This window comes from Vicia villosa, unplaced genomic scaffold, assembly GCF_029867415.1.
Source record: "Vicia villosa cultivar HV-30 ecotype Madison, WI unplaced genomic scaffold, Vvil1.0 ctg.000025F_1_1, whole genome shotgun sequence".
Taxonomy (NCBI): domain Eukaryota; kingdom Viridiplantae; phylum Streptophyta; class Magnoliopsida; order Fabales; family Fabaceae; genus Vicia; species Vicia villosa.
In genome coordinates, this window is record NW_026704957.1 from 1,686,356 (window position 1) to 1,830,534 (window position 144,179).

At 34.0% G+C, this 144,179-nt stretch overlaps 4 protein-coding genes, 1 long non-coding RNA gene and 1 pseudogene across 15 annotated transcripts; 4 read left to right on the forward strand and 2 right to left on the reverse strand.

The window, feature by feature from the left end:
• Positions 1 to 7,149: 7,149 nt before the first annotated feature.
• On the forward strand, positions 7,150 to 10,524 carry LOC131622161 (peptidyl-prolyl cis-trans isomerase FKBP65-like). Its single transcript, XM_058893192.1, has 12 exons — positions 7,150 to 7,358; positions 7,480 to 7,566; positions 7,646 to 7,906; positions 8,054 to 8,128; positions 8,431 to 8,511; positions 8,674 to 8,865; positions 8,940 to 9,026; positions 9,118 to 9,239; positions 9,334 to 9,456; positions 9,544 to 9,690; positions 9,840 to 9,967; positions 10,283 to 10,524. Exons 1-12 carry the CDS (start codon positions 7,229 to 7,231, stop codon positions 10,380 to 10,382), a joined length of 1,533 nt encoding a protein of 510 aa, XP_058749175.1. The 5' UTR covers positions 7,150 to 7,228; the 3' UTR covers positions 10,383 to 10,524.
• A 13,294-nt stretch (positions 10,525 to 23,818) lies between these two features.
• On the forward strand, positions 23,819 to 26,055 carry LOC131622232 (cytochrome P450 98A2). Its single transcript, XM_058893261.1, has 3 exons — positions 23,819 to 24,394; positions 24,632 to 25,029; positions 25,251 to 26,055. The coding sequence occupies exons 1-3, from the start codon at positions 23,908 to 23,910 to the stop codon at positions 25,893 to 25,895; spliced, it is 1,530 nt and encodes a 509-aa protein (XP_058749244.1). The 5' UTR covers positions 23,819 to 23,907; the 3' UTR covers positions 25,896 to 26,055.
• Positions 26,056 to 26,110: 55 nt separating this feature from the next.
• LOC131622233 (cysteine proteinase inhibitor 12-like) lies at positions 26,111 to 28,404 on the reverse strand. Its single transcript, XM_058893263.1, has 4 exons — positions 28,086 to 28,404; positions 27,648 to 27,867; positions 26,645 to 26,790; positions 26,111 to 26,459 (listed from the first exon to the last, which is right to left on the reverse strand). Exons 1-4 carry the CDS (start codon positions 28,278 to 28,280, stop codon positions 26,322 to 26,324), a joined length of 699 nt encoding a protein of 232 aa, XP_058749246.1. The 5' UTR covers positions 28,281 to 28,404; the 3' UTR covers positions 26,111 to 26,321.
• A 25,634-nt stretch (positions 28,405 to 54,038) lies between these two features.
• LOC131622186 (uncharacterized) lies at positions 54,039 to 54,656 on the forward strand. Its single transcript, XM_058893210.1, has one exon. The coding sequence runs from the start codon at positions 54,039 to 54,041 to the stop codon at positions 54,654 to 54,656; it is 618 nt and encodes a 205-aa protein (XP_058749193.1).
• Positions 54,657 to 67,645: 12,989 nt separating this feature from the next.
• LOC131622234 (uncharacterized) lies at positions 67,646 to 77,602 on the reverse strand. 11 transcript variants are annotated; one of them, XR_009289791.1, is made up of 10 exons: positions 76,672 to 77,601; positions 75,542 to 75,606; positions 74,968 to 75,018; positions 74,466 to 74,527; positions 73,519 to 74,364; positions 73,038 to 73,429; positions 72,750 to 72,932; positions 70,344 to 70,402; positions 68,809 to 69,119; positions 67,665 to 68,589 (listed from the first exon to the last, which is right to left on the reverse strand). It is a non-coding gene; the product is annotated as an uncharacterized LOC131622234 (long non-coding RNA). The 11 variants fall into 11 exon arrangements; XR_009289794.1 differs by adding an exon at positions 69,120 to 69,272 and having other exon boundaries at positions 67,646 to 68,589; positions 68,809 to 69,003; positions 74,466 to 75,606; positions 76,672 to 77,602; XR_009289790.1 differs by having other exon boundaries at positions 67,654 to 68,589; positions 74,968 to 75,606.
• Positions 77,603 to 99,754: 22,152 nt separating this feature from the next.
• On the forward strand, positions 99,755 to 101,208 carry LOC131622162 (probable E3 ubiquitin-protein ligase RHB1A; annotated as a pseudogene).
• The last annotated feature ends 42,971 nt before the right edge of the window (positions 101,209 to 144,179 follow it).

Here is a 144,179-nt window from a genome sequence, read left to right on the forward strand (position 1 = left end):
TTAAGCAGCAAGAAGCATACGCTCAAGTTGTTGATCAAGAAGAGGAGGATGACGAGGACCAACTCTTTGTTGCTACTTGCTTCTTAGGCAGTGATTCAAGTGACAGTTGGTTAATTGATAGTGGTTGCACTAATCATATGACATATGATAAGGAGCTGTTCGAGGAATTAAGGAGTTCAGAAACCTCTAAAGTCAGAATTGGCAATGGGCAATATATAGCTGTCAAAGGAAAAGGCACCATTGCAATTGAAAGTTGTTCGGGTACGAAACTTATCTCTGATGTTCTCTATGTTCCAGAAATTGACAAAAATTTGTTAAGTGTTGGTCAATTGTTGGAGAAAGGCTTCAAGGTACACTTTGAAAACAAACACTGCTTGATAAAGGATGTTTCTGACCAAGAAATGTTCAAGGTCAAGATGAGGGGAAAGAGTTTCACACTTAATCCATTGGAGGAGAAGCAAGTTGCATTTCCCATCAAGGAAAGTGTCACGGAGATATGGCACAAGAGGCTTGGTCATTATCATCATCAAGGATTACTATTGCTTCAAACAAAAAAACTAGTGAGGGATTTACCTGTGTTAGAAGATTCTCTTCCTCACTGCCAAGCATGTTAATATGGAAACCAACACAGACAACCATTTCCAAAATCAACTTGGAGAGCAACACAGAAGCTTCAGTTAATTCATACTGATTTATGCGGACCACAAAGAACATCTTCTCTCAACGGTAGCCTTTATTATATTGCCTTCATTGATGATTTTACAAGATTTTGCTGGATTTTTTTCTTAAAATTCAAGTCAGAAGTCGCTGGAATGTTTTGGAAGTTCAAGAAAATTGTGGAAAATGAAAGTGGCTGCAACATTCAAGTTCTAAGGTCTGATAATGGAAAAGAATACACATCTGGAGAATTTAATTCCTTTTGTGAAGAAGCGGGTATAAAACACCAACTTACTGCTCCCTACACTCCACAACAAAATGGAGTTAGTGAGCGAAGAAATCGATACATAATGGAGATGACAAGATGCATGTTGCATGAGAAGAACTTACCAAAAAAGTTTTGGGCTGAAGCCGCAAATACATCAGTGTTTCTTCAAAACAGGCTTCCCACAAAAGTAGTGAAGAATCAGACACCATTCGAAGCTTGGTATGGATATAAACCTTATTTAAATTTTCTTAAAGTATTTGGTTGTTTGTGCTTCACCTATGTTCCTCAAGTTAAGCGTGATAAGCTTGACAAGAAGGCAGTACAAGGCATCTTCATTGGTTATAGCACAATATCCAAAGCTTACAAAGTTTTTCAACTAGAAACGGGAAATATTGTCGTTAGTAGAGACGTGCACTTTGTGGAAAATGAAGAATGGATCTGGGAGACTTTAAAAGTGTCAAATCAAGCCTCAAATCAACTCAAAAATGTTGAGAGACAGAGTAGTGAAGATTGGGAAAATGAGATGGTGGATGACATTCCAGTCAGAGGTACTAGATTGCTTTCTGACGTCTATCAAAGATGTAATATTGCTGTTTGTGAGCCTGCTGATTTTAATGAAGCAAAACTTGATAAAAAATGGATGGTTGCAATGAAGGAGGAGCTGCACATGATAGAGAAAAATAATACATGGCAGCTTGTTGACAGACCTCAAGGCAGAAAAATCATTGGTGTTAAGTGGGTGTTTCGAACCAAGCTAAATGTTGATGGTTCAATCAACAAACACAAGGCGAGACTGGTGGTTAAAGGCTACGCTCAGATTTTTGGAGTAGACTATTCAGACACTTTTGCGCCAGTGGCCAGGCTAGTTACTATCAGGTTGTTGCTTGCTACTGCAGTACAAATGGGTTGGAAAGTGTACCAATTAGATGTTAAATCAGCATTTCTAAATGGTTTCTTGCAAGAAGAAATCTATGTTGAACAGCCAGAAGGCTTTATGAAGAAAGAAGAAGAAGACAAGGTTTATCTTCTCAAGAAGGCTCTCTATGGACTGAAGCAAGCTCCAAGAGCCTGGTACAGTAGAGTAGATAACCATCTGTTGAGCTTAGGCTTTGTTAAAAGTTTATCAGAGTCCACTCTTTACATTAAGCATTGTGAAATTGATATTATTGTTATATCTCTTTATGTTGATGATCTTTTGGTAACTGGAAATAATGCAACTTTGATTGATGAATTCAAGATGGAAATGATGAAAGTATTTGAGATGACAGATCTTGGACTGATGACCTTTTTCTCGGAATGGAGATTAAGCAAAGTCAAGATGAAGTTTTCATTTGTCAAAAGAAATATGCAAGGGAAATTCTGAAAAAATTTCGTATGGAAGATTGCAAGTCAGTAAGCATTCCTATGAATCAAAAGGAGAAGTTGAGCAAGGAAGATGAAACTGAAAAAGTGGATGAGGCATACTTTAGAAGTTTGATTGGGTGCCTTATATATCTTACAGCAACAAGACCAGACATCTTGAATGCTGTGAGTATTTTATCTCGGTTCATGAACTGTGCAAGTGAAATTCACTTGAAGGCTGCCAAGAGGGTGGTTAGATACATCAAAGGTACAATCGACTTTGGCATCAAGTTCAAGAAAAGCAAGGAATTCAAGCTGTTTGGGTTCTCTGACAGTGACTGGGCAGGATCCATTGATGATATGAAAAGCACCTCAGGGTATTGTTTTAGCTTTGGATCAGGAGTTTTTTCATGGAGTTCAAAAAAACAAGAAACAGTGGCTCAATCTACTGCTGAAGCGGAATTTGTTGCCGCTACTGCTGCTGTAAATCAAGCTTTGTGGCTGAGGAAGATATTGAGTGATCTTCATCTTGAGCAGAAAGAAGACACTAAGATTTTTGTTGGTAATCAAGCTGCAATAGCTATTTCTCATAATCCTGTATTTCACGGAAAAACTAAACATTTCAACATCAAGCTGTTTTTTGTGAGGGAGGTGCAGAAGGATTATGTTGTAACTCTTGTTTACTGCAAAACTGAAGAACAAATAGCAGACATTTTTACTAAACCTTTATCTGCAAGCAAGTTTGAAGACCTGAGAACTAAGCTTGGTGTTTGCAGTCTCTAAAGCAAGGAGGAGTGTTAGATATTCTGTTTAGAACTGCTGCCACGTTTTGCAGCTTTTAGTTTCCTATTATTCCTCATTCTATTTTGAATATTTCAAATAAGTCTCCTACTTTTTAGCTAAGTTTTGTTTTTCCTAGCATTAAGTCATTAGTTTGTTTCAGTAATCAATCGCGGCCTAAATTATAGGAACATGATCCTAGTGGGCAGTTATCACTCTATTGTGTATTTGTATGTTGGAATTGAATGAAATCAATACTCTTCTTCCACATATTCTAGCAACTGTCTTTATTCTTTCACTGCAACTTTACAAAATAACAACAGAAATAAACGAAGACTTTTATTAAAACGAGTACTAGTTTAATAGTGATGTATTTAATAAAATTGATACGCATACATGTGTTTACAATACTAAAAGTAAAAATATATAAATATATATATTGTGCAGGTATGGAGCGGGCTGGATACTAAAGTACTCGTACCCGCGCCCATACCTGCTTATTTCTGTAGGTAATTGCCCGTATCCATTTTGCAGGTTTATGGTCTATTCATCATGAGTGATTTTTTAGGGTACCCACTTAGAATGGTTACCGTTGTCATCCTTATTGTTGGATAAAAAAATGATATATTTTTCAAAGATTTGATTAGAGTTCATTTATTTTGTTGTGAAAATGCTATTATAAACACAGAAGGATGATTATCTTTTTCTTTTTTTTTAAAGTAACTATATAAATCATATCCAGAAAAACTAAAAACTTGAATATGCTTGAGAGGCATATTATGACTAATTATCATTAGACACCTGCTCCACTATCTACTGCAACATGATTGTATATCCACTTTAATTTTTAAATAGAAAAATGGGGTCGGTTGATCTGTTTTCCAATGTTTTTGCTAAGATATTTTTTAGTTTAAAATAATGATCAATCATTTGTATTTTTAAACATAAATTAATATACTGGATGATGTAAATATTTCAGGTACTGCTTATTTGGTAATTGGTATGAAAGTAAGAAAATTATAACCAAAGTCGAATATTTTCAATAATAATTAAACAAAAAAAGAAGATTATATATTGAATACGTCATACGCCAAAATCTCTTTTAATTAATCCTTTTTTAACAATCATTTAGAAGCTACACACTTGATTAAGCTGATCTCAGCAATCATCTATCAAATAATTAGATGCTCACAACTAGATTTGGTTGGCTAAGTTGGGGGACATGTTTGAAATCCATATTTCCATCAGATAGTGCTTGACACGGTCTTTCAATTTCACAAACTATTGACTCCTAAACATATCCATTAATTAGAAGCACTTTATAAACAAACATTTTATAATGTTTTTGTATGAATCTCGAATTTTATCCAAAAAATAAAAAAATTGAAAAAAAAAAATTGAACATCGATTCTAGTCATTTAAGTATTGTTTTTTAAGTATTGTTTGGTTGCAGAGAAAGTGGAGAAAAAGAAAGATATAGAGTCGAGAGTTTATAGGAAATTATATTTTTTCTTTTGGTTTGGATGCAAAGCACAACCGTGGTAATACTCAATAAAAACCGCATCCATTAAATGGTGTTTATAAAGCTCTTTTTTATACTCAAAATCGGCTATAAATGGGTTCATACCCAGATAATCTATTATCCACTCGATGGCCTCAATCCTCTGTATCCGAGAATGGTCCAACATTTCGTAAGTGCATATCTAAAACTGGTTAGATGGGATTTCAGATATGTACTTGCGAAATAACCTGCGAACAACTATTTTTGAGAAACTTCCACTTCTTGTCCTAACTCATCCAAAATTCAATTTTTAACATCTAAACACTAACATTGAACTACAATAACATCAATCTACACATTGTCCTAAATTTTAATAACCCTAAATTCTAACTTTGAGCTTGAGAAAAAGAGTATTGAAAACTTACAAATTTGTTGAGGTTTGAGTTGAAGTTGGAAAGAACTTTGAATTTTTTAAAATGCAATGGAACTTGTGGAATGTAAATCTTCTATACAACTTTTTGTAAAAATGGATTTTTGTTGTTGTAGAGAGTATTTGGTGTTTGAAGAGAATGCAAAGAGTGGAGGTGTTTGTTTATATTTTTTGAAATAATTCAAATTATTTCAGATATGCATATCAGAAGTGATATTTTTTCTAAAAAAAAAGTGACTTCCCATTCGCATATCCGAAATCACATTTTTTGGAAAAATAAGGCGACTTTGAATACGTATATGGGAAGTCACATTCTTTTTGGAAAAAAAATGTGTCTTTCCAAATGCATATCCGAAATATAAAAATATTTTAGGATTTCATCTGGGATTCATGAAAAACGATATGGGTGCAAAGAAAATTTACATACATATTAAGATTCACGGCATGTTTTTTCTGGGCTTTTAAGTTTGGGCTATTAAAGTAGACTACATCAACCCATTAGTGAAAATAACGAAATAGGGTGTTGTTTTAAGCACCCTTCTATTTACTAGCATCATAACCAAACACTCTTCTGTAAAATTTAAATTGTATTTATTCCTTCATTATTTGAAAATCATAAAAATAAATACAATTCTTTCATGTAAAATTGGTGACGTCTACAACGAGGGACCAATAAAATGGTTCACCGGTGAAACACATAAAAATTACCGTTAGATTTAATCAATGGTGTAGGTTAATTAAAATTAAAAATGAAAACACATATACATATCCACATACAATAAAAGCCTAATATTTTTTTTTTAAGAAACACATTTTTTTCCATTTAAATTCTCTCTAACTTATTAGAATTCAGCAAGTTTTTTTTGCAAATCAAAGTTTTGTGATATCAATGAAATCAATCACCTTCTTTGTCCTCTATCAATTGAGAGCTAGGGGTAAAGAAAATGAATTTGAAAGGTTAATTAAGTAAATAACAATGTCGATACTAAGATGAGATTGAATGAAGATAATTGTTCCAATTCAAATGGTCAAATGAGACAAACTGGTTCCAATCCAGAAAAGTGAATTTCTAAATACCATTCATTTTTGTGATTAACTGATCTTCATTGCAAATTCTTTTATTACTTTCGTTCTAGTAAAACAAAAACAAAATTTTTGTTAAGTGGTAACTTCCATGAAAGTTTCTTCAAATTGTTAAGATTTCAGTTTAAAAATTAAAGAGAACAATTTAAGAAAGTAATTAACAAATATATTTGTTAACGCAAATTACAATGAATTTGACTTTAATTTACTTATGATTTTAGTGATGGGTGGTTATTCTCTTGAAAGAAAGCCCTTTATATCATTGTAAAGAGACGTGATATAAGACTAAGATTGTGTGTGAAAATATGAAAATGTTTTCAATTTTATTTTTAATGAATCCAAACCATCAATTAAATCTAATAGTATTATTTATTGGTTCACTGATGATGACTTAATTCAACCCTCACCCTAAACACTAAAATTAGATTTATTTTTAGTCCTTATAATATTTTATGTTTTATAATTTTACGAAAGTTATATTTGATAAAAAACGTTTGAGGTTTCAGGTTTCTCAAAAATGTATATGGGGAAAGGAAATAAAAACTAAAACATCACATGTATTTTTGTATGGATTTTTTATTGAATTTACCGATAATCAAAGAGTTTATACTCAGCTAATAAATATGATTTTATGATTAAAAAATGTCGTGTATAATGGAGTAGGTTGAATTTTGTGCATCTTTGTTCCTGTATTATCAACTAAATTGATTTAATGGGATTTTAATTTTTCAATTTAAGAAAATATATATTTATTGTTATTATTATTATTATTATTATTATGAGAAAATGGGTGATGGACTGTCAACCAATCACAACCATGTATCCAATTAATGTTCTCTTTTATTTTAAATTTTTTTTAATGACATGGCAGATTTGTGGTTTTCTATTGGATGACAGTGTAAACTATTTTACACTGTCATGCATATCCATTAAACCTTATTATTATTATTATTATTATTATTATTATTATTATTATTATTATTATTATTATTATTATTATTATTATTATTATTATTATTATTATTATTATTATTATTATTATTATTAAAAAACTATGAAATATGAATGATGATGTGTGGTAAGGAAAAATGTTTCATCTCAACTGAAAGGCTCAAAAGGAGGGAAACCAGTAACGGCTTATCCTTTCTTAACCACTTTTCATTCCAAAATGACACTCTCTCACCAAAATGAAGACTCACAATTTCTTCTCAACCAAATTGGAAATGAAGGTCTCACCAAGCAGATTCTCACAAAAGGTGTCTCTTGGCAAACTCCATTCTCAGGAGATGAGGTTCAAGGTTTCAAATCATCTCATATGCTTCACTTTTTCTTCATTCATAATGTTTCCGCCATTTCACAAAAAGGGTCATGCTAAAATTTTCAATGAGTTCTAAAACAGCACTTGTTTTCATTTTTCAGTTCATTTCAGAGGACAAATTGAAAATGGACCCTCTCTTGAATCCAGTTATGATAAAGGGTCTTCTTTTCATTTCAAATTAGGCCAAGGTAAGTAAGCCCCTCATTTATCGCACGCGTACAACTAGAAAAAATTGAATTAGGCCAATGTTCTTGAATTTGGTTGTAGGTGAAGTAATCAAAGGTTGGGATGAAGGAGTTGCTACTATGAAAAAAGGGGAGAGAGCAATCTTCAAAATACCACCTGCCTTAGCATATGGGGAAGTCGGTTCTCCACCGTTGATTCCTCCTAATGCAACTCTCGTTTTTGAGATTGAAATGTTGTGTTGGAGTAGTATTAGAGACTTGACGGGCGATGGAGGAATCATGAAAAAGACGATAAGGGAAGGAGAAGGATGGGCTACTCCAAAAGAGCTGGATGAAGTCCTAGGTAACTTAATAATGGTTTCAGCTGGATTTGATGTCCGTGTACAGCTACCAACTGAGTTAACTTAACCGGATAAATATTTGTTATTTTAAAAGTAGTTATGAGATGGTTATTAAGTCTGATTTTGTCCTTATATTACTAATTTAACAGTAAAATATGAAGCAAAGCTTGAGAATGGGATGCTTATTAAGTCTGATAAAGGCGTGGATTTTAATGTAAGTGACGGTAAGTTCACGCATAAAGCTCTTGTTTTTGGAAATAGATTTGATGCAGTTAGGAGCCATTTTAGTCAATGATCTCTCCGACATTGATAAGATGTTAGAGGATTGAGGATTTTAATTTTTCATTTGGCGAAGTCCCAATGTGAGTCGTCTGATATTTATCTATCGGCTTAGATTGTGCTTATTAACCGTATGAATCATCGACTGCACTGAATTTGGCTCCATTAAGTATATGCTATTGTTCAAATTTTCTCAAGTGTTTGAAAACTATAAAATTCTGATCAATCTCTGGGATGATTCAATTAGGATATCTATGTCCAGCCATGAGTTTAGCAGTAAAGACAATGAGAAAAGGCGAGGTGGCAGAGCTTTCTACAAAATTCTTCTGTAAGTTTAGTACAAGTCACTCTTATTACTTTTATGTCTAGCAGTTTAATGTCCAGAATATCACCCCATAAACGTGAATAAGTAAAATGTCGCGAGTTTAAAACTGCGCCTCTGCAGTCAGATATATCTTTGCACAACTAATATCATGTCATAATTTTGCAGATGGCCTTAGTCAAAATTCAAATAGAATCATTGAGCTTAATGGTTTACCAGATTCAAATTTAATTAGCATCAAACTCGAGTTGTTATCATGGAAAATTGTGACTGATATCACAGGAGATAAGAAAATACTGAAAAAAATTAATAAACCCGGGGAAGGGTTTGATCGACCAAACGAAGGATCTCGTGTGAAAGGTAACATATATCTCAAATAAAAATAATCGTAGTCACAGTATAGTTTCTTAATTAATATTTTTCATTTTCTACAGTCATGTATTTATGCAAAGGAGAAGATGGTACAATTATTGATAGGAAAGGATCAAAGGATGAACCTTTTGAGTTCACAACTCAAGAAGGTATAATATTGATGTTATACAATAACCAGATTCATTAATTATTTTCTGATTATTATTAATCTTTGTGCTAATCTGTTCTAATTATTTTCAGAACAAGTGCATGAGGGTCTAGAAAGAGCAATTATGACAATGAAAAAAGCAGAACAGGCTTTGGTGACTGTCAATGCTGAAAAAACACTTTTTTATGAAGTTGAATTAATTGATTTCATTAAGGTTGGCTCCTCTGTGTAATGCTAATATGAGTTTCCTCAATTCAAATGTTTTTATTTTATTTTTATGTTTCATCGACTTTTGCAACTTCTTATAGGAGAAACCATTTTGGAAAATGGATACTCAAGAGAAACTAGAAGCTTGTGAGCAGAAGAAGCATGATGGAAATCTTCAGTTTAAGGCTCAATATTTTAGGCGCGCGTCTGAGAAATATGAAAAGGTTTGCTACTGCAATCGCAATTTAAAACCTTTGATATTACATTACGTTTAAAGCAGAATAAAATGCTTAATTGATTTGGTATTGTAGGCTGTAAAATACATTGAATTTGATCACACATTCAGCGACGACGAGAAGCGTCACGCTAACACCTTGAGACTATCATGTAATCTGAACAATGCTGCTTGTAAACTTAAATTAGAGGAGTATACAGAAGCTGCCAAGCTATGCACAAAGGTATTCTTTGATCCTAATGCATTTACACATCCGTGACAAATTTTGCGTCCTGAGCGGTAGTTTTGCACGACCTCAAAGACGGCCCTAAAAAGCACTTAACAATGATCGGCAAAAAGTTGAAATTTTAAATTGATCCTGTCTTGATACAGGTCCTAGAACAAGATCCGTTGAATGTTAAGGCTCTTTACAGAAGATGTCAAGCATACCTTAAAACATCAGACTTGGAGAAAGCTGAAGCTGACATTAAAAGAGCACTGAGTATTGATCCAAATAATAGGTACAATTAATTGCAATTTTCCATCTACTTATCTATGCATATTCATAAGCTAACATACTTTCATTAACAAAAGTTATTTTCTATGAATCACTAGCATGGACATCACATCAACATATTATTGAAAAGAACACGAATATTTAATATACTAATATTTGTAAAATTAAGAAAATGAAAATAGTGTAACTATATGTGTCGGTATCTGCAACTGATACGTGTTAGACATCAGACAAATCTTTAACATGATGTACCGATGTTGAATAGTTTATTTTCAATGTTCAATTGTGGATAATTATTTGTTGCATGGCGTGTTAACAGAGACATTAAACTTGAGTACAAAGAGCTCAAACTGAAGCAAAGGGAATACAATAAATATGAAGCTGACATCTTTAGCACAATGGTTTCAAAGATGAATTAGTTTAGAAAGTGAATTTGTATTCCAATTTTCCTTTTGAAGCATAAATATATTTGTAGTGTGTATTTATTATCTATTTGCTTTAATCTTTAGCACAATGTTTATGTATTTTTAGTTCTGCATAAACATAAAATAAACCTCAAAATCTGATCTTCCTCGAGTTGGTTTTCCTTACAGTTTGTAACAATTAGATAGTGCTAGATCAATGAATAACAAAAGAGAAAATAAAAACGTAAAGTGCAAGTAATAGACATGATATTTGTTTATGCAGTTTGACAAACTGCGCCACAAGTCCTATATATAATACTACGGTTCTTATTATAAAGTATTTTTAATCGAATTTTGCACCCTTGATGACCTTCATAATATTCTTATCTTTATCACACAAAGAAATCATTTGCTTGTTGACTGCATAAGGAAATCAAATTCTTTTGTAATTCTGGTTAGAAAGGGAAAAAGAAGGTGTTGCTTGGTTAGCCACTTGTTGGTGTTTGTGGACCAAAAAAAAGGTATAGTGTTTAGGAATGAAACGTGGAGTATATCCGACATTGTTTGGAGAGTGAAAGTCTTAGTTTGGAAGTGGGCTTTTGTTGGGAAAATTGGGCAACCCAATTGTAATTTTTTAAAATACCCATACCATTATCCCTCTACCCCTACATTTTTTTAAATATTTCAATTCTATCCTTTTAATTTAAAAAATAATTTTATTATTTAATATTTACCGTTTCACACCCTACCAAAGTGCATCGGATAACTTGTAATCAAGTTTTCCGGTTTGTAATTTTTCTTCACCGGATAACTTGCAGTCAAGTTTTCCGGTTTGTAATTTTTCTTCACCGGATAACTTGCAGTCAAGTTATCCGGTTTGTAATTTTTCTTCACCATATAACTTGCAGTCAAGTTATCCGGTTTGTAATTTTTCTTCACCGGATAACTTGTAGTCAAGTTATCCGGTTTATAATTTTTCTTCACCGATAACTTGCAGTCAAGTTATCCGGTTTGTAATATTTCTTCACCGGATAACTTGCAGTCAAGTTATCCGGTTTGTAATATTATAGATAGCAATTTTATTTACTTTTGGCCACGGTTTTTCCTTGTTGCCAAAACTTTTTTATTTTTTATTTTATTTACTTTTGGCCACGGTTGTTCCTTGTTGCCTAAACTTTTTAATTTTTTTAGTTTTCGGGTTAGTTAAAAACTATGCACCATCATCATTTTTAAATGGTTTTAGATTTTTTTTCCTAACAACCCTTTAATGTTTCCATCATATTTTGACTTCATCAAGATTAAATATAGTGTCTGCAACGCCCCAAACTACTTTCAGGATAACCGACTAACCCCACAAACCAACACGAGTCTTTTCATCGTACGTTTTCCTCACTCACACGTTGTGGGATCAGTCAGTAATCTTGAAAGTAGTTTGGGGCGTTACAGACACTACATTTAATCTTGATGGAGTCAAAATATGATGGAAACATGAAATGGTTGTTAGGAAAAAATCTAAAACCATTTAAAAATGATGATGGTGCATAGTTTTTAACTAATCCGAAAATTAAAAAAAAAAAAGTTTAGGCAACAAGGAACAACCGTGGCCAACTGTAAATAAAATAAAAAATAAAAAAGTTTAGGCAACAAGGAAAAACTGTTGCAAAAAATAAATAAAATCGTTATCTACAATATTACAAATCGGATAACTTGACTGCAAGTTATCTGGGGAAGAAAAATTACAAACCGGATAACTTGACTGCAAGTTATCCGGTGAAGAAAAATTACAAATCGGATAACTTGACTGAAAGTTATCCGATGCACTTAATTTGGTAGGGGTGTGAAATGGTAAATATTAAATAATAAAATTATTTTTTAAATTAAAAGGATAGAATTGGAATATTTTAAAAAATGTAGGGGTAGAGGGATAATGGTAAGGGTACGAGGTATAATTTTCTAGTAAAAATCCTTATTTTTACTTGTCCTAAATCGTATTTGGCGTGTAATTTTCTTTTCGGTCACTTGACAGTGTTGCCTCTGTAACTAGTTTTGAGAACTTCTGTTCTCTTATCGAATATATCTCTTACTTAAAAAAAAAACATTCGCATCCACCATCATCCATAGCAATTTTAATCCATCTCATTTCAAGGATAGGATATGCTTTATAATAACCCAAATAAAAATCAAAACAATTCGATCAAATTGTGGTGAATCACTATCACTGCATCCATAGTCAAGAACCCACCCTTCTGTGTGCATGCTAGATGAAACATAAAGTATATCTCTTTTACTGTATGATTCATCAAACTGGGCCATGATAAGGGGTGAGAGAATCCAGTTAAACGACATGCGAATGAGGTTCACGATTAAAATGGACCAAATTTCAATATTTTCGAAAGCTATCATTGCTAGAACAGGAAGATCCAATAGGAACACAGTAGAGTATGAAGTGGGCTTCCAGAGTACAGAGCTTCACCAACACGAAGCACCATCGGAAATTGTCCCAATTTTCAAAAAAGAACTAAATAAAGGAACTTTTGGCGTAGCAAGATAAGCCTTTGATCGCGGACATTTTATCTAGAGATGTGTCTTACAGTGAAGAGATGGAAGAACAATCAGCATGAGGGTTTCCAAGATTGATACTCAGCCTAGAATTGGAACACCTTTATAAAAGCCTATGCACCATGATGGAACTACGAGGGGGGCAACCTTTAAAAACTTCAACACCTTCACCTCAAACTCACACAAGGGCCACCGTAGATTTATCCAGATAAACAAAAACTCATAAAAAGTAATGAAGCACTCATCGGAATATCTATATATCCTCTTGCTTGATTCTACAAGGAGAAGCGACCTGTTAGAAGGCATGCCGACTATGATATTAGTCGCAGTCACATTCGTTGGATCACTTAACACAAAGGGGCTTTCTGATAGAATATGTATTTACTCTCTCCGTCCCACATTATAAGAGATATTCACTTTTTAGATTCATTGAATTGAATAAATAATGTATCTGGTCTATTTATAGACCAGATACATTACTTATTCAATAAATCTAAAAAGTAAATTTCTCTTATAATATGGGACAGAGGGAGTATTTGTTAATAGAATATGTATTTATATTTGTATATAAGTCTCACATCGACTATAACATGTAACGATATCTTCCTTCCCAATTCCAGATTATTAATATCTTCACCAAAGGGCTCCCTAAAATTCTCTTTGATGATTTTCAGACCACCCTAAGCGTCTGTCAACCTACCACTTCGACTACGGGGGAGTAATAGAATATGTATTTATATTTGTGTATAAGTCTCACATCGACTATAACATGTAATGATTTGTAAATATATCTCTCTTTACATATATATATATATATATATATATATATATATATATATATATATATATATATATATATAAAACAGCCTCCGTAGTGTTACTGTCACACGATTGATCTCAATATCTTTAAGTTCTCAATATCTCTAAGTACACCGATATGTCTTTTTGTTTGCATCAACCGGCTCCACTAACGTGACTCCTTTCAGAGGTATCTTCTCAACCCGAAATATCTCGAAGGGTTGGAGCCAATTGAGACCCTTTGACTTAGCTCCACACGCTAGATGATCCTTAACCTCGACATCACTCGGATCCTTACCATAAATAGCGTGGTAAGTCTTGATGAACTTTTGGACTTCCTCCCTATTCAAAACAACAACCTCCATCTCCATGGTAATTAAAGTAGAAGAAGACGAATCTCCTGCAACCACGTTGGTGCAACTATATAACTGACTACGTGATCACCTCCTATATCTTCATCAGAAATAAGATAGTCGAAGAAAGACTCATTGAAGGAAGTTTCTTTGACAAGAGAATCACTAGAAATCCTTCGTGTCTTAGAATCATTCGACACAAGTATATCCACTAAAAATATTTGATTATTAACTAGGCGATAAGAACCTGGACTAGAATATGCTTCTGCCTAAACTAAGGGGGGAGAATCATTACCACCATAATTGCTAGACAAACTTATGGGATGATCATTTATGTTGGCCATGGTAAATTGAATAGTGAATGTTATGAAACAAGCTCAGGGTAAAAAGGGCACTTGGTCGGAGTATATTCTATCAAAGAAAGTGAAGGTTAAATGCGAAATGAAAAACTTTGTTCTAGGAAAGACAAACACTCATAGAAATACTCCTAAGAAGAGAATAAATTACTCTCGCAAATAAAAACTAACTCTCATGGATGTCAAAAGTTCTCCCATAAGCCAATAGGCTTTTATATATAGAGGAGAGCGAGCAACGGACCAGATCAATTGAAAATAATAATTTACAAATAAACGGTTAGATTTCACCTAAGAAATGCAAACGAAGTCAAGTGCACTTAAACGCCCTATGGGAAAACGCCTTTACCCTAACACGCGAACCTAAAGACACACATTTGAAAAACCACCGAGACGTTTCAATGATGGGAGAGAATTTAATGTGTTTGCTACCCATTACTTTTGTAATTGTTCCATGATTTTCCTATTTCTCATTATGGTCGGACATGATAACCAAGTGCCGACCACAACTTCAAAAGACTTTTCAACTAGTACACACCCGACAAGCCTTAGGGGAAACTGTTCTTGATTGACCAAAAGTCCAATGAAAAGGCTCAATCATGCATATATATATCCCAATTAAGGTGATCTAACATATATGGTCAACACACATAAGATCCAAGGTACACTTTTGTGATCTCCACTTTTTACTATAGTTATCTTAGACTTTATAACTGATTAAAACATTGAAGTGTTAACCTTACAAGTCTATCCTACGCCACCTTACAGGAGATCAACATCATCAATTTTAGAGTACTACATCATTAATCAATATCCTGATATTGATTAATGATGTAGCACTCTAAAATTGGAACAATTGTAAAACTAACATGTTGCTATTCCAAGTTTTCTCTCACAACGGCGTTTTAATTTCTCCTAGATAACTTTTTATTTTTTTATCCTATAAATATTTGTGCAATATATATATATATATATATATATATATATATATATATATATATATATATATATATATATATATATATATATATATATATATATATATATATATATATATATATATATATATATATATATATATATATATATATTCCACCTTTTGTAAAGTGTGTCCAATATTATCCAATGTTTGTTTAGTGTTCACCTCACGTCATGTCAATATTTCACATCTCACCAACCCACTATCACCTACACCACCACTAGGCCCCCCTCCTAAGCATTCCTTGCACTCATTCATCACCAGCATAGATAAATTTGATAAGAAACGAAAATAAATTCTAATGATAACTAGCTATCATTTTTCTAACCTTGCATTTTCGTTTTTCATCCATTATTCTTCATCATCATCGAATACATTTAATGCATATATTAACAAATACCTTTAGCGCAAAACTGGGGCCATACTCATCATTATTAACTAGTGCAATTGTCTCCTTTTGTAGACGTTGTAATAGTCAGTATGGTAATTTGTTTTCCTTTGTTTGTTCCTTATCCATGTATTCTCCTCCTCCTCTCCTATGTTAGTATTTTCTCTTTTCCATTGATCTTGAGCAACATCTCGTTGTGGAGTCTTTGAAGAGAAGCTGCCGATAAATTGAATAAACGTAAGGGATGAATATTTATATTTTGTTATGTGAATAATTCATGTTTTGATGTTTAACTTGGTATGCAAGTTAGTGTATTTTAACTAAGCAAACTTGTTAAGTTTGTTATAAGTTTTTCATGGTTAGTTAAGTTTGTTAGTAACTATTAACTAAGTTTGTTTTCATGTATAAATGCATGAAGACGGATTGTAACCATTCAATTCCCTTCGATCGAACAAGCTTTACATCATTTTCTCTAAACTTATAATAATTATCTTTTCTTTATCATTAAGATATCTCATCTTGCTCCAACAAATTGGTATCACGGAGTCCGGTTCATTTCAGTTCTTTTATAATGGTAAATGGAAACACTATTGAATCAATTTTTTACAAAACTACCAGTTTTCAAAGGTGAAAATTATGATTGATGGAGTCGACAAATGAAAGTCATATTCAAATTTCAAGATGTGGTTAAAATGGTGAATGATGACATGCCAGCATTGGAGGAAAACGCAAATGATAGTCAGAGAGCTCCACACAAAGAGCATAAGAAGAAAGATGGGAAAACTCTCTTCTTGATTCATGACTTTTTTAAAAGATCATTAAGGAAGAAACAACCAAAGGAGTACATTGAAGAAACTATATGTTGGAGATGAAAAACTGAAGAGTGTAAAAATACAACCCTTGAGAAAACAATATGAGGTGTCTCAGATGAAAGAAAAAGAAACAATTGTAGAATTCTTTTCGAGATTGACGCTGCTAACAAATCAAATGAAGGTTGCGGTGAAACAATATGTGATTTGTAGAAGATTGAGAAGGTGTTGAGAGCCTTGACTGCTAAATTTGATTACATTTTAGTGTCTATAGAAGATTTCAAAAATCTATATGAGATGAAGTTAGAAGAACTTCAAGTTGTTTTAGAGTTTCATGAGATGACATTGAAGCAAAAAAGCTCATACGCAGAAAATGTAGCTGAACAGGCACTACAAAAAAGCTATCAAAGACAAAGAGAAACAGAAAAGAATGTGGAAATTGATGATAATTCATACAAGAACTAAAATCATTAAAGAGTCAATCTAGAAATGGAGTTCAAATAGGAACTCAATAAAGAAATTCAATATGAAAGAAGTGTAGTCACAATGCAAGAGATTATTACTCCAAAAAAAACCTCTAGTGCAAAAGATAAGGAAGAAATTAAGTATGCAAATGCAAGAGGAAATGATTCTAATGATGAGATATTGGGGACGAACACTTAATCTATGATGACAAAATTAATATTTGGTATCTAGATTATGGGTGTAGTAATCATATGACAGGGAGCAAAGACTGGTTCATTATGCTATATGAATCAGTAAAAAAGATTATAATATTTGTAGGTGGTAGACATGTCACATCTTAAGGGAAATGTAGCATAGTTGTGGTAAAAAGGATGGTCAAAAGGTTATGATTTATGATGTGCTATATGTACCTTCAATGACAGGTAAATTGATAAGCACGTGTCAATTACTTACCAAAGATTATACTATGAAGATGAAAAATAAGCGAATGAAGGTGTATGATTCAGAAGGAACATTGATCTTGAAAGCACCACTAGAAGACAACAAAACTTTCAAGATGAAAACCAACATGATTGTTCATCAGTGTCTTGCCTCAATCATGAAAGATGATATAAGATAGATATGGCATCATAGGCATGGCCACTTAAACTTTAGAAGTCTAATCATGCTTAATATGAAGAAGATGGTGTATGGTCTCTTTCAAATAAAGGATCCAAGCCAGGTCTACAAGGAATGCTACAAAGCCAAACAAACAAGGAAGACATTCAAACATGACTTGCCTATGAAGTCAAAGTAGAAACTGGAGCTTGTCAACTATGATGTGTGTGGACCATTTAAAGTAAGATCAAATGGAGGTAATTACTACTTCTTAAGCTTAATTGATGATTCACTAGATATATGTGGATATATATATGATTGAGAACATGAGTGATGTATTCACTCTATTCAAGAAATTTAAACCAGTGGTTGAAAAATAAAGTAAGTGAAACATTAAGAAATTGAGAATTAATGGTGGAGGTAAATATATCTCTGGCGAATTTTCTAAGTTATGTTGATTAGTGGTATTTACACATTTATTTACTATTGATTTTAATTGTCTTTACTTTATACATTTAAGCGTTTCGTTGCTTTCTTCTTCATTTTATGTGTTGGTTGTGTGTTTTACTGCTTTGTGGATCAAATGAATAAATCAAGACAAATCAGTGCAAAACTCAGAGTTTCAGAGGAAGTGTAAAAATCATGCTTCATGAGGCCTGACATGGGTCGTGTCAAAAGGAAGGTTGGGACGAAGTTCAGAAAGAGTGGAAGTTAGTGGTGCAACACAGGTGGCCGTGTCAGCTGACACGGGTCGTGTTGCACGTCCTGAGACATGAAAAGGAAATTAAATAGACATAGACCCAACACGGGTGCTCGTGTTTCTGACATAGTCCGTGTTGGGTTGCGACGTTGATTTCAGTATTTTTTTAGTATTTTGCTCCGTAGTTGGCCTGCGAGGGTGTTTTTGGTATTTCCAACCGACCTAAGTGTATGTGTGTTATTTAAATGAGTTTTGAAGAATAATTGGAGGACTTTTTTGGAGAGGAGAATACATAATTGAAGATTGGAGAAAACAATGGTTTGGGAGACAATGAGGTTTTCATGAACGAAAGCGATTGAAGCTTAACTTTCATCTCAATTCTTGTAATGTCTCTATTTTATATTTTGTTTTCTTTGAACAATATGAGTAGCTAAACCCCCCAATTCTAGGGGGTGTCTCTGATTTGATTATGTAAATGAATTTGAATTCGGATTTCTTTAATTTAATGTTTTCATATTCAATTTGATCGTACAAGGATTATAAAGCTTTCTTTGTCGGACCAATGAGGATTGATATACGATTAACAATTAGCTAGATTGCGGTTGTTAGGGTTTTTGTACGATTGGAATATAGTAGATATCACCTAGGAATAGGGATACCCTATAGTTACCGGTTAATTCTTGATAAAACAAATGCTTGAATTCATCACTAATCTCGAAGGAAATTGGGATTAGGATTGAATGTTCAAAGGTTTTCCCGTAGAGAAATTAGGGGAAAATAACCTAAAGATATGGTAATTAGTATTTTGAACTTGTTGAAGAAATATGTACTCAAGGTTGCTAAAGGGAAAATTATACATTGTACCCTAGCATGTTCCTCATATCTGTTAAAAAGCCACTTTTATATTTTGCTCTATTCTATGTATCCCTTATTACCAATATTCAAACAAAGTCCCAGTTTAAGTTTTTTGTTTAATTGAACCACGAATTAAGCTCTATAGTGATATGCATTCCTTGAGATCGACATTCGGGAAATTTCCCCTTTATTACTACAAAGGCAAAATAGTACACTTGTTATTTTACCAATCATTTGTGAAGATGAATACATAGAGCATGAGATCATATCAACCTACACACCACAACACAATGGAATAATAGAAAGAAACAATAGACGTGTACTGAATATAGCCAGGAGCATGTTGAATGCAAAAGATATGCTAAAAAAATTTGGGGTTAGAAAGTTTCAAAAGCAATGCATGCTCTTAATTAATGTCCAACAAAGAAAATGTCGCATAAAACACTATATGAATCAAGGACAAGTTTGAAGACAAGTGTTGGTCACGTCAAGGTGTTTGGATCACTGTGTTTAGTTATGTACCTAAACAATTAAGAAGAAAGTTGAATGGAATAAGTCAAGTTATGAACTTCATAATTTATCACTTAACTGGTTCTTACAAATTGTATTCACCAAATGAGAATAAGCTTGTGATCAGTAGATGAAAGCAAGAATTGGAATTAGGCCAATCCCACATGATCAATATACTATAAAAAATAGTGCTTGGAGATGATCAAATAGGTGAAGAACTATCTGCTAAAGGAGAAGGGGCATCAAAACAAATTATAATAAGGTTAACTAGAACAATTACTGAATTAATAAAACTAACTAATTATGAAATATTTACAAAAAAAAAAATTGATGCAAAATGTGATTTAATAGAAGAAGCAATAATTTCTAAGTCATAACCAATTGATTTGAATCAATCCATTAATGGTTCAAATTGGTTGGTAGCTATACAAGAAGAGATTATAGCAATAGAAAGAAACAAAAATTGAGAGCTTATAGACACACTAAACAAGAAACTATTTATGTAAAATGGATCTATAAGTTGAAGTTAAGACAAAATGGTGAGATTTATAAGTACAACGTAAGATTAGTTATGAGAGGCTTTCTGTAAAAAACTGGTATTGAGTTTAATGAAGTTTATGCATAAGTTACAAGGTTGGAAGCCATAAGAATCGTTGTAGCAATAAAAACATACAAAGAGGGTAAAATGCACCAGTTAGATGTAAAGTCATCATTTCTGAATGAAACATTGGAAGGAGGGGTCTATGGGAAGAAACCACAAAGTTTTGATATCAAAAGGCAAGAAGTGAAGGTGAACAGATTGAGAAAGGCCTTGTATAAACTGAAATAAGCTCCTAGACTTTGGAATAAGAGAATAAATGGTTTTTAGGATTAAGATAGGATTCACAAAGTGCACTTCATGCAAGGTGGGTATGTTAAAGGCTCAAGCAGGCCTGATCGGGTTATCTTATTTTTATATGTAGATCACTTGTTGATCAATGACTCAAATGAAAAAGAAATCATGAAATTCAAGGAAAACATGATGCAAGAATTTGAAATGTCCAATTTAGGTAACATGTCATATTTCCTAGGAATTGAGTTCAAATACACAAACAAAGGAATGTTTTTACATTTGAAGAAGTCTGGAAAAGATTCAAAATGAGCCAGTATAACTCAACAATCATACCATTGGAGACAAGAGCAAAGTCGAGTAAGGACACAAATGGTGAACTTGTCAATGCAACCTTGTACACGAAAAACATTGGTTAGTTGACATATATTTGCAATACTAGGCCAGATATGTGTCATAATGTTGGTTTGATAAGTAGGTTTATGGAGAAATCTAGATAATGTCACCTAATTGATTTAAAAAAGTATTTAGGTACATAAAAAACACAACTGATTTATTTGTTTTCCAATAAATTTTATTAATTTATTAGAAAAAATATTTTTTAGAAATAAAAGTATTAATATCAAATATAATTTTGTTTTTGTTTCTAGTGTAATATTTTTTTGAAATATGTATTAAATATAAAAATTAAAAGGTTAAATATATAAAGACGTAAATTAAAGCCATAAAAGGAAATAAAATGTATTTTTAGTGTATGTTAATAATACCAAATTAAATTCTTTAATTTAATATTATCTTAATTTTTTTTTATAAATCATTTTGTCACTTTCACATATATTACAATATATAAAAAAAGTCAAACAAAATAAATTAAAATATAATAATAATTAAAAATATAATAGAAAAATAATATTATAAATTAGTAATATTGCAAAATAATTTATAATTTAATATTTTAAAAGAGCGGGATTCAAGTTATTCCAAGTAAGTTTATTTAAAAGCTATAATTTGGAATAAATTAGAAAAACTTACTCTTGGAAGTAGGGATTGCAAAAAAAACCATATTTGTGAGTGTTCGTGGGTAAATTTGTTACGGGTACGAGTTGGATGGTTTAATAGATATGCACGGATAAAATAAACGGATATTTAGTTACCAATTTTTTTACAGATACAAATTTGGATTTGATGATATTCGTAGCTGTGGGTATCCATATCGGTTAATAATTTGCAAAATTAGTTAAATATTAATTTGTTTAATAAAAAATTATTATTATTATTATTATTATTATTATTATTATTATATATTATTAAAATTAATTAGTTGGATATGTAATTATTATAATTTTGTTGAATTTATTTATTTGATAAAAGAAGAAATAAAATAAATGTGATTCATTTTTGTTATTATTATTATTATTACGGGTTAAATTTAAAAATATTTTATAAAATAATTAATTAATAATATTATTTAAAAAAATATTTAAATAACAATATTTATGGATATCTGTTTAATATTTATGGATATCTCAAAATTCATATATGCACGCTTGACGGATACTCACACGAATATGGATATCATATTTTTAAATGAGTCGGACTTATGCCTACTTGAGAGTAAGTTGCAACTCACTCATTTAAAAAAAATGAAATATAATAAGAGAGAGAAGGAGAATAGTAGTAGTTGATAAAAGCAAAAGCAAAGTTATTATTTCAAAAACAATAATAACAAAAAAGCAGAAACTTCATTGTGTCGTTCACACACACCAACTTTGATATATAATCCACTAGGTAGCAACTGTCTCTATGGGCTGTACGATGTGGAGTGGAGGGGAAGGGTCTACATCCTCACCAACCTTTGATTCTTCAACAATTCAAAACCACAATTAAAAAGTGGTTTAGAAAGTCTCTCTCACTCAGTCACCAAATAGTAACCGTACAATGCCAAATGCAAATTACATATCTTCAAACAAATATTTTCTTTAATACTTATTACAAAAAAAAAATTATTTTAAAATTATTAAATAATTAATAAATCTAAAATAATTATAGATTAAATATACTAATTACTAGTTAATAAAACTAAAAAATAAATTTTTATTATAATAAAAATTAGAACGAGTATACTTTGCTTAAGCAATATATTTTCAACACTAATAGGTCAAAACTATTACACCCACTCATCCTACCTCATTATTATAGGACGAATTTTCAATTTCCTCTAATCTTCTTCATCGTCAAATTTAGGAGAATTTGTATGTATTTCTAAATTTTATATTTTGTTTTTAATATGATTAAATCTCAATTCAGGCTTCCCTTTCTCCAACATAATTTCTAATTGTATGTTTGATTTTAAGTTTGAAGGACTTAAAATTAATTATAAATGTGTAATTAGTTTTATTAAATTTACCACTATAATCCTTATTATTTTATTTTTGAGAGAATATTATAAATAACATAATAAATTTGACTAAAGTATTTTAATATATTTTTTGGACTAATAAGAAAGAAAAATCACTACCTTAATTGAAAATTTACTCTTTAAATCAAAAATTATTTTTTTTCCTGAAAATTAAATAAAATAAAAGTGATATAATCCTATTACTTTTAATGACCAATATATCTTTCCTTTTAAAAATGTTTTTAATAGTAAAATATCTTTTCTTTTAGATATTTCATTTACCCAGTAAATCAACTTAGGAGATATTAAAAACTGAAAAGTTAAAGATTATTAATTGTGTTTAGATGTGAATTTGTAAAAATCATTTGATTTAAATTAGATTTTGAATTGATTTTTCAAATGTGATCCAAACCAAAACACTTGTTTTAATCATAATCCATCATTCTCATTTATGATATTAAAAAAATTTAATTTATAATTTAAATTTCAAATTAAACCATATAAAATTAAACGCAATCGAATTGAATTTTTTAACTAATCATTCAAAACTCAATGAAACAAATTTATCATTAAATCGAATAAATTTTTATCTTCAAACCGATCCAAACCTACAAATACCTTTAAATAATTGTAATGATACATCATATCATTCCTTATTCAACTTTAAAAGGGAACTTTACTGTCTATACTATAGTAATGCTCTCAGCTTAAGAACATTAATCTCTCCCATTACACAACTCAAAAAATATTAATTTCATAAAAAAAATTATACTATATGGTTGGTAAATGCAATAAAAAATCACCTAATCCATGCTTAACCATGTAGAAAAAGATATACGTTTGGTTACACATAAATCCAATTCTCACCAACTCCCATTTTTTCTTTAACATATATTTAACGTAAACCTGTCTCCAACCTTCTCCGTTCCAACACACAACTCATCACCATGACTCTGTTTCTCACCATACCTCTTTCACTTCTCACCCTCTTCATCTTCTACACCCTCTTCCAACGCCTCAGATTCAAGCTTCCACCCGGTCCACGTCCCTGGCCGGTCGTCGGAAACCTCTACGACATAAAACCGGTCCGGTTCCGGTGTTTCGCGGAATGGGCCCAGTTCTACGGGCCAATTATATCGGTTTGGTTCGGTTCGACTTTAAACGTGATTGTTTCGAATACAGAATTGGCGAAAGAGGTTTTGAAGGAGAATGATCAGCAGTTGGCGGATAGGCATAGGAGTCGGTCGGCCGCGAAGTTTAGTAGAGATGGGAAGGATTTGATTTGGGCTGATTATGGACCTCATTATGTGAAGGTCAGGAAGGTTTGTACTTTGGAGCTTTTTTCGCCGAAGAGAATTGAAGCTTTGAGGCCTATTAGAGAAGATGAAGTTACTGCTATGGTTGAATCTATTTTCAATGATTCTACCAATCCTGGTATGTTTCTGTTTTTATTTTCAATGAATCTATTAGAGAAGATGAACTCCCTCGTAATGGCGGCCTCTGCCACAGGAGATTAGTCTCTACCATTGCGGGCAGATGATACGCTCTTTCTACCAATAAGAGTTATAAAGAAATTATTCAGTATTCTTAGAGTCATACAATTTTGAAAATAAAAAGTTTGGATAATGTGCTGATGACCAAATGTAAATTTGTATTTTGTTTTTTCGGCAGAAAATTTGGGGAAAGGTATATTGATGAGGAAGTATATAGGGGCAGTTGCATTCAACAACATTACAAGGCTGGCATTTGGGAAAAGATTTGTTAACGCAGAAGGTGTAATGGATGAGCAAGGAGTAGAATTCAAGGCTATAGTGGCAAATGGGTTGAAACTAGGAGCATCTCTTGCTATGGCAGAGCACATCCCTTGGTTGCGCTGGATGTTCCCATTAGAAGAGGAGGCTTTTGCCAAGCACGGTGCTCGCCGAGACCGACTTACTCGAGCCATCATGGATGAGCATACACAGGCACGCCAGAAATCCGGCGGTGCTAAGCAACATTTTGTAGATGCCCTTCTCACTTTGCAAGACAAATATGATCTTAGTGAAGACACCATCATTGGTCTCCTTTGGGTATGTTAAACAACTCTTTCAATTTATTCTATCTTCACATAGTTCGGATTTGGATTTCCCACGATACCACAATTTATAACTTAGTATCGTCGAGCAAAATCGAACGACTCAGATGCAAATTGTAGTAAGATTAATTTAGAAATATGAGTGGTATAATCTTGATCCATCTGTTTCACCAACTTAAAGCATAGCTCATGTTTTTTTTCTTCTTTATTTGATAGGACATGATTACAGCTGGGATGGACACAACTGCAATATCAGTTGAATGGGCCATGGCTGAGTTGATAAAGAATCCAAGAGTGCAACAGAAGGCACAAGAGGAGCTAGACAAGGTAATTGGTTTTGAAAGGGTCATGACAGAAACTGATTTCTCAAGCCTCCCTTATCTACAAAGTGTAGCCAAGGAGGCTCTAAGGCTGCACCCTCCAACACCATTAATGCTTCCACATCGTGCTAATGCGAATGTTAAAATCGGTGGCTATGATATTCCCAAGGGGTCCAATGTCCATGTCAATGTATGGGCAGTAGCTCGTGACCCGGCAGTATGGAAAAACCCATTGGAGTTTAGGCCCGAGAGGTTTCTTGAAGAGGATGTAGATATGAAGGGCCATGATTTTAGGCTACTTCCGTTTGGAGCAGGTCGTAGGGTATGTCCGGGTGCTCAACTTGGAATTAATATGGTGACATCCATGTTGGGTCATCTGTTGCATCATTTCTGTTGGGCACCACCTGAGGGAGTGAACCCTGAGGAGATTGATATGGTAGAGAACCCGGGAATGGTTACATATATGAGGACTCCATTACAGGTTGTGGCTTCTCCTAGGCTTCCCTCAGACTTATACAAACATGTACCAGCTGATATCTAATCTTTTTTTTTCATACTGCAATGTTGCTGTTTTTCAAATTGTCGAGTAAATTTCTTGTGGGATTTATTTCGACCATTGTGTCATATGTTACTATGATTGGAATACAATGTAAGGAACTATGGAAGACTCATGACAAATTTGACTTTGTCCCTTCAGATTTTGGATTGATGTCTGCATAATTTTATCAGATTCTGCTATATGATATTGACTATAGATTTGTAGACGTAATATCTAATTATTCATAAAATATGAAAGGCAAGTTACATTATTACATATGCATCTCAATTTGTCCGTATACGTATTATATTGTAACCATTTACATGTATACAATTATGCACAGAAAATGTTCACAGAACAGCAAGTTTTTCATGAGTAACCGCAGCATCACTCCACTTATATCAATAAATATAAAGCTGGCCAATTCATTCAGGAGTGATCTTGTTCCATCCAGCTCATATAAAACCTTCCTCCTTGTTTTTTATTTACCTCAACCCTTAACCTTTCTTCTTTGACTCCCCTGCTTACCTTCAGAAGCAAGTTAAACTTGACATGATCTTCAATGACCTGCATTTTTAGCAGAAAAATGTTGATCAAGTAAGGTCAAATACATTAAAAGGAATAGAAACGGGTCTGTTGGAAGGAAGAGAAGTAACGAAAGAAATGGGCAGGGATGTACAACCACAAGAGATTCAACCAAATCTCGAGTGGAGGCCAGCAATTAATAAAAGTTAACAGATATGACTGCTCACCTTGGTTTTGGCTCGAACAATGTCCATGAGTTCATACGGCGACAGAGAGTTGGACCTCCGTGTAATGGACTTCACAGCATAATTAGCAGCATCTTTGACATTGGGATCGTGATTTGGAACTTCATGCCATCCTAATTGGTGTCCCTCTGAATTAAAATTGGTACAATTTCTCATAAACAACCATTGAAGTTTAAAAGAAATTTAAGACAATATCCTTTCGGAGCAACAACTAGGATAGCAAAATCAGTAAAAGCAATTGCAAAATAATAGTTATTAAGATGAGGAATGAAAACAAACAAATATGAACACCCATATCAACATAAGGTACACACTAACAAACTACCTTTGGCTTGTTATATAGCCAAACAGCCACATATATCTGATCCATACTGCATTGAAAGTGCATGAAAAATAAAAGGGAGAGATTATAGTACTCCATAGTTTCTTATCTACAATCAATAAAAGCTATGGGGCTTAGCTCATGAACATCATAAAGAAAAAGCAGAGAGGAAAGAGTGGCAGTAAGACCATCAACCCAATTTCATAGTCTTCTAAGTGGCAGAGTGATAGGGACTTCGGTATTACCGAGTCTCACATCGGGTAGTATCGTGCCTCACATCGGGGGCAGAAAGGGTCAAGTAAAATGTCAGTGCAACCAGTAATCACTGCGACGTCAGCTCTCAGGGGGAATGTTGTGATAGGGACAATTCTTTCCACTCCATCCTTCCTTTTTTTCAAAGCCCTCCCCTCCCTTACCCTCCAAATTCCCAAACAAAGCAAAGCCCAAGGAAACATATAAAACTATGCAACCCTTTTTACTTTTCAATTTTCATAGAACCCTAAATTTGCTACCATCCTGTATTGATCACTAAAGTTTCCCCTTTTGTTATTTGCTAATTAAAAGGGCTTATAAAGTTGAATCGACAAGAAAAGGTGCGAGAAAAGGCCGAGGAAGAAAATTCTAAAAATGTAAATTCATGAGCAGATATAAGCAGAAAATCACCTTGCTTAACACGCTGATCAGATTTTGTAAACGGAGATATGACACGCGCAAGTTTGAATTCTTGCAACTGCTTGAAGTTCATCCATGGCTTCACCCAAATTTTGGCTTCATATATCCTCCTCTTTCCGGCATCAACTGCTTCTAAGGTAAGAGTATATACTTTACCAGCCACAACCTGTTCTTTGGCTTTCAACACCTTAACAAACTCAAGAAGCGCATTCTGCATAGAACAAATACATCTATAAATAAACTTTTATTTAATAATTTCTTGCATTTCAATCTCTTCTGAACCGACAAAGGGAATTTAATCTATTTTGTATGCTCTATTAAATCAAAAAACCTAGTTTACAAAATTCATATCAACAAATCATTATCAAACCAAAGCCCAAATATTTCAACAATCTAATATAGTAATAAATTGAAACCAAGGATTAAAACCTCTTTGTTGTTATGTTGTTGAACGGCGAAACGAGCGAGGCTTTCAATTTCAGCAAATTCATTGGGAGATTCCTCGCCTGCTCCCATTTTGATCCTGATGTTGTTGTCATCATGTTGTTGCGTGCATAAACCTAAGTCATAGAGACCAAAAAGCGTAAGAAAAATGGCAAAGAAGATTGAATGGAACTTCATCATCTTTAATCACTATTCCCACTCGGTAACAAGGAATCGCTTGTTGTTTTGGCTTTTGATTTGAAGGTTAGTTTTTGTTTGTTGTGTTTTCTTGTTCGTTTTGTTTGGGATGTTGGTTTGGTTTGGTTTCTTAATTGGAGTTAACCGTAAATTTGTTGTTAATGAAGGAAATCAAGCCCAATAACAAATTATTTTAAATAATTTAATTAAAATAGATTTATTTTTAAATTTTTATGTGTGGATTGAGAATTTAAGTTTATTTTTAAAATTTTTGGATTTTTTTATACAATTTTAAAATTTTGGGTCAAGTTTAAAATTAAAAAATATAAATTAATTTGTAATTTTAAAGTATATTTGCTAAAATCACACTACGTGACAAGTCTTAGATGTTACTCCCTCAGTCCCACAATGACTGACTCATTTAAAATAAAATGATGTCTCAAAATGAATGACCATTTTCAATTTTCAATACATTTTTTTCAATTCTACCTTTTACTTAATAAAAATTTCACCATTCCCAATACATGTTAAGGGTACTATAGTAAACAGTCTCTCTCTCATACTTTTATACACTTTTGTTAATCTATGTGCAATGGTGTGTTGGGTCATTCATTGTGGGATGGAGAGAGTAAGAGTTGTCACATACTTTAAGGTTGTTGTAAAGTTGAGAGTGCCCACATATAGGGAAGTGAGAAGCTCTATATATGTGGTTTTTACGTGAATATGAGATTGTCTTTTTCAATTTCAAGATTGAGATATTTACAACTGTGCTTTTGGACCTGGTTCCTAGACCCCTTAAAAATAGAAGCTACCACTGATAGGATGCGAGGTAAAAGTTAATCCCCCATTATTTAGGAAAGCATGATTAACTTCTCTATGACTCCTTCTATGTTGTAGCGGACCATGGACATGTCACTTCCCCTATCCTCCCATGTTAGGCGGGTCATTCCAAAAATAGGCGACGTATTTAATAAAAGGGTGACACATCCAAAAATAGAAGGTCAATATCGTAAATGGACGATCAAAAGGGCTTTATGGTGAGATAATGCACTACTCTCGTCGCATTTTATGAGCCCTTTACAAGTATATCAATATACTGTTTTTCAAGTACGAGGACTTTAATAGGGCCAAGTGATTTAGTTTCATTACCTTGATTTCAAAACAACCTATATGAAACCTTGAATTGAGCATTTAGGTGAAGCTTGAGTTCAGTTCCTCTAACGATACTTTAGTTGAGTCCATTGGGTAAGACTTTAGTTGATTCCCTTGGGCGAGACTCTAGCTGAGTCCCTCATGCAATACTTTAGTTGAGTCCTTCAAGCGAGACACTAGTTGAGTCCCTCTGGCGAGACTTTGGTTGAGTTCCTCAAGCGAGATTCTAGTTGATTCCCTAAGGAGATACTCTATTTGAGTCTTTTCTGGCGAGACTTTAGTTGATTCTCTCAAGCGAGACTCTAATTGAGTCCCTTTGACATGATCCAAGTTGAGTCCCTCGGGAGAGACTTTAGTTGAGTATTTTTTTGAAAAAAATTTAGTCGAGTCCCTCAGATGAGACTTTATATGAGTTCCCTAATGAGACTTTTGTTGAATCCCCTAGGCAAGACTTTATTTGAGTCCCTGTGATGATAACTTTGTTGAGTCCCTTAGAGGGTGATTACCTCAAGCATTGCTTTGGGCAAGTTCAATTTTTTTTGTATTTTCTATGTTACTCGTAGTATAAACATTGAATGAGCGACATGTTAAGATGTCAAGGATTCTTTTATAATAATCTATAAATGTATTTTCCTCATAAGATGGTATTGAGAAATTAGCAAGTGTACTAATTGTATCAAAGTAATAAAAATATAAGATTGTCTCCACAGGGATTGTGTTATTTTAACAAGGTTATTAGTGTGGTTTTAAAAGTAAATATTCAGGGGTTTCAAGTTTAGCTTGCAAAGTAAATTGCACGAATAAGTTTGATGGAAAATACGATATGGAGAAAGTGATTAGGTTTGTTTTGAGACCACTGATTATTGATAACACGAATTTATACCATATATTTAGCTTGAATTCCACAAATATTATTAGCATTTTTATTTAATTATATTGTTTTATTATGGTATTATGCGGGTATTTGCGATGTTTCAGGTATTATGTCCATGTTAAAGGCTATTCGTGAAAAGAAGAAGAAATGGAGCAAAATCATTCATATTTATTCCAAGAAGATAAAAGGAGAGGTGCTGAAGTGAATAGGGGGTGCAAAGAAGGCCTAAAAGCATAATGGTAGAAGCCCAGCCCACGAAGGAGCTGAAAGCAACCACCTCAGCACGTGGAGACGCCCGTCTCCAAACGCCCTAGCCACGTCACAAGGTGGAGACGCCCGTTTCCAACCTCCCTTAAAGATCTCCACTTGAGACGCACGTCTCAAGTTCATTCACCAAGTCAAACTACGAAGTGGAGACGCACGTCTCTGGGAAGAGTCAAGCAGTTACTATTTTTACGGAAGAAAAAGTGCTTCGTGAGGGAGAGAAAGCTACTACTACTCAACTATAAAAGGAGACCGATAGTTCATTATCAAGGGTCCAAATTTTCTGCAACGAAGTTCTGCCGAATTTATTTCCGAACGCATTATTTTCCTTCGCATTTTAATTCTTAGTATTCTTTTCTCACAGCAATTTCTACACCGGAAATTGTTGTGAACTTTCAATAAATCTAACCTTACGTTGGATTTAGTTTTTTTTATTCCTTGTTTAATTTACGCCGAATAATTTTCTGAAGAACGATCCAACCGACCTGTGGTGGAAGTTCAAGTACTCGAAGATTCAAGTTTTATTTCAGATTTATATTATTCAAGTTTTTATTTATTGCTTTAATTATATTCTTTTGCATGATATATTGTATGTCAATTGATATACCTATTATTGTAAACCGAACCGATTTATGCATGTTTAACCGTATCAATATGTCTGGCTAATTTATTTAGATATCGGTATGTAGAGTAAGTTAACCGTGGGATCCGAAATAAGTTGGCTTAAATATGTTTTATTAAATATCACTTGTTTTTGGTTTTATGTCTAATCTAATTTGCTAAAGTTCTAAAATCAATAGAGCGAAAGTTTGAGACTTTAGGACTGATAAAGGTTAAAATCAATAGAGCGAGAGTTTGAGATATTTAACTGGATAGTAGACATAGAACATTAGTTTTAAGGATGGCGAAAGTGTATTAAAACTAATTAGAATTTATTTACTTTCAAAAAGTGTTTTTAAACCCGACGCGGGACAGCGAGAGCGTACGTTAGGGAATACTGGCATGATCCGAGTCAACAGAGCGAGAGTTTGAGACTAGGAGATTTAAGTAGATAACGTCTTCATAAAGCGAGCATTTTATTAAATATGTTATTTTCAAAAAGCTTTTCTAAATCTAATGGGATGGCGAGAGCGTACATTACGAGTTAGGATAGTAGTCTAAATCAACAGAGCGAGAGTTTGAGAGGAGGACTTTTAAACGACATAATTAATAAAGATTTTTAATTAAATGTGAACCATAGCCAATGGACCTTCGGATCACCTAAGTTATACGAAATACATACTGATATCCATTTATTATTATATTTCTTAGAATTCATAATTTAATTTTCCCGTTAGAAACAACCAAAATATTAGTAGCCTTACCTTTACATAGTTACCTTAGATAACGGTAGATCGATTCATAGTCCATGTGGATTTGATATCTTTTAAAACTACACGACACGACTGTGCACTTGCAGTTATCAGATTTATAGACACGTAAAGTCGCGATCAAGTTTTTGGCGCCGTTGTCGGGGACTATTTAAGTCGATATCGTAACTCACTGTTACACGGTAGAGACTAGGACAATTTTGTTCCTTTTCTTTGAACGATTGTATGCCAAATACTCGTTCACAAGGAGGGGAATTAATACAACGAACTAACGAAATCGAACGTTTTATTAACATAAGACGTCGAATTCATCATCTTCCCGAAGTAGAACCAATTCCAATTTCTCAGGAATTGATCTTTGCTGATCAACTAACCCCAAAGTTAGGGATGGCTGCTCTTCGTCCTCTTAGACACTATGCCGCTCCTTCACGAGCTGAACCACACTCAAGTATCACACCACCTGCGATTGAGGCAAACAATTTCAAACTGAAACCTTCACTGGTGCAAGATGTCCAATAGAACCAATTCTCTGAACTGAACCATCAATTAGGTTAATGTGCCAATCAATTGCCAAAAGCAAAACTTTTCCCAAATCTATTTTGACATCTCCTAACTCATTTGGCACGACTTCAAGATGTTTTCAAAATATTTTCTTAAGAAAAATAAGTTTGAAAGCAAGTTTATGTGAGTGTGCGCTTTAGCCATGTACTTTTATGATAATGCCCTTATGCTTTAAAGTATGTTCACTCAGACGCGTCAAGGCATGGCTTCCATAATCTTTAAGTATTTTTCAATTGCTTCATTCTTATAAGCACTTGCATCTTTAGTCATCATATAGTCAAGTTCTTTATTAAACCCTAATAGTTTGGTTTGCATCTTTAACCTATTTAACTGCTTCGTTTTCATTATTAACCATTAGGTGTCATCATTAAAAGTTTTCGTCTTTTTAAAGGCATGTCACCTAAAAGTAACCTGCAAAACAAGGTTTTATATTTCCCCTTTTTTGATGATGATAACACATCTCTCAATGGAGGTGGTAAAAGAAATAACACATATGTATTTGAAGTAATTAAACCCCCCTTAGTTAAATAGTGAGTATACTCTACTCTCCCTGAGAGTATACTTCTCCCCATTTGTCAAAATCAAAAGGTGGATAAACATGCATTGCAGAAATTTAAATATGCAAACATAGGAAAATAAAACACTTAGGAATGAGAAAACATTACTTTTTATTCATTAAAATTGGGGAATTTAAAATACAAGAAGGGAGATTACAAAAAGAATAATAAAAAGAAAATAAGCTTTTAAAACAAGGAAAACTAAGCAGCTAAGAAACACTTAGTTCATATCATCATCATCATTATCCTCACTTGAATCCATTGGGGAGATTTGGTTTCTTTTATCCATTCTTTTGATGAGCTTGTCGATCTTTGCATTCATTTTCCTTTGCTCATTACAGATGTCATTGAGAGTGTTTGAGGATGATGAAGGAAAGTCGTTATTTCTTTGATGTATTCCTCTTCTTGGTGGCATTGGAACATGTTCTCTTCCTTGAATAACATATCCCATTTTACTTATTGTTGCTTACCCTATCTTTGTGTGCATGAATTTTGGTGCTTTTTCACTAAAATCATAATTGATGTAGCTAAAAAAATTTGTTACAAGTTCAGCATATTGAAGAGTGATGTTTTCCTTTTACTGGTGAAGTATAACATCCTCCTAATTTTTTTCAACTTGGTTGTCCAAGAATCAAATTAAAGGGATGTCTAACTTATTGAGAGTGCTAAAGTTACTTTTCATTGGGAAAATGACATTATTCATTGTGTAATGAGTTAGTCTACAATCATAGCGTATGAGACCGACATTGAAGGGAGATGGTATTTTAGAAGAAGGATTAACGAGAAAGGTATGAGCATTAATATAAAATTTAAATTCATTACCTTGAGAATCAGTTTGATCATAATTTTGCTTTATGAAGGGTATGTTGCATATTTGAGCAAAATCTTCAAGAGACATAGTGATAGGATATTTCTTGACTTCGGAGTTGATGATACCATCATTTTAGGTGAGTTTAACATAGAAAATTCTTACTAATTCTAGGTACCTATCTTGAGGTTTATCAAACACAAAATTCTTCAAGTCGGCGAAGTTGAAAGCGTCCATGAAAGAGCAGTCCATAATATCCATTGAAGTTGATTTCTTAAGCTTTATTGGAAAAATCTTTGGAAAAGTACGATGATGATGGTTGGGAAGAACAGGTTCTTTTTTAGGCCATTTGAGATGATGATTGATGACTTAGAGAACTAAGGTATTTCTAATTTAATGCATAAGTTAGGATATGATGAGATGAGAATAATGATAAAAAGAGTAAGGATCCACTCCATTTCCTAAAAAGAAGTGGAGGGTCAATTACTATAGTTTTATGTGTAAATTGCACATATTTCAAAAACATGTGACACATATTTAATATTTATTTAACTTTATACACATAAAACTATAATAATGAACCCTCCATTTCTGTTTAGGAAATGGATTGGATCCCTACTCTGATAAAAACACCTCTATTTATAGACTTTATCTAATCGATTGTGCTAATCAATTTAGTTCCTTCAATTTTAGTGATTTATCTATTGCACATGACCGCTTTAATTAATGCTCATCCAACTATTTGTTATGGATGGCTCCAAAGTTCATTTTTTTTATTTTTCCGATGCTCCAATCGATTGGACCATAGTGTCAATTGATTGGCTGGCCCATTTTTAGCATATTTTGTTTTAGTCTTAGTGTGCTTCACTTGTTACTTTTTTGGCTAAATACCATTTTTGGTCCCTTAAGTATACCTCGGGGTACATTTTGATCCCTTATCTTTAAAAAGTTCCAAAGTGGTCATTTAATTATTCAAAAAGGTCCACGATAGTCCTTTCCGTCCATTTTTTCCAAACGGCGTCAACTTTTGCTTATGTGGCATCCTACATGTCTATTACTAAATTCCACGTATTACTTAATTTGTTTTAATTTATATTTATGCTAAACAATATCTTGATCATTATCACTAATAATTGCAATTTCTCCCGACTATCATTCTATCTTAATATCATATTAAAGCATATTATATTTTCTTAATATCACATTAAAGCATATTATATTTTCTTAATATCACATTAAAACATATTATATTATATTTTGTTATTGTTATTTCTAATAAAAAATATTTTAATGTCTAATTAATACTTATATTTTGCTGAAGATAACAAATCTATGTCATCCCCGTCTTCTTCTTCAAGAATGAAGACAGCCTCTTCAACCACAAGACTTCAATAGTGACCCAGCAACAAAGAATGAAAACAGCCTCTTCGTCATCATCGTCGCCATTTCTTTGTCTATTCTTTTCTCATATTTATCCTCTATGTCAATTTTCCTAAAATTTGGTAAAAAAACTGGAAATTTTGATGAAGATAAAACAACAATCCATTTGAAAAATCTAGAAATTTAGTATTTTTTATTAAACGCAAATCAAACCCTTAGCCCCAAATCAGTTTTGGTAAATCTGGGTTTATACAACCAAGCGGAAGATTTGCGGAAAATCAAATGAATTAATTCGTACGTGTGTTCATCTTCATCTCAATAAAACCCCAAATGCAGTTTCAACATTATGAACCCTAAAGCCCCAAATTCAATTTCAAATCCAAACAGTCCATCACCACTAACCTTCATCACTGGACCACCACCATACCCATCTCATTTCCGACCACCACCATACCCATCGCATTCTCCCACCACCGGACCAACAACCTTCATCACCATTGATGTTGTTCATATTTGTACACAAAAGAAGAATTTCCGAGTTTTAGAAATTATGGGTTTTTAGTTTTCTAAGGAATATCTTCTCCCACTGATGCTTTATTGAAAATTTCTAGAGATTTAAGGTCACTTGTGAATTCTCGAGGTTGAAGAGACAAATTGTCAATCTGTAGGAAGATGAAGAAGATAATGATAAAGACGTGTGATTTTTTTTTGGTACAAAAGTTATGTGGTCTTTAACAAAACAAAATATATTTTTATTAATGTGACATTAAAATGTATGTTATTATTAGGAATAAAAATTAACGTTAAATTGAAATCTCCAAAATAAAAAAAAAACTTAATTATTTTATTAACATTAAAATAGAGCCATTGGATGTTTAGTTGCCAAGTGTCTTGCATCCAAGATCATAAATGGAATAAATGCATGGTCCTTTATTCATGTTATATCTACATCAGCATAAAATAATGCCACCTAGATTTTTTTCTGACTTTGACTAACAGAACCAAACGGAAGGATAAACATGGACCTTTTTGAATAATTAAAGGATCAATTTGGAACTTTTTAAAGATGAGGGATCAAAATGGACCCCGAGGTACACTTAATGGACTAAAAAAGGTATTTAGCCTACTTTTTTATACTCCCATTCAACATTATTTGCACCCCTTTACTATAAAACAATTAAATACTCATTTTTATGGTTAGTGAAATAATTTACTGAGAAGAGTAAAATATTAAATTCACTATTTTAAGGATTTAATCAAAGTTATCCAATTAAACTTAAAATAGTGTATACCTATTCTATCAAGATATCTTGATAAGTTCTTCCTTTATAGGGAAACACCGGTCATATTATGGCGTGTCCTCCTCTATGTATCATTGGATGCGAGAGTTGTTATTAACAACAAAATGAATAAGTCCATTACAGACAGATCCATTCAAACTAATAAGAGGTTAATTGATCACTAAGAATCATAAATGTTGAGACACCCTCAGTATTATCTACTTTAATCATCACATGATTTCGGATCAAAAGGATTAATTAAAGTTGTATACTTTAAAGTATACTCTATCTCTGCACAACTTCATTAATATTTATCTTAAAGCTTTGAGATACAAAGCATACTTGTAAAACACTAAGGTTTCACCTTAGGTGCCCATATCTTCTTGGCCTTGGGGCATTAGTTCCATAAGATTTAAGGTTGTTACCTTTTTACCTTTTCAATTTATCGAAACAAAAGGGTTCTAAGTGACCTACTCTTTTATAGTGTGTGCATTTATAAACTAGATGCTTCCTTTCCTTGTGATCTACACCATTACTAGGTTTCTTATCCCTTTTAAATCCTAGTCTATTTTTATTTAAGGAATATCTTTGACTTGATAAGATTAAGTCAAGTTTTTCTTTTCCTTGGGTAAACTTACCCAGGGTTTTACGTAAAGCAATTACTCAGTTTTTCATAGAGACATAACGATTACATTCTTCTTTTGAGTTTTTTTTATCTTAGTTATCTCTATCTTGAATGATTAATTGATTTCTTTAAGATAACTTAATGATTCTCTAAGACCTATGCAACGTTATTTTAGTATCTCATTTCTTCAACTAACTGACCACTCATTTGAAATAGTTGTTCATAAGATGGTTTAGGTACCTGAACAATATCTACCTCGTAAGTTTCTTTTATGAAAACTTCATCGTCTTCGTTGGAAAAACATTCTTTCATGTTTCTCCCTGAGGTTTATGTTTCTCCTCCTTTCTTTCTTTCGAGGATTTCATTTGAAGATAATTCTTCTTCACAACATTTTCTCAAACACGAGGTTCCTTCAATTGATGTTGAATCTTCCGAAGATCATTAAAATCTTGAATAAGTTCTTTTGAAGGACTCTACTGGAGTTGGTCGTTAAGAGTATGACGCAATTGATGATTCTTCAATGTTGTTTCTTCATATTTAAGAAATTGAACTAACTTGTTCAATTTCTTTATGATTTCATTCTTTCTTGATTTCTCCTGAAATTCATAAAGGCTCATATAATTTGATTTAAGGATTGGATAAACTTCCAATTCTTAGCTCTTAGATATTTATTAGTCATACAGTTTCCAACATAATTACCAATGTTTCTAAATTTTGAAAGACAATTAAAAGTAACATCTTCTTCGCATGTGTTAATTTCCTCTTGTTTGATACTTGAAGAAACTCCGTAGATCATTTCAACAGAATCCCATATTTCCTTGGAAGTTTTGCAATGATGATCATATAAAAGTTTACTAACATCTAGAGATATTATTATGAAGTTTTTTGTTTTGAAATCTATTTCAATTTTTCTCTTTTCTCTATGGTCCAAAGGAAATTGGGTTTAGCTTATACTTTTCCATTTACTTGGTGAGTAGGTGTCGCGGTGCAAAAAATACCCGAGCGTAAGGAACGCTCGAAATACAACAGAGTTGCCATTGAACTTTATTAATCCAAAGGAAAGGGAAAACATTGATAAAACCCATGAAAGAAAATAAAACATGGTCGTCGCAACTAAGAGGGGGTTCGAGAGTCAGTTATGCAAGGGAAAGCTATTAGCACCCCTCATATCTGTTGTACTCAATAGGACCCATTTAGTTAGTTTCGCGAATGAGTGTTAGCGTGAATCATTTGCGGTCTTCTACTTATTAAGCGAGAAAGGGTTTTTTTTGGTTTTTCATTATTGTGCCCGCCAAGATTTCAAAATCTTGTGCCTACATATCCTCAAGTGCAATGAAAAAATCAGAGCTTCATAGTTCATGGTAGAAAACCACATATTTGTTGGTTGTTTTTAAAGAGTGACACTTTATACATATGGAGTGATTAAACCTTTGCTTGTTGCTCGCTATTGGAGGCTGAAGCCTTTGATTGTTCCACTTTAATATGGATAAAGCATACTCGCTTCTTAAAAGAATTTCGAAGTTTATTGGTTGATTTGCTTTTATAAGATATGAGTGCCAAATGTCCAAGCTATACAGCTTGTATTCAAACACTTAGGGAAAGGTTGGAAATTCTTCCAGCGCGCCTGTTTAATCCTTTTATTGAAAAGAGTGAGACAAGTTTAGTCTTTAACTCTTTAACAGTGGGTGAGAATCAAATGTCCAAGCTACGCGACTTGTATTCAGATACTCGTGAGAAAGGTAGGAAATGCTTCCCGCTCGCTCGTTTACTGTCTGTTGAGTTAAACTAAAATCACTTAATTAAAAGTGTTTTGATCGTATCCGATTAATTTAGAAAATAAGGTTGGAAATTCTTCCAGCTCATCCATTCAATCCGTTTATTTAAGAAAAATATTTTCGCGCATAAAAACGACTAGACGTTGGATCAAGCGTTTGAAGTTGATTATGGGAAGAGTTTGAGCTAATCGGAAGAGATAGCCAATATTGGATCGAGCACTCGCGTTGCATTCAATTTAAGTTTAATTTTGATAAAAGGGCTCGATGTTGGATCAAACTTGTGTTAGAACAAGATTTGTTCTGATCAATATTCTTAGTTTTGATGATAACAAGGATATGAATTTTGTGTGAGATAATGTGGTACTCTAATACATTGCAAATTCCCTTTCAGGAAATATATAAAGAGTATGCACAAATCAGCGCTCAGAAGCTTTGTCTCAGAAGGTTCAGCATGCAACATCAGAACATGGTCTGGCAAGACATCAGAAGATGGTCAAGGCAGAATCAGAACATGGGTCTATGGAAGCATCAGAAGAACTTGAGATCAGAAGCAGAAGCACTGAAGTTCTCATGGTATCACGCTCAGAAGCACTTCAAGGTCAGAAGACAAGAAGATGCTATGCACCAAGCTGTTTGACTCTGATGATATTCAAATGCTGTATACACAAACATCAGATCAGAAGAAAGTACAGGTGGCAGGCTACGCTGACTGACAAAAGGAACGTTGGAAGCTATTAAAGGCAACGTCAGTAGACACAGCGTGAACAAGGCTCGAGGTAGTTGACAAAAGCGTGAAACATTAAATGCAATGCTGTACGGAATACGCAAAGCATTAAATGCTCCCAACGGTCATCTTCTCAAGTGCCTATAAATATGAAGTTCTGATGAGAAGCAAGGTTAACGATTTTGAAAGAACTTACTCTGAAAAACTTGCTGAAACACTGTTCAACTCAAAGCTCAGAAACTTCATCTTCATCAAAGCTCACTACATTGCTGTCGTAATATATTAGTGAGATTAAGCTTAAACGTTAAGAGAAATATCACTGTTGTGATTATAGCTTTTCAGAAGCATTTGTAATACTCTTAGAATTGATTACATTAATTTGTAAGTAACTAGAGTGATCAAGTGTTGATCAGGATACTCTAGGAAGTCTTAGCTTGTGTCTAAGCAGTTGTAATTAGAGTGATCACGTGGTGGTCAGGATACTCTAAGAAAGTCTTAGCTTGTGTCTAAGCATTTGTTCCTAGAGTGATCAGGTTGTGATCAGGATACTCTAGAAGACTTAGTCGTGGGCTAAGTGGAAAACCATTGTAATCTATTGCGATTAGTGGATTAAATCCTCAGGTGAGGTAAATCACTCTGTGGGGGTGGACTGGAGTAGTTTAGTAAACAACGAACCAGGATAAAAATAACTGTGCAAATTGTTTTTATCGTTCAAGTTTTTTTTGACTACACTTATTCAAACCCCCCCTTTCTAAGTGTTTTTCTATCCTTCAACTTGTTTTTGTTCTTTTATGAAAATGGTTGATTTTACGTGAATCTTGAAATAACAATTAGCTAAGGTAACATGAAAGCATAAAGAAAAGCGGTAAAATTATTACACATCATGGAAGAGGGATACATTTTGTTGAATATAGATATAATAAAACAATTAAAATACAAGTCTATTAAACAAATAGACAAGTGAATTAATCAATTAATTATAAATTGATTAAATCTATTAATTAAGCTAATAAAATTAATTAGCAAAACTAATCAATTTGAGAAAATAGGTGATGCACTGACAGTGTAAAATAGTTTTACACTGTCAACCAATCACAACTATGTATCCAATTAAAACCCTTTTTTATTTTAAAAAACTTTTAATGACATGGCAAATTTGTGTTTTTCTATTGGATGACGGTGTAAAACTATTTTACACTGTCAGTGCATATCCATTAAACCCAATCAATTTTAGTTAACATAACCAACTAATTAAAATAATATTTAACTAATCAATTAAAAGTAAACAAAAAATGATAATAAAAAAATAGGGGGTTCATGGACCTTGTGAAAAAGAATAGTAAATTTTTTTAATTAATTAATTAATTATTACCGTCGGTCAGGCCGCCATTACTAAAAAAATTACTCTAGCGCCAAACTGAAAAAGAAGAGGAAAAAACCAATTAATTACTTAATTATTTAATTAATTAATTAAATAGTAGCGTCGATTAGGCCGCCACAAAATGCTAACTAAAAAAATAAAATAAATCTAGCGCCAAATGAAAAAAAGAAGAGGAAAACTAAATAAATAACTAATTTAATCATTAATTAATAATACAGAGTGTGGGTCTATCCGACACTAAAACTGAAATAAAAAAATGAGTTAAACACCAAACGTAATATAAGAGGGAAAAAGGAAAAAATAAATTAAAAATTAGGCCAATAAGTAGTTAGCGCCGGCTTTGCCGTGGCTAAATAATCAATAAAAATAATGTTAAAAAGAAAATAATAGGATGGCTTGTTAGCCCATTAACGTCGTTGTCGGAGGCCGATGCTAATTCTTGTAAACTAAAACTCAATTTTCTAGTAGTGGCTGCTTAGAAACGTTTTGATTTGGATCCGTCCACACATTCTTTTAATCTATGATAGATCAAAATGTTGTAGATCCTAAGACTAGAGGTGTACGCGGGTTGGGTTGGATAGAGTTTGGTCTAACCTGTTACCTAAACTTTAATGTGTTGGGTTCATCGTCCAATGCGTAATTTCATGGTAAAAATTTACTAGTTCATTTATGGGTTGGATAAAGTTTGGTCTAATCTGTTACCCAATCCGTTCAAACTTTAATGGATTGGGTTCATTGTTCAACCCGCAATATCACAGTCAAAATCGACCCGTTCATTTATGGGTTGGAATCAGGGGTTGTGTTTCAAATAAAAAATATTTTTTTGATAATTTTTTCCAAGTTATAAAAAAAATTATAACATAATTTAATACAATTACATTCATTTTTAAGAATCAAATTGGATGAAATATATCATATAATGTTTAATAAAATTCACCTCCACGACATAACACTTGATAATAGTAAAAAATTTCACAAAACCCATTTATTACCATAAAATACTTTAGTTAAAAATAATACAAAAGAAAATAAAAACAATACTTAATCTTAGAATTACGTAATCTCAATGATATAATAGTAGTATTGGTATTGAATAATTTTTATTTTTTCTTTGAAAAATCTATGATTTACAGTAAAAATTAATTTTATATTTTCATATAAAATAATAATAATAAATAAAAAATTATTAATGTCACATTAAAAGGTTGGGTCAATGAATTTGCATGCGGATTGAAAAATTCAAATTCGATATCCGAACGAAAATTATATAGATTATTGCAGGTTGAATTGGGTATACTTATAAATTAGCCGGTTTAAATAATTTATGTGTTGGTTCGGTTTGGACCCGCACTCACCTAAGACTATTTTATGCACGTAAATTTGTTTATTAGCTTCCACACTAAATTAAATTATGATTATAATTTTAATTTGAAATTAAATATGCTCGTATAGATTAACTATTAAATTAATATCAACAGAAGTGAAACTATGCTTTAAAATACTTACTCAGTAAAATATATTTTATTTTCTACAAAATAATTTAAAAAGGTATACTATAAGAGTTTTTGAATTTGGTCCCAAAAACATTTTTTTTGCTACAGGTCCCTATATGTTAGGCAAACTTTAAAACTAATCTTATGAAGATTCAAACCCTCCTCTCCATCTTACTGGCTGGATACATACCTCTCCACCAGGCTCCTCATGATTTTTGGTTATTATTTGCAAAGCACATTTATAATGAATATTTTCAGCATATTTAAGGTATTAGTAGCAAATTGGTTGGCATATTTAATGTAGGGTTAAATATGTTTTCCGTCTCTATAAATAATTCAATATTCAGTTTTAATTCTTATAAAATTTTTCTTCAAAGAATTGTCCTCTTAAAGTTTTTCATCCCCAATTTTACTCCTTGCTGTCTATTTGAACTAACGGAAGCTGACGTGACACGCCACATCACTTAAAGTCAACAATTACACAAAATAGCATTAGATTGCGGGGGTTTTAAACTTCCCTAAATTAATCAAATATTGTAAATTGTTATTCTCATTCATCAAAACCTTGTCCTGGAAAACGATACACTTCTTGCCTTAAGTATCCGTATCCTCAACAACAGGTTTGTTATCCCTATTCACTACTTCACTCTCATTGGTCAAGGAACTGTGCTCCAATCTCATAGTGGAATTTATCAATTCCATAAACATGGAAAAAACAATTTCTATAGAAACAATTTTTTTCCCTGTTAAAAAAACATAACAAAACTCTATCAAATCTATCGATACAATGATTATATCAGAAACCCTAAATCTAAGAAGACAAATTTAGATCGTGAAAAACCATCTATTGAAGGGTTGTTTGTGAAAAGAAAATTTTTGAAAGAGAAAGGTTAAATTTATTTCAAGGGCTCGCGCATCGTAGAGTGTGCTTTCCTAGTAAGCTATAAGCTGGCCTTGGATTTGTGGCCTAACTTCTTCACACACATGTTTCTCTTTTTGTGTTCTCACCATCAATTTCTCTATTTGATTGTCTTGGTTTATATAACATGAATTGTTTGACGAAATGCCTCAAAGGAATGAAGTTTCTCGGGACACCATAATAGCGTGTTATTGCCATGATTGCTCCAACAAAAGCAATGTTGGACATCAAGAATGTTGAGTATGAATGGTTTGAATTTTGTATTCTAGAGATGATGATATTATCTTTGACAGAGAGGTTGAGTTGATGCAGCTACCACATCGGAATGTCTGAGTTATCCGCTGGCCATGTTTTCTTCTTTGTAGTCCAAAAAATATTGTGACTGCTAGCACTCAATCAGGCCAAAAATGTCATATATATCCAAAAGTTATTCATGAGAACTATTTTATCCAGAGGAAAATTATTAATTTATAAAGTTGTGATGTTAGTTCGATCTCGAATCCCTGCTATTCAATCTGAACGGTTTTTCGCGATGAGGAGAATCCTCAAGAATTTATTGTTTCTGATAATAGTTGTTATGCAGATCAATAGCACAGATCTGATATGCTTAATCAGAGGAAGATATCAATTCACCACGATTTGCTATCGCCTAAAAAAGGGGCTTGTGATCTCTTTTTTCTGTCATATTGATTTGGTCATGCTGAATAGGGCAATCGGTTATTACCTCTTTCGGTCTTGGTTTGCTGATTTTCAAATCAGGAGTAAAACACTGAATCCTAAAAGAAGAGATAATGTGTTAATTGGTTATCAATTCTCTGGCAATGACACTAAGGAAGAACGGACAGGATATCGTATTTCTGGTCAATTGCATTATTGTAGGATTATACAATCAAGTTTAACTCCCTTCAAGATCAGATACATCAGGATGACTGGCAGAAACACAATCGGACAACTTAATATTGGGGAAGATTATTGGAGATACTGTCTCAATTTGGTTAATATAAATAGAAGAAATTCTCACAGCTCTTATCATCAACTTATGAGTATCAATAGTAAAAAATTAATTTTATTCAGTATATATTTCATTGTGATCTTTTGTCTCATGGAGTTCACCGAAGGAGATGCCAATAGTGGAAACAGTGCTTTCAACGCCGAGACCACCTTAGCGCCGGAAGAATTGCTCGATCTTTGTTTGGTTGGTTCCTTACTAACAAGCAAACCTGTCCGATTTAACGTTTCAGAGATAGACTGTCTGAGTTATGGCAACCAGGGCAAGGTGTGGAGAGTTCCAAAATGGCAGAAAACAAATTTTTGTTCCAATTCTACCATGCTTGGGATTTGGAGAGAATTCTTCAAGGAGGGCCTTGGCTATTTGATAACTTCATGCTTGTTCTGCGGAAAATTAAGTTCGGGGAGGAGCCCCTTGCTCTGCCGTTGAACGAAGTCGAATTATGGGTCCAAATTCATCAACTTCCTTTTTGATTCATGAATGAAAATATCGGTGTTCTCATAGGGGAACACATTGGCAAGTTTATCGCCTACGATGCTCAAAATAGTACCAGGGCGCGGAGAAGATATATGAGAATTCGGGTTGCGATCAATGTTCAAGATCCTTTGAAGAAAGGCTGGGCTTTTGAGAGACTCGACGGAGAGGCTATCCAGATTGGTTTCAAATACGAGAAGCTGGGCATGTTCTGTTTTTTGTGTGGTATCCTTGGCCATACAAAAAATTTCTGTCACAAGAAGTTTAATTCTAGCAGCAGTGTTACTGAAAGAGGATGGGGAAATTCTCTCCGTGCCAAATTAGACACTTTTGGTAGTAACGGCAACGTGAACTGTTGGTTGAGAAACGGCGGTTGTGGCAAAGGCGGTACAGTTCCTCACAGCAGGGAAGAAGGAGATTTTGGAGTAAATGCAAAGGACACTCAAGTGTTGGGAGAAAACGAAGCTGCCCACTCCAAGCACGGAAGAGTCTTGATCGACAGAGATCCAATATCCAAACAACTCCATTTTTTTAAACACAATGTTGGTACGGTGAATCATGATGGAGGCTCTCAGAACTGGTCGGTATTTAATCCGGCTGAAAGTATTATCATGCCTCTCAACACGGCTGCTCAAAGTAATGGATCATCTATTGTCACTTCGGAGGTTCTTCTGCGAGTCGAGACGGAACTGGCTGAATTACTAAAGGCGAAAGCAGCTGTGAGTTTGAGGATCACTCAGGTGCAAGACATCAATGGAAATTTTCCTCTCAACTCTCTGATGTTACAGCGGCCCAAAACCAAGGATACAAGCTTGCCTAATTCCATCATGGATTCTGTCTCTGTGCAGGCTATGACCGAAAGCTCGAAACCCACTGAAATCACTGCAAATTCTCCCCTCTTTCCTCAGCTAACGATGAAAGATGGCCCAGTGGGCAATTATGAATTGATGAAGCCTTATAAGGCGGGATTACACACTGCTAGCCAACAGATTAAGGCCAACAGTGTCGAATTCAAACTCCTGCCAAACAATTCTGTGTTTGATAGTCAGGGCAACCCGAAATTTATCTCAAAGTAAGCTGAAGTTAAAGGAGCTATACGGGAGACTTCCCCTACCGTATTTCAGTCTGTAGACCGAAACGTTGAGACTCTTAAAAGCCAGGAAGTCGAAACTACAACCATAAAAATGAGAAGTACCAAATTGAAGACCGGTTCCCCGACTGACTCTACATCTGTCAAAGCTATTGCTGCAGGGAATAATCCTAACAAAATCCCTATCATCAAAACCTCCATGAAGAATCAAGCTCGATGTAAGAATCTGTTAAAAAACATTCTGCAGGAGTAAGGAAATAAGTTCAATGCTGAAGATAACACCAATGAGAAAGTCATAAAGAAGAGGTCTCGTACGGAAGATATCGAACAAAAAGAGCTGAAAGTGGAGATGGATAAACATGTGAAGAACGAGACTGAGACTGTTTGTGCCTCAAGGAACAATGTAGATGTTACTGGAAATGACATAACCATGCAACATATCTCAAGTTCTAATGTCATTTATGTATTGGCGGGCTCTGTGTGTCAGGCCTTCCAGGAGCCATGAATGTTTTAAGTTAGAACTGTCGGGGCTTAGGTAATCCGAGTGCAGTTCCAAATTTAAAATACCTCATCCAAAGATATAAACCGGATGTTATTTTTCTGTATGAGACAATAAGCAATTCTAATAAAATTGAGGAGTTACGGTATCTTTTGCACTTTGATTGTTGTTTTACGGTTGATAGAGTAGGTCGGGGAGGCGGGATGGCGGTTTTTATGGCAAAACTCAAATAAGTGTGAAATTCAGAATTACTCAAGCAACCATATTGATATTGTTATTCATGACAGTAGTAGAGGAAATTGGAGACAGACAGGTTTTTATGGACACCCGGAAAACTCGAACAGGAAATTATCGTGGAATCTAATTCGGAATCTCTCGCAATGCTCAAATTTACCATGGTGTATTTTAGGAGACTTCAACGACATTCTCTCAGCAAATGAAAAGAAAGGTAGAGTGGAGAGACACAATTAGTTAATTAGCGGTTTCAGACAAGCTATCTAAGATGTCGGTTTGATAGATATCCACATGGAAGGACATGCTTTCACTTGGTTTAAGAGTCTCGGTTCAGACAGAGCCGTAGAAGAGAAACATGATAGAATCATGGCAAATGGAGCTTGGATGTCCTTGTTCCAGCAAGCTAATGCACAGTGTCTCTCAGTGCCTTCGTCGGACCATTATTCGATTCTTCTCCGGTGTGATAAGCTGGTGAAGCCAAGTCGACCTCACCAGGGATTCCGTTTCGAAAATGCTTGGTTGCTTGAACCTGGCTTTGATGATCTTGTACGAAACCAATGGAACAGTCTGGACAGTATGTCTATTTTAGACAAATTGGAGAAGAATGGCAATATGCTGAAGCAGTGGAGTATTTCTATTTATTACAAGGTCAGAAAGGAAATTGAATCTATTCACAGGAAGATTGAACACATTCGAAAAAATGTCGGGTAGAATAATATTAATTATTTCACAGCGTTGAAAAGGCGTATGAACTCGCTCTTAGCTAAAGAAGATACCTATTGGAAACAGAGAGCTAAAGCACATTGGTATAAGGACGACAATCTTAACACTCGGTTTTTCCACATTGCCGCTACTTCTCGGAAGAAGATTAATATTATCAAATCCCTCACGAACAGTAGCGGGGAAACAAAATCTGCGATAGAAGACTTGTGCTCTATAGCTCACGATTATTTCTCCGATCTCTTTCAGGTGAGGCCAAGTTCTCGCGACAAAGTGCTTCAAGTTCTTAGTTCTACCATAACAGAAAATGACAATGGTATGCTGACAGCCCCATTTATTATAGAGGAATTCAAAGAGGCCATCTTTTCTATGCAAGCCGATAAAAGTCCCGGACCCGATGGTTATAACCCTGGATTCTACCAACACTTTTGGGATATTTGTGGGACCGAAATCCTTACTGCAAGTGTGTCGTGGTTAGATATTGGTGCCTTCCCTAAAAGCCTCAATATGACAAATGTTACTCTTATTCCTAAAGGGGATGTGCAAACCTCGCTTAAAGATTGGAGACCGATAGCGCTTTGCAATGTGGTGTACAAAATTATTGCAAAAGTCCTCGCCAACCGGCTGAAAAGAGTTTTACATAAATGCATCTCTGAAAACCAGTCAGCTTTTGTTCCTGGGAGATCCATCTTAGATAATTCTATGGCGGCAATTGAAGTGGTGCATCACATGAAGGCAAAAACGAAGGGTAAAATGGGAGACATTGCTTTAAAACTTGACATCAGTAAAGCTTATGACAGAATCGATTAGAATTACTTAAGGGAGGTTCTCATTACTATGGGATTCAGCCAAAGATGGGTTAAGTGGATTATGTTATGTGTGGAAACAGTAGACTACTCTGTGAACTTGAATGGCAATAAGGTTGGTCCAATTATACCGGGCAGAGGCTTGAGACAAGTAGAACCCCTTTCCCCATACCTTTTCATCATTTGTTCTGAAGGTCTTACTGCTCTGATTAAGAAGGCAGAATCTAGAGGAGATATTCATGGTTCCAAAATTTGTAAAAATACCCCGATTATATCTCACTTACTTTTTGCAGATGATTGTTTTTTGTTCTTCAAAGCTGACCAGAAAGAAGCGGACGAGATTAAGAATATCCTAGTCACTTACGAAGAGGCTTCTGATCAATCTATCAACTTGCAAAAATCTGAGCTTTTCTGTAGCAGAAACGTTCCTACGGATGTCAAAAACATGCTGGCTGATTCTTTAGGGGTTCAACAAGTGCTAGGGACGGGTAAGTATCTTGGTGTTCCATCCATGATCGAAAGAAGTAGGAAAGCAACTTTCAAGTTTATAAAAGATAGAGTTGGACAAAAGATCAATACCTGGAGTAGTAGAAGTCTTTCCCAAGCAGGTAGAGAAACTCTCATCAAATCTGTTTTACAGGCTATCCTTTCGTACATCATAAGCATATTTTTATTACCGGCATTGTTAAATGACGAGATTGAGAAGATGATGAATTCTTTTTGGTGGGGTCATAACTGGAATAGAGGTAAAGGTTTGAACTGGTTAAATTGGGATAAATTATCGATGACAAAAAGAGATGGAGGTATGGGTTTCAAAAATCTCAGTGCTTTCAACTATGCAATGCTAGGTAAACAAGCTTGGAATCTTATGTCAAACCCCGACAACCTTGTTACTAGACTGTTCAAAGCAATTTATTTTCCCCACAGCAATTTTATGGATTCAGGTATTGGTCATAATCCTAGTTATGTATGGAGGAGCATATGGAGTTCCAAATTTGTGGTTCGAGGAGGGTGTAAATGGAGTATTGGGACGGGAGAAAATATTCCCGTTTGGGGGCATAATTGGTTACATGATGGCACCTCCTTAAGTAACCCGTGGCCGAATAATCCAGAGATAACCAGGCTGAAAGTGGCGGACTTAATGAGTCCGTATTCCAAATCTTGGCTCCCTGAGTTGATCCTTCCTTTAGTTGGGAGAGACGCCGCAGATAAAGTCCTCAAAACGCCGCTTTTTGAAGCAGTCCATTCGGATAAACTCATATGGAAGTTTGATGGTAATGGTAATTACTCTGTGAGAAGTACGTACCGATATTGTATTAATGATGTTATTGACACTTCTCATCTCAGAGCTGATCGCAATTGGAATTTGATTTGGAATTTACAAATTCCGCCAAGAGTAAAAAATTTTTATGGCGGTTGTGCAGAAACTCTATCCCTACCAGAGGGTGTCTTCATGATAAAGGTATTGATTGTCCGACTACTTGTGGTATCTGTGGGATCGAAGAAGAATCTAACCATCATCTATTCTTCCATTGTCCTAAAAGCGTTGAATGCTGGGAAAATGTGGGTTTATGGCCGAAATTACATCTCTCCCAGATTCCACAGGTACCTGTTGCTTCGATTGTATTCTCCTTTTTGCAGGTTGCTAACAAAGAGGAACAAGCCACTTTTTCTACTATCCTGTGGAGTTTATGGAAATGCAGAAATAATCTGGTATGGAACCAAATAGAAGATATTAAAGATGATATTTGTAATCGAGCCATGCACTTGTTACTCGGTTGGAGAAATGCGCAGCAATCCAGATCTTCTTATAATTCCCAGGCTCTCCCTTCCGTTGATCTTACTTGGAGTAAACCGTCGGCTGATCGTCTCAAAGGCAACATTGATGCTTCTTTTTCTAATAATAAAGTGGGCATAGGACGATAAAGGCTTTTTTATAGCAGCCAGGACAGAATGGTTCTCTCATGTCACTGAAGTTGCGGTTGGAGAAGCACTGGGGTTGCTATCAGCTATTAAATGGGTTCAAACACTTGGTTATAATAATGTGGATTTTGAGATGGATGCTAAAAGTGTTGTGGAAAATGTGAATGGATCTCATCCTAATAATACGGATTGTGGTGCTATTACTCTCGAATGTAAACAGTCTCTAGTATTGTCATTTAGGAACTCTCATGTTAAGTTCATTAGGAGACAAGCAAATGAAGTTGCTCATGTCTTGGCTCGGGCGGCTACATCTTTCGCTAATTTTCACGTTTTTAATGATGTACCAACATGTATACATTCTCTTATTATTAATGAAATGAATGAAATGAAGTAATTGTCTTTTTCTAAAAAAAAAAAAAAAGTTATCCTCTCTTTTTGATATGTGAAGCACATGTTTTATCCCAATTTTGGGAGCGACCAACCTAGGGGAAAAAGCTTATATTGTTGTCATGAAGATGATTAACAAATAGTACGATAGAAGCACGAGATGCTGTTTTAATTAGTCTGTGTGTTTTATATCAAATTGAATGCACGTTTTTTACATTTTGGTTATAATCTCCATTATTTAGTTTTAATTATTTAAATGCTATTATTTTAGCTTTATGCTGACATTAGATATATTTGTTACAAGAACTTAAAAATGGTGAATAAAATATGCTTATCAATATACTCTATTGATTGAGAAGTTATGGCATGATTCAACCATTAAGGCCATATATGAAAGAAGAAATAAAGTTTGTGGATTTGGTTTCTCATTGTTTTTTAGTAGTTATTTAGGGAGGATTGTAACTCCCATAATCTAACACATTTTTTCACGTCATCTTTAAGTGACGTAGCATAAGGCGTGCTACCAGAGGCGGATTCAGATATTTGATACTGGTGTGGCTAAACGATAAAAGAAATTATGAATTAAATTATATTAAAAATAAAAAATAATATTAAGTAATAAATTTATAATGAAAATTGTTTATCAAATATGAAGGATTACCAAATATAAAAGTGAGAAATAAATTTGAGAGGTGGTGATAGTGTTTTAAAAATAAGACAAGACCAGTCAGACGAACTAAGAATTAGAAGAATGGAAGGAAGAATGGAATGTGAATAATACCGTGTGGAATATTAAGCATTTGGTTTGGAGGTGGTCTTTTTGCGGGAAAATTACTCATCACAATTATTCTCTCTACGAGTTTTGCAAGGATCCTTTGCATTTTTTGTCGTAGTTGTAATTGGTTTGTAATTCTCTTTTTGTCGGATTATTCCCGTTCTCTTGGTGTAATTGGGTTGGAGAACCCTTAGTTCTCCGTTTATCAATATATCTCGCTTACACAAAAAAAAAGAATTAGAAGAGTTTTCAATCTGATTTGATTTGATTGTTGGATTGAACAAGTTATTAAACTAGTGAGAGTCGGTCATAATCTAACATAACTAATAAATACCGACAAACCAACGATTTTAGAAAACCAACACATTAAATGTTTTTTCCTCGGACAAAACGATATCATTTTGATAATTTTTATAAAAAAATTAAAATCAAAATATAAGTACACTTTCTTCAAAACTAATATGGAACAACTATTCCTCTTTGAAATTAAATTTATTAGACACACAATTATTTTGTTATTTGGTTTATGATACAATTAGACTATGTTCAAAATTTATTTTGATTTGTATTTTATACTATTTTGTTGTATGTAATGATTATGTTTAGAATTTGAATTTAAAGAATAAATTTGCAAAATTTTGAAATTTTGAAATTTTACAATTTGGTAGGTGTAATGATTTTTTAGAGATTGAGCCAGTTGGTTTGCTATTTTAATAACTATATAGTTTTGTTATGAAGACCGATTTATTCAATTGAGTTATCCAATTTATTCAACAGAATTATTCAATTTAATATGAGTTAGTCATACAGTTTGACCAATGACCTAGTAATTTGACCAACAAACCAATGATTCACCCTCATTAATTTGAAGACTGATCTCATTTTTAAAATACTACTATAAGAAAAAAATTAGGAGATTAGTTTACACGGTCAATGCACTGTCAGTGTAAAAAATATTTTACACGGTCAATGCATCACAACCCTTAAAAAGAAATACTTTATATATGATTTAAAGAAAAAGTCAAATTTTTACAATAATTAACTGTTATGATTTCACTAACAGTGTAAAACTACTTTACACTATTGGTGTATATATATGTATATACATAAAAGAAAAAATGAACAAATTTGGTGTGGCTAAAGCCACACTTAGCCTCAATGTAGGTCCGTCCATGCGTGCTACGTCATTTTATGTTAAATCAAATAGACGGCAGTGACAAATATTAAGAATAGAAAAGTTTTAGAGGGATCATTCTTTGAAGAAATTTTTATAAGGATTAAAACTGAATTTTGAGTTATTTATAAGGACCACATACATATTTAACCCTTTAATGTATATAATGAATATTTTATATATTAATGTTAGGTTTTATTTAAAATGTTAAATAATAATGGTAGGTTTAAAAATATTTAAACGTTAATAGTTTAAAAATAGGTTTTAAAATGTTAATGTTTTGGTTAAAAAAATGTTAATAGTTTAAATATTAATAATTGAAAGATTAAATAGTAAAAAATATTTAATTTTTTAAATATTTATTTTGTTAAATATTTAGTTTGTTAAATATTTATTTTGTTAAATATTTAGTTTATTAAATATTTAATTCATTAAAGTCTCTTATATTTATAACTTTTCGTTAATTTATTCATTAATTTTTTAATAAACTATATACTTGAAAGTTTAATAGTTGAAATATTAAATAGTTAAAATATTTAATAAATGAAAAATATTTAAAATATTAATATTTTAAACAAAGCGCACACATTTTTTCCAACACAAAATATTTTAATTATTATTAAAAAAATTGTTTAACAAAATATCATAAAACTTACTATTATTATTTAACATTTTAAATAAAACTTAACATTAATATAAAACTTAATATAAAGAAGTGAATTTACTACTAATACAATAAATATGAAATATTTAATAAAATATTTGCAATGATTTATTACTGTATATTATTATTTATTAGAACAAAACAATAATTAATGCCAAAATTCAAAACAAAATAAAATCTATTTCAAAAAAATTACCTGTAATATATCCAAATGAATTGCAGTTATATATCAAGTAACACAAGTGATTTGGTGGAAAGACTTTAGGGCTGTGAGCCAAATGTCCCTAGTTCCACATAGACCAATTCCTACGAGAAATGAACATAAGGGGACAGGAGCTAGAACACTATTTAAACTTATTTTTTTATATAAAAAAAACATCCATACAAACTAATAGGAGTAAACACGCACAGTTGAATACAAGGATCACACAATTTAAGATTCAGGTTTAAATCTAAATTTTTTACGATCTATAGATTAAAATTATTAGATTATACATAAATTTTACAATAAATTCAAAATTTAGAATTTCATTTTCCACCATTAATATTTATCTCTTACCTATTTGTAACATGTACTTTTATTTATCATTTTCTGTAATTGACTGGAATCTTATAATACTATTTTATTTATTAAAAAAATTAAAATTGTTTACCATAATCTAAATTTATTTATTACAATAAATCATGTTTATAAAAATAAATAGAAAAGTAATGCAAATATAAGACCAATAGATTCATTCTATATTATTTTATTTACCTACCATCTAAATCCTCTTAATGCATGTATTTAAATTCACAGTAATTTTCACCAAAATACACAGCATTTCATTTTCTCCTTCAACCATGAGCAACACTAATCAAGATTCACACAAGGGGAAGGAGAAAGTGAATGAAGAATCAGTTACCAATTTACAAACAATGGAGAATCCGGAGAAGCGAAAGAGGATGGCGCTGAAAGACGAACCCGATGCTGAAACCAAGAGTTCAAAGAGCCCTAGAACCAATGCTGGTGTAGATGAATCAACAAGTTCATCCAAAGAATTTTCGCCATTCCTTCTCTTCGGATTTATCATCGATCCGAGTAAAGGATATCAAAAAGCTTATTCATGCGCCTTTTGTCGTAGAAAATTTGTTTCTCCACAAGCATTGAGTGGAAAACAAAACTGCCAGGAATGCGAGGAGTCACTAAGAAGAGTTGTCGAAGCTTTGAATAAACCTCGTGATAATTTATATTATGGCGTACAAGGAATGCGTCTAAGCAAGATTGTTCCATACACCGGTGGATGCGGATATGTATATGGTGGAAATGATGCTGGAAAATTGCAGGGTCCAGTGCTGCATAATGCACAGATTGATCAAGACACTGTGAATGGACAAGTTATTAGGGCTGAGATTGACTTGAACAATGATTTGGTTTCGGAGGAAGCATCCAAGAACATTGATTTGAACCTAATGCCTTGATTTATGTTTTTATTTATGAAGAAATAATTCTATGTAGCGTTAAGCATCATGGATATTAGTGTAGTCATTGTCTTCAATTAAAATAAATTGTTTTTTAATAATTATTTTGAAAAATAATCTCTATCATTTGAGAATATTAGTGTAAAAAAATCATTTTGGTGGCATAAACAAAATTATTTGTAATGCTATGTTTGGTCCATATTTCAGTATGGAGAAATGAGTAGAATGGAATCGAACTTGGGCAAAAATTTTACACTATTGATAATTTATATGTTTTAATTTTTATATTCTATTTTTATTAATTTTATCCTTAATTTTATTTAAAAATAGACATTAAATTAGAGGAGTACAAACAAAATAGAAGTTGGACCAAGCGCATGCCTGGACTAACCATGGAACCGCCGCTAGTGCCAAGTTTACCGGCAAAGTTAACATTATTAAATTTTAGTAAATAATAAATAAAATAAAAAGGTAGAATTTGCGAGTGAGTGAATGAATAGTCTCTCTAAGTGACAATCAGCCACACTACTTATATAGAAATGACTATTAAAATAGTCATGGCATGAATATCAAATGAGAGAGAAAATACTTAGATAAATACAATTATAAAATAATTATAATATTAGAATATACAAACAATCAATTATAATTTTTTTATTTATTAAAAAATAAAAATAAAATTGTTTCTCTCCTCCATTATCACAATCACCCCGTAATTCTAATTAAAATTAAAATTAAATTTTAAATAAAATTTAAATTTTCTTTTTTCTTATAAGTTATTCCGTATTCATGTAAATATTTCTCACTATTGAGATGACTGATATGACGTTATTAACAATCCCGAAGACAGAACACTCTACTCAGTCGATCCTTATAATTAAATTATTCTTTTTATTCAATCGGTCTTATTAGATTGTTGACCAGCACTGAATACATAGAAACAAATTATAATTCATTTTGTCATTTAAAAATGAAAATAGATGTAATTATTCCTCCTTTATCTTTTATTTCTATATAAACTTTATTATATTAAAATGAATCCGATTTTAAAAAATATTAGGAATAAGCATGCAACAAAACATAATGGATGAGACGCTTATTGTTTATTTGTTCGTATTATTAACAGCGAAATGATAATACAAGAACTAAAAGAATAAAAAATATAGCTGACAAACATGAATATTTAACATCAAGAATTATTTGTAGTCAAATAGAAACTAAATTTTAGATTATATTTAGAGCCTTATTTGTTAGGATTTAAAGATATATATTTAAGAATGTATTTTTTACTATAACTTAATTAAAAGAATTTTTTTTTGAAAAAATTCAAAAGAAAAATTCATTAAAATAACTTCATAAAAAATAAATATTTGACCATGGCTTTTTACCATAGCTTTTCTTGGAATATATATTTTGAAAATTATTCAAATTTGTAATACATTTGAATAATTTTTTTAAACAAAATAATTTTAATATATATCTTTATAAAAAAATTATGTTATTTTTATCATACATATATATTTAATAATGAATATTTAAATTTAAATTATCTTTTCTATTTTTCTATTTTCTATTTTTTATTTTTTATTCAATTTTTAAAAATTAACTGATGTTAAAATATATCTTTTAATTTATACTAATTGAACTTAAAATAACTTTAAGCATTTTGAAAGAAACTTTACAAAAATCCTAAGATAAAATCACTTTTTAAAATCTGAAAAATCATATATGCCTTATGATCTTACACGAACCACTCCTTCATAACTTTAGACTACAATACAAAAGAAAAGAAACAAAAATATACATGGCCTAACTTTTACAGGACAATAGTTGGTGAGAACTATTTCAACTTATAATGAAATTTTGGGGAAGATGCACTTTTTGTTCCAGCCGTATGCAGTCATGATACCGTTGCAGAAACCTCAAAATCCTTTGTGCGCCACACATTTGAAATATCAATAGCTGAATAATCGCTTGTTGTTTGGAAAGAGGTGTTGATTTGGTTAGGCTTGCCAATGAAGGAGATTCAAAGGGCCATGAGTGACATCCACGGATCCGTTGTTGGGGTTGAGGTGGTGGACCGTATTCGTCGCTTTTTGGGCGGAGTAATTAATCCCTCTTTCATTGCTTTCTTATGACTTTTAGTTTGTTGGTGCATTTGGTTGGGTAGAAATAAGGTGGTGTTTAAAAATAGTGTTTGGAATTCCACTGAAATTATTTTGATCATTAAGAATGTTGGTTGGGAGTGGTTCTCTTTTCTTGTTAGAGATAAGGATTTTTGTTCGTTTAATGATTGGCTTGTCAATCCTTGTATGTTTATTGGTGTGTAGGTTTTCTTTTTGCCGTCCGTTTGGATAGCTTGTTTCGTTTCTTTTGTATTGGGTTGCACCCCTTGTGCGTTTAATACAAGTGCTTATCGAAAAAAAAAAATAAATAAGCAGTCAAATTCAAACATATAAAAAAAGTTGCAATGTCAACTATCAAGGAGTTCCGAGTTCACATTAAAAAGAGTTTATTCATAAGTTCCATAGGGTACACTAGATAAACCGGAAAACACCACTCATTTTATAGGAGCTCCACTAGTCCTAAGTACAATTTGTGCTCTACTTTAATCTGTACAAGCCTCTAACTTCACCACCATCGATCTATAATTTAAAGAGAGCAATAAAACAAGGGTGGATGAATGTGTTTTTCTGTTTGTAAAACGCTAGAAAGGATGTTGCCTATAGCATCATCACAAGGCATCTCCCAAGAAGCTATAAATATAGGCATTTTTGGCTTTACAAAAGCCATGATTGGAATCATAATGAAGAAATACGCTGTTGTAGTTTTGTCCATGAGTCATGTACTCAAATCTCATCAAAAGATATTATGATTAATAGAGGCAAGGAAAAACAATCCCAATCATGTGTATTTTCTCCCGAGCCTTGTGAAGACCGCGAGTTGAAACTCCATGCAGGAGTCTGACAAACCCTAAGAAACTAAGCTTTCCTTCGAAGTGTTTTACCCAATCTTGGAGTACAGTATGAATAGGTACCGAGGGGCCAAATCCAAGTTCCTGATATTGAAGAGTAATTCAATATTCAGAAGATGGACTGATCTTCTGATGGTTACTCAGAAGATAGTATTTACCAGAAGATGATGTTTGGGTCCCATTAGCTTAGCTGTTTATTAGTAAGGGTACTTTAGTATTTGTTAGTTTTGTACTATGTGTACCTTTAGACTTGTTCACTAAGTTTACTTTATTAGGGCTGATGTGGCAAGATTTTTTTTTTTATATAAATAGCCTTGTAGTAGCTATTATTTAATACACAACGCAAGTAGAATACAACATTTTATTCTCTCATCTCTCTTGCGCCGTTATTCTATTATTCTCTTTGTCACCATCTTTATTCATTGTGCACCAACAATTGGTATCTAGAGCTCTGGTTCCAAACACAGGGAAACACGAGTGAACGTGAGTTTGTGTGACTGTGTGATTGATTTTGTTTCTGGGAAACAAAGTTGTGTTGAATCACATTTTTCTTGATTGTTTGTGGGTTGGGAAACACTGTGTGAGTGTGAGTGAAATCTGTTTTTGTCTGCACAAGTTTAAAGATGAGTGGAAGCAACTTGAATACCAAACTTCCAGTTCTTGATGGTAAAAACTGAAATAGATGGATGATTCAAATGCGTGTATTATTTGGTACTCAAGATGTTCTAGATCTTGTCACTGGAGGATATATTCCGGTTGCAGCGGATGCAACGGAAGAACAAAGAGAAGCGCAGAGAGAGACGAAGAAGAGAGACCAAAAGGCGTTGTTCTTCATCCATCAGTGTGTGGATGTGAATGTGTTTGAGAAGATTGCTGATGCTATGACGCCTAAGGAGGCGTGGGATATATTGGTCAGGTGTTACGGTGGTGACGTATCAGTAAAGAAGGTGAAGCTTCAATCCCTGAGAAAGCAATATGAAAATCTCAACATGAAGAACAATGAGAAAGTCTCTGAGTATATCTCTAGAGTGATTGTGATCACTAATGAGATGAAGGCTTGTGGAGAAACTCTTTTTGAACAAGTAATCATAGAGAAGATATTGAGGTCACTTACTCCTCAATTTGATTATATTATTGTATCCATTGAACATTCTAAAGATCTGGAAACCATGAGAATAGAAGAGTTGCAAAGCAGTTTAGAAGCACAAGAGTTGCGTCTGACTGAGAGAACTTCTGAGAGAGAAGTTGAGCAAGCTCTGAAGGCTTCTTTTGTCAAGAAGGACCAGAAGCATAGACGTGGTGATAGATTCCAGAAGGAAGCCTCAACTTCTGATGAGAAGAGATATCATAAGGGAAAGGATAAGAAGAAAGTTCAATGTTACTGTTGCAAACAGTTTGGCCATTTTGCTAGAGACTGTTTGGCAAACAAAGGAAGGAGATCAGAAGAAGAAAATATAGCCAGAGGAGGTTCAGATGATGAACCTGTGCTATTGATGGCTTCAGAGTCTGACGAAAGATGTTCGTCAGAATGGTGGTATATGGACACTGGGTGTTCAAATCACTTGACTGGAAACAAATAATGGCTGATAGACTTTGACTCTGAAAGGAGGACAAAGATCAAATGTGCTGATGATAAGTACCTATATGCAGAAGGTATGGGAAATGTCAAAGTCAAAGTGAAGAATGAAAAGACTGTTCTGATCAAGGATGTTTGGTATGTTCCTGGAATCAGAAGCAATCTGATGAGTGTGGGTCAGCTCATTGAGAAAGGTTTCTCAGTTGTCATGAAGAATAACCTCTTGAAGTTGAATGATTCCAATCAGAAGTTGATTATGAAATCTGAACAGGGAAGCAACAGAACATTCAAGGTGAATGTAGAAACAGCTGAAATAGAGTGTCTGAGTGTTGAAGGCTCAGAAGGTGATAGTAAGCTGTGGCACAAGAGGTTGGGGCACTTGAACTATAGAAGCCTGGGGCATCTAAGTTCTAAGAAGCTTGTACATGGCATTCCAAAGATTGTGAAGCCTGAGAAGTCATGTGAGGTATGCATGAAAGGCAAACAACCCAGATTGCCATTTGTATCAGAAGTTGCCCCAAGAGCAAAGCATGCTCTGGGAGTAGTGCACTCTGATGTGTGTGGATCATTTCCAGAACCTTCACTTGGAAGAAATAGGTATTTTGTGTCTTTTGTGGATGAATTCACAAGAATGACGTGGGTAACACTTATCAAGTTTAAGACTGAGGTGTTCACAGAATTCCAGAAGTTCAAGGTGAAGGCTGAGAAGCAGAGTGGTCAGAAGATAAAAATTCTCAGAACGGATGGTGGAGGCGAGTATAACTCTACAGAATTCCAGAATTTCTGTGATGATAATGGAATTGAGCATGAGGTTACTGCTCCTTATACTCCTCAACACAATGGTCTTGCTGAACGTAGAAACCGTACTTTGCTTGATATGACGAGAAGTATGCTAAAAGAGAAGAAGCTTCCTCATAATCTATGGGGAGAAGCTGTTGCTACTGCAGCATATGTGCTCAACAGGTGTCCAACGAAGAGGCTGAAGGAAATTGTTCCTTTAGAGAAGTGGACTAAGGAGAAGCAGAGTGTTAGTCATCCAGAAGCTAGAAGGAAGAAGCTGGATGATAGAAGCAAAGTGATGTTATTGGTGGGGTACCACAGTACAGGTGCATACAAGCTCTATTGTCCAGAGACTAACAAAGTTGAAGTCAGCAGAGACGTCATTGTGAAAGAATCAGAAGCTTGGGATTGGGAAGAGTCTCAACCAACTTCTGATGTAGAGATAATTTTTGAAGAAATGTTAGAGTCAGAAGATGAAGAATCTTCTGAAGACGAGTCAGAAGATGAAGCATCTTCTGAAGATGAATCAGATGGAGAATCTGATTCCGATCCAGATTCTGATGATGATCCAGAGTCTGGTGGTAGTCATGATTCCGGAAGGGAAAACTCTGAAGACATAGGGTCTGGAGGACAAGCTTCTGGAGATGATCATGGAGGTGGTGACTCTGGAGTAGCTGACTCTGAAGTAGCTCAGCGACCACAAAGAGTCAGAACTATACCAAGAAGGTTTGCAGATTTTAACATGTTGCAAGACACAGAAGTTGACTCAGAAGGAGAGGTCATTCAGTGCGTCATGTTAGTAGATTCTGAACCAGTGAGTATAGAAGAAGCGCTCAAGAAGAAGGTCTGGCTGAATGCCATGAAAGAAGAACTTGAGGCTATAGAAAGAAACAAAACTTGGAAGCTGACAGAACTTCCAAAGAAGAAGAAAGCCATCAGCGTCAGATGGGTTTTCAAAGTAAAGCTGAAGCCAGATGGATCAGTTGGTAAACACAAAGCAAGGCTAGTGGCTAGAGGTTTTCTTCAGAAACCTGGACTAGATTACTTTGAGGTGTTTGCTCCTGTAGCTAGACATGAAACAATCAGACTGGTGATTGCGTTAGCTGCGAACAGAGGTTGGTCCTTGATGCATTTGGATGTAAAGTCTGCATTTCTGAACGGTCCATTACAAGAGGAGGTATACGTGTCACAACCCCCTGGCTTTGTGAAAAAGAATAAGGAATGGATGGTGTACAAATTACACAAAGCTCTGTATGGATTGAAGCAAGCGCCCAGAGCTTGGAATTTGAAAATTGATTCATTTTTCAAGAAGCAAGGGTTTCAGAAGTGTGAAATGGAATATGGAGTTTATGTGCAACATTCTGGAAGCAATATGATTCTGCTGTGTCTGTATGTTGATGACATATTGCTTACATGGAGTTGTCCAGAAGATCTGATGAAGTTCAAGAAGGTGCTGATGAATGAGTTTGAGATTACAGACCTTGAGAAAATGTCATATTTTCTAGGGATGGAGATTCTGTACTCAGAAGATGGTATCATTCTGCATCAGTTGAAGTATGAGTTAGAACTTCTGAAGAAATTCAAGTTGGAGAATTGCAAAGCTGTTCTTACACCGTCAGAAGCGAATCAGAAGTTGGACTCTGATTCTGAAGGTGAAGATGTTGATGCTACGGTATTCAAACAACTGGTTGGTTCTCTAAGGTATTTGTGTAATACCAGGCCTGATATATGCTATGCAGTTGGATTGGTTAGTAGGTTCGTGAGTAAACCTAAGTGGTCCTATTACCAAGCTGCTGTCAGAGTCTTGAGATATGTCAAGGGAACTCTGAAGTTTGGCATATTGTTTCCTTCTGGGAGAAAGGAAGAATCAGAGTTATTGAGTTATCCTGATTCTGATTGGTGTGGAGACAGAGTTGATAGAAGGAGTACCTCTGGATATTTGTTCATGTTTCTGGGAGGCCCTATCTCTTGGAGTTCCAAGAAGCAACCTGTTGTTGCTCTATCAACCTGTGAAGCTGAGTACATCACAGGCGCTGTAGCTGCATGTCAAGCTGTGTGGCTTCTGAATCTATTAGAAGACCTGAAGATTAGGGTGAAGAAGCCTCTGAAGCTGATGATTGATAACAAGTCTGCAATCAATCTTGCCAAGAATCCGGTGTTACACGGAAGAAGCAAGCATATTGAGACTAAGTATCATTTCTTGAGAAGCCAAGTCCAGAATGGAACATTAGAAGTTGTGCACTGTAGCACTCAGAAGCAAGTGGCAGATGTTCTGACGAAGGCGATCAAGACAGATCAATTTCTGCTCTTGAGGGATGGAATTGGCGTTATCAGCTTTGATTGAAGAATATGAATTAAGGGATGGTATTGAAGAGTAATTCAATATTCAGAAGATGGACTGATCTTCTGATGGTTACTCAGAAGATAGTATTTACCAGAAGATGTTGTCTGGGTCCCATTAGCTTAGCTGTTTATTAGTAAGGGTACTTTAGTATTTGTTAGTTTTGTACTATGTGTACCTTTAGACTTGTTCACTAAGTTTACTTTATTAGGGCTGATGTGGCAAGATTTTTCTTTTGTATAAATAGCCTTGTAGTAGCTATTATTTAATACACAACGCAAGTAGAATACAACATTTTATTCTCTCATCTCTCTTGCGGCGTTATTCTATTATTCTCTTTGTCGCCATCTTTATTCATTGTGCACCAACACCTGAAATAAATCAAGGTACAAAAGCTTACTCCCTCCATTCCTTTTTAATTGTCACATTTTGACTTTTTACACATACCAAGAAAACTAATAATGATTGTTACTTTTTAAGTTATAATTTTTCTTTTGTCTATAATACCCTTAACTTTTAATCTTTTCAATATACTTTTTTCTCTCTCATAATAATTAGTTAGAGGCAATTTTGACAAAACAATAATGATTACTACATTGAAATTTGAAAGTGACAATTAAATTGAAACAAATTTTTTTCACAAAAGTGACAATTATAAAGGAACGGAGGGAGTAATAAAAATTATATAATCTCGTGGAAGCATATTTGTGATTAGAAGAATTTTCCTTTTGGGGAGCTTCTGCTGCGGTTAGGTCACACAATTGACTTATTTAAAGAAGTCACTTCAATCATCCAATAAAATAAAATAAAACCTTAAGCCACATTAATTTTCAGGGTAGAGTAACTTTATAGTGGACTCTTGTAAAAAAAAACTTTTAATTATTGAATATAAGTCACAATTCATTTAATAATAACTTTAAAATTAAACAGTAACTTTTATTAGATTTTATGTATTTTTAAACATAAATCTGATCTATTTTTTCTTCTTCATCTTCTTCGTTCTTGTTCTTCCTCATCCTTCTCCCAACTTCCCAATTGAAGAATTCGAAATTGTGATTCAAACCCCTAAATTCTTAAATTCCACTCATCTGCTCTTCGAACTCCTTATATATATCATTCTCCCAATTTTGACATATTCCATAAATCCAAATTCGTATTTGACCGCTTCACTCCCACACATTTTCGTAATCGTGTTCATGTTCGAAGTTGAGCTTTTAGAGTAAATGTTCGTGTAATTCGTATTGGTTCAAAGCAAAGATTCCATGTTGTAGCCTCCTTTCACATGTTCATATCCATCCCAATATGTATATTTTTCCAAAATCAATTAACTTTTAAATTGCATACATAAATTTTTGAATTGGGTTTAAGGTTAAGTTGAAGTTGATAAGAAATATTACCAGAAATAATAGATTTGAGGAATAGGTTTATATCTTATGAAATTCAAAAAATTTGAAATGGATTTGAATTCCTACATGTAATTAGGGATTAGGGCTTGTAACTATGAAATTAATGAATTTTGTAATTGAATTGAATTAACCAAAAATTATGTAATTGTGGATTAGGATTGTATTTTATCGTATTCATAAATTTAAATATTGTATTTGCATTGAATTGGGAGATAGTTAAATAAGATTGTTTAATTCAATCTTTAGGCTTTGACTTGAACAATGAGTTCATAATTTATTGTTGTGTTATTGAGTTGTTAGCATTTGAATTTAAATGTGAAATTGGATTGTGATATTATTCAAATTAATACCGTAGTTTTGTCATAATGATCAATTTTCGGTTAATTGCCAAAGATAGTCTTTCGTTGTTAGATATTAACATAAGTTGTATTGCAATTTGAAACAACTCAATGGAATATGCAGAGTGGTGAAAATACTTGAGGTCAACATGTGAAGAGGGAGTGTGTGAAATGATCCAAATTCAGTTATACTTATAATGGAATGGTGTTTGGACTAAAGAGCAAGTTGAAGCATGGAAACTTATTGTTGATGTTGTTACTTCATGCTAAAGGCAGTGGCTTTTTCTATCAAATTTGGCATGCTGGCAGGGTTTCAAATTCAAGTATGTGTTTATTTTTTTTAGATAACATGCTTTTTTTAATTCAATCAAATAATTTGAGCTTCCCATCACTGACAGAGAAATAAAGATGATTTGAGTTGGAGTCTATTAAGTAATATATACACACATTTATGCAAATATTTTGTATGGCTAATGCTTGGAACAAATATACAGTAATATTTTGTACTTCCACATGGTGGAACCAAGACTAATACATACCTTTGATCCATGAGAAACTACGATTTTTCTAATGTAATGATAAACGTGTAACTTGTATAGAACGATTTTGTAGTTATTGTCCTATTTTTGAGTTCTTATACTGGCATGTTTGTTACATGAAAACTGTTGTTCAATTCCAATGTCAAATTTTGGTTTTCAATATCAAATTGTTAAAGAGCTTCGATTAATAGAAGAAAAGTTTTAAATTTCCAAAAATCAAATTTTGACATAATGATTAATTTTCGGTTTATTGCCTAGGATAGTCTTCTGTTGTTTCATATTATTAACATGAGTTGTATTGCTATTTGAAACAGCTTTGGAAGCTCTCACCTAACAACTTATCTAAAATTCATGGCTAAAGTTGTTGTCCTTCCTTTGAATGGAATCAAGGAACTCAAAAGTGTAAGGACAATTTACTGGTCTGGTTTTATGTTGTTATTATTCAATTCTTTGTCAAATTGACTAAATTACATTATTCTTTATCACATCGGCAGGAAATTGTTGCACAAGGACACAATATAAATCATTTACTTTTAGTTGTGTTGGCGGAGTTTTAGGAATATGGATGACTTTACCGAACAATCTGTCTATTGTGCCTTTAATATATTGAAATAAGTTTTTGGCACCCTTTAAAGGATATATATATATATATATATATATATATATATATATATATATATATATATATATATATATATTGATTACATTATTAAATTATTTTTAGTTTTTATTTTACATCTCCTTAAATTAACAATGTCATTTGTTACTATCTATAAATTCTGATATGATAACTTAATCCAATAATATGTATTTTTCGAATTTTGTCATAATGATCAATTTTCGGTTTATTGCCTAAGATAGTCTCCTGTTGTTACATATTATTAACATAAGTTATATTGTAATTTGAAACAGTTCTGTGGAATATGCAGCATGGTGAATATACTTGAGGTCAACATATGAAGAGGAGTGTGTGAAATGATCCAAATTCAGCTATACTTATCAAGATCACAAAGAGGTATGTGGTAACCATAATATGTCTTTTTTTTTTCAATGTAACAGCCTCCATATCAACTTAGTCTGAAATATCACATCATTCATAGTTTAGATAATTTAAAGCACCGGCAACATCAACATCTTTAATAGTAACACACATTTTTCTATCAAAATAATTGTACAGATCCTTCTTTGTAAATCCAACATGACCGTATCCACCCTTCTTAACAACCATTTACCCCATTATATGACAAGTTCTAGATTTTAGAAAAATTAATTTTGATAAAATTGATTGTGAAAATGTTAATGTTATCAAAATTAACTTATATTTAACAGTGATGGTTATAAGTTATTCTGTTTGTTTTTGGAAGTGATAAAGTAGAACTATATTTCAAAAAACAAACCAATTCTCTTGAATAAATTTTGGCTCACTGAAGAATTGATTTCAGAAGCTAAAAATATAAACCAAATTATTGTAATTTTCCCCTACTGCTGGCATCTGAAACACAAGACAAAACACGTCAGAGGGGTAATTAAAGGTGGTGAGGGCATCAACATATTAAAAATTATACAATCATCTTTCAAGTTCTGTAATAAATAGGCATTTTGATTCTATAAACTACTTACTTTTGATTGAGTTTTAGATTTGGATGAGAAATTGGGAGCCGACGACTATTATAAAAGATGTCAGTCCTCCAAACCAAGAAGACGTGTACTGCGATTGGAGAAAAGACCTCGTACATATGCTTGAAGAATTTGGCTGATCATACCATCCCTACAAAAAAATTGGTAGATTGTGGCGGCTAATTTGTCACATTACGACGGTTAAAACTGCCGTAATTTACAATCTACGACGGATGCAGTACCGTCGCAGAATCGTGTGTCCCCAACCTATTTCGCGACGGGTTGGAATTGACTTATACTAGAAATGGCGACGGTTAAAAACTGTCGTGAATATGCTTTGATTTTTTATTTTTGTTCGCGACGGTTAAAAACCATCGTGAACTTCAGTTTGAATTCTCTTTTCAGTTTTTGGTTGCGACGGTTTCATACCGTCGTGAGTTTGAAATCAAACCATCATAATTTTGATTTACAATATTCCATTTTTTTTATTTAAATTATTATCATCTCGAATTTTTTATTATTTATATTATTTTTTAAAATATTACTTTTTTAATTATTATTATTATTATTTTATTCTTCTAATATCATGTAAGCATTATAATATAAAAAAAATAATTAAACTTAATTTTTATCTGTATAAACAAATGGCACCTTCGTGCAACTTTTAATGAGTATTGTTCAAAATTTTACAAGAACTATTGGGCTTGTGATTAATCCAGCAAAATGCAAATTGTGTTGGGGTGGGCTGGATGAGGAGGTAAGGAGAAGGATCAAAGACATCACCAATTTCAATATGGGGCAGCTACTTGTGAGGTACCTTGTAGTACCTCTAACAAGTAAGAGACTTAACATTAAATAGTATCTGCCTTTTATTGAAAAAATTATTAGAGTCAGGCATTGATCATTTAGACTGCTGAGCTATGCGGGTAGGATTCAATTGGTGCGTACTATTGCTTTTACCATCGCACAATACTGGATGCAGTGTTTACCACTGCCCAAGCTTGTGATTCAGCACATTAATAGCATCTGTAGGTCATTTATAAGGACAAGAGGTCCTAATGTGAAGAGAAAAAGTTTAGTGGTCTGGAAAGCTGTCTGTAACCCGATCAGCCAAGGTGGTCTTAACATCCCTAATTTGGAGAGATGGAACAAGGCTGCAATGCTGAAGTGTCTTTGGAATGTTTGTAAGAAATCGGATAACCTTTGGGTTAAGTGGATACATACGTACTACTTAAAGAACAGCGATCCGTTGGTGATGCCTATCAGTAAGTCCTGGTCTTGGATTGCCCAAACTGTTTTGGGAAATAAAGATACTATTGTGGTGTACCCTCAAGTATGGGAGAAACAAATGCAGAGTAATAGATTCTCAATGAAAGTGATGTATCAGGCTCTTGTGCAGGATGATAACGTAGTGCCATGGAGATTTCTGATGTGGAGAAATTGTGTTAGGCCTAAGACAATCATTACCTTGTGGTTAGTATACCAAGGGAAACTAGCAACCAAGGATAGACTTGTGCGTTTTGGAATGCTGCAAAATAACATTTGTAGCTTATGCAGAGATAAGGAAGAAAGCATTCAGCACCTGTTCTTCGAGTGCCGAGAAACTAAACCTATTTGGAAAGCAATCCTTAATTGGCTTGAGATAATGCATGACCCTAAAGGGTGGCAGGAGGAGTTCCCTTGGATTCTGAATACTACAAACAGGAAGGGATGGAAAGTTGCTGCATTGAAGCTTGCAATAACTGAAACCTTACATGAGGTTTGGTTGTATAGAAACAGTGTTATTTTTAAAAAGAGAAAGAATACAAAGATTGTGGATAGCATTATAGAGAAAATTACTTATAGTGGGTGGATATCTAAACACTTTAGGAGACACATAGCAATCCTTATGATGTAGAGCAGTTTTATTTTGTCTTGTAAGAGGGTTGGAACCTTGAGTTCGGCTTGTAATCAATGCTTTTTTGAATTAATATATTCCTTTTGATTAAAAAAAGAATGACACCTTCCTTTAAAATGGACATAATGTACATTGAACTACAGTACGATTCCCTATATTTTATTACACATTTCTAGCTCACACTCGTCACGTCACGATACAATGAAAACTACCTTTCTAATCTAAGATCATAAGTATTGTCGAAGGATCTCCCCACTCATAGACTTCATTTCTTGTAGATTTTCTTGAGCAAGAGATTTAACTCAAAGCTCCACATCCTCAAACAGTTCACCGAGGCAGGGGATTTTTTTCCTAATAATACTAAATATTCTTCTTTCAAGTTATCTCCAAAATGTTTAATAGTTCTCAGGCGATCAGGCCCAATATTCTAGTCCGCGTCTTCTCACTACGTGTCTGCATCAAAACCTGCCAAAAAAACCAAAATATTCAGCTGCCAGAGAATGTTGATAACTTGAAAGGGTTGTTTTACTCAAAATTCCAGAAAAGGTCAGTCAAAAATTGCATGCATTATTCAACTTAGATGAATTTTATAAGAAACTTTATCCTGGTATATTATTATTGGTATTATATACTCAGCACAACATCAATTGCGAGTACACCCAAAATAGAAATGACTAACAATACCTCGTGGTTCAAAGGTTACAACAAAAGATTAGAACCAGCTGTGACAGCCATTTGGCCGATGCAAATGCCAAGTAGGTCATCAAATTCCTTCACCATGCCATAATGTTTTTAACTAAATGAGGACTTTGACGGCGAAGATCAAGAGCAACCAAGCAAAAGTAAAAAATATTTCCACATAATGCCCCGATAGATGATCTATCCATTGTACCAATAAATGTTGCCAACATATTAAAAATAACTGTTAAGCTTTTATCCCTAGCTTCAACAGTAGTAGGATATAGTTTTAACAACGACGGCAAGGTAAGGCGTACCTGTAATAAAATGATTTTGAGTTAGACAAATAGGAACTCATTTCAAACTAGCACAGCCAAACAATACTTATGTTACAGCAAGCCTTATTGGAATTTTTCTTGCAATAAGCTTTCGTAATCTATGAGCTCGGGATTCCACTTTGGGATATATTCCTGAAACATATTAGGGATGAAGCTTCAGCCAATGCTTTTGGACCAAGAACATTGATCAACGCATCAGATGTTCTAAGGCAGCTAGAAGTCACAGCCAAGTTATGAGATGTAATACATCTTGTAATAGATCCAAGGCGTACACATTATATACGATTATAATTTATTTTAATATGAATATAGTCCCTATATGAGATGAAAAAAATTATACTTTAACAAATTCAACAAACAATAACAGAAAATCCAGCATTATAATTCCATAGTTTTCTGTAGGTGTATTTTCACTTAATTCATTTGGCTTAGGTATACCAAATACTTACTGATACCAATTCAATAGTCTAAACTTCTCAATTTGTATGTTCCTTATACTTGTGTTGCATGTCTCTAGCCAATCTGTAGATCTTTAATATAACATATATTACTGTAGATGATGGCTGTGAAGTGATGTGATGATTCTAATTTTTTCAAATATATTTCAATTTCTCCTCAAACCAGATAAAGATAACAGTCATGACACATTTTGACCCTTCATTATATGTTTTGTGTAATCAAACCACAAATATGTATTAAACCGCATCCGAGTCCTCTGACGACTTCAAATATGATAGCAGGAGAATATAATACCCAGTTTTCCTAAGTTGCACAGTAAAGAAAACTTTCAAAACTATATAAATCTTAGAATTTACAACTCTCATATGAAAAGGAACTTGGATCTATAATGGTAGAATAGACAATCCTCCCATTTTCAATCTATCTATTACCATTATATCTTTTCTTTAGAGTCCAGGCACAAATTTTATGTTATTTCAACACTCTCTCGTTTGCCTGTGACTCGACTATAGGTCAATCATGATAAGCATTATTGAACCTTGCAAGAATTGTCAATGTTATGCAAAGTATAATTTTGGATGTTTTGGTTACACTATTTTTTTTTATCTCATCTTGGGACTATATTCATATTAAAATAAATTATAATCACAACAAATTCAACAAACAATAATAGAAAATCCAACATTACAATTCACATCAAAACAGAGGCGAAAGGAGGAAAGAAATTTGGATGAGGCAATTTACCGAACAGTTGGCGCGCAATGGTAACGTCAACTATTTGATGCCGATTCGTAAATCACAAGCTGCAACAACAACAACAATCATCAACAACAACAACAATTCAACATAATGAAGTGAATGAAATGAAGCAAAAAAGAAGCGAAAATTGGTTGAAACATTCTATCGAACACTTGCGGGCAAGACTAAAAGCTGTATTTTCTGCATTTTTACAGGTAAATTCTCTTCCAATTCAACTTCATGATACAGTATACTCGCCGTAACTTAGGTTAGAGTCAAAGCTTGAACCAAAACGTAAGCAATTCCAAGTCATACATGAACCAAACACAAACTGAGCTGAACCAATTTTGAACTCAAACTGAAACTGAATCCAAAATATGAATTATCTGTATACTGAATTCTCCATGCAGGAAAATCAAGATGACTCCTAACGGGTCCTAAACTAGTAGAAGGTCAGGTTCAGGGCCTTTGCAACCTGAGAGAAAAATAATATGTTTGAACCTGAGTCCAAAAGACCTTGAGTTTGTTTTTGAACCCCCCCAGAGAAATTAGAAGGGAAATGGAGCTTCTTTCTCTAAAACAGATTACAGCCGGCTAATCTAATTATGTTTGTAAATTGATAACCTCACTATAATACTACATTGCAACAGGACAAGAACACTAGACCCGGCTGCTGCACCAAAACTCCAAATACGCATTTGGACCGGATAAGCAATCCCGGACCGAGGCGGTGCTAGCTCCACAACTAGACAGAACCAATAAAGCACCGATAACAACATCTGCTCTATTACTACATCAATCTATTACACACATCTTGACATCAAAACAAAGACAAATTAAACAAAACCAACATTAACCCGCTTTAATTCAATTCCATCTTAATTAACCACTTTGATATGTCACAACAGACACCAAAGATAATGCAGTTCAACAATAAACAAGAACAAACAATACTTTAAATATCAATGCATTCTAAACCTTCCACTAAAATACCAGAATCAAATTTAAGTGGCTGACAAACCAGCTTCAAAGGCTTCCACTTTGAACCAAATATCATTCTCTTCATTGATTTGATTTGATACACCACAAAACATTACAGAGTTAAGACAACATATATAATCAACAACAACAAAAAAAGTGACATTGTAGTTAGCTATTTAAAAATTTTAGCATAAAATGAACTCATATTGTCTTATATTTTTTCAGCAAAAGGAATCAAAATTACAATTATTCTTTAAATTGGTCATATAAATTAAATTATGTTTGCAATGTTTAACTTTTTTTAATAAGTTCTTTGTATTAGTGATAATGTTATATTTGTTTTAGAATAAAAAAAAGATAGAAGTTAGATGAAGTTCCAAAAAATTCCAAGTTATTTTAATGAATTGACTCACCTCAAAGGGGTATAATATGAATAACACATCATTGAAGTGTGTTTCACGTGTAGAGAGCATATGAATCAGATGCTGCTACCACATTATTAAGAATTAAATAATAACTTTAAATTATTTCACAGTTTCATTCCTTAACACAAGGTATCTAACTATATTCTATTATACTATATGATCAGATTATACTCAAAACATTCATAGTGCAAGTTGAGAGAGGCATCTCAAAATCATGCATTATTGAAAGAATTCTCAGAAATAGCATGTGACTAACATGATACTAATATTATATAAACAAATCAAGTAACTAAGATCATGGGTGAGAATAAAGCATCATTCTTCTTTTCCCCATTGTGTCCAATCAATTGCCATAACTAGCTGGTACCAACTAGAAAATGCATAAGCCAAAGTATTCTCCTGCAACAGAACCTTTCACACTTCTCATATTTCAAATTGCAGCCTTCAGGATTCAGCTTTTATTGATTATGAATTTGAGTTTCAATCAAAGCAAAAGAGTTTCCAGAGATGTTAAAACTGCACATGTTTCTGTAATTGCTAATTACAAACTATTTACAATATGAATATGAAAATCACTTAAACCCAAATGAAACAAAAAATGTATTTTTTTTTTTTTGCAAAATTGCCATGTTTACTGCTGTTACATAATCAATCTTCCAACTCTAAAGTTTTCTTACGTCTGCGCGAATTTCTATTGAATTGAACATTGAATTCACTAAGCTAAGACTTCTAATCACAGAAACATTCTCAAAACCAGAATTTAACCTAGACCCAGTTATCCCTAAGAAGTGAGAACCCAAAAGCTACAAATTATCCTCTCCTTACATCTATCGCATTAAATTTACCATAAACAGACTCAAAAATAACTATTTATACCCACGGGTTTAATTTGTATACACTTTTGATGCGAAAAGTTCAATTAAATCAGTAAATCACAACCAATCAAATAAATAACCAAGAAAATTAAAACAACAAAAGACAGCAAAATACATTCAGCCATACGTACCGGCAAATATGAGACATTCTTTTTTGGACTTTCACTCCACTAACACTATAACAAAAGCAGCAGTGAAAGTATCGCCAGCTCCGGTTGTATCAATGACTGTTTTAGCAAAAATGGCAAGTTGCTGAATTGGTTCTTCTCCTTCTATGAAAAGGGCAGATCCTTTGGCATCAGAAATGTAATCAACTGGAAAGAAGTGACCATAGTGCAATACAATACTAAGTTATTGTATAGATTATAAGAAGATGCAAAAGTTGAGAATTACAAATCCATCCCATACAACACACTTACAGAATTTCCAGGTTTAATTTCAGTTGAGGTTCTTAATTGCAAGACACGGTCCGCATCCTCCTCTTTGCTTGCATATTGCTCACCATATCTTCTAGTGTCCAATATTCTAGCTACATAATTATGAGGACCATACAAGAATGCAAAGATTCTAGCTGCAGTATTTAATAGAAACAATGGCTCGATGAAAATATTAAGATTAAACATTATAAAAGCATGTTAACAAAATAGCTCATGGATGCCGCAACTCTTTCAGAAACATACATAGCAGATATTCTTCTAGGCTGAGTACAAATTATGCTACATAGAGCTCCATGCGCAACTTCATTCTCAGATTCTAAAGTGCAGCTTCAATCTCCATATGCTTGTTTAAGCTCTAACTAATGCACCATTACCTATAAGCATATATCTCGTTATTGTACGTCTAAAACTAACTATCAAATGACCAATACAAAAATAAAAAGGGGTGAAGTAGAATACTAACCATCCAACCCAAACTGTGATGTTTTGTAAGCCATGTCGTCCAAAGTATCTTGCACTGTAATCTGCTCCCTAGTACTGACATGGCGATCCACATAGTTGGTGCAAGTTCACTGAACATATATAATTTGTATACACTTTCGATGTGAAAAGTTCAATTAAATACACGGGTTTTAAACCCCGTGTATCCACTGAATGGAAACCAATTTTACGGGGGTTTTAAACCCCTCTAAAAGTTATTTAAAATATTTAAAATTCATACCTTTTTTATTGTTATTATTTCAACTGACTTTGACATGATTTTATAAGGAAACATGCCATAAGTCAACCAATATCTTTTTTATAATTATTATTTTTACCCATCGTTAAAATACATAATAATCTTTGTTAAAAACAAAATTATAATAATAACGTACATGTATTCCTAAATGAAATAATACAAATTAAAATTCAATATATTATTAGGAAAAAATAATAACAACCCAGACAAAGCACTTATCTAAAGAGGGACTATGCCTATTCTATTACAGAGCTAATGAGAATGTAGAAAAGAATTACATTAATAATTAGCCATTGATTCAAACCATTTAGGAATAAAAACTGAACAACACTTCTAATGAATCTAGAAACGAATGTGCTTTGCTTGACTCATACAGAAACATATCCATTCTGCAACTAGAAAACATCATTTGATAAAGAGGGAGAAATACTATTGATTTCAAAGGAATGTAAATTTGACACCTTAAATATTCTTCTCATCCACTTTACCACTTTTCTCCATAACTAGCTCTTCTTTTTAAGCTTCCATTACCTTTAGTTTCCAAAAGCTGCTATTATATACCATAATCATCTATAAAAGAATACAACAACTTCAATATCATATACTAAAAAGTAAAAATCAATATCGAACTAAATTTAACTAATGAAAATAATGGCAGAGAATATACTTACTGTTGCCAATATTGCAATAACGATTTTGTGACATTTCTATCTTTTGATCAACCTTTACCGGTCTTTTGAAAAAAGTACAATTAGGAGCAAACAGTAGGAGTTATTTCAAACCAACTAAATTGAATGATACAATAGTTATTTTCAATAAATTTATTGAGCAAGCATCTCTAGACTAGCAGTAAAATATTAATTAACAAAGTCACATCTTTTATCCTTATTAATCTAGTGACAAATCATGTATGTACGAGTAAATTATCAATAACTAAATAATACAGAATATAATATTTGGAATTGTCTGTCTCAGACTACTGTTTGTCTCTGAAATATCAAAAAATGAATGCACTTAATCCCTTTATGGTATTTGGCCCTTGCTATAAACTATCTCTTCATAATAAACATTAATAAATCTTGGGAGTTTGTCTTAAACAAATTTCATATTAAGAGCACAATGTCAATCATTAGAAAAATGGTACTCCAGTTAATGCATCAATAGAAAGGATACAGGGGATTCCATTGAAGACTAAAAAGAATCAAAGACTTAGGTTCCAGCCACCTACACATTCATTCAATTAATATTTCCATATTTAATAGTTTGTTTTTCTCTAAATAAAGAAAACATCACCAAATAATTAGTAAGACTATATTTTCCTTCCTTCTAAACATCAATAATCTAATAAGACAATTACTAATGAATGTTGAATTTACACAACATAGACTTCAGGTTCCTTCCTTACTTTAGGTAGCCAATAAAAGCAAATACCAAACAACAATCAACAAATAGTAATAGAAGCAATTGCCAAATTGTAAGATGCAAAGGTTGAGCCAAATATCAGAAAATGCACTCTAATTCCTTCTTGGTTTCAAAATTCATAATAAATAGGAAAAAAATTGTTTGATTACTACATTGGTAAGTAAACAGCAAACATAATTGGAAATCAACAAAACACATAGTAAATAAGGCAAAGTAAACTACAAAAAATTGAAAATGTCATTCAAATTCAGAGAGTTGGAGATAGAGAAAAAAATATATGGATAAATTGATAGTACACATCAGTTACAAATTCCGAAGACCTTACCATTATTTAATGTGCTAATCACCTTCGCAGGACCCAGCAAAACAAACATTGGCACTACAGTAAACCTGAGAAAGCAAAATCAACACATAATTAGAAAGATAAAATAGCGCATCTAATTCATATTGGATGTTATGGAATTATGGAAACTGAAACCCCAAATCCCCAATTTAGAAAACCTAAAAAAAGTAACAAAAAAATAATCAATAACAAATGTAGGAAATGATAAAAAGAGAAGAAATTTGAAAATTAAAACTCTACCAACCAAAAAAGGTTAATCACAAACGTGAAGGAGGACGGAAAAATTAACCGAAAAAGAAAGATGGAAAAGAAAAATTAGAAGAGGAAAAAGTGACTCTAGCGGGAAAGATGAAATCAAACACGACGTGGAGGAAACAAGTGAGTCAAGCGTGGAGGAGAAAGGGAAAATCAAAAGAAAATGGGTGAAATTATATGTGAGTGGAAAAGGTTGAAAAGGATGAGTTCATTTCAATAAGAAGAAAATGGGATGAAATTGAACTTGGGGAAAATTTGGGAACATTTAACACAGTTATCGAAACCCCTTCCTTTAATTAATCCAAATATTTCTAAAACAGAGTTAATCTTTTTTCTTTACCAAAAAAAAGGGTTAAAAATTAAAACTATAATTTTATGAAGTAATTTAGGGTCGGTTTTTAAAAACCCTGCACTTTAACCTCTTTTACTTGGGTGTTTCCTTTTTTTAAGTAAATTGAGGCTCTTTTTTAAAACTCCTACACTTTAACCTCTTCTATTTAGTATATTTTTTGTAGTGAGTCTAACACAGTTCCAAACAGTTTAGCAACTAACTTACTCTAATAACATGTAACCAACTTATAACAGTTTAAACTAACTGAATCAAACAGTTCCACATTCCCATAACTAACCCTCAATTCCAACTGACAGTTAATTAGTAACTAACTGTTTGTAACTAATTTCTAAACAACATAACTAACTTAACGAACTTCTAAGGGATTCCTAACTAACTCCTAACCATCACATAACCAATTTATAATAGAATCTCTAACTACCCTCTAAGAACCTCCAATAGAATCACTAGAAGAATCAGAATTGTGATGAATCAGTTACAAACAGGAGGAAAAAAGGGAACAAACCTTTCATCATCTCTTCACTTCGTCCACCATTTTCTCATCACTTTCACTTTCTTCATTCTTGAAGGTCCTCTCTTCACTTTCTTCATCTCTTCACTTCGTCCACCATTTTCTCATCTTCAACCTATCATCACCTTCAATCCTCTCTTTATCATCTCTTCCCTCGACACACACCATTCATCTTCAATCACTCTCAATTCCCTCACTCTTTCTCTCACCATTGTTGTGCGAGACTTCACCTCGAAGTCTCGTTTCAACTGAGCTTAGCCTCCATTGACTCTACTCTCTCAAGAACGCACAACACGCATTCATCTCTCTCACTCGCAGAAAGCATAACTAACAACAACCTCACCACATACATTCGACGCACATCACCTTCATCGGGCGCTCAATCTCGCAGCAATTACCTCTGGTTTTCCTCAGCAATTATCTTCAACCTTCATACTCCCCAGGTAAACGCTATAATCTTTCGATTCTCACATTCTTTCTCATGCCAGCTTCTAATTGGATCGAATTTGTAGTGTAAACCGGTTGATATCATTTAGGTTTTTTGTTCGTTTCGTTTTGAGGATTAGAGAGTGAGAACGAGAGATTAATGACGAATCACGTTAGGCTAAACTCGAAATTAGGAAGAAGAGGTCTAAGATGGTGGCTCACGGTGGTCGGCGGCGTAAACCGCTCGCCGGAAACTGTTCTTTTTCTCGAGCGTGCGACAGCTGGAAATTTGTTGAAATTAAGATGATAATCTTTCTTAAGAGGAAGAAAAGAATGCGATTGAAGTGATTTGGTGAGGATCAGGCCTCCGCCGCCGCCGTGGGCGATTCCCGGCACGGCGGTGGCGATTTTCGGCGAGCAGTTTCAGAGAGAGAGAGAGAGAGAGAGAAGTGAAGGCGTTTGTTACGATTTTTTATTTATTATATATTATTTCATTTAGTGTAAACATTTATGTAAACATTTATATATTTATTAATTGATTACTTTTTTTAATTAATATATCACTTTTTCTGTAGTGGGCCATGGCTACAAGCGGAAGCGGAAGCGGCAACGATCCAAACAAGAATTACAATCCGGAAAAAATCCCAAAAACGAAGTTTATAGCGCAACCGGAACTACCTTCGAATTCAGATAAGAGTCCAAAGAAGAGCAACACAAGTAGCAAATTTATCAAAATGACCAAACCCGACCAAACTTACAAATGCAAAACCTGCAATCGAGTTTTTGCCAGTGGAAGTGCATTAGGTGGGCATAGGAAAAGTTGTAAGGATACTGAAAAATAGAGTAATATGTTAAATGTATCATTGTGGACTTTTACAGGTAGGTGGGCATAGGAAAAGTTGTAAGGATACTGAAAAATAGAGTAATATGTTAAATGTATCATTGTGAACTTTTACAGTATAATAGTATAATGTCAGCTTATGCTACCTTGCTAATTGTTAATTTTGATTAATGAATGTGAATAGAAAATCAAATATTATCATTCGTAAAACGAAATATATACATAAAAGTGGTAAAATAAATACATATAGTTCATTTGAGGTATGTATTGTTCAACAATAACAAAAACCTTTATTTTATTAATAATAAAGTCAAATTCACGAGTCAAATTATATATAAAACTAATATATTTTTCAAAACTAAAAAAGGGTTTAAATAATTTTTTTTAGAAGAATTTAAATGTCTCTAGTTGAATTTAGTGATGTATATTCAAAAGGTGATTTTACAAAAAAATAACATCTCTTTTTATAATCTACTTTAATACTAACATAGAAGTAATCATCAATCAAGTAATGTATGACAATATGGTTATTAAAATCGCGATTTAAATTTTAAAATCTTTCGATTTTAAAATAATGCAAGATCCCGACGACAGAAAGGACAATAAAGTTATGATATTTTCAGTTACTACTTTTGGTATTTTACTACCTTTTTGAAGAGTAATATTTAGTTATATATAGTCTTAGTCTTAAGAATATTGACTAACCTAACATGTCACTAATTTACCATTACAAATATGAAATTAACCATTGACCTGAACATGGATCCAGCCAAATTCTTTAGTCATTCTCTTACCATCAATCAAGTTTCGCATAGTATTCGTATCTTTCCACTTACCCAGAGTTATACAAATTAGCCATTATTACATAACTTACAGAACTTTATGGAATAGTATCTAATAACTTGGTAGTTGCAACCTTTCCGAGTTCAACATTTCCATGGATCTTACAAGCATTAAGCAAAGGACCAAAGTTCCGACTTGGACTTTAGTTGACATCGCCTCAACTGCGTCTAAAGTCATGTTAAGTTGGCAAACTCATCTTAGAAGATCTACCAAACAAGTAATATATTGTTCAATTGTAAGAGTTATTCTAAAATTTGTTTGTATACTTTTTAAGTACTTTAATCCATCTTATATCAATGGCATATATTTCTATCCTCTATGAAGTTGTCATTTTTTCAAAGAGCTATATAGGGCCGACCAAACATAATTGGAGGTCTAAGGTGAAATTTAAATGAAATTAAAAAAAAAACAAAAATATAATTTTTATGATTAATGTTAGTTTTTGTTGTGTATAAACAATAATAGAGTTTTAATAGGTTATGGTGGAGATTTGATTCTATGCTTTAATACCCATGGTTGTGTAGAAATTGTAATTTTGATGTTGTTGATGAATGTTGAAATTGATGAATGATTTGTTGAGAAATTGATGCAATTGGTGTTTGTTTATGAATAGTTATTTGGTACCAATGATAGACCTGAAAAATCATAACTTAAAATGATGTTTTGATATGTAAGAGTTGAGTTTTTGGGGTTTTGGGGAAAAAAACTCGTAACAGTAAAATTGCAAAATTTTGGTTATGGTTCAGTGATGTAACCGGTTACATGTTTTGAGGTAACCGGTTACATCCAATAAAATTGGGGCTTTTGGGTTACTGTAAGTAAGGTAATCGGTTACATGTTTTGAGGTAACCGGTTACATGGTAACGAAAATGGCATTTTTGGCTACTGTAACTGATGTAACCGGTTACATGATTTGAGGTAACCGGTTACATAGTAAAAAATTTGGGTAACAGGGGAAAATTTAGGGGATGTAATCGGTTACATCCTTAGATAACCGGTTACATTGCTGAAGCTGATAGATTTCCAAACTTTGAAAATTCGTATCTTTTGACTCGGGTGTTCGTTTGACGCAATGTTTGAACTTCCGGAATGATGAAATTAATTCCTTTCTAATGAAATCGATTTGAATAACTTTTGAGAAATTTTCTTGAGATGTATATTTTCCTGGTATCGTGAAATAATGTGAAGTTGAATATGGTTGTATGCTGGTATATCATCTTAATGTGATTGATAGTTGTGAATTACTATAATAGTAATGACGTTGTTGTTGTCGTTGAATATTGGAATTCAAGTTGTAAGTTGTTCCTAGTTGATATTACTTGATGTTGTTGTGGTTGATAGTGACGTGATGATTAAATGATGTACGATGACGAATTGCAGGTTGTCTCAGAACCCAACCAGTTGTGATTAGCCGAATCGACAGTGATGTGACGTATTATTTGTGTTGCATTATTGTTATGTGTCACATGTAGATGTTGCATAGTTGCATTGATTTTGACAATATGACGTGTCCTAAATAGGCAAAGTGACGTGAGTTTAGCTCGTTTATGCTCTGTATTGGCAAAGTGATGTGGGCTGATGCCCTGGGTACCACATGCATATTAGGGATTCAGTTGCATTGCATTATCATGGTCATGTGATGATTGATGGATTGATTGTTAATAATGATTGATGATGTGTTGTTGAACGATGAATGATTCTAATGTTATATGAAGTGGTAAATTGCGTATGATCTTCTTTTGCTATAATTATTATCATATGTTTCTTTATACTGTTTGATATCTCACCCTTTCTGTTTGAATGTTACCCTCTGTTGGTAACGTGCAGGTAACGATAAGGAGTAGTTGTTACCGTTATTAGTTCGAGTGGGTGTCCTTTTCTCTGATATGTAGCACTCGGGGGATTGACGCTTGTTTTGTTTTGTTAAGTTTAAGTTGAACTATGAGTTGTTTTTGGAGAAATTTGTTTTAGTTGTTATCATGTTAGACAAAGATGCTATCCTTTGAAGTTTATAAGATGTGAATTCCGCTGCATTGTTTTATTAAAGTGATTTGGTTTTGAAAACTAATTGATTGTGACGAGTTCTCCCTATTTACATGTGTTATGTATCTGTTATAATTAGCTTTTATGTGATTGTTTTAAAGTTGAAATGTTATACCTCATGTTGTTTGGAACTTTTGTTCTTTGGTTTTCATTATAAACCGTTAGGTAGATTCGAGGTGTTACATTAGTGGTATTAGAGCACGTAGGTCCGTCCGACCAAGTTGCCGAGTCATAGTTTAGTTTAACAATCGAGTATTGCTAATTGGCTTCTAATTGCTATTTATAGCATAGTGATAAGTTGAGATAGCCGGGAGGAATGATGCTACAATTATTGCTACTTTGGAATCAATAGCTCTGGCTTTGGAACATCAGCCGAACGTTGGTGAGAATGTTGGGTCTCGCAGTTTGGCTACCATCTAGAGAGAGAATTTTCCTGTCTTCAAGGGTACTTATTGTAACATCCCGAATTTTATTAATATTTTTATTAATTATATTAGTAATTATATTATTTGGTGTTTTTAATAATTATTTGTTTAATTTAGTCATATATGATGTTTATTGAAATTTTCGCGTTTTGGGACGATTTAGTCGGTACTAGTTCGGGATAGCGGATCAATATTTAATCGAAAATTTTAATATTTTTAGTATTAGAAATATTAATGAGTTAATATTTAGCGTTTTGGGAATTTTCCGAGTAATTAAGATTAGACCGGAAATATGAGACATTGAGTTATTAGAGGATTTTATTTGTATTTATTTTATTATTCTATTTTATTTTACTTGGTGTGTTAATTAATTATTTAATTATTATGAGATATAATAATTAATTGAATTAATTAACTTTGTGTGTATTGGTATTTATTTAATTTATTGAACTAAATAGAGATATTAAGAGATTATATTTAATTGGGCCTATTTATTAGAGTTGGAAGTAAATAGGGGGTGTTATTTTTTAAGCCCAATATGACATAAGATAGTAAGGGTTGAGGAGAGAAGACATAACATTATCATTTCATTTGCTGAATTTTAAAGAAGAGAATAGAAGGTGGAGAAAAGGAGCAAAAGGGGAACAAGTGAGAACTAGGGTTTGAAGAATCAAAGAGGTAAGGGGGAGAATTCTTATTATTATGGGTTTGTATGATTGGGTCAATGGGTAGATTAACATGATTAGGTTATTGTGTAGAAAATGGGAAATTTAATTTGAAACACTAACGAAAATTTGCATTGTGGCTGTTCCAAACTGTGCTCTGTTTCTGGTTTCCTTGTACCTACTGTAGCGGCTATTTTTCTACATACATGTGCTTCGCTCATGATATATACACATGTAGTAGACACCACATTTCATTGTGTTGGTTAGATTTATTATTATATTCTAGTTACTATAGCGATACACTAGGAGTTAAATTGAAAGTAACCAAATGAAATTAATACTCTGCGCACTGTGCCATCAAAATTGAAGATGACTTGTTTCAATATTCAAAGTTACTAACATAATAGAAATTTATTATAATGATAATAATTATGATAACTTAATATGGTTAATATAATATTTTTTTAGGAATTTAAGTTATAGATAAACATTGTGATTATCTAACTAAGTTAATTTCAATTATGTTAAAATTGTCAATAGAGTTGTTAGATTTATCAACAAAGTTATTAGAGTTGTCAATGGAGTTGTTAGAGTTGCCAATAAAATTGTCGGAGTTGTTTCGAGTTATTATGAGTCATATTTTAATTATTTTGCGTAACTCTGACATGTTTAGAGTTGTCAGTTTATGATGTTGGTGCTTATATTCTCGTTAGAACTTTACAAATTCATAACTTTCAAACCGTGAATCCGTTTTGAGTATTGTTCGAAGCGTTAGAAAGCTAGTGTTACATTCTTTTCAATAAAAAATAGTTTTGTTGGCAATAGGTGATATTAATTGATGATTAATAGTTGTATTAATTGTATTGAGCTGATTTGATTGGATTATGTTTGGACATGGATCAATTATTCAGTTTGTCGGTAAATTACGATATTTTGAGGATTTGTCCGTAATTGTGTTTTGTCTTGAATATGTATGTTGAGAAATATATATTTCTATGCCAATGAGGTTGTGCTAATATTGATTCTTTGTGAGTAGTTAGTTAATATTAATTCTAATGATTAATTGCTTGATGTTGAAAGTGTGTGTTCATGTATAATTGGTAAAATGAGAATTAACATGAGATAGTATGGTTACTAGTGTTAATTGGACTGTGTGAATCGTAATTGATTAATTGGCCTCTTATATGTTAATGATGTGTGTGTGTTGTGAATGTTGTGTACAATTGGTGGATAATTCATAGAGTTGAATTATTGTGATATGCGGAAAGTTAAGATGGTAGAGATGATCTTAATTGCATATGTTTGTTAACATTGTACATACATTCATATCATAGTGTGCCTTGAAACAAAGGTGGTTTGCATTGAAACAAAAGCGAGGCTTAGATTCTAGAGTGAATCGGAAGCGGTAGACTATATGTTTACATTTTGGGTGGGCTTTGGTCTTGTCCGGATCGGAAGCGTGGCTTGGATTCTAGATATTGAATCGGAAAGCGGTGAAACTTTGGGTTCACAATTCGGTACCACATGCATAGCGTCACATATCTTGCATTGTGTCACATTAAAATTATGCGATAATTGAGTATGTGAAGTTGATGTAGTTGTGATATGTGTATGAGTTTGATAATTGAAACGAGTGAAGTTTGAATATATATTTGATAAAATGTGTGAATATGTGATAACTATGATTGTGTACTTAATTGAGAATATAATAGTAGAATTGAAATATTATACTATTCAAGCTTGTTGTATACTCGATAACATGTGAAATATGGGTTGATTACTATTATCTACATGGTTATACATAGTATGATTAATTACTTGAAGTGTTGATTTAACCATTGTATTCCGTTATACTTTCTTCATAATGGTTTGTATTCTCACCCTTCTGTTTCATTGTTGCCCTCGTTTGGCGACATGCAGGTTTGACGATTAGTAGCTTGCGTGTGACCTAGTTGGAGTTTCTTCTAAGTTTGCTTGGTAATTAAGTAGCGAGTCAATGCTCTGGTCATGTAACACTGGGTAGCTTAGACGTTGAACTCATGTTCTAATTGTTTATGTATTTTGTTATAACTTGTGAACCTGTTTAATTGGTTACTTGTTGTTGAGAGGCTTTAAGCCAAATATTATGATTATGGTTATCTTATGAGTTGTTTATGGAGATATGATCATGGTATGGGACATGTATCATTTATATGAAACACATGAGTATTACTTTCCGCTGTTAATGCATATTCTGGATGAATTATGATTATATGTCAGGTGTTATTTGAAATGACCAGGTGTATTGTATTTTGTGGATAAATGTTGTCGGTTTTTAAAAGCTTTTAGTTTTTGAAAACGTCGATGTGACGCCCTTTTTAATTATATGCATGCTTATTCTCTGATTATATGCTTATTATTTATGGGGTAAATAGGGGTGTTACATTAGTGGTATCAGAGCATGGTCGACCAGTTGGTCAAGGTTATTAATGTCTTTTATCCTGTTGTATTTGATTCGTGTATCTGACACGATCGATACTGTTTTGTCTAGTTGTTTGGTTGTTTAGGACGATGGCTGCAGGAAGGAATGGTAACATTAATGTTGAGGCAATCATGAGGTGGACTGGTGCGATTGGACAAGCGTCGCAAGAGAATGTCGATTATGGAGGAAAGGATGAGTTCCGTGCTTTTGGAGACTTTCAAAGGTGCAACCCGCCGATCTTTGAAGGAGGGTATGGACCAGACAAAGCGCACGCATGGATGAGAGAAATTGAGAAGATCTTTCAAGTCGTGAGTTGTACTGATGTACAGAAGGTACAATTTGGTACTCACGTGCTGACAAAAGAAGCTGACGTTTGGTGGAGTAATACTGTGCGGAGATTTGAAAGAGAAGGTATTGAAGTTACTTGGACTCTTTTCCGTGATGCATTTTTGGGAAACTATTTTCCAGAAGATGTGCGTGGAAAGAAAGAAGTGAGGTTTCTACAGTTGAAACGAGGAGGAGAACAGTTCCATGAGAAATCGTATGATGACATGACGGAACAATCTGGTCTTGGTAAGAAGCCAAGTGGGGGAGGAGCTTCTACTCCGATTAAGTGCTACAGGTGTGGCGAGACGGGTCACAAAATTGTTGATTGTGGAGTTGGTCCGAGTAGGATTTGCTACAATTGTGGCGAGCAAGGACACAATTGTGCCATGTGCGATAAGCCAAAGAAGGATCAAGCGAAAGGAAAAGTGTTTGCGTTGTCTGGTGCTGAGACTACTTCTAAGGATAAGTTAACCTGAGGTACGTGCTTTATTATTGATAATGGTGCAACACATTATTTTATTCTTTGGATTGTGCTATAAGATTGGATCATGTTTTATCTGTTATGCACGAAAGTGTAGTTATTGATACAACTGTTGTGGCTTTGTTTCTATTTCTTTTACGTGTTTGAATTATCCGTTGAGCATCTTTGGTAGAGATTTTGAGAATTGATGTAATTTGTTTTCCGTTAGACTAAGTTGATGAGAATTTTGGTGTGAATTGGTTGGAGTCGAATCAAGTAATTGTAACTTTAAGAGAGATTTTGAATCTTAGGGTTTTAAGTGATTCGAGTGCAAGTTCTGAAGGAACACTATTATAGTTTAGTAACGGTGGTTTATGTTTCATTATGATTGACGACTGTCTATTGACAAATTGAGGACTTGATCACCCTTAATCTATTGTTGATAGGAGACGACATCGTATTGAATGAGATAGACTTGTCTTACTAATTTGGTAGCGTGTAAAGCGACTAAGGGGAAGTTGGAGAGTAGATTTGAGGAGTTGTTTGAGAAGAGGGTCATTCGTTTGAATGTGTAACCGTAGGGTGCGCCTGTTTTGTCGATTAAGAAGAAGGTTCTATGAGGTGACGTTTCTTGGGGACATTTTGATTCTAAGAGTGAAGATGATCATACTGAACATTAAGGATTGTGTATCGGTGCTGATAGAGAAGAGGTTTAATGCGAAGCTTTCTGAATGTGAGTTTTGGTTGGAAGAAGTGAATCTTCTTGGGTAGGAGATTTCGATCTGAGGTGTGTTGATACAGATATCGACAAGTAGTAGTTTATGCTTCAAGGCAACTTAAAGTTCATGAGAAGAATTATTCGATGTATGAATGGATGTTATCCACCCTTGGATTTGTTTTGGAACTTAACAGGTATTAATTGTTGGATCGAGATTCGAAGTGTTTAGTGAGCACAGAAGTTGTAGTATTTGTTTAATTGAAGGAATTGAGTAGGAAATAATTGCACAAGTCTATGTTGAGGATTCGAGAATTGGAATTGTTGGAACACTTTAGAGATTTGAGTTTGGTTTGTGAAGCGACGTATTTGTGTGTTAAGCTTGGTATGTTGAAGCTTACGTGAGACATTCTAGTTGAGATTAGAGAGGGTCATAAATTGGATTTGCAATTGGTTGAGAAGATGACATTGATTAATCAAGGAAAGGGTGATAACTTTCGGATTGACGAGAATAGTGTCATTAGGTGTTATGATCGAGTTGTATTCCTGATGTTTCGAATTTGAGAAAGAGAATTTTGGATGAAGGGCACCATGATGGTTTGAGTATACGTCATGATGCTACTAAAATGTATCAATATTTGAGGAAAATGTTTAGTGGCAATATGAAGAGGGATATAGCGAAATTGTGTATTTGAGTTGGACTTGTCAGAAACCGTTTAGTTGGTGCAACAGTTATCCTATTCGAGTGGAAGTGAGATAGTATCTCTATGGATTTTGTTTCGGGTTGCTGAGAACGTCGAGTAATTGAAGTGATTTGGGTCATTGTGGATAGGTCGACGAGATGCGTTTATTTTATTCCAGTGAGGATGGATTATCGAATGGAGAGACTTGCTAAGTTTCACATTGAGAGAACTGTGTGTTTGCATAGTATTCCATTCGAGTATTGGAGTGGCATCCTTGGAAGCTTGTATGGTTGAAGATGTGGAACGTTTTGTATTGGTATGAATCGGGAGAGAGTAAGTGTGGTTTCGGTGTCGAAATGGTTGTGTCGATTGAATTTTCGAGGACGAAAATATTCTAAGTGGGGGAGAGTTGTAACATCCCGAATTTTATTAATATTTTTATTAATTATATTAGTAATTATATTATTTGGTGTTTTTAATAATTATTTGTTTAATTTAGTCATATATGATGTTTATTGAAATTTTCGCGTTTTGGGACGATTTAGTCGGTACTAGTTCGGGATAGCGGATCAATATTTAATCGAAAATTTTAATATTTTTAGTATTAGAAATATTAATGAGTTAATATTTAGCGTTTTGGGAATTTTCCGAGTAATTAAGATTAGACCGGAAATATGAGACATTGAGTTATTAGAGGATTTTATCTGTATTTATTTTATTATTCTATTTTATTTTACTTGGTGTGTTAATTAATTATTTAATTATTATGAGATATAATAATTAATTGAATTAATTAACTTTGTGTGTATTGGTATTTATTTAATTTATTGAACTAAATAGATATATTAAGAGATTATATTTAATTGGGCCTATTTATTAGAGTTGGAAGTAAATAGGGGGTGTTATTTTTTAAGCCCAATATGACATAAGATAGTAAGGGTTGAGGAGAGAAGACATAACATTATCATTTCATTTGCTGAATTTTAAAGAAGAGAATAGAAGGTGGAGAAGAGGAGCAAAAGGGGAACAAGTGAGAACTAGGGTTTGAAGAATCAAAGAGGTAAGGGGGAGAATTCTTATTATTATGGGTTTGTATGATTGGGTCAATGGGTAGATTAACATGATTAGGTTATTGTGTAGAAAATGGGAAATTTAATTTGAAACACTAACGAAAATTTGCATTGTGGCTGTTCCAAACTGTGCTCTGTTTCTGGTTTCCTTGTACCTACTGTAGCGGCTATTTTTCTACATACATGTGCTTCGCTCATGATATATACACATGTAGTAGACACCACATTTCACTGTGTTGGTTAGATTTATTATTATATTCTAGTTACTGTAGCGATACACTAGGAGTTAAATTGAAAGTAACCAAATGAAATTAATACTCTGCGCACTGTGCCATCAAAATTGAAGATGACTTGTTTCAATATTCAAAGTTACTAACATAATAGAAATTTATTATAATGATAATAATTATGATAACTTAATATGGTTAATATAATATTTTTTTAGGAATTTAAGTTATAGATAAACATTGTGATTATCTAACTAAGTTAATTTCAATTATGTTAAAATTGTCAATAGAGTTGTTAGATTTATCAACAAAGTTATTAGAGTTGTCAATGGAGTTGTTAGAGTTGCCAATAAAATTGTCGGAGTTGTTTCGAGTTATTATGAGTCATATTTTAATTATTTTGCGTAACTCTGACATGTTTAGAGTTGTCAGTTTATGATGTTGGTGCTTATATTCTCGTTAGAACTTTACAAATTCATAACTTTCAAACCGTGAATCCGTTTTGAGTATTGTTCGAAGCGTTAGAAAGCTAGTGTTACATTCTTTTCAATAAAAAATAGTTTTGTTGGCAATAGGTGATATTAATTGATGATTAATAGTTGTATTAATTGTATTGAGCTGATTTGATTGGATTATGTTTGGACATGGATCAATTATTCAGTTTGTCGGTAAATTACGATATTTTGAGGATTTGTCCGTAATTGTGTTTTGTCTTGAATATGTATGTTGAGAAATATATATTTCTATGCCAATGAGGTTGTGCTAATATTGATTCTTTGTGAGTAGTTAGTTAATATTAATTCTAATGATTAATTGCTTGATGTTGAAAGTGTGTGTTCATGTATAATTGGTAAAATGAGAATTAACATGAGATAGTATGGTTACTAGTGTTAATTGGACTGTGTGAATCGTAATTGATTAATTGGCCTCTTATATGTTAATGATGTGTGTGTGTTGTGAATGTTGTGTACAATTGGTGGATAATTCATAGAGTTGAATTATTGTGATATGCGGAAAGTTAAGATGGTAGAGATGATCTTAATTGCATATGTTTGTTAACATTGTACATACATTCATATCATAGTGTGCCTTGAAACAAAGGTGGTTTGCTTTGAAACAAAAGCGAGGCTTAGATTCTAGAGTGAATCGGAAGCGGTAGACTATATGTTTACATTTTGGGTGGGCTTTGGTCTTGTCCGGATCGGAAGCGTGGCTTGGATTCTAGATATTGAATCGGAAAGCGGTGAAACTTTGGGTTCACAATTCGGTACCACATGCATAGCGTCACATATCTTGCATTGTGTCACATTAAAATTATGCGATAATTGAGTATGTGAAGTTGATGTAGTTGTGATATGTGTATGAGTTTGATAATTGAAACGAGTGAAGTTTGAATATATATTTGATAAAATGTGTGAATATGTGATAACTATGATTGTGTACTTAATTGAGAATATAATAGTAGAATTGAAATATTATACTATTCAAGCTTGTTGTATACTCGATAACATGTGAAATATGGGTTGATTACTATTATCTACATGGTTATACATAGTATGATTAATTACTTGAAGTGTTGATTTAACCATTGTATTCCGTTATACTTTCTTCATAATGGTTTGTATTCTCACCCTTCTGTTTCATTGTTGCCCTCGTTTGGCGACATGCAGGTTTGACGATTAGTAGCTTGCGTGTGACCTAGTTGGAGTTTCTTCTAAGTTTGCTTGGTAATTAAGTAGCGAGTCAATGCTCTGGTCATGTAACACTGGGTAGCTTAGACGTTGAACTCATGTTCTAATTGTTTATGTATTTTGTTATAACTTGTGAACCTGTTTAATTGGTTACTTGTTGTTGAGAGGCTTTAAGCCAAATATTATGATTATGGTTATCTTATGAGTTGTTTATGGAGATATGATCATGGTATGGGACATGTATCATTTATATGAAACACATGAGTATTACTTTCCGCTGTTAATGCATATTCTGGATGAATTATGATTATATGTCAGGTGTTATTTGAAATGACCAGGTGTATTGTATTTTGTGGATAAATGTTGTCGGTTTTTAAAAGCTTTTAGTTTTTGAAAACGTCGATGTGACGCCCTTTTTAATTATATGCATGCTTATTCTCTGATTATATGCTTATTATTTATGGGGTAAATAGGGGTGTTACACTTATGATCCTGATGGTTCAATGACTTGGTTGAATGAGATCGAGAGGATCTTCCGTGTTATGGATTGCACTCTAGAGCAGAAGGTTCATTATGGGACACACATGCTAGCAGTAGAGGCTGATGACTAGTGGCTAGAAACTCGTCAAAGGTTGGAGACTACTAGTGAGTAGGTCACTTGGGTTGTGTTCTGTAGGGATTTCCTGAGGATGTTCGTGGCAAGAAAGAAATTGAGTTCCTTGAGCTGAAACAAGGAAATAAGTCGGTTGTTGATTATGCTGCTAAGTTTGGTGAGATGGATAAGTTCTATCAGCATTATGATGTACAACCTGGTGAATTTTCGAAGTGTATCAAGTTTGAAAACCGGTTGCGCCCAGAAATCAAGAAGGTTGTTAGTTACCAGAAGATTCGTGTCTTTACCGATTTGGTTGATAGCTGTCGAATCTATGAGGAGGACAACAATGCTCATTATAAGTTTATTAGTGAGAAGCGAGGCAAGAACCACCAGAACCGTGGCAAGCCTTATGATTCTCCATCTAGCAAGGGTAAACAGAAAGTTGAACAGGCCCAGAGGATTAGTGGGGGAGATGCTCATGCTGGTGTGGTTTGTTTCAAATATGGGAAACCTGGACATAAGAGTTATGCATGTTGTCATACTCTAACTTTTGACCCCCTTGAGATGTCACATCTCAAATCATCCCATCAACTCAAAACAGATACCCAGGGTAGTCACTTGTGCACCAAGTACTCAGATCAGGGTTTTGAAGGACAGGAAGCCCAGATAAAGGGTCAATCAATGAGTAGAGTGATCCTCGAGACAATCATAAGTATCTAGATGTTTCATCCATCTACCTATGATATTTCAAATCCCAGGCATTAGGTCTCAGACCTGTTCAAGTCATCAGGCTAGGGTTTTGGGCTCGTCAGAAATTGAAATCAAGGCTCACATTTGGGAAACCCCAAAAAGCTCCAAGGCATGATCCAAAAGGCCTAAGCATCTTCAAATAATCCCTGTATAAATATCCATTGGAAGTTGTACTTCAATTCAAGATCCACAGTCATCATTTTCATCTGATTCACAATTAGGGTTGTTGACCTCGTTCACCTAAGCAATTGGCCTTTTTACCAGGACAAAATCCCATGGCTCAAATCATATCCCAATGTCCTCTAATACTTCAACATGATCCACTCATATCATCCATTTGAAAAGGAGATCTTGATTCATTAGAAATCTCCAAAAGCTCAATTCATTAAGAAAAAGACAACTGCTTAGGACTACCTTTGACTTTTTGGATTTTTTGTCAACCATGGACTTTTGATGATCAAAATCATCAAAATATGATTAGTCAAGTCATTTGACCAAGAAAAATCAAGAAAATCAATTAGGGATCAAAAAGTCAAAGTTTGACTTTTCATACTTAGAAAAAAATTCTAAGTGTTTTTCAAGGATTTTCTTCTCACTTTGAGAGGGAATATCTCAAACTTTCAAGTACAAACTGAAGAAAACTTCCAACATCAAAGTTGTAGATTTTGGTCCAATAAACAACTTTATCACATCTCTTGATTTTGCAAAAGATCAACCATTTAAGAGATATGTAGCTTTAAAGTTGCTGCAAAGTTCAAAAATGGGGAAAAACCTAGTTTTCTTCAAACTTCATGGGCCATTTTCACCAAGATCCTTAATGATTTTGAGGAAACACAAAACTAATGGATTGAATTGCATGCTAAGGGATTTCCAAATTATGCTCAAGCTTCTCCAAATTCTTTTTTAGTAGGAAGATATGATTGATCAAAGTAAGGCACATGAAGTGAAATTTCAAGGCATGGCTAACTTTGGTTTTGGTCATTTTCGTGCAAGGACCTCTAATAATTGGTGCATTCCAACTCCAATGATATCATAATGGATTGTGTGGAATCATTTGCGCTATAGCGTCCAAGTTGCAAGGGATTCAAAAAAATCAAACCCATGTGATTAAGTAATCATTGCAAAATGGAATTTTGGTGATTCATCAAGGAATCTTTTCTAAACCAATTGGAAAGCTCCTACACATCATAAATGATCCCAAATATCTGATAAGATCAATGGCTATGGAGTTGATCAAGTGGAATAAAAAATGCCATCATTGCATTTTGATTTTTTTTTTTTGAAATTCCTTCCTATCCAAGTAACTCAAAATGACATCATCCTTGATCACTTCACTCTATACTACTTCAGATAATTTGCCTATAAATAGAGGCCTCATTTCATTTCAAAATCATACCAAAGCAACTTGAATACTTTCTTTCCACAACTTCTATTCATACACTCAATTTTCAAAGGTTCATGGGGTGAGGAAGACAATTCTTCATTCCAGGGCTTAGCCATTGAAATTAGGTGCTCTAACATATCAAGGAGGATAAGTGTGATTGATCCAAGACCTTGTTGGAGCTCTCAAATACCAGAATCATCAAATTTATCTTCACTTAGGAGTTGCACCAGTTTGGGTCGAGCAAGGAGTTTCAGGAGGTTCCAACTTAAGCTAAGCATCTCAACACATTCCTTGGGGTTCATTGAAGCTATCTAGATCATCACTACAGTTTTGTAACACCATTTGGGTAGAGCTCGATCTTCATTTTTTAGGTAAGTTTCATAAACTTCAAACTCTTTTTTTCATGCTTCATAAATGAAAACTTGTGATACCAACAAGTTACGGCACATATGAGGATCATTAACCCTCAATCAATTGCATCATATCATGAGCATATGTGATTTCATGTTAAAATTCAGCTTTTAGGGTTCTTCGCATATTTTCATAGATTCAATAGCTATAGTTAATTTTAATCCATGTTAGTTACATATCTGGAAACGTGAGAGAAGTTAGAACAAGTTTCATGTTTACATCTCTACAAATGGCTGAGAAACGAGAGAGATGGAGTTTCAATTTTTGAGTGATGAGAGGTTGAAGATGAAGATGGCCATGGCGCGCCATTTTTGAATTTCATGGGCGAAGTTTATTATATTTTGAATGGTATGCATGTTATAACTTGAAATCATCGTCTGCCTTACTGGCCATAGACCGCGTCCATGCTTCTTGCACAAGTTCTGGGGTTTGATCCCCCCTCAGACCTTTTGTTTGCAATATTTTCCAAAATCCATTTAAGCTCATTTTTTCACATATTTTCAATGGTTTCCATTCCTTTAATGTACTAAGCACTCAACTCAGTTGGCTTGATTTGTGTCAGTCCCCCATTGTGGGATGGGTTCAAATCTTGCTCCTAACAAAAACAAACATTTATGCCATTTTTCTTTATTTTTTTCACAACTTCACATAATCATTTCACCTATCAAATTTAATCATCTTCATTTGATTTTTTACACACTTTTCATTTATCATACCTATTTTATGGATATCCAAAAATCACAAAAAAATATATATTTATTTGATATATTTTTGTTAGATTTAAAATGGGGTATTTTTAAGTATTTTTAATACTATTAAAATATACTTTCCTTTGTTTTTTAAAACCTTTTGTAAATATTTTATGGGAGCAAACCCTAATTATTTAGGTTTTAATTAAGTATAGATATTATATCTTACCTTAATTTGTTTGTGTTGTCATTTCAAAATTGTTTTCTTCAATTCCCGATTAAACAGACAACTAGGATTTTCAAACAACAAAATCCTACATTTTTCAAATCAATTTCAGATGGACCTCTCCCTGAGTCTAAGTCCCAACCCCTACTTTCAGCCCAATTTATTTTCAACTTTCATTTCAATTCAATTTCAAACTTCATTTTCAATCAACTATTTTTCATAAACAGTAATCAATTCAACTGGGCCTCCTTGAGTATAAGTCCCACCTCTTCTTATCATCTTATCATTCATCTCTTCAATTGTTTTCATAACATTATTCAATTTCAAAAATCTCCTGGGTCTCTCCCTGAGTATAAGACCCAACACCTTTTTCTTTTCATTTCAATAAAACATTTTAACTTTTTTTAACAAGACATTCAACTGTCTTTCAATAAAGATTTCAACTGCTTGTCAATAATACTGTTCATTGAGGTTCTATACATAAGCTTTTAGCCTCCTCTTCACCCGGGTAAGTGTTTATAGCTTTCATTTACAACTTTCATTTACCGTTTTCAATAAACCTGTTCAATATACCTGTAAATATATACTGTTTAAATCTTCGTCTGAGAGCAACCTTAGGACAGATAAACTGTATATATTATAGGACTATGACCTAGAATTGAGAATATCTTCCCGATGAACGCTCTTTTCTAATAAAATAACAAAAAAAATATAAAATTACAGGCTCTTTAAACAACCTGGAATTCCTTCAGGTCTCAATGGTGTATAACAGACAACCTGGAATTCCTTTAGATGCTTATGTGGATCCTCACATGCAAGACCATTAAACCTTGGCAACAAATATATTAAACTAGATTTCTATTCAAAAGGAACAATAACTCAGCATATTCAGTACATAAATCATTATAATTAACATCAGGAGCAACTAGCTGCCTTAGTGTTCTCTGATCATCCATGTTATCAAAAAAAAGTTCAGAATGAATCAAGCAATGCGGGGAAAATGCAAAAATGCCAACAATATCCTTATTAGGCATAAATAAATTGCAAGAAACAATTTGATTAATATAAATTTTTTAAAAAAATAAAAAACACAAAATTTAGTCCAATTAAATGAAATAAAAAAATTTTAAAATTTTTTGAAATTTTTCTAAGCTATAAAAACAATAATTAGTTCATAAAAAATAGAAAAACGATGAATTTGGGAAATTGAGGGCGAAATCCCTTAACTCTTTAAGAGTAAGGGAGTCATAATCGTACCATTTTTCTGCTACCAGGGCACAAAACAGATATTCAATCAGACACAAACTTTCAAAAAACTGGGTTTTTCACACCTGATCGGGCGTCCGGACGCGAAACCGCAGAAAAATTCAGAAAAACAAAACAAACAATACCTAAAACTATACTATTTGCTAAATTGACAAGAATCCCCAGCAATGGCGCCAATTAGATCTATTATCGCGCACGAATAAAAAACGAGTAATTTTGAAATATAGTTACGGTAACTACAACTCGAGTATCGTATCACAAGGATTCTTGTACAATTTTTAACCAATTGAAATCGATTATGCAGGGCTTTTTTTGTTTAAGAAAACATAAAAAATAAGTGATTATCAAATAAGCTAAAACGACTAATCTGCTGATATTGGTTCCGACTTATTGTCATACCCCAAATTTGTCCACCCCGTTTAAAAAAAATCATATAATCTTAAAATAGGGTTCTATAAAAATATTTGGTTTATTTACATTTTTGGGTTTTAAATTTCTTTGGTTTATTTACAATAGCATTTTGGGTTTTTAATTTCTTTGGTTTATTTACACTAATATCTTGAGTTTATCTATAAAATAAGAAAATACAAGTACTTGGTAAATACACATATGCCCTTTGTTTAAAAAATTCCACCTATTAATATTAGGGTCAAAATGTGTCCTAATATTACTTTTTGTGACTAAATTCTGACATGGTCCAATTATAACTATTGATTTCTAAAAGTTGTTGTTTATCATTTCCCTATTGGCCTTCATGTCGTTCTCTTTAGTTTCAAACCAACCTAGCCAATTTAACTTTTCCCCTCTTCTCTTTTTCAAATGTCAGTTTTTCTTCTGCTTTCTCCAACATATTCTCTCTCTTCCTCTTCTTTCTTTTCTCATCCGCTGCTTCTCTCTTCATCTTCTTTTTTTCTTCTCTCTTCGTCTGGCTCTCTCTTCCTATTCTTCTTTGTTCTCTCTTACTTTTTTTCAACAAAGACTACAGGATTCTGGGAGATTTTACAGAGATATACAAATAAAAAATTTTCAAGATAGATATTGGGTTATGAAAGAAACTCCAGATGAAATGAACACAAAATTTAGGGTTTGTGCTTTTTATCCTTCTTTTCTTAGATCTGCAAAACTCCGACGCGACTATGATATTTCTGTTAATTTTACAGAGGTGGATGGTTTGACAGTGGTAGATCTGTGGTGGTAGCAACGTGTTTCTGGCGGCGAGTGTGATGGTTTGAAAATGATATAGATATTGTTTTCAGGTTGGTTATCCTTAGTATACTTTTGAATGATTTAGCTGTATAGAATGTGTGCATTGGATTTCCCTGATCATGTTAGTGCTATTTGAATTTGGTCTTCCATTGTTTTCCCTAACTATTGCTTTCTGAATGATTATTCATAGTATGCTTTTGAATGATTTTGTTGTAATAGAGTAAATTGGTTGTATTTAAATTCCTTAATCATGTTAGTGCGACACTGTAGATAAATGGTATACTATAGTGACATGCTATAATTTTTGTTTGAATTCATTTTCAGTGACCTTATAGTTTTAGATTTGATTTTACCTTCTTCCCCTTGAGATATAAATAAAAGATGAATTATGAACACCAAGTCATTAAGAATACCAAAGCTTTACTTGCATCAAGTGATTTTGAAACATTGTTCATTTCGTTTTTTATTTCGTTTTTGTGTTTCAGGTTTAGTGGTGTTGGCTCAAGCGAAAGGGGGAAGATTCGCTTGATGTTGTGGTTAGGATTTTTTTTGTTGATTTTATGATTTTGATTTTGATTTCATTTTTGTTGTTTCAGGTTTAGTGGTGTTGGCTCAAGCAAAAGGTGCTTCCAAGAAGTTGAGGGCATTTCTAGCAGTAAGCGGGGTGAATCGTTCTTTTATAAACAATGCATTTTCTCTTCTAAATGACCACATATTTTAGAACACTCTTATGTTTGTATTATACATACATATACATGTTCCTGCTTCCCTCAAAGATTGGTTGCTGGAATTATTAGCATGTGTTTAACCCTGTGTTCCCAACAAAAGCTTCACTTATTCAAAGATGTGGTTAACATATTATGACTGTGCGTTAGGATTGTTCTGCCGTTAAATTATTAATCAGTGTGGAACACATTATGACAGTGTTCTGAAGAGTTGATAGTAAGGTGTTGTGGTTATTTCCTTTGCTAATTTTGATTACTCTATTTGATTGTCACAGGTCAATATTGTGGATACCTTGAGTAGACTTAACTGTGTTACTTATCCAGAAGTAGCAAATATTGTAGAACCAACAAATGACAGTAATGACTAATGATATTTCTTGAGCTCATTGTATTATTGCTTGCTCAGTGAGTTTTCATTCTTCAATGTGTATACGAATTGGATTCATTAATTTTTGAATTAAGAGTTGATTAAATGAAAAAGGTTTTTTTGAAAATTTTAAGAGCTTAATATTACCCTCACACATTGAGAAACTCTTTATAATAGTGTTACGGGATGTTAATAGTATTTGACTATTTGTATGAGATGTTGATAGTATTTGACTATTTGTAGAGTTGATACAATTTCTTCGACATCGATAGCAGGATCAGGTACATATTTAAACCTTGGCATTTTTGTCCTAGATGGAGGCTCTAGACACAAAAATTTATATGATTTAAAGGAGGCTGCTGCTTGCTTGGGTTTAAATTTCTATAATATAAAGTTGTTTCTAATAAGGATTGTAGTTTTTACTTTTCTATGTAAACTATGTTTTTATTATACAGTTGTTGGTTATATTCGAAGGTCAACCACCGCATTACTAACAAAGATGAATTCAGTTACGAGACGCAACGATCTAACCTGCGCAGGTTACTTACACCTGTTATAACTGGTTTCATAATAAGCTTTTAACCCTTAAAGCATATGCTATAACACTAACACTTTCGAATAGCATTTCTTTTTAGGTCGAGTATTGGCTTTTTACATCTGTGAATAACTGGACTAATTTCATTGAACTGCAGAATGATTATGCTTTATTTCTAAACCCGTGTGTTTTAGCTTTTCATTCCTTTGAGGGGCAGAAAGAAAAGATTAGAAGACATTTTTTGTTAAGGTTTTAGAGAAATAACACAATTCTGATATGCACCAATTTTTAGGTATATTTATTATATCCATTTATTTGATTGTCTTGTGGTATCTACTTTGGCATCTTTTGGATTGTCCACCTTCTTATATTGTTATTGCTCTATAATAAAGATGCTAAGAGTTAACTGTGAGGTCTAAATGGGTACATGATAGAGTTGAATTGTTGTCCTGATGTTGCCATACTGAACCGATATGTTTGCTTCTGATTTTAAACAGCTTCCAAGGCAATGGGCCCCTGTATGTGGTGAGGTTTTCCTTGGTAGATGGAAAAGACTAATCTCTTCTCTGTTCTAACTAGATTTGGCGTATTTCCTTTTTCCTTTCAATGCAGGGTGCAGTGCAGGAAAGTGATTTCCTTTCAATATATTTTATGATTTATTATATATTGATGAATTTTGTTTGTATTACCACTGTAGGGAAGTGATATCCATGTTTGAAAAGAAGTATAATCTTAGCTCATATGAGTTTGATACACTTTATCCACATAGGCTATGCCTGGGTGCATGGTCAGATCATGGTGAAAGAACCAGCGAATTTTATGCCTGCAATCGTTATGAAGCAGCAAAGCAAGAAGGAGTGGTAAGAGACACTTAATGAACACACTTTTCTTGATTCAGGTTTCTGGCTACAATTAGCTCACTGTTCTGTCCACAGCTATTTGGATAATGATACTTTTCTTCAAACTATATTTCTTGCATGTAGTATGATGATACTGAAAGAAGAAGAGAAATGGCAAAGAATTCATTTGAGAGAAACACATATTATTATGAGCGGTGGGCCAGCAACCAATCTGTAAGGATCACTCGATACTTACTGGTTTAGTCGTTATGTCTTAGGAATTAGTCTGAAGATATGATTTCTGAATTTTTTTCTTCAATCATTAATCATTGGTAGGAATTTGTCTTCTGATATGATGTCTGAATCCTTTCTTCTGATATGCATAGGAATGTTTGCTGCTGATTTTTGTTGAATCCAAATGAGTGTGATGCATGGTGTGTTTGGATCGGAATTGAATTGATGTGAATAACTTTGTTTCTTCCAGGTGTTATTTTGAATTGATGTGAATAATTCTGCTCCAGCCATTGCTATTGACTATTGGCAGGTTCCACCAAACTCTACTTTGAGGGATGTTATTTTGGTTGTTAGAGCTGATGAAGTGCATTTGCATAAGGCCAATTTCACTTTTTATGATATTCTGTTAAGAAGATATGATAGTAGTCTTTTGATCAATTTATTTTTGGTTTGTTTTTGGTTGTTGCTGCTTACTTTTCAAATATAAATAAAATTCTCAATATGACATTGATTGGTATTTGATTTTGCAAAAGATGATTGATTTTTATTCTTTACAATTCTAGATCCAATTTTAAAAATATGGTTGATATTAATCTATTGATTTAAAAATATGACTTCGTTATTTGGTTTCTTTTTGTGTTGCAGTTATTGGCGAGTACTGAATAAAAGAGTTTTGATCACGTCGGAGAAATCGTGAAGATGGCTGATGAGAAAAAAAAGTAGCTGAAAGTCAGTTGCTTTTTTGTTTTGTTTTGCAGTTATTAGGATGTTAATGATTTTTGTTGTTGAAATTAATAGATATGAAATGTGTAACTTCTGATTGAATAGTTGTGTCCATTGCAACCGCTATAACCTACGAGCTATCTTCCTTTGGTAGGTTAACTTGATTGACAAATATGAAACAGTCACATAGTACTGACACGTCGACGACGCCAATAATAGTTTGAGATGATAGATTAGTTCTATAGCACTGACACCTCTGAAAAATGGTGTGTCGGTGTCCGTGTTAGTATCGTGTTTCTGATGTTCGTGCTTCACTTGAATATGTTGATGTCACACTGATGTCAAACACTGACATGTGTTGAACATTGGACAAAGACACACATCAATATGAAGTGTTTGTATTCTTCTTCATAGATTAAAATTATCTCAGTGGTTAATTTGCTTATTAATGATTTTGAAGACAGATAACATTGTAGGGATGAGTGATATAAGAAGAATGTTAAAAAAAATTGAATCAAGGTGAACTTCAAAATAGTGAATAATCAGGTTTCTCAAATCCTAATTTACCAAGGAATGAATGTAACTATTTGGTTGCATATTATGAAGTTTCTTTTGATATCATTGAGTTTTTTTGTGTGTGAAATGTTTAAGTTTGTTTCTTATGTGAAATTGTGAATTAATCATCAATGTTATTTTTAGGCTTGTGATAGCAGATTGGCAAAAAAGGAATGAAAGTATCAATGAGAGTTTCGATTAAGTAACAAAATCAAGCTAGTGGAAAATGGGAGGTTGCTGTTGTTCGGCCAGAAAAACAAATTTGCAAGGAACACCAGTTTATTACTATGTTAGTAATTTCACTCTATTTAATTGTTATTTATAATTTGTTATGTGCTTATGATTTGAAACTTGATGAAAAACTTTGGTGTCAGTGTCCGCCTACTTTTGAAGAACGCGGCAGATCTTCAACGTCTAATGATGGTACTGCTGCTTCGCTCTCTGCTGGATTTCTGGCTGGTTTAAGCTTTGAAGCGGCTATACCTGATACGTTCCGTGTCAACAGACTCCAAGTCTGGCAGAGAAACCGTTAGTATGAGTAGTTTTGAAACTTCAATTAAACGCGATGATGATATTGAAGAATCAGATTGTAAAGCTCAAACCAAATCTACACCTCTATCTCCAAAGAAGGAAAAATTATCAAAGTCGAATGGAACACAAGTATTGACGATAGAAGAAGAGGATGTCTGCCCAATTTGTCTCGAAGGTACAGTTTCTCGCATAATCGAAAGTTGATTAAGCTCTTTCCCTCTTAGTACATTAAAAAACAATCATTTGAGTTTCTTTTTTCTTTTTTCGTTTTTAATGCAGAATACGATGATGAGAACCCGAAAAATATGACAAAATGTGAACATCATTTTCACCTATCTTGCATTCTTGAATGGATGGAAACTGGTAAGGTGATGGTAACTGCAGATTCATTTTCCATTTTCCATGTATGACAACATGTGATAACTGGTAAGGTTTATTATATATTTTATGAAAGATAGATGAAAAAATTCAATGGGTATGATAACTGGTAAGGTGATGGTAGCTGCAGATTCATTTTCCATTTTCCTTATTTTGATTTGTTGCTTTCATTTTTTTTTATTATTTGTTTACTTTTTTTTTTGTTTTATTTAGGGGTAGAAGCATACTGGATTTGTAAATAGTGTCAACTTGAATATATTGTATACTTTGTTTTTTTATATCATCTTTATGTGATTCTTTACTATGTATATTTGGTTTTCAATATTTGTTAGCACAATGATTAGTAATTTATAATAACGTTCTTTAACCATGTCACAAATGATATTGTTAAGATGTTTAAAACAGAAATGCATATTAGTTACTATTCTTGGAAGTGCAATGCCCTTAGAGTAAAGCTTAATCATTCTCATCACTTTCACACCACTCGACTATTAAACTGTCACTTTCGGTTCAATGATTCATTTTCCACAGGTTGCTATGTACACCATCACCAATACAGTCATTGTACTTATTTTCACTAGATTATAAATAATTGTTTTATCATTCTTCCTATTTATAACATAAGATATACCCATTCATCCTATTATATTTATTTCTACACATTTTCTCCACTCAAATATATGTTGTTCAAATTGTTTTTTTTACTAAGACCTCCCTTTTTAGAATTTTGTTTATTACGTCTCTGTATTAAACCAAATTTATTATTAACTAATTATGTTTTTATTTTTGGAGGTTCATATTTTTTACGTATTCTATTCTTATTCAAAACATAACACCAACCGACACCAGAACCCGTGCGGACGCACGGGTTTCCAACTAGTTTACACTAATATGAGACCCCCTTTTTAAAAAAAAGGTTTATTCTTTGGCCAATGATTTCACATGAGGCCTCGCTTTTTTCAAAGGGTGTTTTTACAATATTTTTGGTCAATGATTTCATATAAGGCTTCTTTCTTAAAAGAATATTTATTTTGGCAAGTGATGAATCTTAAGGCTTTTGTTGCTACACTTTGGTTTAAATCAATATAATTTTCCAAACCCTTGGGTTTGACCCTTTTGGCCAATGATTACATATGAGGCCACTCTCCCTTTATTTTATCAAAACCAATTTTCGAATCATAGTTGTTCGTACGAACAATGCCAAAATTGTCCAAAATCTCTTCTTCTTTTTTTAAAACATAAAGACTAAATGGGTTCCCTCGAGTACAAGGGAGACAAAAGGAGTCTAACACATTATCTTTGCCTATTTTACCTACTGACCTTGATTTCAGCCTCAAAAAAGTTTCTTTTTCCTTTTCCCCTTTTTTAAAAAAAATTTAGGTTAACCCTATTTTAGTCTTAGGTTTTAGGTTTTAGGTTTTATTTTTATTTATTTTATCTTATAATTTTATTATTATTGTAATTATTATTATTACTAACCATTTATTATTATTGTTAATTAATTTTGATAATTTTATTATTATTGAAATTATTATTACTAACCATTTTATTATCATTGTTAATTAATTCTAATTATTGTGATTATTCATCATTGATATTATTATAACTAGCGTTCAAACAGGCACTCTCATGCCCGTTTGTCCGCTTTTTTTAATGTGCACAGCAGAGAAAATTATATGTTTGTAAATCTTCTAACGTCCAAACAGACACTTTCGTATTTGTTTGTCCTCTTTTTCATCGCACTTATTTGTGTTTCTACTTCCTCTCTCTCTCTCTCTCTCTCTCTCTCCCCTCTCTCCTCCTCTCCTTCCACTCTCTCTCTCTCTCTCTCTCTCTCTCTCTCTCTCTCTCTCTCTCTCTCTCTCTCTCTCTCTCTCTCTCTCTCTCTCTCTCTCTCTCTCTCTCTCTCTCTCTCTCTCTCTCTCTCTCTCTCTCTCTCTCTTCCCTTCTTCTCATTTGTCCGCTATTTTTAAGTGTGCACACGCGTCAAAATACAAATGTATTATTTTCTTTAATTTTGATCTTAATTTAAATTATTTATGTAATTGGATTCGAGTGGTGATTGGATTCGTGGTTTTTCGAAGTCGTTAGGGTGCTGCAGCGTAATTGTGGCGGAGTTGTGGGGAGTGTTTGAAGGGCAGAAGCTTACTAGTGGGCTTGGTTTGATGAATGTGTTTCTGAATGTTGATTCTATGGAGGTTGTGCAAGCCATAAAGAAAGTTCAAACAACTACTGGTGAAGGTGGATCTGTAACTCGGTGAACTGACTTTTATTTTTAAGCAAGCAATGTTGCGGTGAGCAAGAGTCGCCACCGACTTTTATTTTGTCCAATGTTAGGAAAGGTAAAAAGTACAGAGAAAAGACCTTTTGAAAAGAAAACGGGCTCGGGGGGTAAGTTATGAAAAGGGAAGGTGTAAGCACCCTTTTCATCCGTAGTTATCTACGGGCTCTTAATTTGCTTAGCTCATGTTTGTTTGTTTTGAGTTGAAAAAGGGGCGTAAGGACTTTAGCTTAAATGCGTAGCCTTAGTTTTTGAAAGAGTATTGAAAAGAAGTTTTTTATTGAGCTAGACAGATTAAGAGCACTACCCTAAATAGTTGGTCTTTTTCTATACTTTTTAAAGTTCCTAGGATTATCCATACTATATAGAAGTAGGAAATCCTTGTTTATATTGGACGTATTCGGGACAATCGAAGGGTCATCGTATGGTCGTTGAAGGCAACAAGTAGAGGTACCTTTAGCAATTTCGAAGGGACGATCGTCACTTTTTCGTAGGCAACAATCGAGGGTCATCGAGGGACTTAGTGACAATTTTATCTTGAGGGACATTTGCTAATGGGTACCTCTACATTTCGAGGGACACGACCTTTTATTTCCGAAGGCAACGAGAGAGGCGTACCCTAGAGGTGAGTGAGTGCGATGTGTGTCATATTCAATTGTTTTATCTTTGAAATTAGGTTAACTATGTTTAGTTTTAGTCTTTCCATACAATCCTATTATCATACATCTAATAGCAGTTAATATGTACAGGAAATAAACTGCGGAATGTAAAGTTCCTACGCTATTACATGGCTTTAGGATGGGGGATTACAACAAAAACACTGCAGGAAAATAAAGTGCGGAAAATGAAAAGTCTTAATTAACTATTACAAACCCAAATGAAAATTTAAGCAAAATTAAAATATTAATATATACAAAATATGTATCTTGCAAGTGTCCACGAAATTGTGGAAAGGATCAATAATGGTAGTACCTCACAAAAACCACAAAAAAAATTGTTAGTACAAATATAGAAAAATGATGCATTATTTAAAATGACAAAAATATGAACAATGATTAATCGAAAATTAACAAAAGATAACAAACATATTAATTTTTAAACAAGTGCTAAATAAAATAATATTTTGGTATTTTTTATATATAAAAAAGAGAAAATGTAATTAAGTAATATTTTTGTATTTTTAATATTTATATTGTTTTTCATTATCTCAATAATAACTAAAAATAAAATAAAAAATTTATTAAAAAAAAAAAAAAAAAAGAGAAAGTGTCACGTGGGGATTCACCCCATCCACTTTCTAATCCACCTTTGTAGCATAAAAAAAACTAGCATGATTAAATTGATAGCAAATTAAAAATAAATAAATAAACTTATAACAAAAACGTACATATGCCCATGTTCTTGTCTCTTTTTACAAATTCTTTATTTTTCTTTTTTCTTTTAATTAAAACTCACACAAAACAACACACATCCTCTTTGAAACTTCCAGAATGTATCTTGTTCTCTTCTTCACATGCATAAAGAGAGTCGATTCTCCTTCTCACTTACAAAAATGGAAACAACGAAAAAATGCAACACACAACAACAAGAGCAAAGCGGATCAAAGCAAATCAAGGAAGAGTCGAAGAAGACGAACCGAGATTGATACCATGCTGTCACCCTTACAATGAATTTGAAATGCGATTCTGGTGATGTGGGTGATTCATGTCGGTCAGCAATTGCGCGGCGGAGTTGGCGGATCCGATGATGGGCGATGAGCTGCTGCCGTCGTTGGTTTCGGATGATAGCTGCTGTCGGCGATTCGAAGTCAGCAGCGTCGGCTTGTTCCTTCGTTCTTCTTCTTGTTTTTCCCTGCATAAGACAACAACACAACAATTTTCCAGATTTTTGTTTTGAATCTATGGTTTGTTATTGTGTCGGTGTTTTGATTAAAGCTTTATGTTAAGGTTGAAAGATGGTTCATGGATGGTCGTATTATGTTGGTGGAATTGGGTGGAAAGTTTGTGGAAATGTAGGGATATTTTGGTTTTCACGTGAAATTTGTGAGGGAGTGTAGGTTAGGTGTATGAAAGTTATTGTTTCGATCGGTGATGTTTGTGAGGAACTTTGTACCGTGAGTAAGTAAGAAAAGGTCAATATTTGTTAGTCTTGGAATGAAATTGACGGTCCCCATATGATATAGAACAAACAAAATTATTGACATTATGAGTGTTGTTCACCGCTTTAATCTTTTTTCCATTTTTGAAGATATTTGTCTTGAAGTTGTTTCGGAATGTTAGAGGATTTTGTCCATTCACTGTTTTGGAAGGAATTTGAAATCTCTAAATAATAAAATATAACTAATGATAATTATAAAAAAGTACCTAATAAAAAGTTATTTAAAATAATTTAATATTTGAATAAGTAACATGTAAATCATTTTTTATTTTATAACCTTTTTTTTGTTATTTTTGAATTAAAAGTATAAAATTGAACATTAAAAAAAAGCTTTATTTTAAAAAAAAAAACAAAAATTTAATTAAATAATAAAAAAACATTTTTTTTGTGATTTATTTGGAATAAAATTAAAAGTAAAGTTAGAAACAAATAAAAGGAAAAATGTTGGAAGTGGGATTCAAACCCGGGACCTTGTACCTGCAAACCTTACTTCCTTACCAATTGTGCTATATTACTTATTCAAAATAAAAAGCCAATTGAAAGTTTAAGAAGCATCAATCAATATTTTGCTATTTAAAATATAACAATTTAAGAGTAAACTATTATATTTTAAAATAGATTTTAAATTGAATATTTATAAAATTCAGGATATCAATGTAAATGAAACCTAGATTTTATAAAAACCCAATTTTTGAAATAGTTTTGAATTTTTGAAAAGTGTGGGCAAATTTTGGGGTATGACAGCTGCCCCTGTTCAATCTTCTTAAACCTAAGGATGTAGATTGGCTTGTGTGCCTATCGGAATCTGAAGGTGGAAGAGGATTGAACACTAGAATACCCAGAAATTTGCCCTTGTTGATGGAGGGACTTTTGTATGAGATGGGCTTAAAGATGCCATCCGGAGGTTGACAGAGAACTGTCTGAGATGGGCTTAGAGATGCCACCTAACTAAGATGCTTGTCAGCAACCTGGGGGGTCATGCTTCCCATGGCGCGTATATGATAGATCTTCAGAATGTTTGGGGTTCAAGCTTCCAAACGTATATCTGGAATAGAGATTCATAGATGTTCGGGGTTCGAGCTTCCGAAACATCTACCATAGAATTCATATCAATCGGGGTTCAGGCTTTCGAAACATATATGCCGTAGATTTCAGAACATCCGGGGTTCAGGCTTCCGGAACGTTTCCGTTGTAGAATTCAGATTATCCAGGGTTCAAGCTTCCGGAACATATCTGTTGTAGAATTCAGATCATTCGGGGTTCAAGCTTCCGAAACATATCTGCCGTAGATTTCAGAACATCCGGGGTTCAGGCTTCCGGAATGTTTCTGTCGTAGATTTCAGAACATCCGGGGTTCAGGCTTCCGGAACGTTTCCGTTGTAGAATTCAGATTATCCAGGGTTCAAGCTTCCGGAACATATATGTTGTAGAATTCAGATCATTCAGGGTTCAAGCTTCCGAAATATATCTGCCGTAGATTTCAGAACATCCGGGGTTCAGGCTTCCGGAATGTTTCTGTCGTAGAATTCAGATTATCCGGGGTTCAAGCTTCCGGAACATATCTGTTGTAAAATTCAGATCATTCGGGGTTCAAGCTTCCGAAACATATCTGCCGTAGATTTCAAAACATCCGGGGTTCATGCTTCCGGAACGTTTCTGTCGTAGATTTCAGATTATCCGGGGTTCAAGCTTCCGGAACATATCTGTTGTAGAATTCAGATCATTCGGGGTTCAAGCTTCCGAAACATATCTGCCGTAGATTTCAGAACATCCGGGGTTCAGGCTTCCGGAATGTTTCTGTCGTAGATTTCAGAACATCCGGGGTTTAGGCTTCCGGAACGTTTCCGTTGTAGAATTCAGATTATCCAGGGTTCAAGCTTCCGGAACATATCTGTTGTAGAATTCAGATCATTCGGGGTTCAAGCTTCCGAAATATATCTGCCGTAGATTTCAGAACATCCAGGGTTCAGGCTTCCGGAATGTTTCTGTCGTAGAATTCAGATTATCCGGGGTTCAAGCTTCCGGAACATATCTGTTGTAAAATTCAGATCATTCGGGGTTCAAGCTTCCGAAACATATCTGCCGTAGATTTCAAAACATCCGGGGTTCATGCTTCCGGAACGTTTCTGTCGTAGATTTCAGATTATCCGGGGTTCAAGCTTCCGGAACATATCTGTTGTAGAATTCAGATCATTCGGGGTTCAAGCTTCCGAAACATATCTGCTATAGATTTCAGAACATCCGGGGTTCATGCTTCCGGAACGTTTCTGTCGTAGAATTCAGATTATCCGGGGTTCAAGCTTCCGGAACATATCTGTTGAGAATCTGGGGTTCAAGCTTCCAGACTGTATATTTGATAGAAATTGGTTTTGTTGATGCTATTTTCCTGGCCAGTTGGTCAACCTGAAAGGTAAAGTTAGTTTTATGCGATGACATGATGTATGTATTGCATCGTAGTATGAAACTCTCAAAATAAATGAGAATCTTCGCATGTTATGTTTGTGTTCACCATGATACAATATATGAGGCATGGAGTTAGATGCATGATGTATGGATGCAAAATGTTGTTAATGACGCCAACAAATTGTAGCAATGTTTGGAGGGGAAAATAAATCCATGTCTGTTCAGCGCCTTTGAGAGATTATTTGAATCTCGACTTGACTTCCCCAGATGAATTGGATAATAACATGTCATGCCCCTTGTACACATTGGCGTTTTAGCCAACTGAGTCAGTCGTGGGAAATTTTTCTTGCTTTTCGGAGCATTACTGAAGCATGCCTGTCGGGAGGGCTTCCTGAGATTTGTGATGTTATAAGCAACATGCCCAAGTATCATGAAATTAGGAACAATGCCCTTGATTAATCCGAGTCGGAGGTAATTTTCAACTATGCTTGGGTGAATGCCCCTGATTGTTCAACACTTGTGAGAGATTCTTTGAATCTTGACCTGATTGCCCCAGATTGACTGAACTATTACTCAACGGAGTATCCAACTGCTTTTGTGCCCCTGAAGGTGATCAGAATTTGAGATATTCTCGCTCAAACTCAACGGAGTTCTAAAGACAACTTGTCCCTTGAAAGGATTAAAATTTTCATCTGCAGTTCATGATGGAAGCTTTCCTGGTGTCAAGTACTTGTTCATATGCAAGAATGTTTATTATGAGAAATATAATTCTAATGCAAAGTTCATGTTTGTCTTAAAGTTTAGAAGAAGAAATTTTTGAAAGGATGTTAAAACATCAATTTTTTTATGAAAGGTGGTGCAATACCAACTCAAGCGTTTAGCAAAAACTCCTAGGAGTCAGTTTACCGTATTCGCGTTTACAGTATGCTTTCGAATTAACCCTGCTTCAGTTAGGACTTTTGTGGGTTGTAACGTGGCCAGGTTCACGGTTTTAGGAAAAAAAGATTTTTAGGCTCAAAATTTTATTGGTGCCCACCCCCTTCGTGATGTTCTCCAACCTAAGTTCAGTCAACTCGATGCGAGTATTCATCCTTCAAGAGGAGTTTGAGACGATTGAGGAATCAATTAGGTATTTGGACATGACAGTCACTTTACCTTTCATATTTTGTGTCTGATCACACGACTTGTTCTTTGAATCTATAGTCACACGACTTTGCCCTTTTGTTGAGGATCTTTTTTGTTTCCTTAACTTTTGCCTGGACAAATTCTTTTGAATTCCGGGTTTGAATTCCAGCGGGATGCCCTAACTTTTTCCTAAGTCATTTGTTTCAAGTTGTTGACTCAGCAAACTTTCTTTTCTTTTTTTCATTTTTTTTGAACCAATCATGTGACCCTGAGACGTCTTCGATTGATTGGAAATATTGTGACTGCCTCATTTTTTGATTGACGAGGGATGACCATTGTGGTATTGACTTTTCCTCAATATTTTGAAAGATAGCCATTGTTGTATCCTTGGATGTGTACTCCTGATGAATGTTGAACGCTCGATCAGGTTAACTGAACACTACCCTGTCCCTAGGTTAAATGTGAGGTTTTTTCGTATATAGAAAAGAAACTCCTACTTCAAGGCTCAAAGGGGTTGACAAGGGATTAACTTCCTTATATCTCCAGTGTTTAGGGATTTGAAACAATGCCTGTACATCATCAACAGGGTTTTACTCGAAAGCATACCATTTGAGATTATAGGTATTATAGGTTCGTCATTCTCCCTTCAGAGTCATCATGCTTTATCACTGAGATTTTGGTATCACAAGCAAATAAAAACATATTAGAGCGAGTGCGAATGGATTTTTTCAAGACAAACATATTCAATGCATCGTTATTATAGTTCAAAAACAAACAAGTATGACATATAAGCAGTATTGAATCAAAACAAGAAAGACTACGCATGAAAATGCATGAGAAATTACGAATTGCCAACATTGAGGAGATTTTCTCCGTATGGACTTATTTCTTTAGAAGGTCCATTGAGTCGAAGGAGAACTTCAAATCTGGCCTACAGGTGTGAATATGATAGCCTTTGCATCAATCAGGTCTTGTACCTTATCTCGGACTAGTTGGCAATTATCGATCGACTGACCAAGTGCCCCAGAGAGGAAACCAAACCAAGTGTTCGTATCTGAACTTACAGATTACTTCTAAGAAGAAGATTCTGACGAAGCCACAAAGGAGTTGTAAGTATCAAGCTTTAGGGATTTGAGGCAGAAAATGATAAGCTCGTTGTCTGGAAACCTGTTATGCAATGATATGTATGCAAATGCATATGCAATGTTTTCAAGGATCTTTCTGGAAAATTAGTTAGCAACGTCAAAAATGATTTGGTCGCTTCTTCGTTTGAAGAACTCTGATTTTTGGATGTTCTTCTTTGGGAATCAAGCTCACCATATCGAGTGGGTCATCGCCTCAGACTCGGGAGCTTCTGATTTTGAAGGTGCATGGCTAGAGGAAAATAAATCCTCTTGCCCCTTGATAGGTACTGAGTCTCTGAATCGGAAGGTATGTGGCCAGAGGAAAATAGATCCTCTTGCCCCTTAATTAGGAATTCGGTCCTTGATAAGAGTACCTAAAATTGTGCGCCCTAAATCCCTAAGATCCTTGAAAGGGTCAGTTAAATCATGTTATGCTTATGATTTCATGATGTTATGCAATGCATCAGGCAAAGCGTGAGATGGTAAAGACGAGTGAGTCCCACAAGAAAAACCTGCATGAAAACCGAAGGGTTAGTGGAAAGCACAGACAAGTCACGCAAGTGTCCTTAGGTGTAAAGGCTTGCGTGAAGTTCGTAGGTAAGTACCCTCCCCACTGAAGTTAAGTTGGTTCAACCTGTCCTAGAATAGTAACCGGGTTCTATGGTGCTCATATCCCTGATCTTTCTCGCGGGCATTGTCTCAACATGGCACTCGATCGGCCAGCCAAAAGCATCCCTAGAGTCCAATCTCAATGAGTGTAGCATCGAGTATCAACCGGCTTCAGTCAGGAATCCAAAGCCAGCTATCTCGCTACTTCCTATAGGCCAAAGTCAAGTTCAACTAGGGTTCTAAGGGCGAATCAGTGCTTATGACACCACGCGGTAGCCAAATGTCTCCTCGATCATATTCAAGGGCCATCAGGACAAACCAAAGCGTCGCACTAACGGTGGCCACCATTTCAACCATAACGATACATGTCGTACAGCCTCCCTGGTCTCATGCCACATAATTAAGGTACACTAGATCCGGGTGTAGGACCTTTCACACAATAACAAACCCAAGCAATTCCCTTAAAAATAAAGCATACAAACAAACAATTAAAACATTTATAATGAACTAAGCCCTAAGGTAAACCCCTCTTAAAGAATCCCCAGCAGAGTCGCCAGTTCTGTAACTCGGTGAACTGACTTTTATTTTTAAGCAAGCAATGTTGCGGTGAGCAAGAGTCGCCACCGACTTTTATTTTGTCCAATGTTAGGAAAGGTAAAAAGTACAGAGAAAAGACCTTTTGAAAAGAAAACGGGCTCGGGGGGTAAGTTATGAAAAGGGAAGGTGTAAGCACCCTTTTCATCCGTAGTTATCTACGGGCTCTTAATTTGCTTAGCTCATGTTTGTTTGTTTTGAGTTGAAAAAGGGGCGTAAGGACTTTAGCTTAAATGCGTAGCCTTAGTTTTTGAAAGAGTATTGAAAAGAAGTTTTTTATTGAGCTAGACAGATTAAGAGCACTACCCTAAATAGTTGGTCTTTTTCTATACTTTTTAAAGTTCCTAGGATTATCCATACTATATAGAAGTAGGAAATCCTTGTTTATATTGGACGTATTCGGGACAATCGAAGGGTCATCGTATGGTCGTTGAAGGCAACAAGTAGAGGTACCTTTAGCAATTTCGAAGGGACGATCGTCACTTTTTCGTAGGCAACAATCGAGGGTCATCGAGGGACTTAGTGACAATTTTATCTTGAGGGACATTTGCTAATGGGTACCTCTACATTTCGAGGGACACGACCTTTTATTTCCGAAGGCAACGAGAGAGGCGTACCCTAGAGGTGAGTGAGTGCGATGTGTGTCATATTCAATTGTTTTATCTTTGAAATTAGGTTAACTATGTTTAGTTTTAGTCTTTCCATACAATCCTATTATCATACATCTAATAGCAGTTAATATGTACAGGAAATAAACTGCGGAATGTAAAGTTCCTACGCTATTACATGGCTTTAGGATGGGGGATTACAACAAAAACACTGCAGGAAAATAAAGTGCGGAAAATGAAAAGTCTTAATTAACTATTACAAACCCAAATGAAAATTTAAGCAAAATTAAAATATTAATATATACAAAATATGTATCTTGCAAGTGTCCACGAAATTGTGGAAAGGATCAATAATGGTAGTACCTCACAAAAACCACAAAAAAAATTGTTAGTACAAATATAGAAAAATGATGCATTATTTAAAATGACAAAAATATGAACAATGATTAATCGAAAATTAACAAAAGATAACAAACATATTAATTTTTAAACAAGTGCTAAATAAAATAATATTTTGGTATTTTTTATATATAAAAAAGAGAAAATGTAATTAAGTAATATTTTTGTATTTTTAATATTTATATTGTTTTTCATTATCTCAATAATAACTAAAAATAAAATAAAAAATTTATTAAAAAAAAAAAAAAAAAAAGAGAAAGTGTCACGTGGGGATTCACCCCATCCACTTTCTAATCCACCTTTGTAGCATAAAAAAAACTAGCATGATTAAATTGATAGCAAATTAAAAATAAATAAATAAACTTATAACAAAAACGTACATATGCCCATGTTCTTGTCTCTTTTTACAAATTCTTTATTTTTCTTTTTTCTTTTAATTAAAACTCACACAAAACAACACACATCCTCTTTGAAACTTCCAGAATGTATCTTGTTCTCTTCTTCACATGCATAAAGAGAGTCGATTCTCCTTCTCACTTACAAAAATGGAAACAACGAAAAAATGCAACACACAACAACAAGAGCAAAGCGGATCAAAGCAAATCAAGGAAGAGTCGAAGAAGACGAACCGAGATTGATACCATGCTGTCACCCTTACAATGAATTTGAAATGCGATTCTGGTGATGTGGGTGATTCATGTCGGTCAGCAATTGCGCGGCGGAGTTGGCGGATCCGATGATGGGCGATGAGCTGCTGCCGTCGTTGGTTTCGGATGATAGCTGCTGTCGGCGATTCGAAGTCAGCAGCGTCGGCTTGTTCCTTCGTTCTTCTTCTTGTTTTTCCCTGCATAAGACAACAACACAACAATTTTCCAGATTTTTGTTTTGAATCTATGGTTTGTTATTGTGTCGGTGTTTTGATTAAAGCTTTATGTTAAGGTTGAAAGATGGTTCATGGATGGTCGTATTATGTTGGTGGAATTGGGTGGAAAGTTTGTGGAAATGTAGGGATATTTTGGTTTTCACGTGAAATTTGTGAGGGAGTGTAGGTTAGGTGTATGAAAGTTATTGTTTCGATCGGTGATGTTTGTGAGGAACTTTGTACCGTGAGTAAGTAAGAAAAGGTCAATATTTGTTAGTCTTGGAATGAAATTGACGGTCCCCATATGATATAGAACAAACAAAATTATTGACATTATGAGTGTTGTTCACCGCTTTAATCTTTTTTCCATTTTTGAAGATATTTGTCTTGAAGTTGTTTCGGAATGTTAGAGGATTTTGTCCATTCACTGTTTTGGAAGGAATTTGAAATCTCTAAATAATAAAATATAACTAATGATAATTATAAAAAAGTACCTAATAAAAAGTTATTTAAAATAATTTAATATTTGAATAAGTAACATGTAAATCATTTTTTATTTTATAACCTTTTTTTTGTTATTTTTGAATTAAAAGTATAAAATTGAACATTAAAAAAAAGCTTTATTTTAAAAAAAAAAACAAAAATTTAATTAAATAATAAAAAAACATTTTTTTTGTGATTTATTTGGAATAAAATTAAAAGTAAAGTTAGAAACAAATAAAAGGAAAAATGTTGGAAGTGGGATTCAAACCCGGGACCTTGTACCTGCAAACCTTACTTCCTTACCAATTGTGCTATATTACTTATTCAAAATAAAAAGCCAATTGAAAGTTTAAGAAGCATCAATCAATATTTTGCTATTTAAAATATAACAATTTAAGAGTAAACTATTATATTTTAAAATAGATTTTAAATTGAATATTTATAAAATTCAGGATATCAATGTAAATGAAACCTAGATTTTATAAAAACCCAATTTTTGAAATAGTTTTGAATTTTTGAAAAGTGTGGGCAAATTTTGGGGTATGACAGGATCCCTCATTAGAAGAATTAGAAAAGCTATGGATTTGCATCATACGGTTAAGCTGGAGCATACGTCTAGGGAAGCTAATCAGTGTGCGGATGCGTTAGCAAAGTTTGGATGTACCCTTAATTCAGAGTCAATCATTTTCGAAACGGATCCTAGTTTCCTTACTCTCATTTTGGAGAGTGACGCCAATGGCGTAACCACTTCTAGAGTGGTCTTTGTCTAATTTTCTTCTTGGGCTTTTGGCCCTCCCTTGTACCAAAAAAAAAAATATTTATGTAATCAATTTTGTGATATGCATCTGTGTATACTAACTAAATTTTGAATTAAATTTCTGATAAATGTAGCACAATATCAATCTATAACAATATCAAATAATCATCATTGAAATAAAATAGAGAATAAAATAAACATAAATTTAGTTATTTATATGAAAAAAAATTGTGGATATAAATTGATTTTGAGATGGTCAAGTTGCAGGGTGTTCAATGGTGAAGTAGTGGAAGAAGAAGGTTATGTTGGGTTAGTACATGGTTGTTGTTTGTGGATCCGGAAGTAGCAATGTTGCAAGGTGGTGTTGTTTGGATGTTATCGGTTCATGAGTTGGTGGTAATAGAAGGTTGTCGTGGAATTTTGGTTTACCAGTTACTGTGTATAAAATTTAATCTATAACAATATCAAATAATCATCATCTATCATATACTCTCTCCGTCTTATAATAAGTGTCTCATTTGCACTTTTTCTATGTCTCAAAATAAATGTCTCTCTAGAATACCAATACAACATTAATTGTTTTTTTCCACTACTATATCCCTATATATTAACTTTCACATTTTTCAACTACTCCACTACCTATAATAAATAAGGTTACTTTAGTAAATGATACAAATTTTTTCATTAAAACCAACACATTTAATCATTTTCTTAAGAACCGCGCAAAGCTCAAATGAGACACTTATTATGAAATGGAGGGAGTATCATATAAGAAAAGTAAAGAATTTTCAATATTCTCATGCTGCCGCATCAGCATCCCTCACCATATTTTTCCATATCAGCATCCTCAACCAGTTCTTCAATTTCCACTCTCCTCATAACTGCCATCCTCTTCCAAATTCCCAAAACCATTCCTAAATCATTTCTCCTCATAACTGCACTTCAATCATCCTCTTTCAAATAACCAAACCGTTCACAATCCACAATCCATTGCGTTTCTGATGGCGGATTCTTCGCTCTCTTATTTTTCTCTTTCTCACTCTCGATCTTGATGTTTCGCCTTCTTCCATAGCTTACGCTTCTGCTGCTTCCTCCGAAGGTGTCGAGGTTTTTTTCTTTTTTCTTTGATTTCATCTTCCTGGTCAATTCACCTTTTTCTACATATACAAATCACACACCCAACAACATGGTGCTCCCATCGTCTGTGCGCGATCAATTCACCTTCTTCTACAGATTCAATTCATACACACAACAACATGGTGCTCACATTGTCTGCACGCGATTACTTCAGCCGCATGTTACAGGATATCTTCGGCATGAAGGTTCTCATACTTGATTCTCAAACGGTACGCCACTTTCTTCATCAATGATCTCCCACATTCCTAACAAATATGATCGTTTTATTTCTTTGTTCTTTTGATAGTTATAAACTTATAATGGTTTGATCGATTATTTATTTTTTGGTTGTTTGTAATGAAATGCATTTTTATCTGTCGAATTTATGCAGGTAAGTATTGTGAGTGTTGTCTTATCTATATATAAAAATTACGTCATGGTTCCAGCTGTTTGTTTGTGTATATACTGCTATATTATCTATTTTCTAATTGTGCAGTTCAAGAATGCCAGAGGTTATACTTTGAAGTGTATTCATTATCTGCCTTTTTTCATATCATCGAAATGAACGACCAATTGTATTTGAAATGTTAGCAGGTGAATATCAAATAAGTTTTGTGTGAATGTTTAGAATTTGTGCATCTACCGTGACTTATAAGTTTTGTGATTTTGGTTTTTCTGTTTTGCAAATTGAAGAATGAATGGTGTTCTTGAAGATTGTTGAGAATTGAGATGGAGATGAAGTTTCAGGAGAGGGAGAAGGTGATAATTATTCTTTTATGATTCTCTTAGTGAACCCGTTAGGAAATTCTATTAGTCATTTTCTCTATCTACAAGTTTCTGTTGAATCGTTAGTTATGGACTATCTATGCCCCAGAAGAGCATAATTTTTGACTTTTTAATTATTACTTAAGTGTTTCATTGTATATCAGGTATATCACATATTATGTTTGCAATGAATCAACAGTGCTGTTTTGCCTTCTCTCGCTGAAACGACTAACGTTCATTTGATATTTTACAAGCTGCCGCTGATATTCAACCCGAGGACCCTAACATCCCCAGGATCTATAAATTGCCGATGATTTTTGAATTATATGTTGTTTCTTAAATTTAGAAATATATATATATATATATATATATATATATATATATATATATATATATATATATATATAGGATCATGATGCTATGCTTGCATTCTGTTATCATTCTTAGACTGAATCATTGGGAATTTGAAGTTCAAGGAACTAACGTATGAGAGTTGATTGAATTAACTATTGAAAGATTTGATTGAATTATCTATATAGGATCATGATGAACTACTTCAGCCAGTTGACCGCCTTCGGTGTAACCAACTTGATGTGAATGTGAACCACTAAGTTTGGAGAATGTGTGCCTTTCCATAAATTCACTCATGTCAAAAATTGCTAGGGTTCTTCCTGGATGGTACTTATCTAATACTGTTACATTCTTAACGGTTTCCACTTCCAATTTCTGCACTTCTTTAATATAGATGCTATTTAACACCAATGTTTTTAATATAACAAAAACACATGTTCACGGTCTTTAGTTTCACCTATTATGTCTTCCAGGTTGATTTTGATCCAGATGGTTCACCTTTTGTGTTTTTCGATTCAACAGTTCAAGTTGTTGCTGATGGAGGTATACTAATGTGTAGTGCAACATATATGGTTGTACCATGCGGAGGAAACGTTGCAGTCATTGATTGATCAGTGAGAAGGGTGATGACATCAAGGTCCAAATCGTCTTGCTTCCGAATCAGGAATATGCCATTTGAATTGTATCCCTCAACCGCATTGTAGTCTTTTGGGAAGATGTTCTTCTAGATGATACAATCCATGTTTCACCGACGATTATCCCTAAAGAACATGTCATCTTGCAGACATGGAACTTCTGGATACCGTGCCATCATGTTGTCATCCGACTTCTATTATCTTGACTGTGAGCATGGTGACTTCACTGGAAGTATCAGTGCTTACAACAACCCGTCTTCTATAAATGTCAGATTATATTGACTTAACTAGAGACGCGCTTGTATGTATGTGTTTCTTTTGTTTGTTTAAAAACTCAAGTATAAGTCTTATGAAATCTTCATATAATCTATAAATCGTTCTTTTACAGGTTAAATCTTGATGTTCTCTTATTTCAGGGGTCACTGGCTGATATATTTTTACGAGGCAGCAATCTTATGCAAGATGTTCGAGGAATGACGTCTTTGGTACCTCTACCATTTTCTTTATGTTTCAAATATTTGAAACTAAGTTTCATTTTGGTAACTGACTCGTAATTTATACGGTAATATGCAGACATGAGTTCTGCCGCCATTTGTTCCATTTGCTCAAGCACCCGCAGCTGTAGTTACCGCTATCCTTACCGGTTCTCTCTACTACGTCGCAGCCTCTCCAAATGGTTACTTTTTTTCTTCGTATATCCTGTTTTACATTTACCTTTACCTTTTTTGAAAAATTGTTTGAGAATGGTGTTAGAAGTTTAGGGAACTAATCATTGAAAATTTCTGAATGATTTGATTGCCTTTAGATTGTTTAAGGTAGTCAACTATACTTAGCTGAATTTGTGAAGTGACGCATAGCTAATTATGATGTGATACCGCTGATGTATTTCCTGCAGGTTTGCTTAGTCTATTGATGTTAAGGATGCATATGTAACCGTCTTGAAGAGGTGCGGCGGATGCTGCGCACTGCTGGACATGGGTGCGAACCCGAATGACATGGAACCTTACTGAGATTTGCAATTATATTTATAATCCTTTCGTAGGTTTTGTAGGTACTGAAGTGAACGGTAACGAATTAAACTTGATACATGTTTGCAACTGAATTAGATATCTTGAATGGATCATGTGGTGCATTGAATTAGCGACATGGTTTGGAAATGGCATGTTGAATTCAGTAACTATAGAATTTGAAATGCAGAATTCTTGTATTAGCTTCTAGGGGTGCTGCCTTGAGATGTATGTAAACTGAGCTTGAATATATGTGATGTGTCTTGAACTGTTTGTGGCAGATTGAACACTCATTTACTGATGTGCACTAAATTATGCAGGTTGACCGATGATGATTGCCAAGTTGTGGTTATAAGCTATGGTATGAGATTCGAATATTCTTCGGAGGACCTGACGATAATGAAGCGCTAGCTTACGGTACGAGAATAGTCGAACATCTTGGCATTGTGCTAACTGTTGTTAAATTTGTGTCTCCCGCCGGAACAACATTATCATTCGGCGCTAAGTCAGTCAGTGTTGCATCGGATAAGAGCAGACAAGTAGTGATCGACGACAGCGAAGGTAGTAGCCATGGTGGTAACAAAAACCAAGATGAACAACAACAATATTGGACCGAGTTTTTCAATGCAAGAAGCCGCAATGAAGAATCAATTAAGTATGAAGAAAAGCTGGTTGAAAGCAAAAGTGATATAGAGATAACATTGAAGGAAATAAGTATAAATTGGTTGGTAGAATGCCACCAGTTGCACCTTTGGTTAGTACAACTGATTGTCCTGAGCTTGGTCCTGTTGGAAGCTATTTGAGTTCTTCAAGTTTCTCCAATTTTGCATCAGTATTGGTTATTCAACAGTATAATCCTTCAACTGATATTCATCCTTTGGTTATGGAAGAATTTGATTGTCATGAAGTGCAAGACACACCTAGAAATTAGTTTATGATTAATGTGCATGTTGGTATATTGGGAGCAAATCTGACACAGAGCCCTTTAATATATATTAATGAAAACAAAACGTAATATATTATATTATTATAACAAAGAAAAAAACAAATAGTGTATATATATATATATATATATATATATATATATGTATGTTATTAGTTTTATTGGTTTTAAATAAAAGACAAGTTATTAGTTTTATTGTAAAATTGATTTTTATTTATAAAATTACTTAATATTTTATCGAGTGAGTGTATTAAAAAAATTACTAATTTTTTTATATCAATGTCTTTCTAAAACATTATATATTAGTAGTAATTAAAACAATGATTGCCAAAAATATACTATCATTAATTGCAAATATATATATATATATATATATATATATATATATATATATATATATATATATATATATATATATATATAAAATTAATGAAATATTAAAATTAAAACTTTAACAAGTCAGTTCAATTCAAATAAAAAATAATATAGTACGGTCGCTCGGATACACACGAGTACTTATTTGGTACACATATATGGTTTTGATACTAATGCATTTAATTAAATATTGAATAATAACAAGAATAAGTTTACTATTGATTTAAATATTTTTATAGATAATTCTAAAACAAAATTATTTATATATAAGAATAATTATACGATTGACTCAAATATTTCTATATATGAAATAATATATTTGATTTTTAAATTTACTTTAATCAATTAATATTAACAGGAACATGAAATTAATGATCAAAATATTGAATAATAACGGAAACATGAATTTACTAATCACGGGAACGTGAAATAGTGATATAAATATTAAATATTAACAGAACATGAAGTTAGTGATCAAAATATTAATATTAGCGAAAACATGAAGTTACTAATCAAACTATTGAATGTTAACGAGAACATGAAATTATTGATTAAAATATTGAATAATAACGGAAACATGGATTTACTAATAACGGGAACGTGAAGTTTCTGATAAAAATATTGAATATTAATCGAACATGAAGTTACTGATCAAAGTATTAATATTAGCGGAAACATGAAGTTACTAATCAAAATATTGAATATTAACGAGAACATGAAGTTACTGATCAAAATATTGAATATTAACGGGAGCATGAAGTAACAGATCAAAATATTGAATATTAGCGTGAATATGAAGTTTCTGATAAAAATATTGAATATTAACGGAAACAAGAAGTTATTGATCAAAATATTGAACATTAACGGGAACAAGAAGTTATTGATCAAAATATTGAATATTAACGGAAACATGGAGTTGTTGATCAAAATATTGAATATTAATGGGAACATAAAGTTACTGATCAAAGTATTGAATATTAACGAGAACATAAACTTACTGATCAAAATATAGAATGTTAACGGGAATATTAAGTTAGTGATCAAAATATTGAATAATAACATAAACATGAAGTTACTGATAAAAATTGATTTAGTTTCTATTTTTTTTAAAAACATCTTATTTTTATAATATTAACGAGAACATGAAGTTACTGATCAAAATATTTAATATTAACGAAAATATTAAATTACTGATCAAAATATTCAATATTAACGGAAACATGAAATTACTGATTAAAATATTGAATATTAACGGGAGCATGAAGTTACTAATCAAAATATTTAATAATAACATAAACATAAAATTATTGAACAAAATATTGAATAATAACGGGAACATGAAGTTACTAATATATATATATATATATATATATATATATATATATATATATATATATATATATATATATATATATATATATATATATATGAATCTGAATCATTAGATTTTAAAATAAATTGTGGAGATTATGTATGAATCTTTTTTCTCTCTCCTACATCTTTTATTTTAATAATGGAGGAGAGATAAAAAAAAATTCACACATAATCTCCACCGTTTATTTTAAAATCTAATGGTTCAGATTCATTCTCACATTCTCATATGACATTTCTTTTATATATATATATATATATATATATATATATATATATATATATATATATATATATATTATTGATTCAAATATTTTTATACGCTCGTTTTTACTTTAATTATTTATGGTATGTGCATTGTGTGAATTATGTGTTAATTATATGCTTAATTGATTTTATGTTAGTTTATTTGGGAATTGTTAATAAATAATATAAGTTAGTGAGACTAATTGGTTATTGGGTCTAAGTTGGTGTTAGTATATGAGGGGTATTAATTAGAGTTCATTAGCATAATGAGAAATAGTAAGGGTTTAACAAAAACAAGGGTTTTAGAGATTAGAAGATTTGAAGCTCATTTTGGGGAAATAGAGAAAGAAGAGAGAAGAGTGAAGAGAAGAGGAGAATCCCAGATTGAAGCTAGAGTTGTCTTCAATCCAAAACTTAAGGTAATGGTGGGGTTCTTTCATGCTAAAGCAATGTATGATGATGTTTAGGGTGAATTTAGATGATATGTTGAACCATGGATTGAATGTTGCAGAAACCCTAGGTTTATGATGAATTTTCATGAATTTGTGATTGAAATCATGTTTTTGTTGATGATTATATGTGTTCAATGCTGATTGGGACGAGTTTTGGGTGGTGGGTGTGTGATTTCGCAGTTCTGTATTTGCTGTTATTTTTCTGCATAATCGCATGTCCGCTAAGCGGCCTCGGCTCGCTAAGCGGATACTGAGTGGAAAATTTGAAAATGCTTAAGCCCGCTAAGTAGAGACGCGAAAACTGTTGATTCTACCATTTTTCAATTAGCACGCTAGAAGCCTGCTAAGCGACCCCTGTTTTGCAGAATTTTATGAAATTTTGAATTGATATATCTTTTGATCCGTAACTCCTTTTCAAGTGTCATTTGAACCTCCGTGAAGCTCTAATCAATGTCTTTCTAATAAATATGTTTTGAAAACCTTTGGAAACCTTTGGAAACTTTTTTGGATCTTTTCTTGAATTGTATGTTGTCGATTTAATGATGTTTTCATAAAGTAGTATGTGATGTATGTTTGTATGCTGTAATGACGTGATTGAGATGTGGTAAATTACTATGATGGTAATGAGACGCTTATTGCCATGGAACCTTGGCATTAAGTTGGTGATGTTTTAGACGAAGCATGACATGTTGCTTATGTTGCTTATGTTGTTTAAGTTGTGTTTGTGGATGTGCATCATTTGAGTCGCATCCATTGCATTGTTTGAGACGGCCTTAATGGAAAATGTTTGAGACGACCTTAATGGCAAATGTTTGAGATGACCCAATGGCAATTGTTTGAGACGAGAGTTTTACTCCAACGGTACTACATGCATGTGCATAAGTCAAGTCGCATATTGAGTCGCAAAATGGGCCGCCCTCCCATTTTGTGATATGTTGATGATTGAGTTGTGTTATTGAATATATTATTGCAATTAGGGGTGGCAAAATGGGCCGCCCTCCCCGCCTTCCACCCGTCCCGCCTTAAGCCCGCCAAAAAAAGAGCGGGGCGGACATGCCCGCCAAGTGAAATGAGCATAAAAATCATGGTTGCCCCGCCAAGATGGCGGGTTGGCGGGCGACGGGCTTGCCTGCCTATTTTTATTTATTTATTTTTTCATTTTTTAATAGATTAATAGGTTTTTTTTTACCTTTTAATAAAAATTTTCACTTATTTTTTAAAACAATTTTTTATAAAAGCAACTTTTTAACAAATTTGTTTTAAAAAAATATTACATATATTTACAAATAAATATATAAAATAAACCATCAATAATTGGAATTACTAGAATTAATTAAAAAAGAGAGAATTTTGGAGGAGGGGCGGGCTTTGGTGGGCGGCGGACATTGGTTGGGCGGGCTATGGCGGACGGCGGATTTTGGCGAGGCGGGCTTTGGCAAACGGAGGGCCTAAAATCCCAACCCAACCCGCCATTTTTTGGTGGGTGCGCGGGCAGGCCTGCTGGGCCACGGCCCGTTTTGTCACCCCCAATTGCAATTGAATAATAGTATTGTTGTTTGTGATGAAAGTTGTTGTAAGATGTTATATGATGAGAAGTGGTGATATTCATATGATCTATACCATGCTATGAATATTACCCTCTGTTGGAAACGTGCAGGTAACGACGTAGAGTAGTCGTTTACCTATTAGCTCGAGTCAGTGTGTCGATGCTCTGATAGTAGCACTCGGGGGGATGTTTGCGATACTTGCTTGTGTCTTGCGTTATGTTGATTATCTCTTGTTGGATTTTGTTGTTATGCCTTGTTGATACATGTTGGATATGTTGTGCCATGTTGGCTTTGATGTTATAATTTGGATTATGTTGATATTGAATTCCGCTGCAATATTATGAAGTTGTTTAAAGTTGATGAGGTTGAATGACTATTGAGTTATGAATTCCTCCGCATTAAGTGTTATGTATCAATATAGATATGAGCTTGTATGATGTTTTGTTTAAGTTGAAAATGTGATGCCTCAAATGTGTTGCGTGTTATGAGATTTTTGCACTTTGATTTTCCTATTAAATGCGAGGTAGATTTGGGGCGTTACAATATGCACCGATTTATTATCTCTTTTAAAATATTTTATTTCATTTTAATTATATTTTGGAAACAAATGTGTGTATCAATCTTCCTTCCTATCTTCATATTTACTTTTTCATATAATTTTTATTTAACTATCATATTTTATTTTCTATACAAAGTAAAACATCTAAAATAATTATACGATTGATTCAAATATTTTTATATATGGAATAATATATTTGATTTGTAAATTGATTTTAATCAATTAATATTAACAGAAACTTGAAGTTTGTGATCAAAATATTGAATATTAACGGGAACATGAAGTTACTGATCAAAATATTGAATAATAGCGGAAACATGAATTTACTAATAACGGGAACATGAACTTACTAATGAAATTACTGATCAAAACATTGAATAATAACGGGAACATGAACTTACAGATCAAAATATTGAATATTAACAAAAACATGAAGTTACTGATCAAAATAATGAATATTAAGAAAATATGAAGTTATTGATAGAAATATTGTGTATTAGCGGGAACATGAAATTTTGATCAAACTATTGAAAATTAACGGGACCATGAAATTATTAATTAAAATATTAAATATTAATGAGAAGCAATGTTAATATGTTGAAAGTAAATGTGATTAACTTTATTGCATTGGACAGCCGACACTATGTTGTGTATTCTTTATGCAGAAACATAAATTTACTGATCAAAATATTAATATTAACGGTAACATGAAATTATTGATCAAAATATTGAATAACCACAGAAACATCAAATTACAGATCAAAATATTGAATATTAACGAAAACATAAAGTTACTGATCAAAATATTAATAAAATAAAACTTAATTATTTTTTATTTAAAACAATTATTTATCAATGAAATCTCTACTTTTCTTAAATGTATCCTTGCTTGTTTTATTCAATCTAAAACAATATAAACTTTATTTTCTTAATTACTTTTTTATAAAATATATTCATTTGTTAGTATTAGTATTTTTATAAATTTTTTCATTCTAACCCAAATTTAATCTTTTATATTAATATATTTTATTTTGCTCAATCCAAATGCGCGAAAACGACGGATACCCGTGCGAACGCACGGGTATCACACTAGTTGAAATAAAATAGAGAATGAAATAAACATCTATTTATCTTTATCTTAATCTTAATTTTATCTTAATCATAATCTTAATATATATAAATCTAAGATTGTCATGATGACAACACTAAACACATGTCATTCTAATAACTTCTCTCAAACTAACCTAGACACGTGTCATCCTAATATCGACTATAACACCAACCCTATTTCTAACTTCTTAAATCAACTACCTAACTTCAACTACCTAACTAAGATTATAATATACCTATTAACACCCTTAATTACCCTTTTGTTTTTTTAAAATTACATTAACAAATGTCCATTTTGGTAATTTGCTAAATCAATCTTCTTATGGACCAATCATATCAACCCATTATTCCAAGTGGCACCCCATTCTAAATTTTGCATATCTTTATTCAAACACCATTTTAATATCATATGTTTTAACCATTGTGTAATAATGATAAGGAAAAAATCCTCCTTATACGGGAGACAAAACAGAGTCACTTTTGTTTCAATATTTCCCTCTCTTTTGCCCTTTTACATTCATTCTTACTCAAGCATTCTCTCTCCATTCCAACTTCCAAGCGCCGAACCTATTCTTCACCATCACATCTCCATTCTCTCTCCATTCAACCGGTAATACAACCTCATTTCTCCCTTTTCTCTTCTTCTTTTTCTTCATTTTCCACTGCTGAACGTGTGTTCATGTCCTTCTGGTTCTTCACGGCATATGGTTCTACACTTTTGTTGTGGTAAGAAGCATCTCTCTCGTCTGAATCCTTGAACATGCGCATCTTTGGTTACGGTAATCTTGTTGTTGCTGAAAACGACTCCTTGAAACACGACCATCGAACGATCTTTAAAAAATCTACTTCACCAATAATGGTGATGTTGTTGTTGTGTGTTTCATAGTGTTTATCATGGTTATTTTCGTGTTATCATGGAAAGGTTAACTTGTATCACTAACATAATAGTCATGGAATGGTGTATTGGTGTTGTGTTTTGTAGTTATTTTTCGTTTTATTTACTTTATCATCATATGTATCTCTCGGTTACATCATCATTTGAAGAACATTATCATTTGAAAATATATTTTGATTTTTCCTTTTCATTTGGAGAGGATCTATATAACTGATTTCTTTGAATCTTGCAGATCTAGGGCTAAAAGTGGATACAAAGAGTAAATGTGATGCATCAAGATTAAAGGAGGACGATCCTAAGAGTGTTATCAAGAAGATGTTTGAAGTAAATATGAACGGTTCCTCTTAGTAAGCTAATGTTTGAATAATTGTAGTTTTCGTTGTGCCATTGAACTTTATTCATTTATGTCATTTTGATATAAAGTCAAACCATACTTGTACTTACATATTGGTAACTAGATTCCAAAACTATTATGTTACTTATACAAGTTAACCTTTTATGATTAGGTCTTGCAAGGTACTGTCAGTTTCATGTGGTAGGCCAACCTCACCAATCTCTTATAATTCGATAGAAACTACAACACAATTTGATTTATGTCGGCGCTACTTTTTTCATGTTCATTTTCTATTTTTTTCATGGGTTTTAGTTTTAACAACCGTTTTCAGACACAAAAATGGTGTAGAGAGTTGATGTGCAACATCTTTAAGCTATTACTATAAAAGATGCAAAAGTTTCGTTTTTTTACTTGCTATGTTGTCTATGTTATTCACATTTTCCAGGTCTTACAGGCTTCATTTTTCTCTCAGTCTAGAACTCCTACTTCACCAAGTTTTTCGTAAGCTACAAGGCTTGTAATTGCATGCTTGCATTTTTTCTCTTCTCTGTTTCACCTATCTTACACCTCTATATTTCACCTCTCTTTCAGCTTTGTCAATGTCGTCATTTCGTCGCCTAAAGGATAGTTTTCGAACAAAATGGTTTTTTGATAAATGCCTCTCTGTTTAACATTCTGTTTCATACGTGTTTTGTTTGTAGACTTTGCTTTTCATCTAACTATGTGTTTTCACCTCTAAACGGTGTATTAAGCAAATGCCATTTTGCTGGCTTCTAATATTGTGTTCTATATCTTTCTTAAAAACCAGTTACGTTGTTTTCGTTTTAACATGTTAACAACCATTTCAACACAAAACACATAGATTATGGAATCCTTTGCTTTTGCATTCCTCTGGGACAATTATGCTTCCGAACTTTATGTGGTCCTCTTGACCTAACTCAAATATACCGAACTAACTATATGTCTGAAATAAGCTCTACCAATACACCATCTATGAGGTAGGGCCGGTCCTTTGAATTTGGGTGCCTTGGGCGAATCAAAAGAGTGGTGCCCTTATAAACTTTTTTTAACAATAAATACATAAAGATAAAAGAAATAATTTGATAAAAAAACACATTTTCGTTTGACATTATGCAAAAAGAATACAAGTATGGATCTTTAAATAAATGTTTATACTACATCAAAACATAAACCACTATAAAGACACTTCTTTTTCTTCTTCTTCTTCTTCTCAGCATATGCAACATTGAGAGGAATAGTTAATATATATTATTCTATAAGCTATGCATGCATCAGGAAAACAATTAAAAGTCTTTAAAGAACTCAATATCATATAGCTTGATTTGATTCAACTGTTAAAACTTCTCTGATAACTTTCAATTCTTCAAACAAAATTTCACCATCAAGATCAAGAGAATCGTCATGTTTTAAACAAGTTTCAAGATGTTTACAACATGCTTTCAAGTCCCTATCAGATAATCATCTAAACCTTTCAATACTAAACAAGAATCCAAAAATATTTTCATATGTGCTATACTGCTCAAATCTTCTATCAAGTGAGTCAATTGTTTGATCTACAATATATAAGAAATAATGATTTTGAAAAGATTCTTCAGCGGACTCCAGATTCAATTGTGGGGGTTGAGATGGATTTTCATCATAGTGTTATTTTCTATGAATTTAACGTTTTTGAATAAACACACATTCAATCTCCATTTCATTCCCAATCTTTTCAGCACTAACCTTAGCATTTACAAATCCAAATTCTCTACATTCTTTTATTAATTTTGACTTTGTAGTGTCCCTGTATATTTGTTAGCCAGTATTTTTCAAAAAATAAATTTTAGCAAGTATTTTTATAATAGAAAATTATCTTTTAATATATATAGGTATAAAAAAATTTGGTGCCCCTAAAATTATGGGGCCCTGGGCTCCCGCCCCGCGAGCCCGTGCTCAAGGCCACCCCTGTATGAGGGATGATGCTGCCATTGGAGTTGATGATCTGTCTCCAACCATGTATCTAACACCACAAAAGAGAAGCACAAAAGTAAAACACATTAAGACCGAATAACATGAAACGTATTTTGTAATGTTAACTACTTTTGGATTGTATTTCTGCCTGTTTTGTAATGATCCACTAAATTTTAGTTTTGAAAACTTCTATAACTTATGTACCTTTGACATAACCATATCATAATTGTGTTGGGTTAATGAACTTTTTCATCCCTTTAAATATTTCAAATTTTGTTTTTAGTCCCTCCAAAATTTTCCTTCAAGAAATCGTCCCTACAAAATTTTTCTTCTGAACTATTGGTCCCTAACGTCAAATTTCGTAGCTAATCGGTGGCTAAAGTCGTAGCTAATCTCTAGCAAATTTGACGTTAGGGACCAATAGTTTAGACGAAAAATTTTGAAGGGACGATTTCTTAAAGGAAAATTTTGGAGGGACTAAAAACAAAATATGCAATATTTATAGGGACTAAAAAGTTCATTAACCCTAATTGTGTTTGTTTGCTTATGATAGCTAAGGCCTATTATTTTATCAAGTAATCACTACATAATTCACTATATTCAACGACATCAATGCCTTTTTTTGGTTTATAATTTATAATCCCGCGTAATTGCTTAATTCATAACTAGATAGTAGTTAACCATGCTCACTGCCTTTACTGTGTGACTGTTTTTATTTATAATATATAATTCATAACTCATATTACCCTACTTATATGATCCTAGCTTTTTCATTTTTTACCCTTCAACAATATGGTTCATTTAACTCTTCACATAACTTATGAGTGCTATATCATAATCTATCATTCTTATATAGGTTGTCAATTATGTAAACCATGAAGATTTAAACGGTTTTCAAGGAAATACCAATTCTTGATTTCATACAATTGTCATTTTACATTATGAAAACATTGTCATTCACAAACCTGCTGCAGCCGCTACTTTAAACATTGTTGCCAATGTCAAATTAATACATCAAATTTGCATAAAAGACTCGTGCGTCAATAACCTGCTGCAACTTTAATAAAATTTTCACTCTACTTAAACATTGAGAAACTCATTTGCATGTTGCACCCCAAAATTTGCCCTCTTTATTTGAGCTATAAGTTAATAATGACGTTTATTTCGTCATCCAAAAATTGAAGAAAAATAATAAAGAGTTCTTGAGATGTTAAGGAAGTAAAGTGTGAAGAATGGTTTAAAACAGTGAGAGTACGAGAAAATTCACAAATACTATTTGGAAGGTGATATGACGATATCTACGCTGTTTCGACGATATCTACAACTTTCGTGTTCGGCTCGGAAGCCAATTCTTTGAGGAAGGTCGTCAAATTTGCAAATTACTTGAGGTTTCGCAGTGAAAAATAGTGCTGAATGTAGGGTTTCGTGCCTCGGAAAATTCATATCTCTTAATCCGCTCGTCGGATTCGCTTGAAAATTTAACTGAAGCTCCGTACCATCATTACCATGATTTCATATGTTCGGACCGAGGGCCAATTATGCATGGAGAATTTCCAGAATTTTAAGGATCGTCGCGTTGTTTCGATAAAAAGTGTGTTTTCGAGTATGTCGCGCCGAGTTCGAAAATTCATAACTTCTTCGATTTTTATCGTATGAAGTCCATTCCGGCGGCATTCTCTCATAAATTTCGTTAGCTTTGATTCTTCGTCACACATGCCTGTTCAAATTCTGAGCTGAAGATAGGGTTTTATCGAGTTCTTTGAGCGGTACGCACAAAATTCTGCACAGTCGCGCCAGATGAATCGACGTTTCTCGTCATTCAAACAGGCGTATTTTCTTCATCGCTTATCGGATTGAGGTGATTCTCGCGGCGACGAGTCAAAAATTTGGTCATCTTCACAGTGGCATTGGTTTCGTTCCGGAATTCAGAGTCGAACCGAGTTTCCTTAAAAACGAGGCAAAATAAGACGCACCGAGGGCAATTTGGACATTTCGCGTTGACAATATATAAACATTTTGCTCTTCACAAATCAAAGGAGGACTCTCATAATTTGTATTCACCAATTTGTTACAAAATTTTTCTCTCAATTCTCATAGATCAAAACCACAAATCACATAAAACTTTCATCAAAACTCATCAGTCTTCATCAAGATCAAGAACATAGATTGGAGAATCAAGATCAAAGTTTGAATTTCTCTTCCTCTTTCCACATAGATTTGTGCGCCACTCTCTCTCTCTCTCCCTCCGGATTTCGTTCGAGTTCGTGTCGCGTTCGTGTCGTGTTCGCGTTCGCATCGTGTTCGTGTTCGCGCTTCGGTTAGATCTTCATTCGGTAAGCTTTCGGATCTTGAATTAAGTGCTTAATTGTTGATTATTATGTGAATTCGAATCCCGATCCACCTCTTGTTCTTGATTAATGGATGATTGATGATGATTGATCGGTGAATTTGCTCATCTTTTGCTCGAATTAGTCGTATTCATGTGAATTGTGGTTGGATTTAATGTTGATTGCATATAATTGTTGCTCGTTGATGATGAATTGTGATATTCGTGTTCGAATCCGTGATTATTGGATGATTTTGTGTGCTTAATTGTTGATGTTCATGTATGTTACTTGTGTCGCACTCAAAGTGTTTGCACAAATGCATGTGTAGTGCTTTTGCTTAATATTTGCCTTGCTTGACGCGTCGCACTTAGCATGTTTATTGATATGTGACTCATTTGATTCGCGGATTTACGTATAGCATGAATTTTCAATATTTGTTTGCTCTAATTTCAAGTTGGAACGGTTTTGGATTGAGTGCGAATGGCTCCGGAGCCTTAAAAATGCATAAAAACCTGTTTTGCTACGCCAGGAACCGGGTTGTCCCAGGCGGAAACCGGTTCCCACTCAATCCAAAATTGCTGGTTTTCCGTGTTTTAGTACCAGGAACCGGGTTGTCCCTAGGTGGGAACCAGTTCCTGCGTTGTTTTTCCCCTCTGAATTTTGCGCCAGGAACCGGGTTGTCCCTAGGTGGGAACCGGTTCCCAAGTTTTCTGCCTCTGTGATTTAGTACCAGGAACCGGGTTGTCCCTAGGTGGGAACCGGTTCCCAATTTTCTGCCTCTGGTTTTTAGTACTAGGAACCGGGTTGTCCTATGTAGGAACCGGTTCCTGTGTGCAGTTTTTGTGTTTTTTCTTTTCTAACTTCAAACTTGCATAACGTTTTGCTCGTAACTCCGATTTGCTCGTTCTTTATATCGTCGAAAAGATTATGAGATGTACTATCTTACTAGATGTTTGATTTTCATTAATTTGTAGATCATTCATGTTTGTTTTCTCTTTGATTTTTCATTGTCCATTTCATGTTTACCTTACTTGTCGATTTCCTTTCGGTTTATGGTAATAACGCAATTCCGATTGCGATGTTTGTTATCTCTAACTTGTGTGCTAGTGTGCAAGGCTCTTGGATAGTCACCGATCGGCATTTGTTACTTGTGTGTTCCGTTTCACTTGCGGGACACAATCCTATTCACTCGTATCGTGTTCTCATCCGGGAGACACGATCACTATTACTTTATATCTGCTTGTTTGGTTTGCTTGTTCCTCTTGCAGGTGTATTGTGATCATGCTTGACGCATACGTTGACCGTTGTGCACTTTTGTGGCTAATCGGTGTGCTGACTATTTGCTTTTGCTTTGCTAGCTCGCTTGCGGGATTCTACTTTCTTCGCCTTGCTTCACTTAGTTTACGGATCATCATCCGTTTGGTATTGATCCCGTTTCATTTTATTTCTCTCGCACTTTATCGCTTTCTCACATCATCCTATAACATGAGAAGTAGGACCTAGACATTCATCTGGCCAAGCCCTCGAAAGAGGCTCTGTTTTTGTTGGTGTGTTTACATTTGTGCTTTGCGGCAGGGAGTCACGGTGTAATAAGTCCTATATGGCACTCCGTTAAGTCCTCATGGAAGGCATGCGGAAAGGGTTAGCAATCAACCCCCGCCTAGTCTCATTGAGTCCGTTTGGTGTGCGCACGCTGCGCGTTGCTCGCTTCCGGACCTGCACAAGATCTTGTTATCGAGTATGTCAGGAAAAGGGTTCATGTAGCCGGACCCCCGCCTTTCTTATAGCTCGCGTCGCTCGACGTTGATGCTCGGTGTACGCATGCACCGTTTTCCTTTACGATCCGTGACGGCTTGGTTGCTGAGAGGGGTTTCCGCCCTCTTGTCTATGGCCCGATCATTTTCGCGAGGTCTAATGTTTCGTTGACTTGGGTTGAGTTGCTCCCCTTGGCTATGGCGGGACCGCTTTTCTACCATTTGGTCAGTATCGTTGGTTTGTTTGCTTTACGAGCGGATGCTCGTTTGTGTGCTCATTGTGTGCTTTTGCCTTTTCCCCCGTAGGTTGATAGCTTAGCTTAGACTTGTACCCTTTGTATGATAACATTAGGTAGCAAGCCATCCCCCTTAGCTTAGGTTTTCCTCATGCATTCTTTAAAACACAAACCACACTCTTTGATTTTCTTTTCTAAGAGCTTGTTATTTCCGCTCCATTCCCAGCATAAGTCTCCAAAGGTCGAGCAGCGGAGTGTGAATGTAACTCGTTCACCTAAAAAACACAAAACAAACAGAAATTAGTTAGCCGAGCTACGGTACCTCTGATTCCGCAAAACGGATACGTAGGCAGCGGGGTAGGGCCCGTGCGAGTTTAATCCTTTATTTTCCCTACATTCTGCATTCATTTTAGTCCAGATTAGCTTAGATTTGTTACACACCCATAGATTTAGACACAAGCGTGGATACCATCGAGTACGATGGGCGCGAGTGGTGCTGACACCTTCCCCTCGCGTAACCGACTCCCTTACCCTTTTTCTCTGGTCGTGAGACCGTTGTTTTGTTTTGTGGTTTGCTGGCATTCCCTTCCTTTTCAGGATAAATATGTTAGTGGCGACTCTGTTAATTTTCGCGGTAGCGACACACCTGCCTTTCAAATTGTTGTAATATCAGTATTATTATTATTAGAATATTTTGAATATCATACAGCTCATAATACAGCTCATTATGAGCTGCTGTCCTGTATAGGTCATTATGACTAAATTAGCATTTATGGGGAGAATAATTACCCTTCCCTTATTTAGATAGATTTATAGTCTATAAATACCTCTTATGTATTATTTACAAAATATATAAAATATTCCATATTTCTACATGGTATCAGAGCACCCGATTCTAGGGGCTCTGCTTCCGCGCTTAAAACACTAGCCGTTCTTATTACGGTCCTTTTTTTTAGGTTCCCTTTCTCTTGGAACTCTAGTGATCTCGGTGACTTTGTAGTCGTCGTGCACCGCTCAACCGCCGGTGCAGATCCGAAATGTTTCACCTTCATTGTTGTTTTTCAAGACAACCTTCATTGTTGTACCTCTGTTTTTCAGGACAGCCTTCATTGTTGTACCTCTGTTTCTTGCTGTTTGCAACCTTTGATTGTTTGGTTGTCAGCTTTGTTGGTGTTTCTCGTTGGCAACCCTTCAATCCTCTCCTAACAGTAGATCTCAATCCTCTCTTGGCTCGAGACGGTTTTTTTCTCTTTATGGACTTCTTAAGTAAGTTCTCTAACACTAGTTCTCTGACCATGACTGGTAAGAACTCTAGCTTCTTAGCTTTAAATGCCTCTTGTTCTAAAGATATCTGGATTATTGACTCTGGTGCAACCGATCACATGACTCCATATATGTCATATCTCTCTTCTTATTCACCTTTACCTAATAAACGCCATATTACCGTTACAAATGGGTCCCAAACCCCGATTGTCGGATCTGGTAACATTCGCCTAAGCGCATCTCTCCATCTAAATCATGTGCTTCATGTCCCTAAGCTTTCTAACAATCTTTTGTCCATCCATAAACTCACTAAAGACTTGAAATATGTTGTGACCTTTTTTCATTCTCATTGTGTTTTTCAGGACCTTGCCACAGGGAAGACGATTGGAATTGCTGAGGAACAGAACGGGTTATATTGTCTACCTCATAAGGAAAGCAAGTGTCATCAGGCTGGTTCAGAGTCATGGGCAAATACTCAAATATGGCTCCAACACAGGCGTCTTGGACATCCTCCTTTCCGCATGCTCAGGTCTTTATTCCCTCACTTATTTACCAAAGTGTCGGCTGATTCCTTTCATTGTGATGTGTGTCAGTTTGCCAAATCCCATCAAGCAACCTATTCCCCTAGTGATACTAGGAGTGTCGAACCCTTTGATCTTGTCCATTCTGATGTATGGGGGCCTTCATCCATTTCCAATATTTCTGGTGCAAAATGGTATGTTACTTTTATTGATGACTGTACTCGGGTTACATGGGTTTTTCTTATGAAAGATAAGTCTGAAGTATGTCAATTGTTTGTTAACTTTTTTCAAATGGTTAAAACACAGTTTGGGAAACCTATTAAAAGGTTACGATCAGATAATGGTAAGGAGTATGTAAACCAAAATCTTCACAATTTTCTCAAAACTAATGGTGTTGTTCATGAGTTGACTTGTGTTGACACTCCACAACAAAATGGGGTTGCTGAAAGGAAAAATCGTCATCTTCTTGAAATCACCCGAGCATTACGCTTTCAAATGAATGTTCCTAAATTTTATTGGGGGGAAGCTGTCTTGACCTCTGCTTATTTAATCAATAGGTTACCTTCTAGGGTGTTATCTGGTGTTAGTCTTGTGCAGGTCCTGACTCGATTTTATCCGCCCGTGCCCATTATGTCAAGTCTTCAGAATCGTGTATTTGGTTGTTCTGCCTTTGTCCATGTTCATGGTTCTCATCGGGGTAAGTTAGATCCTCGGGCTATTAAATGTATCTTCATGGGATATGCTTCAGATAAGAAAGGGTACAAGTGTTATCATCCTCCTAGTCGTCGTGTCTATATATCCATGGATGTTACTTTTCAAGAATCTGAGTCTTTTTATCCTAGTCCTCAGCTTCAGGGGGAGAATAATCCAGAAGCCGAGTCTTCAGAGTTGTCCGTCCTTCCAGTTTTTCCTCTAATGCAGGACCCAGAGCCGTTTCCTGAGTTGTCTGCCCTTCCAGTTATTCCTCTAATGCAGGACCCAGAGTCGTCTCCTGAGTTGTCTATCCTTCCAGTTATTCCTCTAATGAAAGACCCAGTGTCGTCTCCTCAGTTGTCTGTTCTTCCTGTAATACATGAGCCCTTGATTCCTAATGAGGAAGGTGGTGATGTACCAATACCAGTGCAAAATAATGTTGACAAATACAAGTTACAGTTCCAGCGAAAAAGGTGGAAAGGTAAACCCGTTCTGCCCCAACAAGTCCAATCGTCTGAACCTGAGGCAAGTGTTCCTCACCCTGAGCCTAGTAATTCTTGTGAGCCAAACCTTGATGACCTACCTATTGCTTTGAGAAAAGAAAAAAGGTCTTGTACCAAATACCCTATATCTCATTTTGTGTCTACTAAAAAGCTTTCTGTGCAACATCAGAGTTTTATTTCAGCTATTGACTCTATTAGAGTTCCTGCATCAGTACAAGAAGCATTGAAGGATAAGAACTGGATTCGAGCCATGAATGAAGAGATGCATGCACTAGAGAAAAATGGGACTTGGGAGATTATTGAGAAGCCAAATGACAAGAGGCCAGTAGGCTGTAGGTGGATATATACGGTAAAATACCGATCCGACGACACACTCGACAGATATAAGGCGAGGCTAGTTGCAAAGGGATACACCCAGACCTATGGAATTGATTATGAAGAGACCTTTCCTCCCGTAGCAAAAATGAACACTATAAGAATCATTCTTTCCTTGGCAGCTCACTTTGATTGGGAGTTGCAACAGTTTGATGTGAAAAATGCTTTCTTGCATAGAGATTTGGAGGAAGAGGTGTATATGGAGATCCCACCCGGATATGACCCTACTTCAGGAAGTAATAAGGTTTGCAGGTTAAAGAAGGCCATATATGGGCTCAAGCAATCACCTCGGGCTTGGTTTGGAAGGCTCACTCATGTAATGGTGTCATTAGGTTATAAACAAAGCCAAGGTGATCATACTCTCTTTATAAAGCATGCTCGAAATGGTAAACTCACTCTTTTGTTAGTCTACGTAGACGATATGATCATAGCAGGTAATGATGAATTTGAGAAGAAGAACTTGAGGAAGGAGTTGGCAGCTCAGTTTGAAATGAAAGACCTTGGAAAGTTGAAATATTTCCTAGGTATGGAGGTAGCATACTCAAAACAAGGCATTTTCATCTGTCAGAGAAAATATGTCCTTGACCTTCTCAAAGAGACTGGCAAGTTGGGTTGTAAACCCACCAGAGTGCCTATAGAGCAAAACTACAAGATTGGGAGTGATGAAGAAAGCCCAAGGGTTGATAAAGCTCAATACCAGAGACTTGTGGGAAAACTCATTTATCTATCTCACACCAGGCCTGACATAGCTTATCCAGTTAGTGTTGTCAGTCAATTCATGCATGACCCTCAGGAGAGACACTTACAGGCAGTGGATAGAATCTTGCAGTATCTAAAGATGAGCCCGGGAAGAGGACTATTGTTCAAGAAAAGTGAGCAGTTGTCTATGGAGGTTTATACTGATGCAGATTATGCAGGGTAGGTTGTTGACAGGAGATCCACCACCGGATATTGTATGTTTCTAGGTGGAAATTTAGTGACATGGAGGAGCAAGAAACATAATGTAGTTGTCAGATCAAGTGCAGAGGCAGAGTTTAGAGCCATGGCTCAAGGAGTATGTGAATTGTTGTGGATGAAGATCATTCTAGATGACTTGAAAATAAAGTATGAAGCTCCTATGAGACTTTTCTGCGATAATAAGTCTACCATTAGTATTGCTCACAATCCAGTCCAACACGACAGAACAAAGCATATAGAGATAGACCGACACTTCATCAAAGAGAAATTGGATAATGGTCTTATTTCTACAAGTATGTCCCATCAGGACTTCAGTTAGCTGATGTGCTCACTAAAGGACTTCCCTTGGAGCGGTTTCGAGATCTTACTTGCAAGCTGGGGATGATAGATATCCATTCCCCAACTTGAGGGGGAGTGTTGTAATATCAGTATTATTATTATTAGAATATTTTGAATATCATACAGCTCATAATACAGCTCATTATGAGCTGCAGTCCTGTACAGGTCATTATGACTAAATTAGCATTTATAGGGAGAATAATTACCCTTCCCTTATTTAGATATGTAAGTAAAAGCCTACACTCACCAAGGAGTTTTCGATTCCTGGCAAATATCATAAGTGAACAAACAACAAAAGCACAAGTGAATGACTCAAGGAAAAGCAAGCATTGGCTATCCAAGACAATGTAGGTCGACATACCATGTGTCAAGGTCAACCGATAAAGCTCAAATTACTCAACATATGGTCTTGCATCAACTAGGCCGACCCAGTGCATCATTTGGTCGACTCAAATTAAGGCAAACAAAGAAGATACAAACATGCCACTGTTAGGTCGACCCACTCACCTTCCTAGGTCGACCTAAACTGAAGGGATTTACACATGTCACTGTTAGGTCGACCTACCCACACTCCTAGGTCGACCTAAACTGAAGAAAATTCACAAAAATGCATTTCAACTGACCTTAGGTCGACCTAAACCTTCAACAGGTCGACCTAACTGGAAATAACTGACTTTAGGTCGACCTAAACCTTCAACAGGTCAACCTAACTGACTTTAGGTCGACCTAAATCTTCAGCAGGTCAACCTAACAAATTTTAGGCCAACCTACAGGTCAACCTAACTGGGACAATTTCAACTCAATTAACTTTGCTTCTGTTAGGTCGACCTAAGCACTAAAGTAGGTCAACCTATTTGCTGAAAACTTCCCAAATCACGTGTTTACTCTGCTCCAACATACCAGCAACTATATATATCATTCCATGTTAATTATTCATCAACACCAACGACTGAAAGATACACAAAGGCTTCTCATCTTCGTTCTTCATCATCTCCAACACAATTACACATAATCATTCTTGCGTTGAGGGTTAGTGATCGAGTTCGATAACGTCCATGGAACGGAATTGAAGATTCCTAGTGGGTGAAGATTTGTGGGGTTTTTGGTGAATAAAATCCGAGGGTTTTGTCCTCCAAGATAGGTGATTCTTGGGGGTTTTTATCAAGAGGTTTCATCAAGGATCCATCTGAGTGTGAAGATTGAAGAACAAGGGTTCAAGGCAATTCAAGACACTGCAGAAAAGGGATCAAGTGAAGCTCTTAGGACACCTTGATCTGGCTCAAGATTAAGGGGGAAGAAGATTCAAAGGATCGACAAATTTGGTTTATTGTTTATCGCTTTGCTTTCTTCTTTGTATAAACTGCTTTCAACATTAATGGAAGATTTCCCAATTTCAATTTGGAATTGGGGGCAGACGTAGTCGTAGCGAGGACGATCGACAAACTGCCTGAACAAATATCGTGTTCTTGTCGCTTTTATCTTTTCATTTACGTTCTGTTCATATTTGGTCATAATTGCAAATTGATTAACGATTCAAGTGTTAAAATTGTGAATTAAGATTCTGCATAAACATCACAATTCACCACATCTTGAATCACCATCAATTTGAACATTATCACCAAGTGTTTGTCTTTTTGCTTATTCCATTATCACTGCATTGCAAACCAAAGTTTGTCAATTTAGAAGTTAATCGATTTTCAGCTGTGAAACGTATTGATTCGATAACATATCACTTCATCGTTAATCTCAATTATCTTGTGGTTTTGTCACATATACAACCCTTGCAATAACGGTCCAGAATAGACGCAAGTCGATTCAGAACCGCTTTCGCTTTAGTTCGAAATAATTCCGAAAAACTCTGTGAGATCTATTCACCCCCCTTCTAGATCCTTAGGCCAGCGTCTAACAAGTGGCATCAAGAGCTTGGTTAATTCCGTGCTACGTGAAACACTTATTGGAAAGATGGCTTCCGGACCTAAAGGGGCTCATAATAGAGCTCCAGTTTTCAACGGTGAAAGCTACGGCTATTGGAAGGATTGTATGTGTGTCCATATCAATGCCATTGATAGGAACATCTGGACAGCTATTGTTAATGGTCCCTTTCAGATCACCATAACAAATGCAGCTGGTGCAGTTGTTCCAAAACCAGAAAATACTTGGGATGCTGAAGATGAAAAGAGATATGGATACGATTGGAAAGCGAGAAACATTCTAATCTCAGCTCTAGGAGTTGATGAATACTATCGCGTTTCCCACTGTAGATTCGCTAAAGCTATGTGGGACACATTGCAAGTTGCCTACGAGGGAACGGATGATGTCAAACTAGCTAGAATCAATACGTTAACTCAAGAGTTCGAACTCTTCCACATGGAAGATGGTGAATCCATCCAAAACATGCAGAAGAGATTCGTTCACTTGAAAAATCGTTTAAATTCTCTTGATAGACCTGTTTCCAATGCAGTTGCTACTAACAAAATCTTAAGATGTTTGAACAGGGAATGGCAACCCAAGGTTACAGCAATAAAGGAAGCAAATGATCTAAACACTTTAGACATTACCACTCTCTTTGGTAAACTAGAGGAACATGAACAACACCTTAAATGCCTTGACACGCATGAGAAAAGGGCAAAGAAAGAGAAGAACATGGAGAAAGAGGTAGAGAAGAAGTCAATAGCTCTAAAAGCTTCAAGCTCCAAGACCTCAAGACAAGAGCTAGAGGATAGTGATACGAGTGATGATGAAGACTCCGATGATGAGGAAATGAGACTGTTCGTGCGAAGATACAACAAGTACATAAAGAAAAATGGAGCAAAACACTCCGGTAAAAACTTGATTAATCATAGGAAGCAATTCAACAAGTCCAAACAAGACGATGATAATAAAAGAAAATCCAAAGGTCCTTGTTTCAATTGCGGCAAAGATGGTCATTATAAACCGGATTGTCCATATCTCAATAAGGAGAAAGACAAGAATCAAAGCAAAAGTCACAACAAGTCTAGAAGAGCTTATATAGCATGGGAAAGTGATTCCTCAAGTGAAAACTCATCAAGCGATGAAGAAGAATCAGCAAACTTATGTCTTACGGCTCATCAACACAAGAAAAAGAAACGTGTAAGTTATCTTAAACCTGAACTTGTAGATAAGGTATCTCATGCTCAATTAAAATTAGCTTTTGAAGAACTACATAGAGATGCAATTGAAGCTTTCAAACTTTTGGCCTCAAATAAGAAATTTTTTTCATATCTTGAATCAAAAGTTGAGAAGACCGAAAAGGACATGGAAGCTTTAAAACAATCTATGCTAGATATTCAAAAGGACAAAGTTGAGATAGATCCTACATCATGGTTTGATTGTGAGACACGTCATATTTGGCAAAAAGAAGTAAGAGATCTAAAGGCCAAGTTAGATAAGGCTCTACAACCAAAAGTGACTTTTGCGGTTGATCCAAATAAGTTCAAAAGATTGTATACTCCTTTATATAGTAAATACACTTTTGTACCAAAAGTATCAACTAGCAAAACAGCATACTCTCATCATATTACTTGTCACTATTGTTGCAAAGAGGGACATACCATTGAAAAATGCAAATTTAGGAGGATTTTAGTTCCTAAAGGAGTATTTCAATGGTTGCCTAAGTGCAACAATTTATGTACTCACCACCTAGGACCCAATGAAGATTGGGGACCTTCCACTCTAAATTAATTTTGCAGGAAAAGTGTCTTGACATTGCCGAAAGGTTGTGGTTCCTTGATAGAGGATGTTCAAGACACATGACGGGAGACATATCACTCTTTGTTGAGTTCCACGCAAAGAAAAAGGGGGTATGTCACCTATGGAGACAACAATCGGGGAGCTATACTTGGTAAAGGAAGTGTAGGTAACCCGTCTACCACAACTATAACTGATGTGCTACTAGTAGAAGGTCTTAAACATAATCTCCTAAGTATTAGTCAATTGTGCGACAAAGACTTCAAAGTAACTTTTACAAATTCTGGTTGCACAATAGAACATATTAAGAAAAGAGGCATCATGTTTAATGGCATATGAGTAAACTACATTTATATGCTAAAACTTGGACAAAGGCATAGTTTTTTACTCTCAATCTAGCAAAGCATATCGAATATATAATAAAAGATTACTTATAGTAAAAGAGTCAGTACACGTGTCTTTTGATGAATCTTATACAAAATATGTCGAGAAAGGTCTTTCGTTTAATGGTGCAGGTCCATCCACTGAAGATATTGTCAAAGATAAGGAAGACGAGAATGAAAATATTGTAAAGAAAGATGCTGAGAAAGAGAAAGATGAGTCTCATGATGAAAATGAAAACGAGAGCATCTCAAACAATGAAGAACTTCCTAAGGCCTGGACAAATGTGAAAGACCATCAAATTGACAACATAATAGGAGACATCTCAAAGGGCGTTACAACACGCTCAAAGATAAGTAACTTCTGTCATCATTTTGCTTTCGTTTCACAAGTTGAGCCGAAAAACGCTAAGGACGCATTACTTGATGAGCATTGGCTAATGGCCATGCAAGAAGAATAAAACCAATTTAAACGGAATGATGTTTGGGACTTAGTCCCTCATCCGGGAGATCATCAAGTAATCGGCACTAGATGGGTTTTTCGTAACAAACTTGATGAAAACGGCGTTATTACTAGAAACATAGCTAGATTAGTTGCCCAAGGTTACAATCAAGAGGAAGGTATTGATTATGAAGAGACATACGCTCCTGTAGCACGTCTCAAAGCTATTCGCCTCTTACTTGCCTATGCTTGTTCAAAAGACTTCAAACTATTCCAAATGGATGTTAAAAGTGCCTTTCTAAATGGCTATATAAATGAAGAAGTCTATGTTGCTCAGCCACCCGGCTTTGAGAATTACATGCATCCAACTCATGTTTATAAGCTGAAACGTGCTCTATACGGTCTTAAACAAGCCCCTCGGGCTTGATACGAACGTTTGAGCAAATTTCTTCTTAGCCAAGGGTACTCTAGGGGTAAAGTTGATACTACTCTCTTTATTAAAAGAAAAGATAAAGATGTACTCTTAGTCCAAGTTTATGTAGATGATATTATATTTGGGTCGACTAATGCAAAACTTGTCAAAGAATTTTCTAAGCTTATGCAGAGTGAATTTGAGATGAGTCTCATGGGTGAGCTAAATTTCTTCCTTGGCCTACAAATCAAGCAACTCAGTCATGGAACGTTTGTAAGTCAAACTAAATACTGCACAGAGCTGCTCAAAAGATTTGGAATGAGTGAGTCAAAGGAAATTGACACACCTATGGCAACAAATAGCAACCTAGACAAAGATGAAAAAGTATGAAAGTAGTTCATCATCAAATCAAGGATCGTGCCACTTTGACAAGAGGATTCTACTCCACTCTACGCAATGATGACAAGATACTTAAAGTGGTAACATGTTTGTTGTTCACTTCCAAAAATATTATTGATACTTAAATATGCTATCAATTAACATGTTTATAGTGACTTCATATATGCTTCTCCATATGTCTCGTTTACATGTATATGTTGATCATCATTACTCATAGCATACCATGTTTGGGCATACTAATAAGTAGAATCAGCTTGTATCCAACATCCATAAGTATCTCCATTGCATTTCAAGCATTTGAAGCATTTTTGGTCGACCTACTATGCCTTTGAGTCGACCTACTGAAGATTTTTTGTTTTGTTTGGATATTTTGTTCGCTTGGCTGTATTCTGAATATGTTTAGATATTATGCTCTACTGTTTTACTATTATGCTATGCAAGATATCTTTCTGTTAAAATTATTATGTTACTCTCTTCTACTATTCTCTTGTTGTCTATCTTTTGATGTTGTCAAAGGGGGAGATGTGTTGAGAGTACGGGGGAGCTGAGTAGGGGGGAGCTTAGTACGGGGGAGCTTTCGCCATTAAATCAAATGTTTGCCATCATCAAAAAGGGGGAGTATGTAAGTAAAAGCCTACACTCACCAAGGAGTTTTCGATTCATGGCAAACATCATAAGTGAACAAACAACAAAAGCACAAGTGAATGACTCAAGGAAAAGCAAGCATTGGCTATCCAAGACAATGTAGGTCGACATACCGTGTGTCAAGGTCAACCGATAAAGCTCAAATTACTCAACATATGGTCTTGCATCAACTAGGCCGACCCAGTGCATCATTTGGTCGACTCAAATTAAGGCAAACAAAGAAGATACAAACATGCCACTGTTAGGTCGACCCACTCACCTTCCTAGGTCGACCTAAACTGAAGGGATTTACACATGTCACTGTTAGGTCGACCTACCCACACTCCTAGGTCGACCTAAACTGAAGAAAAGTCACAAAAATGCATTTCAACTGACTTTAGGTCGACCTAAACCTTCAACAGGTCGACCTAACTGGAAACAACTGACTTTAGGTCGACCTAAACCTTCAACAGGTCAACCTAACTGACTTTAGGTCGACCTAAATCTTCAGCAGGTCAACCTAACAGATTTTAGGCCAACCTACAGGTCAACCTAACTGGGACAATTTCAACTCAATTAACTTTGCTTCTGTTAGGTCGACCTAAGCACTAAAGTAGGTCAACCTATTTGCTGAAAACTTCCCAAATCATGTGTTTACTCTGCTCCAACATACCAGCAACTATATATATCATTCCATGTTAATTATTCATCAACACCAACGACTGAAAGATACACAAAGGCTTCTCATCTCCGTTCTTCATCATCTCCAACACAATTACACATAATCATTCTTGCGTTGAGGGTTAGTGATCGAGTTCGATAACGTCCATGGAACGGAATTGAAGATTCCTAGTGGGTGAAGATTTGTGGGGTTTTTGGTGAATAAAATCCGAGGGTTTTGTCCTCCAAGATAGGTGATTCTTGGGGTTTTTATCAAGAGGTTTCATCAAGGATCCATCTGAGTGTGAAGATTGAAGAACAAGGGTTCAAGGCAATTCAAGACACTGCAGAAAAGGGATCAAGTGAAGCTCTTGGGACACCTTGATCTGGCTCAAGATTAAGGGGGAAGAAGATTCAAAGGATCGACAAATTTGGTTTATTGTTTATCGCTTTGCTTTCTTCTTTGTATAAACTGCTTTCAACATTAATGGAAGATTTCCCAATTTCAATTTGGAATTGGGGGCAGACGTAGTCGTAGC

What these genes read in the sequence shown, in the direction of transcription:
- LOC131622161 (XM_058893192.1), top strand. Translation starts at nt 7,229, where the DNA reads ATGACACTCTCTCACCAAAATGAAGACTCACAATTTCTTCTCAACCAA. An exon ending in GGATTTTAATGTAAGTGACG is followed by an intron (nt 8,129 to 8,430) that starts GTAAGTTCACGC and finishes TGATTCAATTAG; the next exon opens with GATATCTATGTCCAGCCATG. An exon ending in CGTCTGAGAAATATGAAAAG is followed by an intron (nt 9,457 to 9,543) that starts GTTTGCTACTGC and finishes TTGGTATTGTAG; the next exon opens with GCTGTAAAATACATTGAATT.
- LOC131622232 (XM_058893261.1), top strand. Translation starts at nt 23,908, where the DNA reads ATGACTCTGTTTCTCACCATACCTCTTTCACTTCTCACCCTCTTCATC. An exon ending in CAATGATTCTACCAATCCTG is followed by an intron (nt 24,395 to 24,631) that starts GTATGTTTCTGT and finishes TTTTTTCGGCAG; the next exon opens with AAAATTTGGGGAAAGGTATA. An exon ending in CCATCATTGGTCTCCTTTGG is followed by an intron (nt 25,030 to 25,250) that starts GTATGTTAAACA and finishes TTTATTTGATAG; the next exon opens with GACATGATTACAGCTGGGAT.
- LOC131622233 (XM_058893263.1), bottom strand. Translation starts at nt 28,280, where the DNA reads ATGATGAAGTTCCATTCAATCTTCTTTGCCATTTTTCTTACGCTTTTT. An exon ending in AACAACATAACAACAAAGAG is followed by an intron (nt 27,868 to 28,085) that starts GTTTTAATCCTT and finishes TGTTCTATGCAG; the next exon opens with AATGCGCTTCTTGAGTTTGT. An exon ending in TGATCAGCGTGTTAAGCAAG is followed by an intron (nt 26,791 to 27,647) that starts GTGATTTTCTGC and finishes ATTTTAATTCAG; the next exon opens with AGGGACACCAATTAGGATGG.
- LOC131622186 (XM_058893210.1), top strand. Translation starts at nt 54,039, where the DNA reads ATGAGCAACACTAATCAAGATTCACACAAGGGGAAGGAGAAAGTGAAT.